The 115,375-nt window shown below is 42.2% G+C and overlaps 4 protein-coding genes across 5 annotated transcripts; 2 read left to right on the top strand and 2 right to left on the bottom strand.

Annotated features, from left to right (window-relative positions):
* Positions 1-270: 270 nt before the first annotated feature.
* On the top strand, positions 271-38,833 carry fgf12a (fibroblast growth factor 12a). 2 transcript variants are annotated; one of them, XM_083992263.1, is made up of 5 exons: positions 271-364; positions 19,788-19,898; positions 24,003-24,106; positions 34,643-34,841; positions 35,927-38,833. In XM_083992263.1, exons 1-5 carry the CDS (start codon positions 346-348, stop codon positions 36,040-36,042), a joined length of 549 nt encoding a protein of 182 aa, XP_083848389.1. In that variant the 5' UTR covers positions 271-345; the 3' UTR covers positions 36,043-38,833. The 2 variants fall into 2 exon arrangements, with proteins under 2 accessions (XP_083848389.1, XP_083848390.1); XM_083992264.1 differs by lacking the exon at positions 271-364 and adding an exon at positions 13,597-15,077.
* A 10,894-nt stretch (positions 38,834-49,727) lies between these two features.
* LOC311000568 (uncharacterized protein) lies at positions 49,728-71,150 on the bottom strand (the record flags this gene model as incomplete). The annotated part of the gene is made up of 40 exons (XM_083991306.1): positions 49,728-49,842; positions 50,181-50,353; positions 50,443-50,557; positions 50,736-50,913; positions 51,027-51,236; positions 51,552-51,647; positions 51,942-52,067; positions 52,233-52,307; positions 52,601-52,673; positions 52,994-53,124; positions 53,368-53,547; positions 54,350-54,448; positions 54,902-54,982; positions 55,091-55,217; positions 55,337-55,476; positions 55,640-55,735; positions 56,102-56,242; positions 56,330-56,416; positions 56,678-56,842; positions 56,971-57,081; positions 57,231-57,381; positions 57,496-57,590; positions 57,823-57,930; positions 58,352-58,441; positions 58,548-58,719; positions 58,828-59,016; positions 59,103-59,173; positions 59,276-59,359; positions 59,635-59,724; positions 60,760-60,936; positions 61,200-61,278; positions 61,479-61,520; positions 61,764-61,808; positions 62,395-62,460; positions 62,634-62,687; positions 63,325-63,399; positions 66,402-66,455; positions 66,561-66,623; positions 66,741-66,785; positions 71,079-71,150. 40 exons carry the CDS (start codon positions 71,148-71,150, stop codon positions 49,728-49,730), a joined length of 4,341 nt encoding a protein of 1,446 aa, XP_083847432.1.
* Positions 71,151-72,740: 1,590 nt separating this feature from the next.
* Positions 72,741-95,796, top strand: LOC311000567 (uncharacterized protein; the record flags this gene model as incomplete). The annotated part of the gene is made up of 43 exons (XM_083991305.1): positions 72,741-72,745; positions 72,866-72,908; positions 75,446-75,520; positions 75,735-75,869; positions 76,073-76,117; positions 76,731-76,847; positions 77,440-77,502; positions 77,823-77,885; positions 78,047-78,082; positions 78,164-78,205; positions 78,303-78,386; positions 78,555-78,599; positions 78,964-79,008; positions 79,091-79,144; positions 81,040-81,097; positions 83,054-83,158; positions 83,388-83,549; positions 83,878-83,967; positions 84,116-84,267; positions 84,363-84,435; positions 84,818-84,924; positions 85,030-85,213; positions 85,322-85,393; positions 85,647-85,751; positions 86,326-86,544; positions 87,016-87,183; positions 87,647-87,790; positions 87,928-88,038; positions 88,127-88,305; positions 88,498-88,561; positions 88,811-88,885; positions 89,022-89,129; positions 89,575-89,682; positions 89,992-90,063; positions 91,339-91,467; positions 92,209-92,367; positions 92,822-92,977; positions 93,090-93,161; positions 93,849-93,986; positions 94,092-94,208; positions 94,343-94,531; positions 95,160-95,443; positions 95,536-95,796. 43 exons carry the CDS (start codon positions 72,741-72,743, stop codon positions 95,794-95,796), a joined length of 4,713 nt encoding a protein of 1,570 aa, XP_083847431.1.
* Positions 95,797-98,360: 2,564 nt separating this feature from the next.
* nyap2b (neuronal tyrosine-phosphorylated phosphoinositide-3-kinase adaptor 2b) lies at positions 98,361-114,859 on the bottom strand (the record flags this gene model as incomplete). Its single annotated transcript, XM_083991304.1, has 8 exons — positions 114,631-114,859; positions 111,937-112,138; positions 107,750-108,069; positions 103,770-104,846; positions 100,540-100,644; positions 99,307-100,359; positions 99,114-99,217; positions 98,361-98,648 (listed from the first exon to the last, which is right to left on the bottom strand). The coding sequence occupies exons 2-8, from the start codon at positions 112,113-112,115 to the stop codon at positions 98,361-98,363; spliced, it is 3,126 nt and encodes a 1,041-aa protein (XP_083847430.1). The 5' UTR covers positions 112,116-112,138; positions 114,631-114,859.
* Between the last annotated feature and the right edge of the window lie 516 nt (positions 114,860-115,375).

Below are 115,375 nucleotides of genomic sequence, written 5' to 3'. Positions count from 1 at the left end.
ACACACACACACACACACACACACGACGTAGCCCCACCCCTCCTTAATTCTTTACCTGAATCCTCTCTCCACCTTACTCAGAAACTTGCAAACAGCAAACAGCAACGGGGTCCAAGCACGAGCTCACTGAAGAGCTCCCACGCGCTACAGCAAGATCCCAGAAGGAGCACTTCTTCTTTTTTTTCTTTTATAAATTTGACTTGAAACAAGCAACTTGCCTCTTTGCTGCTGTCGCTGCCCGGCTGTCCCAGCTGAAGAAGCAAGCGCGCACCGGCTCCAAGCGCAGTCCCCCAGTCCTACAGCCCTCCTCCGTCGTCAGTGTCAACTTCTGCACCGCAAGGGGACATGAGTGATAAAAACGCCGGTAAGAAACTTCCACGTGCACACATATGAATAAGTTATGAGCTCATTTTGTTTTAATTTTTAGTGTTTTTTTATTTTTATTTTTGGACGTGTAATACTATTGCTTATTTGTGTGGATTCTTTGAGCAGACACACACACACACACATACTGCGGAATAGGAAGCCCCTCTATAACTTTATTGTTGTAGCATGCAGCAGAGGGAGGGGGTGCGCTTTCATAGCATGCACTAGAACTTGAGGATGATGCTTATGATACTGTATATGTGCGACAACCAACCACAGATCAGCACATGCTTCAGTGCTGCAGCGCGATGCTGCTGATGCTGTGTCCCGGCTTCACAGCTCAGTCCACCGCCTCCAATAGTTTGCACCCTCCCTTAAGCCTCTCTAGCACAGGGATGTAATCAAGGTTTAACATGATCAATACTGAAAAGCATCTAAATCTGATATGAAACGCAACTTGTGTAGATATTTAGTCCTGCATTACACAGTGTTTTTCCCTCCCCGCCGGTGTTGCGTATGGTAAACGGTTTTAGTCTCCCTGCCGGGGCTGCTCTCTCCTGTCAGTGCTGTCAGCTGATTCAGACAAAAACTGCTGGCTCCCCACTTTTTTTTCTCTCGGTGAGATGAATGTGCTGCTTTTCCCCCCTCGTGCAGCGTCGGTGATGTGGCCTCAACGATCAGCAGCAAGCGTGTTGTTGACAAAGCTTTTCAACTCCGCAAAGTAATGGGCTGTAGAGGGGCTGTTATTTGGAGCCATACAACACAGAATCTGCTGCATAAAGAACGAGATTCTGCCTCATGGTTTGCACACAGTTTAAGATATGTAGCCTAACTCGCTCTGAAACACCATGTGTCTTGTTGCTGCTGGCAGTGTTTTGCAGGGCAGTTTAAGGAGGCATGCACGAAACAAGCAGTGCATTCCCTGCTTTAAATATATTTGGATAAAGGACAGAGTGCCCTTGTTAAAGTAGGGTAACTTAACCTTTCTCACTGTCACCCTGTGCTGTTTCACCCAGAGTTTACAAGATGGCAAAATAACAAAAGGGATGGGATTTACAATATATGTCAAGTTATCTGCGGAAGGGGGGGCTTCATTCTCAGGCCTGACCTGACTTTCACCTTTCTTTATCTGCAGTTTATGGCCACATTCATGGTGGCACTGACTGAAGTGAAGTGTGCATGACTACAAATATGAAGTGCTTTACACTTTTCATGCATTGTGTCTACTGTTTATAATACTTTTCCACCATAGCACGGTGTTTGCAGTAGGCTATTTCAGGAAAGGTGGAGTTTACAGGATCTTTATGATTCACGTCATCCACTGGACCTTGGGGGCTTTTTCTCTCATCTCTGTTCAGCCAGACTTTTTTAATATGCCTCATGTGCATGTGGACAATGCTGACAATTCAGATCAGTTAAACCTATCTTAACCCACTGGTTATACCTGTAATAAAAAAGCCGCATCAGCTGGATGTAGTATCGTAATTAGATCTTGTGAGATATCTTCCTTAACAGTTTGCACTGTGCCTGCTCTCTTGCTAACTCTTTATTTCGTGTAATGACAGCAAGGCTTGCTCATATATTAAATATGTATATCCTTTTTTAATAATATTTTCATTGCAACTCATTTTTATGGGTTATTTAATTGATTTGTTGATAGATTAGTTAGTTTGTCTGTTGTTGTAGGCTATCTGCTGTGACCTTTCAGACTTGGTCTCTTCAGTTGTCATGCGCGTGTGAAAAAACTACTTTCCTCTCTTGGTATTGATTAAGTTTTATATATATATATATATATATATTATACTTCAGCCAATTTCAATAGGTTGATTTAAACAATCGATGAATTTACTTAGTTGTCATTCTCAGAGATATGGAAACATGCATCATCATTTGACACAACGATGGCGTTATGAGTTAAAGGGGTTATGTAATATTCCAGGAATAGTGCACATAATGCACTGTAAGGGGGAGGGGGGGTTAGGAGTCATCAAGCATGCTAACCCAGCCATTACAGATGTAGTGAACATTTGTATATCATGTGTGGTTAAGAAATGAAGCCTGTTTGAGAACCTCCTGAGCTTTTAATACACCATTAGTGGGGATGATTTCAGCTTGTCTGCATTAGTGGGTGTGGCGTTTCTCATTGACCCGGGCATCACCTGGGTCAAAGAGAGAAAAGCTCTTGCTGCTCACACCCGTTTATCACTGCTGCTGATTCATTTTTCCCTCATCTGTTAAATCCCATCTTTCTCTGTCACGAACATGACAGTATTCTGAACCTTTCCTTTCTTATCCTCCACATATTTGCCGTTTTTATTAACACATATTGCTTTTTAAAAAATCCTCCCTGTTCCCCTCTCTCTCTTTGTTTTTCCTCACTTTCTCTTTCACAATATGCAGAGAACTGCAGTCTCAACGTTTTTGGAATTGATCTGCAGCTTTGAATTGGGTGGTAATTTGTTGTGTTTACTAAAACCTGTCACCACAAATCAAGAAAAACTGTAGATTATATTAGCAATTTAAACACGCGTGCCCTGTAGAGATACACACAATAATGTACATCTAGCATCATTTCCTGTGCCAGAACACTACAAAGCAGGCTCATTAAAAAAATACAAAATCCTCCTGATTCTACACTAAAAGTTGAGAATCTAGTTGCATCTTTGATATTGAGATGGTTGAATCTTATCTGTGACAAGTATCTTGTTGCTGTGTTGTCATACTCCCCAGCCTCAAGTTTGCACACTTAACGTTTTGCACAACATCGTTGGCAGCTTCACTCAATGCAACCATTAACAGTTTTGCAGCACAACACAAACCTGGCTTTTGCTTTGCAGAATATGAGAATGCTTTCTGGCATTTCAGCAAATGGTAGATACCATCAGCAGTGTCTCAGTGCTGTTGTAAACATGGCATGTTTTACTCTCCTCTACTGAATCAAGGGTTGTCTTCTCCTCTGCATAGGCTGTTAAAACCAGTGCTGCGGTAGAATTTAATGCTACAGATGCTAATTAATTTTCATGTGTGTAGGAGAAATGTAGATGTTGTCCAACCATCCATCCATCTGTCCTGTGTGGGCCACACTGGGCTGGGACCCAATCCTGATTGACAGTGAGTGAGAGGGGAGGTACACCCAGGACAGTTCACCAGCTTGTCATAATAATAAAGAGTGACAAAATGGAAAAGAAACGGGAAGAAAAGGAACATCAGGCACAGGCAAAACCTTTAGAGCCACAGAAACCCCCGGATGAAACAAGGTCAAAACCAGAATCTTTTAAGGGCAAAGCAACAGAGCTGATCACCGATGTCGTCGCTCCAACTATATTCACATCAACCATTTTACCATAGAGTTGTAAATCTACAAATTTTAGCGCACTTCTTGTGTAATTTATTGCAATACAGAATTAAAAAATGTAGACAGTACAGTAATAATGTTCTTTAATAGAAGCTGACATGATATTAAAGCAGAAGTAAGCGATCCGGTCGTTTTGGCTATCTTCTTGTCAGCCGATGGAGTTAGCAGCCCCCGCCCTCGTCATGGATCTATTGGTCCTCGTCCCTACGTCACCACATTCACGCGCATCCCTTGGCTGCACACACAGCCCTTCATGCCGTTCTCTCTCCTCATTGGATAAAGCTTGCAGGATACAAGGAAGTATACAAGAAGTTTTCTCCTCGGCTTACAGCAGAGCAGAGCGACTGACAGACCCGTGTTTCGGACCAAACACTCTATGTAAGTGATTGCTGTCGGAAGATATAACTATTTAAGACTTATATTAACACAAACATTCCGCTTACTTCTGCTTTAACTGTGATTCAAAACAACAAGTAGCCTACATATTTTTGAGTATACAGAAAGAATTTGAAATAACCAACGGCCACACACTACATAGAAAATAGGCCTACATTAAAAAACCAAATGAAATAATGTTAAGTCATAAATTTGGTGAACAAGCTAAATGTTGCAGTACGACACTACTATTAAAAACGTACTGGTGAACAACAAACATTGTAATATTTCTAAAACTGTGAAGACCCAAATATTTAATGTCACTGTGAACCAGTCTGCACAACACATCTGTGATAGAGCGGGTTTTAAATGAGTAAGAGGCTTTTTCATATGTTTTGTAGAGATCTGTTTGTCTCATCCTGTGTGCCCCACTGTGGGCAGCTCTGCTGTAAACACTTACTAATAACTGACTCATCCTAACAGTATTTACAGTTACTTTTGGATTAGTTTGTTAACAATATATTTTGTACTCTAATTTTACTATTAAATTTAATATTAGATCAAGGACAAATTCAATACTGTGCTGCCCATGGTGTACAACATATGGCTGTCTATGATGTAATTTTAGTGGATTCTTTCCATTGTACCCATGTGACCTTTGCTCAGTGCTGTAAAGGGGAAGCCTTGACAGAATATTTGAGGTTAAATAATCTTGAAATAAAGCAGTTCTTAGGCCTATTCTCACTGCAGGATCAAACAACTGAAAGATTTTACTGGGAAATAAATAAATAAAACTGAGCCATTAAACTAAAAGCACTCAACCTTTTTCAAATGAAGTGATGTGGAAGAAAACATAATCGCGTAGTAGTTACTTCTTTAAAATCCTTTTTTTAAATGATCATTACAATAGCTACATTTCTACCTGATACATTTCGATTTCAGTTGTATTCAAAGCTGGCATCATTTTACAAGGTGAACATTTTCACCTCACACTGTTGTTGACATACTGTATATAGAAAGGTGAAATGAAAGCTGGCCTGTATAGCATCTTTGCACAGTGTCATCACAGACACGTCTGAGTCTGCCCAAACACAGATAGGACGCACACAGCTTATTTAGGACGAGCGACAGTTACAACACATGTGGGGTTTGATGCGTCTGAAATCCATACTTCATTATGGTTCAAATGATTCATAGACCTGAGAGGATAGTGTACAATCTTGCGGTGCAGATCAGTGTGGTGATCATCTGACTTGACTCAGTGGAAATCAAACATAGCTGTATCTGTGTTGTGTTTACTTCAACTTCTGGCCTTTAATTGTGTTTTCTTGTCTTCCTGTGATTGAAACACTTTGTTCGAAGAAACAATCATTTTGAAATACCGTATAGTACATTTTGCAAATTGTGCTCCAGCTGTACTTTAGTTCTTTCCTGTACCCTCTGTTGTCGTTACTGTTCTTTTTGTCTCTTCTCCTTCCCCTCTTCTCTCTGTCTGGCTCTCCCTGCATACATTGGCACTGCAGTGGGACAGTACAGTATAGGAGCTGGATATACAGCACCATCACCATATCTGTGACTCTGGGTCTAATGCCAGCTCTCTCTCTCTCTCTCTCTCTCTCTCTCTCTCTCTCTCTCTCTCTCTCTCTCTCTCTCTCTCTCTCTCTCTCTCTCTCTCTCTCTCTCTCTCTCTCTCCCTCCCTCCCTCCCTCCCTCCCACCACCCATCATCTCTTCATTCTTCTCTGACCTTTCTTATTTGCATGGATGCTGTTGTTGAGGCATTTTGCTGACCTGAAACGTCCTTTTATGTACTGTGTATACATTAGGCTATACATAGTGAGGGCATGTTCTCAAGGCGGTTAATGCCTCATAAATTGTTGTTCTTATGGTGCAAGGTGAGTGCAAGGTAAAGAAGAATGTGTGACTAAGTGATTAATAACGTAAAAACTCCTTAAATTCATCAGTGTGTAAACTGATTTCTGTTATGCAGAATGTCTAAAGAACAATGATGTCTTTGCATACAACAAAACCGTACTTGTGTGTTTCGCCTTTGGATAATCTGAAAATACTTCAGAGATATATTAACCTGTTCTCTCTTCCTCTCTCTATTACTACATGGTCAAATCTCAGTCGCTCCAGTTTATTTTAAACTGTCTGTTATGTTATGGCACCCCCTAGAGTAAAAACATGCACATGATCTTGCAACTCAGGACAGCGCTAGTCATTGTGGACCAAAATACACAATGAGATCTTCAATTTTGGCTTTTAGATCTTTATTCATAACCAAAATATGATATTTAGAACACACAGAAAGAGAATTGAATGCAATTAGATGTGATTAGTACTTGTGCTATTTTCTTTCTCGTTTTTATAGACATTTTCAGTTGCCAAATTTACATTATCCCAAGTATCTTATTTGGTTTAGCACAACACATTTGACTGTTACAAACATGTTACAAAGTTGTAAATGACTTCCTAGGCCCAGCTGTGTCCTGAGACTGATAAGCACTACATTAGTAAATGAGTAGTCTCACTCGCCAGACCCTCCTCCAGAGAAGAAGGTAATATAGTAAATGAGAGCCTAGGAGCAAATATTAGCTGAATTGTGACTTTCACATGATTACCATAGCACAGGTCTTCAAATTGAATCACGTTGTGGTGAATCAATGCTGTTTTATTTCTCTTTTTATAGTTGTTTCATGTTGTTGTTCTTCATTTTACTGTCCTGCCTGTTTGACATTTTGTTTTCTTGTTTTTATTCTGAAGAACCTTTTTTGCTTTTATTTTGAAAAATGCTGTTTGAATGATTCTTCACTTACTTTCTTATTTACTTAGTACAACCAACATTGTAGTAATGTTAATGAGCACAGATCTCAGGACAGTGACAATCCCAGATTTAACTCTAGTGTTATTGAATAAAGAATTCAATTATATGAATTAGCCACACCACAAAAATAAAATGGGCAATAGTAGTGTAGTTAATTATACAATAGCCTACTACAGTATCAGTCTCATGTGGTTATTTTTGTATGGGCCTAACATTGACTTTCATACTTGCAAATACTTAATAATTCTGCTATTCACTTTCTATAAAGAAGTAAGATACATGGCGTTTCTATCACTGGCAGCCTACTGGGCCAACATATCCCTATCAACAAGTGATACATGGATAAACCCTGATCAACTTTATCCACTCAAATTCATCCTACAGAATCGCGTGACCCCTTGTCGACGTTCACGTGCAACTCGGAAGTTGCGTGTTGTGTCTTTTATTTTACATTCTCATAATTGTGTCGATGCACTTTGAGGTAACCCCAGTTGACACCAAGACTCGCTTTCATAACGCAGTGACTGAGCCACAGAAACTTTGTGGTGGTGGGGATCAGGCACTGATGAAACGCTGTTGTCCTTAAAGCGGTGGGGGCTGCAGCTGACGTAGGCTCTGCGTTGTCCGCTTGTTCCCAGCGGATCGGGGGGGGGGGGGGGGGGGGTAAGACGACCAAAAAAAACAAAAAAACAACAACTATTGTCTCTTGTGTCCCAACATCTGTGCAGCCGGTGTTGGATCATGCAGCCCCCCTCCCCTCTCCACCTCCACCTCGGCTCACCTGCACATTGTCACACTGTCAGCTCCGCATTACCTCACTCGTGGCCGGCCTGCCACTTACCCCTGCAGTTCAACTTTGGCGTGCACGCTCTCTTTCCTCTCTCTCTCTCTCTCTCTCTCTCTCTCTCTCTCTCTCTCTCTCTTTCTCTCTCTCTCCCTCTCTCTCCTGCTATTACGTCCGCTGCTGGTAAAGACGCGGAGACTGAAAGGGGGGGGGGGGGGGGGGGGGGGGAGGGGAGGGGGTGTACAATTAAGAGCACATTGTAACGTCCTTGCGTTGCCTGCCGTGGCGGAAGAGGAGTGTGTTGCCGTGAACGCGAATGACCGACGGTGGACAAGAAGAGCATAGACAGAGAGAGAGATAGGGTTAGAGAAGGAGAGGGAGAGAGAGAAGCGGGGGAATCACTCAAGATGCCGCGTTTTAGCGTAATTTGTCCTGCAGACTGTGCCCTTCCGGCGTTTTGAGGGCTGCTGTGAGCCTGTAAGAGAGAGAGAGACAGAGAGAGAGAGAGAGAGAGAGAGAGAGAGAAAGAGAGAGAGGCTGGTGGCTGGCTGGCTGGCGGGGGCTACGCTATGCTGCCTGACCCTGCTGTGTTGTGATAGCGTTGTCCGATTGTTTGGATTGAGGAAGGCTCCCACCAACCCAAATCAATGAGGATTCTGAGGCCATTCCTTCAGAAAGGAGCGCATATGCTGCAGTGTTTCTGTGGACAACGATCGAAGTCGACCACTATCACCAACGGTGAGAGACAAAACATAGCAACCATAGCCTTATAGCTACCTTTGCTTTGCATGCTTTCTCTCTTGAGTGATGGAAGAAGAAGAAAAAAAGGAAAGGTAGGAGGGGGGTATAGAGAGAGAGTGAAGGGGGGAGGGAGTGGGGGGTTGAGTGGCTCCATTGGCCACTCGAGTGTGTGAGTAACATCTTCCGAGTCTGCAGTGGAGAAGAGCCTCTCCTTGTGCTCCTGATCGGGTCTTGTCCCGAGTTGTGTGTGCAGTCGGTCCTCGGCTGCCGCGGATGTAGCTGCTGCCAGTCCCAGCGTCAAGCCGCACTACTCCGGAGAGCAGAGCAGAGCTGAGCAGAGCAGAGGGGCCCCAGATTACTTTACCAGACCGAGGCTATATTTGCAGTAGACGAGCAAGTGCAAGTGTTCCAGTGCTGCATCTGAAGCGGGCCAAAAAAAAAAGGACAATGCAGGGATCAAGTCATTAAACTTCAGGGGCCTGGAGACGAGGCAAGCCTTGTTTTAAGGGCCCCAAAAACAAGCAGCGCGGTTCAGCACCATGGATAGCGCCATAGCAGAAGTAGCCCAGAGCAAAGGCTCCAAAACTTTCCCTGTCATGATTTTTGCTAATTGATTTTTGTTTTTTTGTTTTTCTCTATGAAACCAGAATTTGAACCCGACAGGTCATCCATGGAAACCTGCCTGACAGCAGATCAAATCTCACTGTAAGACAATACCTAACTGTGATTGCAGCTAAATAGTCTCCCCTCATTACCTCTTGACGACCCCTGGAAGTCCCCAAACTCCACTTTGGCATGAGCTGCATTAATGCTTGCTGTGATCCAGGCTCAGCAGCATAAGGGGTCTAGTTTGAGGGAAGCTGCATTTCCCCCTCACATTACTTTTGTAAGTGACTTTCTTTGCGATTTGTCCTCTGTAAAACATGCTAACTCCTGCTGATGTTTAAGTCCCAGCGAGACACACTTGCATGTGTACCCAGACACTCAACAGTATTTGGCAATAAGCCCAAGAAGCCTGCCATGTCCTCTGGTCATGTCTCAGCAATCCACTGCATTGCTGATGTGCTGTACACTCATAATAACACAACTCCATCCCCTGACACATAAAAAAACAAAAACATGTCACAGTATTTCCACAGTGAGACAGAATGCTGTTTTATTAAAAGACAAATGCAACACCTTTTTCCTGACTCGTCTAGCTTGTGTTACGTAGGATCTCCAGTAGCTTCAGTTGGAGCAGCTTTCAAATTCAGGGCAGACAATTAGAAACTCCATTAAGCACAGTTGATTCCTCTGAGGTAGTTGGACCAAAAGCAGCATGCACACTGGGATCTGTAGGACTCGGATATAAAACACTATGAGTCCTTATCCTGCATCTCCTCTCACTCTTAGATGAACCTTATGACCTCAATCAAAACTTTATAAGTCAGCTCATTTCTGTTGACACAGAAGGATGCAAAACTCAAATGCTGAAGCTGTTTGACATAAAGCAGCGTCAGGTAAGGACTTTGCTTGTAGTTTGTTACGGGTTTACCAGCTCGCTACTGAAATTGCAAGTTTAATCTCTTTTTTTCTTTGACCCTTATGTTTTTGAAATGTCATACTTCTGCTTTGTTGCTCATCCAGGCCTTTAACATGTTGTTTCAAAATGGATAGAAAATATGATGACAGCATACTTTTGGGAGTTCCAGACACTTCCCTGCCCTGTTCATGGATGGTGAAACAGCCAATTTGATTTAATGTCTGAGCCTGTTGGTCTGTTATAACTATGTCAAACTTAGACAGGGCCAAAGCCTTGGCTCTCTGCTGGAAGTCTCACTGCATCATTCACTGCCCCAGTATATTGTACAGGACCATGTAAAGCAGCAGGAGTAGGAAGTATTGTGCTCTGCACACTCAGGCACAACGCCAGAATTACCTCAGAGGGGTTTTCACTGAAAGATGTTTCAGAGTAGGCTTAAATATTTGCACCTGCTTTCCATTGTAGTGTCAAGTTTGCACCTGGCTCGCAGTAGTCGGGCTGTTAGGATTGTAGGGCACTTGTCTGGTGGGTGGCATCATGGAGAAAGAAACGGTGGCAAAACCTTTGTCCTCATGAGTTGTTTCTACCCATTCCTTGTAATGGCACCGTATAAGCTTTACCATTGACAGCTTTGTGTGACTATTTGATTGATGTAAATCAAGCTTCATTTGAATAACTTCTGGGACCACTTTTTTATTTCTTATAAGGTGACTTTGTTTTGAAAAATAAGCTTTGACACATGCAGTCAAAGTCCTTGTAGACTCATCTGTGACACGTCCAAAGAAACATCCAAAGCTTCACTGCAAATTTTGACCTTGTGGTCAAACACAGTTTTTATGACTTAGCTGAATTGGTCATTATCATCTTGATCTGCAGTTGGCTATTGCTGTTGCAATTTCTTCTAAGATTAGTTGTTGCTGACATAATTTGCTGTAAACAACAGCAAATGTTGAAAACGATATATTTTTTTGCAGTGCGGATATCTTGTCTTTGCCTTACACTTGATGTGCTTAATGGAAATGTTTTATTCATTCATAAAACTTGAGCTTTGTGCATTACTACATACATGCTGCAGTGTTACAATAAGCTAGGTTTGTAACAAAAGTCTGAGTCTCAGCATCGCACTCATTCTCTCACATTCCTGCTCTCTGCCTCCTGTTAGCAGGTGTTACTCAGTGAAAACTATAGCTGCAGTTATTGTGAGTCAACAAATCTTTGAGGTATCTCAAGGACACGCTCTCAAGTGTTGAACTTCAGAGAATAGAAACATCCACTATAGTTTCTGTGTGAACACTTGCAGTTAATAGTTTCTCCACAAGGGGGCAGCAGGTATAAAGAAATGACTCCCCTGACAACAAGTTACTCTTGTGGTGGTGGTGGCGGCACTGCAGGAGGAGCTGCAGGGACACCGGGGCTTTTAGTTGATGTCTGTCAGTTTCCACAGATACATAGACTTAGTTGTGACTGCTTCTGCTTTATCAGATAAAAGCTTGTACACAGGAACTGTCTTATAAAATATTAACACACTCAACATGCTTGTTTCGTTATGATTAAGACATTAATTTATACCATAAAGGCTAAGGGAAAGAAAAACACATTTAAATCAAACTGTCTCTGTTTCAGAGTCAAAGACACTTCACCTAGTAATTTAGGTTATTGCAGTATACCTGGAGGTACATTTCATAGCAGCAGTGTTTTATCGCTTGAGGACGTATTCCTGCTGGAATGAAGTGAATTGTTTCTAGTGGAAAGAGGAAGCCTATAGCTAATCCTCATTAGGGAATACTTCATCTTTTCCTGACAGTGATATATGTCCCATGTCTGTGTTGCACTCTACACCACAAGCGCCCCCCCCCCCCCCCCCCCCCCCTCCATTTCTGAGAAAGCTCACTTCATATTGCAAACCACAGCTGCTATATACAGTATGCATACATTTCTACGAACTGTATATCATGCTCCTGCGTATCCACTGGAATGATGAATGCTATATTGAAGTTGTTATTGATATTTCTTCATGCTGCAGTGACATATTCATTTCTACCACTCCGAGGGAATACAAAGCTCGATTCAGGGTTTTGACTGTGACTGACTCTGGCCATCAGTTTCTGACTTCTCCTCTGTTATCTTTATTCTCTCAGTCTGTCTTACTCTGGGAAAAAGATTGTATCTGCCCTCCATCTTCCCTTCTCTCTCTCTTTCCCTCTTGCTGTCTTTCTCTCTTTACACACACACACACAAACACACACAGACATACACATATATAAGCACACAAAGGACCAGCCAGGGTAGCGACGCTTCATGCTCAACACTTTCATCCATTATATCCCAATCTTACGTAAAAGGGGTTTGGGGGATGGGGGTCGGGATGGGGGAGACAGACAGGGGCAGTCAAAAGAAAATTCATCCCAACCCCCCCCCCCCCCCGCCCCACTCTCCCGCTCTCTTTCTCCCTCCCTCTGTGGATCTCTCCCTGGATTCAGTTTGGAGAGAAAATGTCAAACCAAGTCCCAGAAAAAGCCTCTAAATGTTTCATGCTGTTTCATCACAGGAAGAGAGAGAGAGAGGTTTTGCTCTGCTGCTGAAAACTCACGTGTTATTCCTCCCACAATGTGTGTGTGTGGGTGTGAGTGAGTATGAGCGTGGTGCGCGTGTGTGTGTCTGTTTGTGTGTGTACTCCCCAGCCCATGCAATGATAGACATGAAACCAGAGGAATGGTCTCATGAGCTCAGACACATGTTGGTACACAGGCACGCACACACACACACACACATAAACACACACACACACACACAAACACACACACACACACACACACACACACACACACACACACACACACACACACACACACACACACACACACACACACACACACACACACACACACACACACACATAAGCTTGCAGGCATATTTTGGGGACTTATCATGGATTTGCCTTTATTTTGATAGTGGTTGTCACCCTATTATGCAATGAAAACAGTTTAAGATGTGGGCAGCTGCAGCAATTGGTTTCCATTTGTCCCCAGACATGTGTTGTTATTTGTAATGTCTCAGTGCACCATCCATGTGGCAGATCATTTTGTTTCCATGAGTCCTAAATCATGTTTACGCACGAGTTGGGTCTATGTGTTGCAGTGTTTGTTGATTTGTGTCCATGCTGTGTGTTGAAACCTGTTGCAGATAATCCTTTTAGCTGATTTAATATGTTCTTATGGCATGTGTGGCCGAAGGGGGGGGGGGGCTTTGAAAAATAAAATGTGCGCTTATGTCCCTTAAGTCCTTAAGTATAAGATATGATAATAACGGGCTGTGTGGTGGGGGCCTATCAGCCAAAGCTGATTAAGATTTCTCTTTTCATGCGCACGGCTTCTTTAACAATTTAATCTAGCCTACTTGCTGACCGAAGAGTCCCATTTGAAAACTGTGGTTTGCAGTTTAGGATTTAAAGTGTAATTCAAAGAGACATTCGTGAGATCACCCGCTCCTTCTTAGATGTGCACATTAGACTATCCCAAAGGACTAAGAAAAGAAAAAAACGTGTGCGCGCACCCACTTCCCCTTCTGCATAAACCCACCCAGAATTTACCCCGTCCCCCCTCTCTCCTATTTGTGTGTGTGTGTGTGTGTGTGTGTGTGTGTGTGTGTGTGTGTGTGTGTGTGTGTGTGTGTGTGTGTGTGCTTTCCACATTTTATATTCATATCTTTTCCTCGTCGAGATCATCCATCTTTCCCAGTGCAACCCATGAGAATTCCTAATACGAACCTCAATCACGTATGATTGCGTTAAAAGAGTTGGAGAGGGAGAGAGGGGGCTGAGAGAGAGAGAGAGAGAGAGAGAGAGAGAGAGAGAGAGAGAGAGAGAGAGAGAGAGAGAGAGAGAGAGAGAGAGAGAGAGGAGGCTATGGACCGCGACCGTTTACTCTCACTGTCGGCGATGTAACACACCGACAGCATCCATTCGGGACGCACTGGAAATGATGCTTAGGCTACTTTATTATTTGTGCGCTACAACAAAAAGCACTCCGCCGTGTGTTCGCCTCAACTAATTGTTGCTTTTCAAACGAGAATCTCTCCCCGTGGGCTTTAAATTACATCTCTGCAGCATCCTTTGCAGAGTAGCCTCTGCTGCCGATTTCCTTTTTTTTTTTTACCCCCCTCTTCCCGGCTGCATTTAGAGGTGCCATCGGCGGAATCCGGAGACCGTGGGCTCGCATATCTGAGCTCCTGCACAGCGCAGCGCAGCACAGCACCGTGGACCGTCTCGTTCGTCGGAGTGGAGTAAATAATTAGGAAGGAAGAAAGAAAGGGGGGAGGAAAAAAAGTTCGGATCCTTTCTCCAGCCACCTACGTCTTGTGCATGGATCTTGATGCGAATTGTTAAGAAGGCGTCTGAAGCCGGAGGACTGGGCTGCTGTGCAGATGAGGATTACCAAGTGGTGCTCGTCAAACGCGGCGCTGTTCACCTGGAATACCTGAAGCTTTCCGATGACGCGCAACTGCATCAACTTACCAACACTGTTGCATGTTTTCACGGCTGATATGTCGGCCCCCGTGGCCCTGCCCGTAGATTTATGTTGCATATAGGCTGAGATCGTTTGCTGTTGATTCGCAGACCCGAGTGCCATAAACTCACAGTGAGCTGAATTACACGCCACGGCCACCCCACCACCACCACCACCACCCCCCCTCCCCGCCACCTCAAGAGGATGCTACCTGAAGCGCAATGATGCACGGAACTCGGAGGATTTCGTGATCAGGATGACATTTGGTTAAAAAACACCCGTGGGGCGAAAAGTAGAACAAACTCTCTGATATTTATATAAATACATATATTTGCAGCAGAGAAGCTGCATCAAAGATCCGATCTCTGCCGAACTAGACTCTCGGTTTACAGTCTCAGTTCGGGGAGATGGCCGCGATCGCCAGCTCCCTGATCCGGCAGAAACGCCAGGCGAGGGAGTCGAACAGCGACCGGGTCTCTACTTCGAAACGTCGCCCCAGCCCCAGCAAAGACCCCCGCTCTCTCTGCGAGAGGCATTTCTTGGGGGTGTTCAGCAAAGTCCGCTTCTGCAGTGGCAAGAAAAGACCCGTTCGGCGGCGACCAGGTCAGTGCTGTAGATTCTTTTTTTTTCTTTTCTTTTTTCCCCCCCACTGATGTGTGTTATGTGTGCGTATGGAAGCGGTTTCTCCCCCCTCCTCACCCCTCAATCCTCCCCCCACCCCTCCTCTCCACCCCGCCCCTCTTTGGAGCAGCTGAGGCAGTATACTGCAGTCGAGGGCTCCAATCCGAACCGGAGGAGAAGGTAGATTTTTCTCCGCGGTGCGAAAAAAGAAGAAGAAGATGGAAAAAAAAATCCACCTGTTCCATTAGGTCTTCTTGTTGTCTGTCGATCCACCACGACACAACACCCCCTCCCCTCCTCTCCCCTTTCCTCCCCCCTCCTCCTCCTTCTCCTCCTCCTCCCTCCTCCTCCCCTTTCTCCCCCATAAACCGGAGAGGAGCAGCCTGGATGTATAGGAAATGATCTAGCCTATATGCTGTGACGTTACCCCCTTTATCTATTGTGATACGGCTCTGATCAGAATCATCAATCACCCCCCGAAACGAGACGGATGGCGACTGTGTCCCACTCAGAGCTATTTGTTCCAATAGCTTATAGTATCTATCTTTAAGCCTTCGATTTTTGTACACCTAATTTATCCCCCACCCCCCCTCTCTCTCCTTTCCAAACACCCATAAACATACACAACTTGAACACACACACAAAAAAAGCTGCTTCAAATTGCCCTAATTCAATATTAATGCAGGTTGGGGTACAGAGGGGAAATAAGTTGCACCGCAGTGCACCAAGGCTCTTTTGAGATTAAATGTTTTAATGGTAAATGTTTATTGCAGAGAGGGAGCTTTACTGCAGTGAAGGGAGGTATAGCTTTAGTGATTAAGAGCTACTCTGGCTGTATTGATAGACATAGGCTCCGTGCCTACTACAATCCATGGTATATAGCCCCCACCCCCCCAACCCCCTTTTTTTGTATTCTCCTGGTTCTCTCCATGGTGCACGGATAACAAGCCAGCGGTGCAAGTCACCCCTCCCCATGTCCAGATAGTTCTGTCGTGTGATGAACGACAGTCAGGTCCGTCCACTCAGAGTCCTGCAGACAGACTGATGAGGAGTGAAGCAGGCGGACAGACTGACATCAATTTTTTAAGGCAGAGAGGGGAGGACAACAAAGACAGACAAACAGACAGACATACTGAATTAAAACCCTGTGGACGTGCAGCCTCAACAGACAGACAAACAATTCCAATGCCTCCCCCCACCCCCACCCCCACCCCACCCCCAAAAAAAGCCACAAAAATGCGAGCCGACAGACACACAGACAGTGAGACGGACAGACAGACACAGACAACAAACCAGTCAGGCCTCCGACACTGTTGGGCAGGTAGGTAATTCCTTTCAGACAGCGAGGCAGACGAGCTGTAAAGCTCGCAGCAGAGACAGATGCTCCATGTCCTCTAATTAATCATTCTTATATTTCCACTGATGCCTTTTTGCCATATATTTGCATATAAACAGCCAGATACGCTGGAGAATTTATGAATTCTGCCTGTTTAAAAGACTGTTGTTTTTCCTTCTATTCCCCCCCTCCTCCTCCCCCCCTTCCCAACCCCCAACCCCCCCCCTCCCACCTTCACCCCTACTTCGTAAGATGCACCCTCGAAACCTCCACAGGTGTCCCATAAGGGCTGCAGGCTAGGTCAGTAGCTCAGCCTCCATCCGTGTGTGCTGTGTTTCTTCTCGTCTCCACCCCATCTCGCGCCCATGTCGACTCCCTCCTCGGCCAGGGAGGGGGGGTGGGGGTGGGTGGCCTTGGGGTGTTGCTGGGTAGTTGGGGGGGCGAGAGGGAGGGTGGGAGGGAGGGTTGGTATAGGGGCTGGGGGCTTCAAACACCTGTCTGACAGCCGACGACCCTCTCCCTTGCTGATTTTCTTCCTTTTCTCTTTCATCCCTCCTTCTGTGTGGCTTTCTTGGATTTTTTAAGCTTAATTTCGTACCTGTTTTTCTTCGTAATCTAAAGCTCTCCTTAAACCAGCCGTTTGTCGCTCCTCTGTCTCTTTCCTCTATTTGTCTTTGGCTCTGCCTCTTGTCATTTTGTTCCTGCCTCATTCTCTTTGTCAGTCAATGTCGGATCAGTCTTTATCCTCGCTCCTCGTTCTATGTCTGTAAATATGTGTCAAGTACTGCTGTGTAAGTGTAGTAGAGGCTCTTATTGTAGTGTACATTGGTGTATATGGGTATGATGTGTCTCTCCTCGTCAAACACTGTATCAGAGCAGGTGATCATTCACCATTTCATGGTCATGACGCCATTTGTCGATGTACCTAAATGTTTTTGTTGTCCTTCTGTATTGGTATGAAGTAAATTTATTGACATTTTATTGGCCCCGTACACACACGGGAGGATGATCTCTTATGTTGCCACTCAAAGACATTTGTCACGCACAAACTCATGTTTTAGGAGTTTATCAGCAAGTCTTTGTGTACCTGCACACACATGGAAACACACACACGCACACTCTCTGCTAAATGATTGGAACTGATGAGCCGTCAGCGATTGCTCGTGCCCACTTTGAAGCCTTAATTTATGGAAGTGTAGTTATCGCATGTGATTTACTGATGTGTACACTCCCATGTGCTTTCACCAACACACACTTAAACACACATGCAGGCACACACACATTCTCCTCACCCTCGCCTGTGATGGATGATGAGGGGCCTATCCCAGGAATTGATGGCCCCACCCCAGGGGTAGGTGAGTTGGGGATTGATGGTCAGAATGATGTACAGTTGAGTAGACGTGAACCCACTCTAGCTGGGGGTCACTACTTAGCTAAGTCTCTCTATGGGCCGTCCTCTTGGCACACTTGTCTCCTGTGTAATGTAAATAGAAGTTGCGCACCGGTGATCTCAGGCAAAGCCTTATCACTGCCGAAGAAACATCTGGATTTGGACATTTTCTCTCTCTCTCTTGATACCAAGTTGGAAAATGTTTCTTTCTGCCAGATATATTTTTGGTGTTTTATGTGTCTGGCTGGACCGCACTGAATCACATGACCTCCATGTCTTGTTTTGACCTTGGAGGACAGTCAGGCTCGCTCATATTCCTTCATTGCACTCACATGCGGAATATTATTTGTCAGAACATGGCGTGTGCCCGTGAAGCATTTGCAGTTACTTAAAGTTTATTTGGGCACATAAAATGAAACCAAGCAGCACCAATTAAATTGTGACAAAATGCGTAATTTGTTTCTTTTGTCAGGCAGAGAATAAACAAAAGATTAGCTATATGCAGCATCTGAACTGTTGTCTGGTTTTAGTGGAGCTTCCCTCAAAATCTCAGCCACTGCAAAAAGCAGCACATTGTGTTTCAGCTGTTTTTAAACTTTAATAAGAAAATGACTATTAGTGTAGAGTTCATACCCTTTCTTTTCTTTTAATTACTCCTCAGTATGATGCTGCTATCTGACTCTGACTACTGCTTTTACACAAGATCCCCCAGATATGAGACCACACATATTTTACCTCAGATGAACATTTTCTTTTCCACATATCTATGTTTTCCTGGCATTGCCTGAAGCCAATAGGCTCTCTTTGCCCTGAGCTAATCCTTGTTTCCACCTGCTGAAGTGTTCACTTCAGGCAGCACCCTGGCCAGACGCCAGATGTCACCGCCTCAGAGTTGGAGGTTGGTTCAGGGGTATTGTAATGAAAAGAAAAAAAAAACTTTTGAAACTTTAGGTCAGCCTCTATGTCAAAAATTCTCCTGTGTGAACCTGTTGAAAATTGAATCTACGACTGAATGAGAGAGTGATTCCATTGAATATCGATCAGAGTAATCCCCAAAATGCACAGTTGCTAGTTGCTTCATACCAAATAAATAAACCATTGGCATGTCAGTGTGCATTACAGTGTGATTTTTAAAAAGGCTGTCCAACTGATGCAAAATCATCGGATTCAGTAACAACGGCATTATGAGAAAGTAACAACATTCTCATTGATTTCCTGTCATGCTGTTCCCGTCATAAAGACCTTCTATACAAAAGGCCGTTTACCCTTTTTCTCTGGAACGATGTGTTGCAGCAGATGACTCATGACAAACTGTCCATCATAGTCATGTTGATATTCACCAGCTGGTTAAGGAGTTAAGGACTCAGGTGTTTCTGTAAGTTTAAGTTGTTTATTTTCAGCTCTGGAGGCCAGACTGTGCCACTAGAATACTAAGACTTTGTATGTCTTCTTGATAAAATTATTAATTTAATTTGTATATTTATAGATACAATTTATGAATTGATTCAATTTCTATTTTAGTTGCACGATTCAAAAACAGTTCTTATATAACACTTTAATAAATTGAATATATGACAGAAATACACACCATAAATGTTGTAATTTTAGGAGAATAGTTCTTGATTACATAAGAGTAATTATTATTTTGGTGGTACACTCCATCTTCCACAGCCAACTTGTCTCATTGTAATTAACTGAACACTGTTTGTGGAACATGTTGTCGTGATAATTACAGTCGTTAAAATAGCTTGATATAAACATGTTTGAGTGTGCAAACACTAAGCTGAAGACAGAGGTATTTACTCATTTGGATGTTTTTGTCATGATCACGAAACTGTTATTCTGACATATTCTTTGTGGGGATGGGGCTGTGGTTTTGCCGACGGTTTGTGTGTATGCATGTGTGTCGTGTGTGTATGTGTGTGCGTGTGTGTGTCGTGTGTGTTTGTATGTGTGTGTGTTCCAGAGCCACAGCTGAAAGGCATCGTGACACGACTGTTCAGCCAGCAGGGCTTCTACCTGCAGATGCAGCCGGATGGAACCATCGACGGCAGCAAGGACGAGAACAGCGACAACAGTGAGTGGAGCATTATAGAGGCTACGGTTTCCAGCATAAAACATTTAATAGCAATGAGTCAGTTGGTTATGCAATATATTACCACAATTTATATGGTGTTCTTTATAATTTCTAATCCTTATATAACTGATGCCATTCGGGCAGCCTTAAGCTCCCCAGAATTAGTTCAAGATTTGGATTATCTACACAAAAAATGTAAAAAAAAAAATATATTTAAAGGGAAGTATTCAACAAATTCCACAAGGCAGTATGGCCTCGTTTCTGCATCTGGTTATGCAATAGTATGCATAGATATAAATGTGTCAAAAGCTACTCAAACAGTTTATGTATTCTCAGTGTGTCTTCTCAACAGTGGATAAATGCAATATTCATGGAGCGTCTTGTATCGAAATTTCTATTCCTAAATTAAATGAATTCCGATATCCCTGCCCCGGCCTCACAACGTAAACCATTTTGACTGTATACACTGCATAGTTGTAAGTGTCACATTGTTTTGATTGATTCAGCTCTGAAGAGTGTGATTATCACAGCAGAATTTCCTTCCTGGAAAAAAAAACAATCACCTGACACAACTGTGGCCCCACAGCTTCACTCCTTGTCACAAAGAGCCCTCCCCAAGCTTCTTCCCTCACAATATCTCACCACCGATCGACTTTCCATAGTGGACTACCAGTGGATAAATAGTCTCCAGGGTATAGTCCCCTAAAGCGCTCACACCCTGTCCGGCCCCCCTCAGGAGCAGGAAAGAGGGAAGTCAGCGTCATTTATAGAGAGTCTTCTATATTAAAACCCGTTGGCTTTTGTAGCGGTTTCATGTAGGAAGTGAAGGATCTATATGTCAGGGGGAGAATGGTCGTTGAAGCGATAATGACGACACTCCAAGTCTGGAGTGAAGCCAGACAGGAAACCAATCATGACCTTTCTTTTCTAAAACATCCTGCCAATCTTGAAGGAAGCCAGAGCCAAAGCTCCTGGACCGAAGCAGTCATGCGGTGAAAAGAGCGGTCTCTCCCTGTCTGCCGTCGTTTTATATTTCATGAGGAGATAGATCATCTGTGAGGACTACACTTAAAGCATGAAGGAAGGCTCTCCAGAACTAAAAGGATGAATGCACTCTTTTCCTGTTCTGCCATGAACACATTGCAGTTTTTTTTTCCATTGTGTCCTAAGGTTTTTGGCTGGTGAGGGTTTTGTTAGATGTGAGGGTTTCCCCACCTCGAGGTAAACCTCCTCTTAAGCCGGCCCTGGGTTGGAGGAATGCAGTTAATAATTCAGCCACAGGAAACTAAAAATACCACCTTCTCCGTTTGTACCCAATGAATAATTCTCTGTATAAGATGCCTCAAGCTCAAAGACAGTCCGAAGGAAGACAGAGAGAGCAGAGGAGAGGAGGAGGTGCAGAGAGATGATCTGTGAAGAGTTTTTAGTAGGAAGTGAAAGGCCGAAAAAATAACAGAAAAAGAGAGAGTGATTACGACAGGAAGGGACAAAGAGAATCTGGTATTCAGGTCTCGCACTGAACTATTGATCGCCCTGGCTGGATTATTAGAATAATAGATACCCCCCACCCTTGAACCACACCACCCTCTGACCTGCAGTATCCTCCAGCAGCGGCAGATGGAATACAGTAATTTATCTTCAGGGGGAGGTTCAGTGGAACCGATGGGATTGAGGAGCATGATGCCGCCTGCATACAAGGTGCGATCTGAGCCCAGGGTGCGTTTCAATTTCATTTTTTTTTTTATTATTATTCGCTATATCTCTGCACGGAATGACAAGAGAGTACGCAGACAAGGACACTTTTTTTTGTTGTGGGAGAAATGTACAAGTATAAAAAATGAATGACATTCAAACTTGTTTGACTCAAAAATATCCAGTAAACTGTGAGAAGTGATGGAGTAGAAATGGCTGTTACTATAGCACATAAAACCGATTTAGTAGTAAGCATGACTGACTGGCAAAGCTGGAGAGAACACCATTCAATTAATTAAGAGCCATGTTCAAATTTCAGCAGTTATTAATTTGATTGTCATCAGTTGATCGCCTACAGTAATTACCTGAACACACTGAGCCTCTAGAAAGATATTGCATGGTTATGAGACACCTGCAGTATCAGGCGGTCACACTCCATCTGTCTCTGGTGCTCCGCGTTTGATGGATGGGATGAAGAAAGACTTTTTAAGACCCAGACACTAATTTCAAGTACTCAACTCTGGCACGGAGAGGGAGAAGTGTGGGAAAAATACTATTTAAGACTGTATATATATATGTAAGCACATATACTAATACCCCATTTCTGTAGAGTATATACCCCCTCTGCCATCTTTGGGTTCGTTTTTCTCTCTGGATTTGGAGACGTGCCCTTGGCATTTGAGGTTTGGCTCGGTGTTTCTCTAAACCTTTTCCTGCAGGGTTTATTTTCTTGCTGCGCCAGTACTCCTCCCATCAAATGCGCTTCCTTTAGCCTACCTGCAGGATTTTTCTTGTAGCCGATTACTGCTCCACTGGAAGACTTGCCGTTTCAAGGATTTCGCTTTATTGGGTTGCTTGAACCCATTTTGTGCGTCCCTTTGACGATAGAAGATCCCTGGAAATCTCCTAACTCTGTCCCTGCACCATCTCAGCCGCTCTCTCTCTCTTTTTCTCAGCGAGGGATAGGATTGAGGTTATTAAAAGGAAGAGGTATCACCTTCAGAATAGTCATCAGGTACTCTACCAGCAGTCAGTGCTGCTGTAATTATGGAATCCATCAACTACTTGAGCTGCAAATAGAAGAGCCGGACATTAAGAAGGTAGCTGAATGACAGCTCCTGTCAGCTGTTTAATTTTTTGGCAGGCAAATGAGAGCGGGGACGGCAGATCGTAATTATAGCAAAATAGTGTACTCGCTTACCATATTTTATGTCTCTTTTCCTCCCACTATTTCAAGCCAGGGCCTGGTGGTGAGTCTTTTTTGAGGGCCCTGTACTGAAAGTATGAAAGGTTTGAATATGTTTTGATGGAGGTGGAGGTGCTCTGGGGTGGAACGCTCCTGGGTTTTAGTGATATGTGACAGAACTGCGCGCGGTGGCTCTGAGAGACACCGCCAGTCATCGGAGCGACAAAGGCAGCAGCCATGAAAGGCAAATAGAAAGAGGAGTGGGGGAACAGACCATGGGGATGGAGAGAGTAATGACAGAAAAGAGAGAGAGAGAGAGAGGCCTGAGAAAAGAAATTTGAAGTTGCCAATGGACTAATATTCTGCCGAATATTCTACCTAACTGCAAGAGCGGTCAGCGTGTATCACCCTCTCCAGTGGCCCCCTGGGCAGATTGAAACCATTGGCAGGCCAAAGCGGCACGTCGATATGTATTGACCGAAACTGAATCTGCTCAGCGGACAAGACCCGTGTTGGCACGTCTCCTCTCATCCGTGCCAGCTTTATCTGATAGTCCCCATCGCCACTTTCACAACAATCATCACACTAATGCGGACAGCGTGGGGCACGGAAAGAGTGTCCTCACACCCTCACCGAACAGAGGCCACAAAAGTCACAGTCCAATCCTCAGGTTCAGAAGGAGCATCCACAGTAATTCTTATCTAGTATACAATCAGTTGAAGCTGGAACAAGTTATTCAACCTCACATCCCTTGATACAGTGTCCTGCTCCCTTTCTGACTGACAGCACAAACTACATCTGTTCAAACAAGAGCTGTCGCAAACAAAGTCACATAAATCTAAGCTAGTGTGACATTACTAAGAGGGCAATTTCATTCCGCGCATCCGGCTTTGCTGTACAAAGATGCTCCACATCCTTTTCCATCTTTTGTCGTAGTGCAAACATCATTTGTCACCAGGAAGTTTTATACTCCTGCTCTAATGTTAATGCGTCGCTGTTTAGACTCAGGTTCCCTCAGCGCTGCCATTGTCTGCGTCCTGTACTCTTTACGTTAGCGCTGACAGATAGCCAAAGAACAGAGATCAGAGGCTGTCATATCCACAGGAGCTAAGTGAAAACTCAATTATCCTACTCTGTCCTTTTTGTCTGATGTCTCTCTTTTGTCTCTGTCTCTTTGCATGTCTGCCCCCCCATTCCTCCTCTCCCTCACTCTGTCTGCTCCGCAGCCCTGTTTAATCTTATTCCTGTGGGTCTGAGAGTAGTGGCCATCCAGGGGGTGAAGAGTGGCTTCTACATCGCAATGAATGGCGAGGGCATGCTCTACAGCTCGGTAAGACGCAATCCTTTGCTCCGGTCACACGGTTAGGTTATTACCGGCATGTATATTAGTTCGTTTACACATGTGGTGTTTTGTTCTGTTTGTTGTCTCTTTTAATATCCCACTGCAGTAAAGACTCAGCCCTTCCAAACCCTTTCATCTCTGAGAGCTCTTCAGAAGTGCCTTTGTGTTGCTGTGCAGCACGTACTGCAACACCCCCCCCCCCCCCCCCCCCTCCCTTTCTTTTTCCAACCCCCCCTTTGTTGTTGAAGCAGCACCGTGCATGTTTTACATTTAATTTGACATCAAGTTCAGTGCTCAGCCATTTTTTTAAAATTGTTCTTCTTTTACTGGCTACTAAAGGAGGCTCATTATGTAGCAGCTATAAACAGAAAGTCCACAGAATTTCACTCTCGTTTGATGTGAGTGATGTTGCTTTGTTCAACTTTCATCCGGACTTCTATCCCAGGATTCCTGCTGTCATGAAAGGATACAACACAGCAGAAAAATGTCCTTTTTATATCAATGAAATATGAGCTGTGAACGACTTTTGAAGGTCTATGTTCAGGAATTAATTTGAACTTTTTTTTTTTTACGTAATATGAGCCAAATGTTCATCTAAGTCCAACACATGTGCACAAAACACATCTGACAACATCAGCTGTAATACTGTCGGTAAGAAAAAAAGTGGGGGAGTAAATGGTGTGAAGATGGATATTTTATTTGCAGTGTAAGATGTGAGAAGCATAAAGGCTGGTGTGGGTAGCAGAGGCAGGGGTGGGGGTGGACACGGTTATGGATGTCAGTTGGAGAAAACATTAAGACTTAGCTTTTGCATTGAGGATGAAGACATGTTTCCGGAGAATGTTTGTGGAAATGAGTTGCAGACTGAGGAAGAGAGAGAGAGAGAGAGAGAGAGAGAGAGAGAGAGAGAGAGAGAGAGAGTGTGTGTGTGTGTGTGTGTGTGTGTGTGTGTGTGTGTGTGTGTGTGTGTGTGTGTGTGTGTGTGTGTGTGTGTGTGTGTGTGTGTGTGTGTGTGTGTGTGTGTGAGAGAGAGAGAGAGAGAGAGAGAGAGAGAGAAAAAGAGGGAGACGGCAGGCTAGAGAAATAGGGTGGGGGCATATACGGAGATATAGAAACAGGAGGATATCCCTAGTTGGCGTGATTATATAACCTCCAGTCTCACGGATTCGTTGTTACTGAGGAAATAGGAGGATGGGAGGGGAGCATTACCCACAGACCTTTGCTTGCTGAGGGACTTGGCGATGGCGGTCTGATCGGCAGACAGCCATAATGAATGACTGGCAGGAAGCTTGAATTCACAAACCGCCCATTGAACTTTTTTTTTTTGGTTGTTGTTCTCAAAATACTCATAAAACGAAGGACACAGCGAAGCCAAGGTCTGCTTTATTGCAACTTACATTTATTGATAAGGGAGCCGCTTTACTGCGGTGGAGGTGGGAGAACATTTCTGAAATAGATCTGATAAACCATGCACATGATGTATTTATGTTTTTACAAATGTACACCTGAATAATTGCCGAGTCCTGTAAATTCAGTGCCATTATTTTAAAAGGAACAAGCGTTTTTGCTCAGTACAACCTGAGCACAACTCAGTGCCTGGACAGATCTGTGAGCACCCACAAGTTCAGAGAGAAGGACGTACGATAAATGCGCAGGCTGTTGTGACTCATCCAGGTAGACGTTCATTCATAACTAAAGGCTCATAAACAAGCCCACAATTCACTGCCCTGCTTTGGGCCTTATAATAAACCCCCACCCACTTATCTACATCTAATTACACTTTAATCATGCCCAGACAGCAATCCTTTAATTTATGAAATTGTATCAAAGTTGGGGGTACTGAATGACCCCCACCACCCACGCCCACACAAACACCCTTGATGAAATCATAATTTGCAGAGTACATGATCATTATTAATTACAAGTGATTCAGTACCTCGGTGTCAAACGGCAGCTCTCGGCTTTGCAAACATGACTCTCAACCTGTCATTTTAATCTTCATTTTTATGGGCGAATGAACAGATTTCTGACCTTTTTATCACAGGTGGACAAGGTGGATGGCAGGAGGAAGAGGAGACGGAGGTGTGAGGGCAAGGCACTTTTTGCAGTAACAGCTGAAAGGCCGTTTTAATTAAAAGTACCAAGTGGACGCTCTCTTCGGCCATAAGCAGGACGCGCCAGATTCTCGGATGTGGAGCTTGGGAAATTAGCATGCATCGCTAAGCAGAACGCGGATGGTATAGACAGCGTCACAGGGACATTTCTAAACCACGGAGAGACGCTCATAAAGAGGCTGAATTAACACATGGACCATTCGGTTTGCTCTCAATTTCCCCCATTATTTACCCGTTTAATGTAGAAATACTAATTCCATACATGATAGAAAGTGTGATAACTCCTTAAAGAGCTTCAGGAGGACAGTAAAGCAAACATTTCTGCTCTTTATTCACTCTTTTATGAGAGCTCTTGTGGTGCAATCACGGCTATAAAATAAGTCCTTCAGTTTCATTCCTCATATTTACTCACATTTACTTTTATTGCTATTCATCCAGGTCTTTATCTTTTTTTTCCCCAGCCTCCATCTCTCATTTGCTCCGCCCTTGTTTCCCTCTCAGTCTCAGTCAAGGTCTCAGTTAAACTTGCCTCTCCAATATAAAGCATTTCTTACTGGCTTGTTTGGTCACCTTGTTTCTTCTTCCTTGCATGTGAGAACAGAGATGCACCCCCTCACTCCCCACCCCCATCCCCCCGTGAGATAATTACTGAGGAATACCTCGCCTGTCTCTCCTACTCTCCCGTTTCTGCTCCTCTCTCTCCTCTTTCTGCTTCTTTGCACTGTCTTGTTAGCGAAGGAATGCGACAAGTTTTATCTTCTGCGCGTTTGAGACGAGACGCTGGCAACTGCTGCAACTTTGTGAAGCCTCTCTCCCTCTCTTTCATCTGCGTGTCGGGTACTCTAGATCATTTTTAGTGTTCACTTTAATGTTGCGGGCTGATCAATGAAGTGGTTGGGACACGTATGGGGTTGTATATGTGCTGTTTGCTGGTTGGCTTGTCTTGCCTGGAGCAGAGCTCACAGCCTGAGCCTGTTGCTGATTGGAAGCTGATGGTAGCCATGGGTGAGCGGGGTGATAATGCTTGTGTGGAGTGTTTAGCAATGAAGTGCGTGGGGGCTGAGCATCTACAATGAAGAGTTCCCTTCCATTATTTATAACACTTCTCAATATGACCTAGTTTAGTGCACAGCAGTAACCACTGTTCTATCTCTCCATTTTACCTCTCTCACTTTGCTATCTATCTATCTATCTATCTATCTATCTATCTATCTATCTATCTATCTATCTATCTATCTATCTATCTATCTATCTATCTATCTATCTATCTATCTATCTATCTATCTATCTATCTGTTAATTTTACAGCATCTTATTTATGTCACAGAAAAAAAATAACGTGTCACAGTACAAGTCTCACAAAACACCTTGGGGGGAGAGTGAGAGAGGGAGTGCTGGTGTGGAAGGTCATGGAGAGCTTCAGATTTTCTGAGTGACAAATGATGATGGGCGTTTGTGAGTAGTTTCTCTCTGCCCCCCCCCCCCCCCCCCCCCACCCCCTTACAGTCTCTTGATCTTTTTTCAGTCAGTCCTCATGACTTATTGTGCGGTTGAATCAGACACGGACACATTATGTGCATCGGGGCTGCGACTAATAGATAATTTATTCGGTTTGTCACTTCATTAAGTCTATAAAATGTCAAAAAATGATAAAAACGCCTATTTGCAAAGGCCAAGATGTCGCCTTAACAGCCGATGTTTGATGAATGACCTCAGAAATTTATAAATTATCAAAATTTTTGATGAATAATTCTCTGTCAGACGACATTTTAAATTTGATTAATTGCTTTGGCACTATAGTACAATGGTATGTATGTGCTGACAGTCTAATGAGGGAATAAAGAGAAATTAAGGAGAGACAGGAAATGATTCAAAAAAAGTAGAGTTTGTATGTGACTGGATTTGAGCCATTAGCCATCAATGTCCGCTCTCGCAATTTTAAAGAAGGACAGAGACAGAGAAAAAGGAAAGGAAAGGAAAGGACAGAGATTGAAAAAGTGAGAACAAGAATTTGCGGTTTAAGTAATGTCTAGACAATCCCCGACCTGAATCTCTCCCAGAATAATAATGAGCTCCCCGGGAGTTCCACGGCAGGGCTGGGATTCTCACTGAGGCCAAATCTCTCACATATAAACCAGTGGCTCAGGCCCATATTTAAATGGAGGTCCTCCCCATATCCTGTGCATCTTTGTCCAAAGTCGCCTGTCGGCAGCAGCGGGGCTCCTTAATGCAGAGCCAGAGAGCTGCTCCCTCCTCAGATGGAGCCAGTAGCTGATTTGGATTCAGGATGCGTTCAACCCAGTTCTGTTGGCAACCCAGTTTTATATCCATTACATCTTGCTCTCTTGCTTCATGTTTCATCTAACACTTCCTACACCTGCACCCCACCTCCGCCCTCCTCAAGCACACAAATGCACATCGCCTCATTCATATCTGTCTGACTATACAATGTGATCTTGTATTTATGTCGTTGTCGTTGTTGTTGTTTGTTGTGTTTGACACTGTGTGGCAACAGGCCCCAGGATTAAGATACCTTGTAATCCAGAGCAGCAGATGACACACACTATTACAAATAATGACTGACAGGGAATTCAAACCCATAATAACTCAATTTCTGTGAACCCATTGTGAACTATGAGTCGTGTTGGCCAACAGGTTCATAATATACAAAGTCCCCTGATTGAATGAATTCCATTATTTCCATTATCATTGATTGTTTGGTTTTTTTGTTTCCAAAATGTACAGTCTGTTGCCGAGGCTTAATGAATGTGTTTAACACATTTTCTTCCTCAGTAACTGTTTGTTAAGCCAATTCTTATAAAAAAAAAATATCCCTGCATCATTTACTTTAATTTTATATCTGCTGTCATAGTTGTTTATTATCAGTTGTAGCCAGTGCATTGTTATGCTTCTTTCGGGTTTAACACAATACTACACAACTATTCATAAGTGGAAAAGCCTCTCATACTGTATATCCTCCCTTTGATGGCCATTTATTGAAAGAGCTGCCAGTGGCTGATTTGATGTGCTATTTTAGCTAGAAGCTGATGTCTCTTGAATAGTTAGATGCTCCCCTCTGCAGCTTGTTTCACCTGTTCTCCTTGTCTCCTTCAGCTGCATTCACTACATATTTATATTCATGCAACAGACCTTTGTGTTGCATCACTTGAATGCGTGTCTGCGCAAGCTTGCGGACTTGGAAACGGGTCATCAAATCACAGCCTTTCAGTGCTTTATTTTGTCGTAGATCTACGCCTGTTCAATCACATCCACCTGGCAGTGGGAGTGCTTGTAAACTCAGCTTGCAGAATTGTATAAAAAATGTCTGTGAATTCTTTGGTGTTAAAACCAGTTAAAACATTTATATTCTCCCCCGCTCTGCCATGGTGTGTGTTCAGCGGGTCTCGTGTGGACCTTCGTGTTTACTCTTCTTCAGCTCCCCACTGAGACACTTATGGTGGCGTGTGAGCCGTCTCACGTGCCCGGTTTCGCTAACAAGTCCTTCACTTTTCTCCTTCAAGTCACCACAGAATATAAATAAGTGTCCTTGTGATCAGTTTACCATCAGCACAGCCTGCTAGTCTTGAAGCATGGCACATCTTCTTTTTTTTCTTTTTTAATCTTCCTTGTTTTCTGGCGAAAACAACTTAAGCTGATTGTGTATTCCTGTGGCAGAGGAAGTGACAGGGCAAACCTGTTGACGTGCATTTTTAATGTGGATGTGTGTTGCATTGACTTTGTGTACGTACTGTATGTGCAAATGTGAGTTTCTGTCCATTGTGTTCCCTGTGTGGTTCTGTGGTTCACGCGTGTCCATTAAGGAGTTCCCATTAATCACAAGAAGCGCCGACCCCGTCTCCCCACCTCATATTTCCACTCAGTCATCCACAAACAAGGTACTTCGTCAAAGACTTCAAAGTCACTTACATTCCACCCCTATCACTCCCAAGCTACAGCCGGGGTGATTTCCAAACTGCCCCGAGCCTCCTCATAGACAGTAACAGAGTGTCGTCCTTGAGGATGAATTTGGAGGGGATTCTACTGTCGGCAAAGCAAAAGTGGCTGATTGTGAAGGGTAGGAGTGTAGAGAGCACTTACGTGTTGTGGTGTGTGGGCGCGTACGCGTGTATACGTGTGTGTGCGTGTGTTTGACCTGATACAGATGAAGAGGGGACAAAGCCTGCTGGTGTGTAATGTATCACTGTCTTCCCCCCTTCCCACTCAAACACATATGTTCACACACACACACACACACACACACACACACACACACACACACACACACACACACACACACACACACACACACACACACACACACACACACACACACACACACACACACCCGGCCAGACAGGCTCAACGTGACCCTCGGCGCCCCCACAGAGGGAGAGATGTCTGCTGCTTGACAGTGTGTCAGCAGGCCCAGATAAACTCCAACACCGGCTCTCCACAAAGCTTGTCCTCTCTCCTGCTGACCAGCGAGACGTTTCCACACTGCCAGCCATGTGACCTCACCTTCTCTGAGTCCTTTACACTGCCTGCTATGCACTGCTGGGTCTCATAAATGAGCAGTCATACACACACACACACAATATGACTCATTTTTCTGAACTGTGGCACAGAGCGCAAGCAAAGACACAGATACACATTCTCTTAAAACAGCATTAGTGTCGACTGGGGTGAGTTTAAGCTGAAACTTTTGATGAATAACGGATGAAAAAAAAAGATATAAATGATGTGTACTGTGCAACAAACCTACAGCAGGTTTGAGTCCAGACCATGTCTATTTGGACAGTTACACATTTTTGTTCCTTAGGCTTTGAGCTTTAGTACATTCAGTTTGAGAGAAAATAATTGAAACTACATTTCCGTGCCAGTCAGTTTATTGAGGCGGTTGTCAGGTGCCGCTTTATTTAGGTGGATTTGTCTGTCTGTATGAGGAGAAAAGAGGAGGCCATGATATTGGAAAAGATGCTAATGAGGCTCCATAAAAGCAAAAACCTATCAGAGAGATATCACTGGTAGTTGGTTTGCAAAAATGATCAGTTGTAAAAAAGAAACATTGGTTCACAGTAAAACCAGAGCTGGTTGACCAGGGAGCAGAAAATCATTTGCATAGTGAAGAAAACAGCAATTAACAAGTCAAGCATGCTCCCAGGATGTAGGCGGATATGTTTCCCTGTCAACAATCAAGAGAAGACCTCATAACCCTAACCTCAAAGTACTCACCACAAGATGCAAACCACTGGTAAACCTCAAAAACAGAGAGGCCAGGCAGCAGTTCACAAACACACTAACACAAACTAGTGGAGTTCTGTGTTGAAGCTTTATGGACCGATGAAACAAAATTCAACTTCAATCAAAATGATGGAAGGAACAGCTCATGACCCAAAGCCACTGCCTCATCTGTCAAACTTGGTGGTGGTTTTATAATGGTCTGGGCATGTACAGTATGGAGCTGGCACACTGGCATTTATTGATGATTTCACTGCTGAGGAAGCAGCGGGATGAATGCAGGGGTAAGCCGGAGCAGAGTGTGTGCTCAGATTTAGCCAGATGTGTCGAAAGTCATAAGATGACATTTCGTCATTCAGCAGGACAGCAATCTGAAACATACGGCCGAAGCAAAAAGAAAGATGTGGAACATCCTGCCGTGACGGAGTCAGTGGTTTGATCTCATCCTCACAGAGCTATGAATCACAACAGAGACCCTACAACATCCACTTTAGTGGACTTAAAGGTCCAGTGTGTAATAATTGGCAAGCTTTATTGGCAAAATCTGAATATACTACCCATTAATATATTTGTATGAGTGTATAATCGCTGTAAAATGAAATTTGTTTGGTTACAGTAGCCTTACAATTATTCTTTTCTACATATAGCAAGGGTCTTGCTTTAGAGAGTATCACCGATCAGCAGCAACAAACTAATGAAGAAGAAGGCATAAGGAAATACGAAGGAGTAGGAAACAGCAGAAATTGTTTTTTTGTCCTCGGAGGCCACCGTCACTTTGCCGATGTGAGGGGTGAGTGCGAGCAAGTGAGCGCAATCTAGAATCTGAACGCTAGATATCACGGTTTTACCCCCATTTTACACACTGGACCTTTAATATTAAATATGATGATTTTATTTGACCTCATTTTTATTTGACCTGACCACAGTTACCCTCTGTTGCACTGGCCTGCAGGGACGAGAGTTTTATGACCCACAACTGTTCTGTTTTTGTTTTTGGTGTCAGTGCTCTCATCAACTTTGTGTCCAGCCACAGTGGGCTGCTGTTTTCGGTGTAAAAGCTCTGATAAATCCAGAGTGTGCAAGCCTACCTGCCAACAAGATGGTGAATATACTGAAATTTCTAGCAGCTATAAAGAGCCAGATATTTCTCTCAGTGGTGGTGGTGGTGTCTCCCCACCAAGTTAAGCACAAGACAATCTCAATTCTAGGCCTCAATTTGTCAGGTGTGTCTCCAAATTAATGTGTCTGGAGAGTGTGTATGTATGAGTGAATAACAGGTTTACCATTAGGTTGTACAAGGTGGTATAATGTTAATCTTGCGCTGCCAGCTTGCCTACCAGCATGTTTTACCGTTTCTTCATCTCCCTCAATCAGACATCTAGCAATGTAGATAAATTGGGCTTATTAAGCCAAATACAACCTGCTCACAGCTTTAAAGAAAATTTAAATGGACTGCATTTATTTAGTGCTTTTCAGGTCTTATTACAGTACTCAGTCACATTCAGTTGTGTAGCACTTAAAACATTTTCCTAACCTACACACACATTCACACACTGATGACATATCAGGGAAGTTTGCGGTTCAGTTTTTCCCCTAAAGCTGCCCCAGTTGTAATTTAAAAGATTGCAACAAAAACGTTTTTTTTTTTTTTTCAATGACACCCTTAGTTTGTAACATCCACAGACCCCACTGTGAACAGTTTTCATGAATAATATGTTTTTTCAGTAGAATGTAAAAAGTTGAAGATTGTCCACAGAAATAAATGTTTCCTTTTTATTTCCTGGGAAGACACTGTTACAAAAACTTTAAATGCAAATTTTTATTGCTTCAAGCATCACAAGCAAAATTCAATTCATTTCCATTTTAATGGAGTGATAGAAATCTCAAGACCTTGTTAAATCAAATCAAAACTATCTACAATGCTTGATAGCAAAACAAAGATTTTTTTTTTATTTCTGTGATGGGTGACCCAACCTTCTATAATCCCTCTATACTTCACTATTTTAAAGTCACTTCCAGTTTCTCTCTCTCTCTCTCTCTCTCTCTCTCTCTCTCTCTCTCTCTCTCTCTCTCTCTCTCTTTCACACACACACACACACACACACACACACACACACACACACGCACACGCACACACACACAACCAAACACGTAAACAGTCACCTCCAGCAGGAAGCAGAATTGGGCTGTCAGTCAATTGGACAACCTTAAAAGGGCACAGAACCTTGCTGGAGATATTAATGTATGAAATACAGCACAGACTCCCAAACACACACACAGTACAGATGCACGCTTGCACAACCTGCCTAAAATGAGACAACCCAGCATCCACCAAGCCAGCTGTTCTGCATCATCTGCACCCATTTTGGACACACACGACTTCCCTGTCCTTCAAACTGACTGGTGTTAGGTTTTAATTCTGCATCTTTGCAGACAGGAGGCATTCAGGGACAAGGGGTAAGGGTGATGAGGTTTGGCGCCCACCTTGTCATTGCGTGTTGATAATATCACCTGCTTCATTATCAAGTCTAGATTTTTTTCTGCAAAACTAAAAACGTACATTTCCCTGCCTTCTTGGAACTCAGTGACACTATTATCTCCATTAAAATTTAACACCCAAATTACTGCAGCTTAGATCTGTAATGCGTTAGAGAGCCAAGAACATTGTTTCCTCTCTTGCATTGTCATGGCAATAATCTGGCACTGCTCTCGGTCCCGACAGTGTATCCAGTATCTGGATCTTTCCATTTTTCCTGTCATTCCTCTCCACCTCCCGGGTGTCCCCTTGGCTTTCTCCTTGACTTACTGCTTTGATAATGAAGCCCAGAGATAAAAATCTTCCATTGTTCGCCATTATTCTAATAAGACTATCAGTCTCATTATTCAGATTCCAAGGGTGTGTGTGTGTATGAATACAGTATGTTTACTGACCTTGGCAATGTACACATGCTAGTGATGGAAGCCAATGTTGGCAGAGTGAAACCGACACAGCTTTTTTTTTTTCCTTAAAGAGATTTTATTAAAATCCTCCATCTGTTTTGTTGCTGGCTATTTCTGCAAGTGTCTTTGATATTTATGTAGATGCAAATTAATTTTCTGTGTGCATTGTTTGTTTTTATATCTACTGTATGCATTTTCTTAACATTTGTATCTGTCCCTTAACTTGTTTGCAGGAGATGTTCACACCGGAGTGTAAGTTCAAGGAGTCCGTATTCGAGAATTACTATGTGATCTACTCGTCCACTGTGTACCGTCAGCAGGAGTCGGGCCGAGCCTGGTTCCTTGGCCTCACCAAGGAGGGGCAAGTCATGAAGGGCAATCGGGTCAAGAAGACTAAGCCCTCATCACACTTTGTGCCCAGGCCCATTGAAGGTACAAGAGAACAGCTTGTAATTGTGTTTTCTGTGATAACTCATGTTTTTATTAAAGTCCTATTAATTTTATTATTGTCTATTATAATGGAAAGATTACATCTGTAATAATGATGTGAATGAACTGTTATAGATTATCTGTGATTGCCGTACCAGTAGGAAGAAATACAAAATGTTGCTGGTTGCCATACATCAAACAAACTTTACATAGTGTTAAAGGGACAACGAGGAGTTTTGGAAAAGCGAAACGCTACGCTAAACACTACATTTATGAGCCTCCGCGCGCACCGTGAAATTCTTTGACCGGCGCAAGAAGGACTCATGTTTTCATTCATCAACAATGAAAGTCAGAGGTTCGAAGACGATCAGATACTGTCGTAGTTCCGACCATAAACGGCGATTCGGCGGTGTTATTCTCATGACTCACCTCGAAACCGAAAGTAAGGAAACGCTGGTTGGCTCGCCCAGCATTTCCGCCACCACTAATAATAACAAAATAACGATAGAGACAAAACGATATATTTACCGAAAATGGGCCCATTAACAAGTGTGGGTAACGTAGATTCATCCACATTAATATAAGACTTTTTTATTGTCGCGGAATTTTTCGTTCTGACGATGGAGAAACTCCTCGTTGTCCCTTTAATTAGTACACTTCCAGACAAATCAGGCTAACTGTTTCTACTTGTTTCCAGTCTTTATACTAAGCTAAGATAGCACTCTCTTGACCGTGGCATTCATATTTAATACACACAAGAGTGAAAAAACACATTACCTAAGTATATTTCTCTAGCTGTTGTGTGCTTATTTTTGAATATCACCTCTAACATGTTTGACAACACATAGATATTATCATGAGAACTTGTCAAGCAATGTGATTAAAAAAAAGTGCTGACATTGCCCTAATTTCCTGTCTTATCCCTCCCAGCCTGGTATAATTGTCCCTCCAGCCTCACACTTGACCTTGTCTCTGTCTGCACATCCATCTCTTCAATCTGCTCTCCATTGTCCCCTTTCTGTGCCCCGCCCCTCCTCTCCTCTTCTCTCCTTCGTTCTCCTTTGCTCTCTTTTACATCTCCACTGCAGTTTGTATGTACAGGGAGCCGTCACTGCATGAGATAGAGGACAAGCACCGATCCAGAAAGAGCTCAGGGACTCCCACCATGAACGGAGGGAAAGCTGTCAATCAGGACTCCACATAGCAGCGAGGGGAGGGGCTTCCAGCTGGGGGAGTGGCCTCATCCTGACTCAGGGGGAGGGGCCACAGGAAAACACACCGTCCCCCAAAATACATACCACCATCCCCTCTGAAACGAAAGAGGGCGTGGTGATTACAACGGAGGAGCTACTACTGTACACCCAAGACGACAAACAACAAAAAACTGAACTCTTGCCTGTGAAAACCTTTTAGATGAATTAATATGAAACCAGAGGATATATATATATGAAAAAAAAATATTTTCAATCAGGACTTGACCAACATTTTATGCAAAAAAAGAGAAAAAGCTGTGATAAACAAACATAGGAATGGTGGTCTCTCTTCACACAAATACAAATATCTATCATTTCCAATTTATGCTGTGAAAAACAAGCTTTAATACATGTTCAATTTTCATACATTGAGTTTGTTTTTTTCTAAATGCTGTTGCACTCTCATGCGCTTTATTGTGTTATTGCTATCATTAATAACTGTATCACCATCACTACTAATCAGTTTCTCTTATCATCCCAGTTACTGTCACAGTTGTTCTAGCGTTTGTTTGTTTGGAGACGAAATAATCTTCTTTTTTTTTTCAATTTCTCCCATGTTTCTTCTCTCACAGTTTGATCTTGAATGCACTGTCACACTACCTGCTCTGGTGTGAGGGTAAGACTGAATGTATTTGATAGTTCTCTGTGTTGGACTCAAAGTGCTTTGGGTGATGGGATGTAATTTACTCAGGTGTGTATTGTAAGTTAGACTATTGAGACTATAATAGGACTGATAGGGCTCTTTGAAACACTCACATGAACCCCTATGTCGTCCTACTGTGACAGGACAGGGCTGATACAAGCAATATAATAGAGAGCAGTCTAGTATGTCTCTAAATAATACCAATAACGAACTGACAACACGTGTCTGTGGTCCGAGGTGTTTGTCAGAAGGTAAGACGGACACAGGAAGTTGAGTAAGCAGGTCAGAGTCTGAAACAAAGGGAAAGTGTTTTGATATAGCTTCAATATGCTCTTAATGTTCGCAAGGGTTATTAGGTTTTAGGTAAAGAGATGTCCAAACTTGTGTAAAATGGCAAAAAACCCAGTATTCTCTCCAAAAGCTGAGAGGTAAATAAAGACCAGCATTAGCACTATGAGCCATGGCCAAAAACGGTCACTTCACATTTGCCACCTCAAAAAACACAGACCCCCCCCCCCCCCCCACTTCTCTGCTGTTAGCTAAGCTATCACAACAGCTATACCAATTATAACTATATGTCAGTATTCATGCTTTTGAACTATATGGACAAAATCATGGATTAATCCTCGATCAAAAGACTTGTGCTGTTCTGTTCTAAGCGAGAGAAAGGATGGACGTTGTTCTAGCAGGCCTGGCGGTGAAGAGTTGTGTCAACTAGTTGTATGATTTCCGTTTTATTGTGAAAGCATTAGCAACACCAGTCTGACTGCCTGACTGTTTAACAATCCACTAACTCGGCCTGTTGACATTTTTAATGTAAGGTCACAATCATTAGGGCTTTCCCGTCACAATGGAAGCAGATCGCCTCATTGAGGAGCCAGTTCATCTGGATTTCACCAGGTTCAAGGAACGATGTCTTACCATCCCAGTGACAGCACATCACCATTTGTTTTCTCTGACATGGTAACCCATACAGTCTCTGTCCCTCCTGGTTTTGTGACCCATGAAATGAGCCATTTTCTGCATTGTGAAGGAAAGCTTCTCTTTCATAAATCAACATGCTGACAGGGCCGTATAAACAAGGTGAATTGACTGGTACACCGCGCACGCTGTGTACGCTGCATAACTCATTCCTAATCCCCAATTAGTTTGTCTAACTCAGGAAGTCCTACAATTGTTCCGTGAATGGGGCCAGACGTAAAGGCTGACCGCTCGTTGTCCAGCACCCGTTGCACAAAGCCTGGCCACCGGTGTGGTAGTTTGAGGAGGTCGATTGTGTTTTTATCATTAAGGACAGTGTACAGCTAAGTCTAGCCAGGTTAGGAAGGTTGGGGGAAAAAAGGGATTATAGGAGGTGAGACGAAGCATGAACGTCGCATGAGAGTAAAAGTTAATGTAGGCTGCGTTTGATTTTGACTGAAATGAAAAGATTGTCTCAAATCTGGGGAGAATAGGTCCAAAAACTTTTTTATGCAACATTTTGATCAGTATTTTAGTGAGAGTTTGTAGATCTCTCCTATATCTGGTTGGAAATTGTATGCTAGGTTGGTGGTATGTACAGTAAATAGCACACATTCAGTTGCACAGAGCAAATCGCAGTGATATATCATCATGGATCTGGGAAGGTCTTTCCACCTAAGGGGGCCCCGGATCCATAGCTGGTGCAAGTTACCTGCAAGAGCTAACGGTAGATTAGTTCAACTTCCACAGCACCTACAGCATAACAGTGATACATACAGTATATTAGATGTGACGCTGAAAGTCAACAGGCAAGACCAGCATATATAGGTATCTTTTTTATAGAGGTTTATATTGGTGCAAATGAGATACATGTGGACTTAAAGCAATGCATGAAATTGGATGTACTCAATGTCAACTGTTGACAGCAGAGGATTTGAGAAAGACATGAATCAAGCAAGGAGGTATGAAAAAAAAAGCCACGCAGTAACGGAGTGCACTTTTGGTGGGTTTATTGATGTATGAAAGGGTGAGCAAAGGCTTCGGTTGTATGTGGTATCAAGTATAATTTATTATTTTTATGTTTGCAGATGATTTCACTGCATTGGAACACGCTCATATATGCATTATGAATTGTGAGATGAAATAAAAAATATGCATTGATAATAAAAATCAGAATGAAGTTAGTGATTGTTTAAGAATAAAGACTATGTTATCAAAAACTTTCACCTATGCCAGTGATTGACTCAGTGTTGTTGATCATGACTGACAGCCGGTCTGTGTATGTTTATTATTAATGTCACCCAATGCATCAACAAGGGAAGCAGCAGGATAAGCAGACAAACTAAATCCAGCGACGTGGGTTCTTAATGCGGTTCAGATTCACAAAATCCAATCCGTCTCCTCTATCAATTCACCGGGGGTGATTTATCTTCTCAGTAGCCCCCTAAATCCGATGTGTCATTTTGGGATGGCGCTCCTTCGTCCTTAATTCTCCCGTTGTCATGGAAACAGACATTCCGTGCCGTCTGCAAGGAGAATGAGGAGGAGGAAGAGGAGGAGGAGGAGGATGAAGGCTCCCCTGACTTTCAGGATGTGGCTTGTCTTCTCTCCTGCATGATGGCTGCAGCACTGAGAACAGCAAAGGCGAGAGAGGGGGGGGCAGAGGGGCTACATTGTTCTTCTCTCTTTTTTTGTGTCTATTTTAGTGTTTCCTCCAGTCACAATAAACAGCTGAGCTGAGAGTAGCCCTGCAGCCTGGGGGGACCAAAGTCTATATCTACTCATGAGATGAACAAAGGAGGATGGGGGGTGGGTGGGGTGGGGTGGGGAGGAGGTGTCAGTGGTGGAGTTAAGTTAAAGGCAGAGAAACTATTGCAACTTTCTCCATCTCCTGTATCGACTGAGAATATTTCTGTTTTTCCTTCTCCTCGCACATCAGATGCATTTTCTCATAGGCTTATTGTCTCTCCAGTTTTGATTGTAATTTATCTTGCGCATTGTTGATTCATCTTCACGTCACAGATCTCTTCACCTCATAGGCTCCAACCTATATATACAGGAAATAAAAAACAAGAGTACAGAGTCTGCAGCTGTGCTGGCAGCTCTTCTTAGTGCTTTGATCTTATTGCTGATGTTTAGCTAGTAATGTTTACCACATTCGCCAGCCTAGTTTTACCATGTTTCCAATGTTTGCATGTTAATTAGCAATAAATGCAAAGTGGGAATCTGAAGTTTTGCAAGAATTTGATAAAATGTAATTTTTAAACAGAGGATGCTGGGAGATGAAAATTCAAAGGGATCTCCATGGTTCATGGTCTGGAAACAGTAACGTCTCACGTCCAGTGAGGAGATCACTCAACCCTGTCTGGTTCATCATCAGTATCCTCATGCTCCATAGCTTTGAGCAAATGTAATTTAAAAACCAAAAATATCAGCTTGGTCAGTCAGTAAGAACCATCCTCTGGGGACACTGAATGTCACAGCAAGCAAAGACATCCTTAATAATTCAGTCACATCACATATTTTATTACCATTTAAATGGGTGAAATTCGAAAAGAAAAAAACACTGAGCAAAAACAACTCACGATTTTCCACAATCAATATCCCATCCTGTTTACTGCAGCCATGTTTGTAATTAACTTTGAGTAACAGTCGAAACAAGTCAAGGTCAGCTATTTGGACTCTCATGTGAGTCGCTAATCTAAACAGGGGCATCCGTTTAGACACACATAGGGAGGGCAAGGACTGCAAACAGCTTGAAGGCCGTTCTCCTCTCCTCTCCTCTCCTCCCCTCTCCTCTCCTCTCCTCTCCTCTCCTCTCCTCTCCTCCCTTAGACTCAGTGGCTGGAGTCAAACCTCTCCTGGTGCGAACATGCACTGATGGTCATAGTAACTGTTAATGTCACTGCCTTCAAGTATCACTTCACTCACATGTATTAGTCAGATACATTACCCTGTTAATAGCACAAAAGTACCTCATTGAATCTGCATAATAAAATAGCAATTCAACTACAAGAATAACTTCACAAAAGTTTAACTTTTTCAACTTTATTTATGCTCTTCTGTTTCACTGTGTAATAAGTTAGTAAGTTGGCAGACAATGCATTCGATGACTTGCACTGAGAAACACATATTTGTCAAATCTTACAGATACAGTGAGAACACTGCAGCTTGAAAAGCAAAGGTGAGATATGATTTAGTATCACACTTACCAGTATCTCAATTTCAAAACAAGGCCCTTTAGCAACCTCCAAATACACTTTGTGAGGTTAAGTTTGACAATGCAATTTTTACAGAGGTGATGTTCCCAAATCAAAACAACCTTGGACAGATATGATGATGTAGCCAGGATTCAGTTTAGCCACCAAAACTGGCCACTGCCCAACGCTTCACAACAAACTGGACATACAGGATGCACATGCTGTGAGATATGAAATATGTCAATATCATGCCAAAGCTGGTTGGACTTGCAGGGAAACTGTGTAGCATGTTTAACATGTCATTTTAGCACAAATAGAAAAATTGCTGAAGCTGTCAGGAATAACATTAGCTTTGCAGGACTTTGCTCGTAAGAGTTCAACAAACTGAAATATAGACCTCATAGTGGCACTAGATGAGAAATCTGAGTTCATTCTTGTCAGGACCAGTCAGTTATGTTGTCTGTTGTCAGGTTTTTAGTTCAGTTTTCTGTCTTTGTTTTCTCACTTACTGTTTTATTTTTTAGTCCTCATCTTACCCCTTTCTTCCTGTCAAGTTTCCCGTCTATGCGATTACATGCCCCGACCTATTGTGTCTCGTTATCCCCTCTCCCTTGTGTAAGAGAGCCGTGGTCCCTTTCCCCTTGGTGCCAGTTCATCTTGTCATTCGTGTCTTCCTTGTCGTTCTGCCTTGTGTTGTGTGCTCCAGTGTGTTGCCTTCCCCATGAGTCCTCAGTGTTGTCATCATTTTCCTGTGGGGTTTTTGGTTTTCTGAGTTATGTTGTGCTTTTGGTTGCAGACTCTTTTTTGTGTTTTTTCATGACGTCCGGGACGGGACCCATAGACCTTTGGTACTTGGTTTTCTTTTTGTTCAGAGACTCTTTGCGTTTGTCCCCTTTTTGTTCACTCAATATATTTCTGGGAATCATTCACCTGTGTTTGTTTGTGTCTGCATTTGGGTCCAGCCGCTCTCAAACCCTCACAATACTGAGTTTTGTGCCAATCCAGCAAATAGATGTAGAAATATTTCACTGGATAAGTGGAAACCTTGAGCTGCTGCTGCAACTGCAAACAACTTACCAACAGGACCGATGCTGTTAGAAAAGAAAACAACCTTTACTGGGCACATTCTTCCTTCCTGTGAACTATTGCCACATCAAGTACATCATGAGCTCTCACATCTCATTGGCTATGAAACTTTGATCATTTCAACAGACTGCCAGTAAACACTGTGTACAAGCTGAGCACCTGATATAATTAATACTTTAATCCCTATAATAGTAATTTAACAGACAAAACAGATGGTTGTCTTAAAACTACACCAAATTTGTTTTGACAGATTAAATAGTATCTTGTCTTTTCCCCAAAAAAATTTCTCATCCCACGGTAGGCTACCATATCATTTCATTTTCTCCTCTCACCTCTCAAACCATCTGCGTTACTGTAACATGTGTTGAATTTGTAGCTGGAAACTGACTTTTCAATTGCATTTTTTAAGGTCACAGCTGACTCAGTTTCAAACTTTTCTGCAATACAAAAAAAAAACTTTTCCCAGGATTATTTTCAAATTACAATTTTGGATTGTCAGTTGCAAAATCTATATTTTCAGTGCAACCAGTATCTGCTGTGAAATTGAACTGTTCTTGTGCAGCAATAAGCATTGAATGAAAAGTCTGACCATTGGAATGTCATAGCTTTTGCAATTAGATGGGTCAACAACACAGACATCTATTTATGGCCTGTACAGTTATTTATACAGGCCTGTACATGACTTTGTTTGTCTTTTGCAGACTCATGAGCACACAGAGTAAAAGTATTTTCAATCTTTCATACAGGCATCTTTCTTCTCTCTCTGTCTACCTCTTTTTGGCCTGTTGTTTTGGTGTGAGCCTGTGCCACTGGGACTCCACTTGTTTCTCTTTTCTTGTCCTCCCAGGGAGAGAATGAGGGAACTCCTTCTCAGAAGTGGGGCGTTCAGTTCTACTCATTAAAAATAATTGGTCTCTGTTCAATTAAGGCTCAGTGATGCTCCTTTGATCCAGGCAGCTCAGTGTTTTTTCCTTCTTTTTTTTTGCTTGTTTTTTTTTTATCTGCGTTTTCTACATCCAAATCAACTGCTCAGAGTTGGCACAAGTATTGGATAATTGGTTCTAATGTGTTTACTTCCAGAAGTAGGAAGGAGGGAAAGAGGAGCTACTTGGGAATGATTAGAAATGCTTGAATGAAATGAGCTCTGATGGTTGAAGGGACTGAATACAGTCTCTGCTGCGGCACCTTGTGAGACCATCCACTGTCCCAAGATACTAAAAACAGATCATTTGACTTCTCTCTGCCTCTCTTTCTCTGTGATTTGCTGGGTTTTTTTTGTTTGTTTTTTGTTTTGGCTTCTCCCGTTTGCGGATGAATACTGTAAGGACTACTGCAAGCAAACACGCTGTTACTTAAGAGACATAGGACAAATAAAAGTTCATGCACAGTGCACGCATGCACCCACATGCACTGTAAACCCACTCACCCAGCCACCTGCCCACACATCCGCTAACACACTTTGTTTTTCTTACTCTCACACATCACTTTATTGAAGAAGCTCTGCAGTATGAGCATTTTAATGTGCTGGCACTGGTTTCCTGTTACAGAGGGAAGCTGTTCTGTTGAATCCCAATAGCCCAGGGACAGAGAGGATACTAAGCCAAGCTTTGACTGCAGTTATGCTCCAACACTGCTTCTTTAATAATTTTCTCTCTCATCGCATTGCTCATCCTTTTTGTACCTCTCTTTCCCTCCATTCCTCTACTTTCTCACTTTCCTAATCTCAATTCCCACTCCACCCCTCTATCCAGTTTGATAAATTCCTCCTCAATCTAGTCTTCTTTTTCCACACACAGCATCTGGTCCACCTCTCATCTCTATTCATGCTCGTCCAACTATCTTTTTTACCCGTTTGAGGTTAATGAGTTCATTGATTCTCAACAAATTCAACTCTCAGTTCCACACGCACAATGTTGTATGCACTGTGTTCTTTACATGTCTTAACTCTAGGATATGAATTGTTGAAACACACACTCAACACAATAATATATGAGGATGCAAGATTTATGTTATGTAAATTTGCATGCATAGGCGTGTATTCAGAAATATGCAAAAGCATTACATGAATTGTGCGCTCATCCAGACCTACACATTTTTTTGTCTCAGTAAAGATTGCACAGTAGGAAAGATGTACCTGAATCAGTGCTATAAGAATTGAAGGAACATCAAAGACATAGAAGATGAATGGATGTCTGTAAAGCTATTGGTTTATTGCTTTGCCGGTCTACCATGAAGATCTCTGGAAAACATCAAACACACTGCAGACATTTATTGCATTTAAAGTCTGTGTGGGTTTAACAAAGAGAAGAACAGCCTCCTCTGCTGGAGTGAAAATAATGTGGCAGAGTAAAGAACTACTGACAAAAGAAGCTCAAGAAAGGCAGAAATGAATACTTTGATTTTTTTCACAGATGAATGGATAAATTAATTCGAGTGATCTTGATTGATTTTTAGAAGAAAACAGGTGCAAACTCAAATGCAACACTCATTTCCATTGGACCGGTTGACTGTCAGGGGAGCCTGCTGAATAGCTTAGCTCTCTGCAGGGCTCATTTAACTACATCCCTTTGACAAGCAGGGCAAGTAGGGCTTTGCAGCAGCTTTTCCACTGTGACTGTTCATTTACCGACCATTAAATATTCAGCGCCCACTTCATTGTGTACACCTTCTCCTGTAGACTGTCAGAGTACTTTAAATAATGCAGGCATTTAGGATCGGGGGGGTCACCTATTGTTCAGCTAACTGCAAGAATGAAAAGTGGCTGAGGTGCTTTTAAATAGACATGAATATTGGTGCACTTCCAACTAGTTCCAGCATCTCAGAAACAGCCAATAACTGTGTACAGCTTACTTTGAATAGTGAAATAATAAATGACTGTCAAGACTTGAATTTAAAGTGAGACCATTTAACACCTGCCGTGACATTTATGGGATAAAGATAAATGTTAAAACATAGTGTAACAGTGGTGAGGTTGAGTCTGTCTCAGCATCGTCAGTGACACAGCAATATCACTCCACATCACACCTCTAACATTTAGCTATAGTCTCACCAGACCATGTAAGACCATAGCAACAACAGCCACAAGAGAACTGAGCTGAGCAATTTTGTGCTTTATTGCAGATGTGGTTTAAATGTTAGAGAAAGGATGCATTCAATCTTACATAGTCACGATCACTGTAATATGACAGAAGCACAGCAGGATGCTAATAATTAAGCCCACATTATGCATATACAAAGTGTCATGCTGATTGTTATGTTGAAGTCATGCCTCGTATGTCATGCCTATTCAGTCTAAAAGAAAATGAAAGTTTGTTATGCAATAATGACACATTGATATACAGTTTACAAGAGTTTTCATTCTATATTCTTAGAGAGTTGCTTTTTACTTCAAAGGAGAACCTAAATGTTCTCTGACTTTTTAGTTGTGTGAGCATTTCCTTTATCTCAACACATCATTTGCCTGATAATGGTTATATAATAACTTGGGGCCATAAATCAGCAATCAAGCAAAGCCTGAGTTTGAGTATGTCAAACATCTTGGCTGCAAAAAAAAAAAAAAAAAAAAAAGAGAGAGAGAGAGAGAGACTTGAGATATCAATTTCATGGTTTGACAGTCTGGTACTTGAGTGAGAACAAAGTTAGCAGGCAGTCCAGGTTTTCCAGAAGAAGATTCTGCAGCCAGCTCTGCGGGTTGTGAAGCCCGTAACCAGTCCACGTTGATTCCTCTCCTGTCGCTCTGCGTCTCTGGGTCCTTTGGGGATAACTCCATTTCCCAATTTGAAAAATGTATAAAGTAAGTCGACAAAGTTCTGTGTCTTCGTTGATTCCTTCAAAAGAAGACATAAACATTGTACATCTTCAAATTTCTTCACACTGACTCATCACAAATATGAGAATTTTATGTCCACATGCCATTCCTAGCAAACTGGACACCAGATTGTTGTATATCATAGATGATTATCATAGCCAGAGAAGGAAATGCAAAATTGTGCTATTACTATCTCTAATCTGCAATTTCATGGAGATGCAGCTCTGAAGATTATTAACTGACAGAAATTGAGCAGACAGTTCTGACAGCATCCAAAATCTGTCTGAGAATAAAATTACACATTTAACAGATCAAGATAAATAAAATGTGAGTGCTCAAAATCATCCTGATGTCTGCAGTATAGCTGGGACTTGGGGCCTGGTTTCAGCCAAGGGGAAGAAGGATGGGATTTTATCTTACACTAGGAACTGGCAAAAAAAATACACAGAGAAGCGCATACAGGAAAATTAAGGCATCTTACCTGTTTGTCTTGTAGTTTGTTGAGCCATGACGATGAGTGTTGCTGAAGTTGCAGGTCTTTAAATCCCTGCTCATTCTCTGTGTTTTCTGCAATACATTTTGCAAAACACAAAAGTGCCAAAATGCATAAAATACAGGCCATCATCGGTTGGAAAATCTCGCTTGTGTGCTTCTTGTTGAGAGAATTATTTGTGGTAAGACACCACAAAATCAACTGATGTGCACCTGCAATGGTACAAGTGGGAGAGGTCTGTTTTATACGCAAGGCCCACAAAAAAGGGAGGAGTGTGCAGGTTATTTGTGTAAAGACCATCCTCAATTTTGTGTTTGCCTCCATCAGTGCACTGAAGCATATACCCTCTAATTTACAGCGGTCATTAGGAGTGAGACAAAAGGTCTAAATAAGGACAATTTCGCCATCCTGACACTCTGTAATCTGGTTGTAAAGAGAAGGTCATCCTGATGCTGTCACTGGTGTAACTTGTAAACATGAAGGATCCCCTCTACCTCCTTGTAGAAAATTCCTATATGTGAAGTGCTCTGTGCACTCATGTAAAATAAAACATTAACGACACTGAAATGGGGGAAACAATGATTTCATTAACCCCGCTGTGCCATAAAGTTGAGTCAACAGAGAAGCATGGAAACACTGGGATATCCAGAGGCCATAAAGGTCAACTTATCATTTGTTACACCCTTGTGAGTTTGGTCTGTGCATCTCTTTAATGAAGTTTCTGCTCTGTTTCACTTTACAATCCTTCTGCATCTGAATTAAGGAGTATTTGACACAGGCTATAATGATCTTGTAATGGTACATGCTATATATATGCAAATGTGCATGGGCTGAAAATTTAGTACAGGTTCTGTTGTAATCATTCTCAGGTAAATGCAAGTGTAATCACATAATCTTTCATGGTTATATGTTTTTATTCAGGAATATATATGTGAGGACAATCGGGCTCAAAAGGTTTCTTAAAATTTAAATTTAATTTTGTTTCAATTGATCTTGGATTAACTTAATAGATGCAGAATTGTGACCCTTTATTATCAAGTATTATATGAGGTTTGACCACTAATTTTGACAATTGATGATTATTTTAAGTGACCTGAAGTGATTAGTGAATTCTACTGTGAATAGTATTTTTGATTGATTTCTGTAACAAAAAAGAAGAAGAAGTGGAGTTTGTATTTTATGCAATGTGTTTCATTCAAAAATAACTCTAACCCAACCCGTCAATGTGTGAGGCTAATCTGTAAATACATCAATACAAATGTCTTTGTAGGCCATGTAGGGCATCTGTGTGGGGAAGACCACAAGGACATGTCCTTTGAAAATGGGAGACAACCTTGCAGCACATCAAGCTCTCAACAAATCGCCATTCTAACCCAATTAGAGAGGTGTAGAATCCTAATATAGCTGCCTAAACAATTAGTAAGTGCACTGTCGGGAGCAGAATAATCCTGTTAAGAAGGCTACGGAGAGCACTTTACAGCACGAGTGTTTCTATCCATGCTGACAACTGTCTGCACTAGGCATGTAAGATTATTTAATTCAAGGTGGCATTCAAGGAGTGGCTGCTTGTTATATCGAGGCTTTTTGATGTGTTGGAACCACAGTTTTAATGAGCTGAGATTCTGCTCCAAAAATGTCAAAAATTAATTAGATATCAGTAAGATACTTCATCACCGGAGGTTTTAAATTCACACCAGAGGGTTCGGCTCTTCTTCAGCTGTTACTTGTGCTGCCTTTGTTACATAAGATGCAGTATATGAGGCTGCTTGATATCTCTGAGTCTGTGCAATCAATATCTCGGAATACCTGCGTGCCAAAAAGAAACTGTATTTTGAACAGTGTTGTTTGTGGAAATTATTGTGCCTTTTTGCATCTATACAGTAGTTTCATTGAAAGTGCATCTATCAGAGAGGCGATGGACGAGCAAGCTTGTGTGTATTCCTCCCAAAGATTATTTTGGTTTTTGAATAGGAATATAGGAATTATTTCTTGAAGAGACTATTTGCAGGTTTTTGCCATTGCCACATTGCCAGTGCTCACTTACCAGATAGATTCAGCCATCTTCAGGACAGACTGGACACTTCAGTGACTCGGTATCAGAAAATGAGGAGATGGGCTGACTGAGCTGGGGCTTGGTGGTTATCATGCTAACTTCTGTAGAAGCAAAACAAAAGGGTTGTTTTCCACCTCTGGACACAGCTTTTGGCTAGTAAAGGAATGTATATTACTGCTACTGTTACTGTATAGATAGATACAAAAGCAAAACTTACAATTAGTTCCTTTAAGCTGTTGATTATGACTTTCAAATCAGACTACATTTGAAATCATTTGCTCGATTAATATGAGAACATTATGCTGACTTTTTCTACTGTATATTTATATTTCATATCTTTTCTTCCAATTTACAACCTAAAAAAGAGAGAGCATGCATCCAGAAAACATTTCACAGTATCTTCTCTTAAGGTTTTAATGTGCTTTTTTGTGTGTCCCCAAAGGCACAGAGACAGCAGCCGTTTGATTGTGGTGTCGCCTTCTGACAGTTCATTTAGAAATGGATTGGGAAAAGTTGCAGGCAGTATGAGTCATAAAGTTTAATCTTTTCCATGCATCATTTAACATGCTGAAATTCTAAGAAATGCTTCTTGAGTGAGGACACAAATAACTCTATATTTGTGTGTGAAAAACATGTTATAATCCCAAAGCAAGAGCAAGTCACTTCCATTTACAAGCTTCCTCTCCAGATGTCATAGGAACATGTGCGTCATTTGTTGTGACCTAATACTTTTCACGTCATTCATTGACTGGACTGCACCGGTCCTCTCAAGTCATGTGGAACAAAGCAGCAAACATGTCAGTGTCATCACGGTATAGATTAATAGGTTAATTATTTCTCAGTAGTCTGACTATCATGTGCACAAATGAGGACATTTAGTGTTTGTTTCTTTTGTCTTTTAATCCAAAATAACTTTTGGTGTGACATTTTGTCAGTTATAATAATCATAGTCACGGTCTAAGTCCGTAAAGTTCACAAGTGGCTTGTCTTTAATATGTCACACATTCATTTATAATATTATAGCAAATACATCAGAGCAAATTGCAACAAAAAGGTTGTAAAGTATTGTAAAGTAAAACACCAAGAGAGTGAGTAAAAGTGAGTAAAAATTAAAGCATTCACAAATCAGAAAAGTCACAACCATTGAAAGCCATTATTGAGGCTCAAGAATAATTACACTCTGGTGACACACTATGGCCTCCATAAATATAATGGGTCACTTAATGTTTCATTCATTTTAATATTCACTGTTATAAGAACAGATAAAACTGCATCAAAGATGATTGGCAATGCAGTGGAAATGTGGTACAGTATGCGCAAGACTTACTCTCACATTTATCGTTGTTAATAATTAATATTTCAACAATAACACTGAAAAATTAAATGCTTTGTGTTAACTGTCCCCACGGTTGTTGTCTGTTCCAGACTGCCATGGTTTCCTACAGACCCGACAACGGCTGATTACATTTTGCAGAGAAGGTCCCTTCACTGTCTGAGGTACAGGTTTACTGTAGGTGAAAACAAAACACACACATATGCACACAGTGATACAGATGCAATTACAAATCCTAATATTACTGTGTGATTTGATAATGAAAATTCAAAATGATTTTTGTGGGGATATTGCACTGTAGAAAGAGCAGATATTGGCTATATTCCAGAGTGAAATTGAAACAGCACTGATATCAGAAATTCAGTGTCAGTTATTTTTGAGGGGTTATAATAGCAAATCATGTACGAAATGATGACATGCCCGGTCCTGAAAATTATTAAATCTAAGCTGTACATGAAGACGTACCCTACGGCTTGCCTCCACCACTGCTTAAATAGAGAAGTGACGGTTTACCTGAACATTTTGTTGGCATCGAGGGAGGCCAGCCAGTAGCTGTAGGAGTCGGGGTAGTAGTTACATGTTCCCCTGCCGTGACATTCAATGAAGGGCACTTGGCGGAAATGCTCCAGACATGAGCCTGGAGAAACCAGAGGCTGGGAGGAGCCGTCTGCACCAACACCCGTTTGCTAGAATTGAGGGAAGTCAAAAGGAGAGCGTTACTTGGAAAGAAAAATGGGAAAATGAGAGGATTCGAGGCATTCAGAGGAAAGATTACCATGACAAATGAGTATCCAGTCCATAGGGACTCCCAACCTTGGGGACACTGAGGTATCAGAGTTGTCTGGCTGTGGACGGCTATGACATTGGAGGTGGTTTCACATACTGCGCACCTAAATGATACATTCATAAAATATTTTATAGACACCCATATCAATTTTGTCCTAAGTCATGCTAAATTGTAACTAAATATTACCAGTTACTGAAAATTAAATTACCTAGGAAACACAATACGGTAAAGCACAGTTTATGATTCTATTTGTTTGTATTTGTAAATATACACTTCTCCACCTGCTAATGTAGGAGGCCAGCTCATTCCCGGTGATGGCAACCATGTTGGTCGGCATACGGGCGTCCGTTGACAACCAGTATGAGTAGTCGTTACGAGAAGCATAGCGACAGGTAGTTTCTGTGTCGCAGAAGAGGAAGGGCATGGTGGAGAAACGAGGGAGACAGCTTCCCATGGTGCCTAAGAGACAGTTTGAAGTGTTATAAATAATAGAAAGGCTCAAGCTCAGACAGGTTTGTTTATGGTTTTTTTGGTGAAGTTTTGGATTCAACTCAGTGTTTCTGAATTCTTACCCAGGTCCTGACCATGAGCTCTCTCATTTCCATTGATGAAGAGGAGGGAGTAACCAGAATAGATGAGGGTGGTGCCATGAGGACAGTCAGGGACACGGATGCTTTGGCTGTGTTTAGCTATCAGGAAACTGTCAACGAAATGTGGAGCACTTCCACCAGGCAACCCTCGACCACCCTTCCTGCCTAGTGGTCCAGCTGTACCTACTGGCCCTACACAGTAAACACATTATTAATGAAGAGCAAAGAGTATTATCAAGTTATATTGTGTGCAAACTTTTTAAACAGGATTTATGGGATGGAGGTTATACTTCAGTCTTTGTCATTGCAAACTGTCAAAGTTGGACTGTCAGTGTTTAAAATATGTTTCATATCTGGCAAGAAAAATCACCCCACTGGCTTTCCACCCTTCATCCATGTGACCCATGACATGGCCCCGTAGTATAGAAAGGAAGGAGCAAAGTCCCATTAAAGTGGCATCCTCATCTTCACATACTGTATATGCACAAATATACAACTTCCTTATACCTGGCTGTCCTGCACTTCCTTTGTCTCCTTTGTGGCCAGGGAATCCAGGCTGACCAACTCTGCTGCGACCACGCACTCCTTTGATACCTGGCGGACCTGGGAAAGAAAGATCCAGTGTCACACAGTTTAAAGAGGACCAGCTTTATGGAAGAGATAATGACAGACATTTTTAAAATAATGTTCATCACACAACTACAGTAAGCTTCTCAATGTCATGACAGGGACAGTAAGAGATGAACAATCCATTTAGCAAACAGACACAACAATCAAGAGCACCGTTGGAAAAAATCAGTACCCCTGACTTTGATGAACATGCATAACCAAAACTAAAAAGTAGAAGCACATCTTGAAATCAGAGTGCAAAGATTGAACTGAGGTAAGATTCTGAACCTGCAGGGCCTAGTCGTCCTGATGGTCCAGTGCTCCCTGGGGCTCCCCGATTGCCGGGGAGACCTGGGAAGCCAGGAGATCCTGGTTCAGGTATGACCGGGGCATATCTTGGTTCTCCTTTGATGCCTGTAGAGAGAGGGAAAGAATAATCAGGAAATTTCACCCATCAACATTAGACAGTTGCAGAATCATATCTGCAGAATCCCAAGTGACTGGTGAAATGGAGAGGTGGTTTGAATCTGGAGATCATTATTATTGTTATTGTGAATAAAAGTAAGAATTTGGCCGCACCAGGTGGTCCAGGGAAACCTTTGATTCCAGGTGGACCAGGTAGGCCTGGATTGTATCCTGGGTCTCCCTTGTTGCCTAAAATACACAGGACATACATAGATTGCAAGTAAATTATCTTGTCTTCACAGCTTATTTGATGAATTCCATTTTATTCCATATGACAGAAAAGATTTAAATTAATCCTCATTAATCTTATTTTTCTTGGTCCCCTTTATTCTCTGTCCCATTTGTATTTCATCACAATTGTAGACACATAAATCAATCGTGGACTATTACTTTTCTGTGGTGACAGATATGATGGTGTCTGGGGAGGAATTCAAAGAGAGCACATAATCTATCTATGCCCTGAAGCTCAAATGATAGATTACCATGGGGCCCTTGGAATCCAGAAGGACCAGGATCACCTCTTGGCCCTGGGCCTCCAGGTCTGCCTCTGTCACCCTGGGGAGGCAAATAAAACAATAAAGGTCAGAGATGAGATCTTTAGTATTGCAGTGAGATTTAGATATCACTATCAGATGTGGTGTAACTGCAGGTGATGCTTCAGAGTAAATTTTATTTGGGATAACCTGCTGAGAGAAAAGCCACATTTTATCATGTACATTTTGGGGGAGGAAAATCACACTTCTGTTGTTACAAACAACAAAAATAAATACATAAAACAAGACTTCGATCTTCGCTCTCCTTCAGAATGTTTTTTTGGTCAGACATTGTGTTATGTAATGAATGAATGTAAATTAATAACTGTTGGGGTCACTTACTTGCTGCCCTTGAGGGCCTGGATATCCTGGGTGTCCTTTTTGGCCTGGCCCTCCTGTAAAACCTGGGTCCCCTTTGTCTCCTTTAAATCCAGGCACACTGGGACCTGGAGGACCAATGGACCCCCGACATCCTACATACAAAGTAGGGAGGATCATGAGTAGTGATATCCGTCCACGAGTACACAAAGCAAATTAGAATCATAATAATAATCCATAAAATATTTTATCCTAGGGATTAAAGCACATTTAAAAGTACTGATATTTGCACATTATGCAGAAAAAAAACACTAGGACATGACGTTTTCAGTAAATATTAATTCATGTTTACAAAAAGGTATGTCAGAGTTTTAATTGCTCCATTAGGAAATCCTCACCTGGGTTACCAGGAATTCCAGGATCCCCGCGTTCTCCTTTTAATCCAGAACATACCCCTTCTCTTCCTGGTAGCCCCCTTGGACCATCAACCCCAGGCAGACCTGGCAACCCTGTGTCTCCTGTCGGTCCAGGACCTGCTGGGCCAGGCGGGCCTGGGAGGCCAGTGTCCCCGGGAGGGCCTACAACACAGAAACAACAGTATGTTCATGACAACAAAAAATATAAATCTGATTCTGTAGTAAAGAATAAAGTGGAATTTGGATGATGTCATCATCTCTGCTCAGATCTCAGATCATTTGATATTATTATTGAAGAAATCTCAGAGATTGATACAGATGTGAATCCCTACAGCGACCCTGTAAGTGAATTAATGGCCTCAAACTCTGCAACCTCATGTACTGTTTGATAAATGAATACATTACCAAATGCACTTGTTCTTTAAGAATTACATTTAATAATGTGTAAAGCGCTAACATTCACTGGAACAATCCCACTATCTGGCCTTTTGCTTTTGGAGTCTATTGAGTAATGAGGCATAGGTAAGGTCTGGTAGAGTGGGAATATAAATACCATTTTCAAAAGGTTTGCCAAGACTGATTATTTGGACTGCTCCCAAGTTTAAAAGATTTGACCAGCTACACAGAACTTTAGACAGCAAGGAAAACTAGGGTGCAGAAAAGTCAGAAAATTCTCCAGGCAGGCCAAGTGTGACAATAAAAAAGTGGGATTCTGATAAAGACATTGAAAAGCATAGTGTCAATTACCTGGGACTCACCTGGTTGACCCTTGTCACCACGTCTTCCTGGTGCCCCTCCAGTTATGACTACAGCGGAGACATGTAAGAGTAGGTGAGCATTGACCGTAGCTAAAGTCTGATTTGGAGGCAACAATTCATAAACAGAAAGAAAATGCTAACAATACCTATAGGTTTGTAATGAGCAGGGTGTACATGAGATAATAGAGCCTTGCAGGGTTTCTTACTTGTCTCTCCTCTCTGCCCTGGTGGTCCAGGGATCCCATCCCGGCCCTGGTTGCCTTTAGGACCAGGGTTACCAATGATGCCCGGTGGACCTGGGAAACCTGGTGCAAACAGACATGAAAAAATTAAGGCTGTGGGTGAAAATAAAATAAAGTACAAATCATATATTATTTTTATATATGTAACGGCGTGTTCACACCGGGCGCGAGGCAAATTTTTCGCGCGATAAGATTACATACAAAGTCAATGTACAGACGCGAATGGACGCAAATTTGTGCCGGTGGCGCGAATGACGCAAATGGCGCGACGCGAATGAAGCGAAAATGCGAAATTCGTGAATGCAGCGAGTAAAAACAAATATTCGAGCGGGAAATCTCGAGCGAGTAGAGCGAGGCGAATATTTTACCCGCGTCCAGCGTGAACGCACCGTAATACAAGTGTTTTCTACAGTAAAGGCTACACAGTGGATTGCACCTTGAAAATATGTACACTGATTTGATTAATTTTTCTTGTATCATTTTATCATAGAAAACAATAATTTCAAAGGGCTTTGCCTGGTGGTCCATTGGGTCCTGTGAATCCTTTGAATCCTGGAGGCCCATCTGAACCTTTTGGTCCTTGGTTGCCTGGTAAACCTGGAACAGTGGGGTACAGGATTGTGGTGGAGAGGTAAATGAAGTATGAGTGAAAAAAAAAAAAAACTGATCATAGACTGGCTAATTGTCATTTTCAAAGGTAATAACCATTTCTGCCATCAAGTCCTGGGTCTCCTCTAGCACCACAGATTCCTGAGGGACCTGGTGGTCCACCAAAACCAGGATCTCCTTTGTGACCCTTCATTATGTAAATATTGATTGATCCTGGTTCGCCCTGAGGACAAGTAGTAGGAAAGGAGAAGAAGAAGAAAAGGAAAGAGAAATCAACAATAATTACAATCAGCACATATATTGTCTGAATCCATACCATCCAGATTAGACAGTCATCTTTACCTTTTGTCCTGTTGGCCCAGGTGGTCCATATCCAGAGTAATTTGGTTCTCCCCTGACTCCTTTGTTCCCAGTTGAACCTGGTAATCCGTCGGGACCTGGCCCTCCAGGGACTCCTTGATCTCCTTTTATTCCTTTTAGGCCTGTGGGGATTAAACCAAACAGTGGTTTTACACAAGCTACATAGAAGAGAGACATTCATACTTACAACTGGGCAACTTTTGTTTATATATATTTCCAACAGTTAAATTATTGAATACTACAACTGCTTTAAACTTGTAAAGTTGGAGCTAGTTTAGGTCTAACCTTGAGGGCCTCTCCATCCTGTGTCTCCTAAGACTCCCTCCGGGCCTTGAGATCCTTTGAACTCTGGTCCATCAATACCTGGATCACCTGAAGGACCTGTAGGAGATACACACACAGCATAAGTTTAATCAGATGGATATGGTGAACCAAAATACAAATAACTCATGTTACAAACATAAAATAAACGTTCAAACCTTTTGGTCCAGGACTCCCTGGTGATCCAGTTAACCCTTGTGGCCCTTTTGGTCCAGTAGTTCCTTTATCTCCAGGGTCACCAGGCACACCAGGGTCGCCTTGTAAAGAATCACCATTTTATTAAAGACTTGCAGAAATTGGATGTACAGTATAACTTGATATGCTCTTGATATTACCCTAACAACCAGCCCAAAAAATTGAATTTGGAGAAACAACTTCAGTTTGTGGAACAATATTCTTATGTGAATAGGTTATTGTAAAGCTTACCCGGATCTCCAGGGTCTCCAGGGGGCGCAGGGTATGGAGGTGATGGAGGTGATTGAAGACCTGAAGGACCTTGTTGACCTGGATCTCCAGTGATGCCCGGTGGACCCCGCAAACCTTTAGCTCCTTGTGGGCCAGGCCAACCTGTGTGGGGAACATTCATGGGGGTGTTAAGTCCATCATAGCTGTGAACCACACAAAAAACGATTCCCCAACATTTGTGATGCTTACCTAATGGGCCTGGTGGTCCCTCAATTCCAGGCAATCCCCCTAGTCCATAACCTGGTAACCCCTGTGGTCCTGGGTCTCCTCTCGGTCCTGGAGAAATGTAAGTGTAACACTTTAAATACAATTCCAAAAATGTATTCCTCAGATTACAGAGTATATTCACACACTGGTATTTCACCATTTTTGCAAAAGTGTTTCAGACAAGCACTTTGTTTTCTCAAGACAGTACATGGTTGAGACAGTGAATACCAAACAATGAGCAAAATGTTGAGAAAGTTGAAAGCTGACGTCACATCTATCATGTACTGAAGAATCAAGTTATTGTGAGATGTCAGAGAACAATCACCATACCTCGTTGACCAAACTGGCCATTTTGTCCCCTGTTCCCTTTTTGTCCAGGAAACCCACTTAAACCAAGACCTGGTTGCCCAGGGGGACCAGGGTCACCACGGAGGCCAGGATGACCAGACCCTGGCAAACCCGGATTACCCTTTTCACCGGGCAAACCATTAGTTCCTGGGGAACAGAACATAGAGAAATAAGTAAAATGAGAAAATTACATAAGTGAAGTGAATAATGAGATACAATTATCAATAATATAACAAAACAGTTTAAACTCAATATATACTTCAATATATACTGACCTGGAAGTCCTGGATAACCATCTGGTCCTGGTGGTCCTAGTGGACCAGGTAAACCTTTACATGAATCCTTGTCACCAGGTTCACCAGGGGGCCCCATTAAACCCCTATTTCCTGTGTAGAATAATGCATTTAATAGATGAACTTATTTGAGTATCCATTTAAGAACAGACTTGTCTGGATGAACCTCACTATTTATCATCTAATAATGTCTTTCTGTCTGTGACATACAGTCTATATACATATATTTGGTGTATGAGTACCTTTTTCTCCTGGATAGCCAGGATTACCATCCAACCCTGGTTCCCCAGGTAGACCAGGGTGCCCAGGATCTCCTCCTGGGCCCTGATCTCCATCTTGTCCCGGTGGCCCTGCAAACCCTGGGAGCCCAGGGTTTCCAGGTCCACTATCTCCCTGATAATCAAAAATATGCAAAGCATTATTTTTACATTCATAATAATGCATTTCTGTGAGCATGCAGTATAACAATGTATATGATACGTAGCAAATCTTGGTTGTGTCCCTGACCTTCAGTCCTGGAGGACCAGGAGGGCCTTGTATACCCGGCAGACCAGGCAAGCCCCTACCTGAAAAACCTTTGGGACCTGGCTGCCCTTTGTCACCTGAACAGACACACACACACACACACACACACACACACACACACACACACACACACACACACACACACACACACACACACACACACACACACACACACACACACACACACACACACACACACACACATTAATGACACAATTAGCTGTTTTCCATTCTTTGAGGAGGTGATTTGAACTGATAAGTCACATGAGAATTTTTTTTCTTTTTTTTGCTCGACACCACTTGGATTACCTTTTGGTCCTTGGAACCCAGGCTTTCCAGGATATTCCACAATGCCTCGTTCTCCTTTCTGTCCTGGAACGCCTGGTGTTCCTGGAGAGCCTGATACTCCTGGATTACCTGGATAAAGTATGAAGGAGACAATATCTGTCATATGATCATACATAGCATCCATCCATCCATCCATCCATCCATCCATTATTATTATAACCTTTATTTAACCAGGTTTGTCCCATTGAGATCCAAGATCTCTTTTGCAAGAGAGACCTGGCCAAGAATGACAGCACATAGTTTCAACACATAGTCACATTAATTAAAAACATAAAACAAACAAACAAACAAAACAAAAAATTGAATTTTCAAAATTAGTTAAAATAATTTACAAGATTAGTCAAACATTTGCACTCAATTAAAACATCCATCCATCCATCCATCCATCCATCCATCCATCCATCCATCCATCCATCCATCCATCCATCCATCCATCCATCCATCCATCCATCCATCCATCCATCCATCCATCATGTTATCCAAAGCTTACCTGGGCTTCCAGGTATACCATGTTGGCCTTTAAGTCCTGGTGGTCCAGGAGGTCCATCAGGGTGGATGTGGCCAGGTTCCCCTTTCTGACCTAAGACAGAGGGGGGGGGGAATAAAGGACAAGACAGTGTCAGTGTCAGTCTTCTCCCCCATCTATTTGTCTGTTTATATATACTGTAAATAAGTGTGCTTTTTACCTGGAATTCCAGGAACCCCTGGCAAGCCCGGTACCCCAATATCTCCCTTACTTCCAGGAAATCCAGCAGGCCCATATCCCACTGGCCCAGGGAGGCCAACTGGTCCTGGTCTCCCTATAGGCCCTGGTAGGCCTGGAAAACCACGATCTCTCTCCACACCAGAGAATGTATACTAGAGAGGGGATGGAGAACTGTAAAGACCCTCGAAGCCTCACAATGTGCTGCAAATTGCAACGGTTTGGTTGTTATTGTAAACTAAGTTTAGACAAAACCATCTCACCGGATCCCCTGGCGGGCCTCGGAGGCCTTTACGACCTGGTAGCCCAGGAGCTCCAGGGAGGCCATGCTGGCCAGGCCAGCCAGGCTGTCCAGGGTCCCCTGCCAATCCCTTTATCCCTGGAGAGCTGTAGGCATATGAGTCTCCCTTTACTCCTGGGGGGCCTGGAACTCCGGGCTCACCAACAGGACCCTTCAGAGAAGATACAATATTTTAGAAGGGTTTGTAAAAAAAAAAAAAAAAAAAAAAACATTTGGATACTTTTTTACATTACTTACTGGCCCTCCAGTTAAACCTATTGGTCCTGTGAAGCCTGGGTCACCTTTGGCACCTGGCCCTTGGTTGTAGCCTTAGCAACAGAAAAATTTACATCTACTTATTTTACTTTCCATTATTGACAGTAAGATGTAAAAGTCAATACAAAGAGTGTGTGTCCAGTGAATGACTTTACCAGGGAGGCCAGGTGGACCACGGGGACCCGATGGCCCTGGGGGTCCTTGTCCAATGCACTCATAACAGGTTTCCCCCTTCTCTCCTGTAAAGAGCATAATAATGAAAATATGATTTCCATCTTTATTACACAGTATTATAGTATATCCCTCATTATATCCATTTACTTATGTACTCTTTTCAGTCCAGCCTATTGGGAGGAATAAGAATTTGCACTAAAAACTGATAAAATATTGAAGGATATAAACTGCCATGGTTCGTATTGATGACTGCAAATTAACCGGTAAAAAGTCATTACAAACCACTGCTAAACAAATGGTACAGTGAATTTTATTGTTTTTTGAATAGTTAGTTTCCCACCTTTTTTTCCATATGTCCCATCGTGTCCCTGACGACCAGGTAAACCCTTAATTCCCTTCTCTCCTGGGAGACCTTTGGTGATCCTTTTAGCTACAAGCATCACAAATAACAAAGTGCATTAGTGTAGGTTATCCTTCTACATTACTGCTACCTTTAAACCAATTTTTCCATAATTTCTATAATAAATTGATTGTAAATGATAAATCCAAATGATCAACAACCCACTGACCAAAAATGAGCATTCTACACCAAAACTATAACCAGCCTCAAATGTTGTGTATCACTACCACCTTTTACCATGTAGTCTCTGATAAATGTTGGCTCAATTGTTAAACACAGAAAAACCTGACATGAAATCAAATATCTGCTATTAAATAGTACATAATCACAGGCAGAAAAATCTTACAATTTACAGGTCACTGAATCCTTTGATAATGAAGGAGGAGAGATGTTGTGTAGCTTAATAGGCTTTTGCTGACTGACTGAACACAAGCATGCAAATGGGTAGCTAAGCCACTTAGTTATGTACACACAAGGCATAACCCATCATTGTCATGTCAAGAAACGTTTTCATCCATATCAAAAATGCACTCACTATAATTTACTATAACATTTCTCCATGGGACACTTTTTTTCATTTCCATAATGTTAGTGAGTACTGCTGTAAAGGAACTGTGGACATTTTATCTCTAGATAAGGAAGAAAAGAATAAAGTAAGTGAGCTCATCGAGGATATTAGATTATATAAATTCTCCCTGCAGACCAATGTTAGATGTAAGAAAAAAAAGATCCACAAAGGGACAATATGAAAGTGGAAATGGTAAAGTACTGATGCTCCTAACAGTGGTTAAAAGCCTCTTTAGCCTGTAGCTATTTATATCTGGTTAAATCCATGTAGACATTATTGTTATCTGGAAATTGCCCTTGTCTTATAGGAGAAGCTTCAAAGACATCAAAAAAGTTTACATGACTGAATTAATCAGCTCTATTAACCATATGCAAAGTTTGTTGAGTTAATCAAGATACTTAAAAGAACTGCCAGTGTCACTAGTAGCAGTGTTAGTTGCCAAAGCAGTCTTAGATGTAATGCTTAGTTGAAATACGAAAGAGAACATTCACACATACATCTGTCTTCTGGAGGTCCAGGAGGGCCTCGATCCCCAGCAGGCCCTGTATCACCAGGATCCCCATCAGGACCAGAAAGTCCAGTATAAATACCCCCAGGCTCGCCATGGTCCCCTTTAGGACCTGGAGAGCCAGTGGGACCTTGTGGGCCTGGCACATAATACCCAGATACCTGGCCTGTGTATCGCAAAGAAAGAGACTATGACCTATATATTTAGACATGCCAAAAGTCATATCTCTTTATTAACAACAAATAGATATAAACAGCCTCTTTTCTGCACACCTGGAGGTCCATCTGGTCCAGGAAATCCCCTAACACCTGACAGGAGAATAGTAACTTGTTAGTACCATATTTGCAAGTCTGATTACTTTAATGAATTATAGCCACCACTAATACAATAATAGAACCATGGTAGAGGGCTATAATGCTATTGATCTACCTTGATGTCCAGGAGGCCCAGGGGAACCAGGGGAACCAGGATCTCCAGGGTGTCCTTTGACTGTCGGGGACACAATTATCTGTAAACGAAACCACCACAGTCACATGGTGAAATCTTAGTGCAGGTATAGGGACAGATGAAGTCACTCATACTTCCCATTTCAGAATAAATTACAAAGACTAACAAAGTGGTTTATATTCATTTCTCCCCATTAGCTTGCACAACTTTGAAAATAGCATGGAAAATACTGAAAAGAAGAGGAGTACAAAGTCAACTCACATCTCCGGGTGGACCAGGTAGACCACTGTTTCCCTTTTCACCCTAAAGGGAGTTAAAAAAACAACACATAAAACAAAACATATCAACCCACTGTAAGATGCATAATGTTTTCAGCACTAACAGTTCACTAACCCTGACTCCTGGTGTCCCTGGGTATCCTGGTTCACCTCCGGGGCCAAAACCTCCCTAAAAAAAACTATATTGTATTCAAAAGCCACATGATGAAAACACACACACACACACAAAATAATGATGCTCTACACAACTTTCACAGTAGATCAGTACCCGCGTTCCATTTTGTCCAGGATCACCATCCTTCCCTGGCTTTCCCTGCAAGTACAACCAAGAGAAAAACAGTGAGGATTCAATTGCTATCTATACATAGAAAACTTTGCCAAGTCTCCCAGGCATACATTTTCAGGAACTCATTACTTTATTTCCCCAATTTTCAGTTTGCAATCAACTACAAGGGATGAGGGTAGGTCAAAAAATGCGGCTCTCAAAAAACAATGCCTCAGTTTAATGTTCATGCCACCTGGCCTTTAGATAATGATGAAGTTGTAGTGGCAAAACAATCCACTTTAACCACTGGTAGGTATTGTCTATCAACAGAATTGTCATGGAACGATGTTTATAAATCAATTATTTCCTTTCCTTTCCTTTCCTTTCGTTTAATGTTGCATCTCTGCCCTCTGCTGGTCATCCCTTGTCTTGAGTTATTCCCATAGTGTTAGCTTTGCAACAAAAAATGTAAAAAAAAAAAAAAAAAAAAAAAAAAAAAAAAGGGAAAGATATGGTGCAATGGTCAGAGAACACTGCATATTTTTTTTGTTTTGGGGCACCCTGACATTTCTGATGAATGCCCAGTCAGACAAGGAGGATCAAAGGTGAGGATAAATGGGCGGTGGTATCTTACTTCTGGCCCCTCAGGTCCTTTGATTCCCTTTGATCCTTTGGCGTACCGAAGAAAAGCAATGTCTCCCTGTGAAAAGATTGAAAAGTACAGGAGGCAGTAAAAGAAATACACAACACTATCAAGGCAGAATAACTGTCAGGAGTGGCAGCTTTTGAGAAAAAAGAGAATTAGCTATGAAATGTGTGTGATGTAATACCAGGTCGGAGTGTCACTGGTGTGAAGAGCGAAGAGAAACTTACTGGTTCACCCTTGCAACCTTTTTCTCCTTCATCTCCTTTATCTCCTTTTAGAACCTGAATAGAAGAAAAAAAAACTCATGTTATAATAACAGATTCGGTTAGTTGCAATTGAGAGACTTTTTGGGCAGTTTCCAGTTCTATACAATAAATATGAAATTATAATTAAATATGGTCATGATAGCTGGCCAAATTTCCTCTTTTTCTCCCTTTTACTGTACTGTTTCCATTTAGAAGCAAAAGAGAAAGTGCAGTTCTGTCCAGACTTGGTTTGAACTGTGACAATGTGTCAGAGCCTGCTGCTCAGTCACCCCCTGCAAAATCTGGAAACTGTTCCAACTAGCAAAGTGTGACACCGCAGGGCTTACATTTAATTTTCAGGTGAGAAACTATGAGCACGGTGTGAAATGTGTTGCCTCAGGTGATAGAACTATGCCTCAAATGCCAATGGCAGTGTGCAATTCGCCCCCAAAAGTAGGACAAGCTGATAATCCACAGTAAATATGACAGTTCATGTATTTTATAAAACTGAACCACACAGTTGGATGTATACAAAGATGGATGTGTAATGATGAAATGATATATAGCTGAAACTGTAACCTTGATTGCTTCAGTGCAGCAGTATTGATTATACTGGATTACGTATACAGGACACAGCACTCTGTAGAAGATATTATTGTTACAGTGATCTGACCTCAATAAGACTTTCAGTGGAAAACTCTCTGATCCGACCAGGTGGCCCCGGAGGTCCTGGTGGTCCTTGTCTCCCCTATACAAAATAAAATAATCCTCAATCACAAATAAGACAAAATGCACACAAATAATGTTATGACTGAACAGAAATGGTCTCGGACCAAAAAAGATACACATTCTATACAGTATTCATCAACATTGATAATATAGTTGTTGTTTGGTTTTATTATACTTGTCATTTATGATATTTCTCTCAGTGAGGTTCCTGAATAAAGAAAGGTTAAATAAATAGAGCACAAAAAAGAAATTACCTTTAGTCCACGAGGTCCTGTGATACGACCTGATCCTCCTTGACCCTGTAGCATGTGGAGGTGTGGCAAAACAGTATAACTTGTTTGTATAAATTAGAAGTTGTTCAAATCTTTCTCCAAAACTATTTTTTGTTTTGCTGCGTTTCCTGCTGTTCTCACAGTTTTGTCAAGGTCAGTTCTCACGTTTTACATCCTTCTTTAAGCCCAAGTTATGGGAACAGAGTGACCTGTCCTTAACATAATCTAAAAATGTTATCACCATTTACAACGGTCTGTCTGCTGGTTAAAGGACAGCTGGGAGACTGCAACCCTTATATGTTCATGCTACATTCGAAAAATATTGCTGGACTGATAAACAACTGCTGTGACTGTCTGTAAGAAGTCACAACATCCAGGAAATGTTTACACTTTCCCAGGGGGTGTGAAAAGTACCAGCAATGATATAAAAAAAAAGACAGCCAGACAAAAACAGAAAAAAAACCCAGCAACTGTTGTTTTTAAATGATTTTCCTCTGTGGCATTAGGACCCTCAGTAAATACTCATCATCAACAGGTCTAAGGTCTGAGAAGAAGACGAATTATTAATCAAAGGAATTTTCATTAGCACTACCTTAGATCCCGGAGGCCCTGGTTTGCCAGGAGATCCCTGTTTACAAAAAGACAGGCAGCAATATCAAGCATCAAACAATCATTTTCTATAACGCCAAATGTATTCTGTACAAAATATCAAAACTTCTTCACTCACACTTGGGCCCCTTGGTCCACTATTGCCTAATGGTCCAGTGTCACCAGGGTAACCAGGAATTCCCTGAGATAGCAAAGCGAGTCGTGTAAAGTATCATGTCATGCAAAATACTATACAAACAGGAACTTTATTGATCTATATTACAATCTTACCACATGTCCATCCGTGCCCGGTGGCCCTGGCGGCCCTGGCGGCCCTGGCACTGATGTTGATGACACGAAAGATTCACCCTGTGAAATGCAGGATGTAAGTTTATCTTGCATTTGAGTTGAATTAAATGTATTGTTGAAATCACTGGTAATGCATATGGAAGACAGATAATGCACAACAGTTATCTTTGGTTCTCAATTGGGCTCCATAAGCTTCCTCACTCATCTATATTAATCCCAATCTCTGCATTTGACATGCATCCATGTACTCAGAATTACAATGACCACGTTTGATGTGGTTGCCACAATGAATTGACCACATAAACCGTACTTCTCATTCACTATGTTTTCAGCAACCACTGCAAGTGCATAATCAATATTTAGAGACTTTTAGCTGTGTTCGTAGAACAAGGGTTACAAATGACAACCTATTTCACATAAGCTTTGCCTGCTAAAAGGTTTCAACAAGCTTAACGGGCAAAGCTTGTTAAAAGCACCCACCACCATGGCACAGACATGACAAAACTGCATTAAGTGGCCACAAGTGAACTCTCACACTACAATCTCTCACACACCCACGTCCTGTCCAAGTGTTATGAACAGGCCAGAGGAGAGACTCAAACACTCCACATTGCTTGTGGACATAGTGAATCCTATAAAAAAGTCTACATTGCAAATACTGACCTCATCATGGACAATGTGTGTACCTAGAGTCAGGGAGTTGTCTGTACCTGCAGTACAGTGATACCTGTGCACTATAGAAATATGTCATACAGGTTATCCACAGTGGAAAAGAGTCAGGACTAGGGAGGGATATAGTGGGTGCATGTTTGGGAAAAGTCTCATATCTATTGTTTTGTTTACTTTTCAAGGACCAGGGGTGGTAGGCAGGTCAAAGCAATCTGTCCATTTCCCCACTGGAACACAGCAGTGTCACCACTACTAGAAGAACTGCAGTATAGACCTTTTCAGAGAGTATAAACAAAGACAGGTGTGGCTCATTAGAAAACGCTCTGGTACACTAAATGGAATGGAGCCTTAATTAGTATCCTTGGTAACACCTGTATTTGTTTATACTCTCTGAAAAGGTCTATAATACTGTAGATGGCAACAGCTTTTGTGCCATGGTAAGCAAGTAGTCACGTACATCTGTATCGGTCACAGCTTCCAGTTTTCCCCCATGTGGGTAGATAATCTTAGTTGGGAATTATTTTTCAAAGAGTAAAAGCTGTCAAAGCTGCAGATGACATGAAATCATTATAATACGTACAGAATAGAAACATCTACGGTAAATGATCTGTTCACATACACAAAGATGACTCTACAGAGCCCATAGATGCACACATCTAAGATGAGAAAAAATATGTGTTTCTGATGCTGTCAGGAGGTCTATAATGTTTACTCTAGTAACACCTAAAGCTGTTGTTCTTGTACTGAGAATTAGCATAGAGAATGAACATGCATTAGTGTCAGGTGCAAGGCAGACTCGAGGAAAGGAAAAACATAAAGAAAATCTGATTGGTCTCACATGGACCAGGTACAAAATGAGCTTTGGGAGCCTGGGGAGTCAGAGAGGGCACCTTCTTCTGCAGTGTCATGTTATGTTTTCTTTCTACTAAACTTCTGAAATGGCATTTATTGCTGCAGCTCCACAATCTCACCTTTCCCAATACAAAAAGTGCTTAATAACCAGCCCTGGTGGCACATTATACATTTTATTACCTTAGGTCCAGGGAGACCTGTGGAACCCTGTAAAGTAAAGACAAAGCTGAGGCAAGTTTTGAACAGTAAACATATTCTTTGGTGGGTCAGACAAGCCAGACTATTGTATTTTAGTACAACATCATGATAGTTTGGATTCATTGTTTCTTACCGGATTTCCCCCAATACCACTGGGTCCAGGAATTCCAGGAAATCCATCTTCTCCCTAAAAAACACATTCAAGTGCCAAACATTTTAAGCATATACTTTTGTTTCAGTGGAAGCAGTGAGACTTCTCAATTATTATAGATAATACTTCAACATTTCCTACATTTTCTCCATCACATCCTGCGGCCCCCTTGGGGCCCGGAGGCCCTTGTAAACCCGGGACACCCTGTAAAAAATATCAGCAGAAAGTAACAGACAAACTAAACAGGAACTAAAACAACACATAAGTTGATCTGATGATGAATGGAGTACCACAGATGTATAAGAGAAAAAGACACCTTACCGGTAAACCATGAGACCCAGCAAATCCATCTTTGCCCCCAGGTCCCTGTAATGAGATTAACAAAACTAGAATATTAAACTAGCATAGCACATACAAGTGCCACAGAATGTGTCTGCTGCTCTATCACAAAGTTTATTTGTTGTCTAACCATACACAAACACCCAACACACATACAAGTAAACAGCAGTTTCTATAGCACAGTTATATTACCGGATCGCCTATTGGTCCCACAGGTCCATCAAGCCCAGTGTTGCCCTGTCAAAGAGAGCAACCTATAATTAATCTTGGTGATGTAGTGTGATGCAGTAAGCACAACTAGGCACAAAAGCAAGCGCACAGTCTGTATACACAACTTCAGTTGATGGGCCCCTCTAAGGACAATGTGGAAATGTGGAGATAAAACAAATGTAAGAGACTGAAGGAGCCACAAGAAGTTCTACCTTTGGTCCCATGGGCCCAGCATGACCTTTAGGGCCTTGACGACCTTCTAATCCTGGAAATCCTGGATCTCCTGGGAGACCTCTTTCTCCCTAAGTGTGGGAGAAATTGTGGGAGAAGTCAAAGAAGTCATTTCAATTCATTCAATCAATTAATTTGCAAATGTTTCCAATAATGCATAGCCTACACAGCTGCTTAAGGATTTAGAGTTTCATGATGCCTTAAAAAAAATGTTGCATCCAAATGCTACTGCAGAGATGTGCTTATGCTAATGCCAAAAAAAGGTTTGTGTTTATGTATCTAACTACATTTAAAGTCGTTGCTGAGTAAAACACAAGCCACACGATGCAGTTATGATTAACTGTGCGAGAATAGAGAAGAGTAAAAGCAGCAGTTTCAGCAGACAGAGGGCACCGCCCGCCCGGCCAGAAATCAAACATACCTGTCACGTTGCGTTACGTAGGCTACCTAACAGGTGTATGCCTGGGTGTGGCTAAATGCTATAAATGCTAAAGTAATGATGTTGACTTCTTCGGCGGTGACTGGGAACAAACTCAGAGAGGCTGGATATAACGAACTGTGAGCAGATAATGGAGGATTTACAGTAAGTAGCAGTGACGTTCAGACAGGTGTGTGTGTGTGTGTGTGTGTGTGTGTGTGTGTGTGTGTGTGTGCAACACATGGATGACATATACAACTGTGTCGCCTAGCAACATTTCCGCGTTTGTTAGCTTTCACGTTTTTGTTTACCCCTGCCCAGAGCTATCGCTCTGCCCCTGCCTAGCTGCAACTTCTGTCAGGTAGGCCTACTCACTGAATATCATACAGGACCCATACTTTGTACGTAAAAATCACATTTTCTCGTGTTTTTCAGATTATGTTAGCGCTTGGGAAATAGCTGCTGGTTTCCCTGTGTTTTCAAATATGTTTCGACTGTGAGCAAACTTGCAACAAATGGAAGGGACAGTTAGCCTAGCCTATACGTCAATTATTTAAGTGCATTAACTTTTGGTGGTTAATAGACTTTTCTGACAGTGTGACTGCAACTGAAACTAAAACAGCCTACTTCTCAATCACAGTTCAAGGTTATTGCTGCAACTGAGCTACCATACAAAACTGTGGCAAGGTTCAATATTGATTGAATGTAATTTTACATGCTTTTTGAATGGGTGGTTTCCACTCTTGAGTACAATAATTGACTGAATTTTTAGTTAACTTTGCAGTTCATAGAATGGATTGGCCTACTAGTAGTAGCTTTTTTTTTTTTTTTTTTTTTTTGCTTAAGGATGAATTGTATCCCTGTGAGATGGTTTCATGTGCTCTCTCTCTTCTTGGAGCTCATGTCAAACTCATTTGAAATGAAACAGCTGGTCTCATAAATGATTAGGAATAGCCTAAGGCTTGATGTGTGATGTAAACATTTTATTTCTGATGTGATTTTTGAAAGACTTTCAAAATCAATAAGAGATGTTTAAAGTGAAATAAGACTACTTGTGTGGCGGGAGTAAAAAGTTTTACAAAATACATTTTGACAAATAGCACAGTAGGAAAAACACAGGTGTAAACAGGAAATTAATGATGGTTGAAAATAGTCTCATCAAACTTGAGAATGAACAACTACAAATGACTAGTAAAATGTAAACATCTCTGTTTTTAAAAGGGGGAAAAGCTAAAATCATTCACATTGAAACTGCAGCACTTAGCCTATATCTGAATGTTTTCCAGAGATAGCCTAATTCACAATCCACTTACCCTGTTTCCTTTGGCTCCTTCAGTGCGGCACCTTGATTTTCCACACTAAAAGGAAATTGCAACATTCCTCAATATGTATTGTGCACAAAAAAAACACAGTCCAGTTATTATGGGAAAAAAAATTTGAAAGTATATTTTGGGGGCATTTTTGCCTCTAATTGATAGAGATACAGGAAATGGGGAGGCAGATAGGGGGGGAATGAGAGGGGGAATGACATGCAGCATGACATGCATCCCCAGTCGGGATTCGATACAGGGCTGTGCTGCAGCGAGGATTATAACCTCTGCATCTAGGCCGCCTGCTCTACCAACTGAGCTAAATGACACCCCTTGTCCAGTTGATTTGACATTTTGTTTCAGATTCCCACCGTGTCTAATGTTTTCTTTCATGCTCCACCTTTAAAATTAAAACATATTCTCCCATATTACTGAAAGCCAACTAATCATTTTTATCTAGTTGATATATTAAAAGCAAATTTTTAGTAGGAAAGTAGGCTACTTTTAGGTGTTGTTGAATCGTGTGTACCCCCTGCTCTTCTCTAATGGTTAGGTGTGAGGTGAGCCGAAGAAAGTCCACTAGTGTGAGTTCACAAGTGCAACTTTCACAGGCATTATGCTGATCAATAATCTGTTTCTCATAATGAGGAGAGTTTACTAAGGGAGGATTTGTGAAGGCAACTTTCCCAAACAACACCTATAAGTCTACCTCACACTAGTGTTCAACCCAGGGGTCTTTAATTCAATGGCTGTAATTTATTATTGCTTATCAGCAGACAAAGGGTTAATTGAACCTAACAGACTAAAAATGTAGCTATAGTGATAAAGAAAACAGAAGATGCACGAAGGTTGTCTGAAAGGAAATATCGGGTTAGCTATAAGCTCCTTTTGTAATGAACCATTATCAGTACAGCATTATTTCAGATGCATTGCATTTGTAATTCACTTTAGCTAAGTCTTGTAAAGACCTGTAAATGCCACCACACAGTGTTGGACAGTACTTGGTCTGATATTTCTCTTTTAAACCTGGCTTGTTAATTAGTTGCCTTTTTACTGTATACAATTTCCCAGCATGCAAGACAATAATTAGGCTAAGCATGAAATTCATGCATGGTTATCTTAATGTCAGAAAACATGAAATGTGTTTTATTACCATAACAAATAGTCATTGAATGAAGTGAATGTGGTCAAATAATATCACTGTCTGTGTTTATTATTCTTATGGGGGGGGGTTCTTGATCTTGGACCTCTCATATTATTTGTAAACATGTAAGCCACTGTCTTCCTCTCATCCTAAACTTCTTTAACGTTTTTTCAGCTCACATTGGCCATGGCAAGTCCTCTTAGTGGCATCTGTATACTCAGTTAAGACATTTTGCTTTACTGTTTTGCTTATTTTCAGCTATTCATTAACACTCCTCCAACATACTCTCCTTTTTCTCCGAACTCCTGTAAAAAAAAAGGGCCACCAACATGGTCCAGTGAGTACACTGAGCTTAATGCGCAAACAGACCCCAAACAAACTGGGTTTCCTCAAGATGTTTGCAGATAACTGTCAAAACTCCAGTTACAAACAGTCCACAGTGTTGTATCAAAGTTCAAGCAGTGAGGAATGAACGATGCTCACATTAAACACAACAGGAAGCACATGAGAAAAACACCGCTACAGGATGATGCTCTTCTCCCATAAATAGTGATTCAGAGGCTTTTTCAAAAGTGAGTTAAAGCAAGAGAAATGTAAACTGATTACTGGATACTTAAAAAAGGTAAAATGTTACTGACACAATTATTATAAGGTCAAATTGGAGACATTTACAGAGAACATCAGTGTTGAATCTGTCATGGTAAAAGCTCACTGGTGCAGGATTTATGAGATGTGGGGCAATGTAGTTTTCTGAATCAATCACTCTAGCTCAGCAACAGGCCCTGTATCTTGAAAGTCTGCCTTTAAAGAAACACCAAGCAGCAGGATCACAGACAGGACTACCCAGTGTGCGTACAGTTTGAAATAAAAGCATAACAGTACAGTCAGTGTTTGTAATGCAATACATGTCCACAAGGTAATCAGTGCTGTTGGCTAAATTGAAGCAGATTCATCTGTAATGGTCTGTTAATATATATATATAATAATAGAAAAAAGATACATCTTACATTTTTGGCCCCAGTGCCCATCAACATCACAGCAAACAGGATCAGAGGAACTACAGGCACTGGCCTTCCCATGACTTTCCTTGCTCCAGTTAAATCAGAAGCTCAGAGAAACCAACAGACACGCCGGAGGTGATGAATGTCTTCTTGAGCATCCTCCTCAGCGACCAGCCTTTACAGTACACTCATCCGCTGCTGCACTACGGGTAATGTAAGGTCATTGCTTCGGTTAGATCAAAATTCTCCATCTGGGATAGACTGGACAGCCCAGAGAAGTTGTTTAACCTGCTCCTGAAGGAGGGAGGCGGTCTGAGGTTAAGATGAGGCCAACCCCAATCATCATCCTGCTCCTCATCTCACTCCCGGCACTAACAAACGGTGGCAGTTACTCAGTTTGGCTTTTACTCATACCGAGACGGGAGATTAGTTTGAATCTTCTCAGAGATTATCCTGCTTGGAGCATGCCAAAGCTCTCATGAAGATTAATTTCAGCTTCTGACTTTGGGTGAGTTATGAATATTGTGCATTATGGTCTGTAGAATAACCTGTATAATACATGCGGTAAAAATTCAACGCACCAATACAGCTTCTTAAATAAGTAGCATTATTGCATTTGCTTTTTTGTAGGTATAATAATTTTATGTGCTACATTTTAGTGTAAAGGACGTTTTTCATTGTGTTATGTTAACTGGACCTTGGCTAGCAGGTGTCTTTGGTGTGTCATGCTTCCATTTATTCACCACAGGGGGCAGCACTGAGGCTAACGCTCACCTGTTACACAGAGGGGATGGGATCCTCAATTACTATTGTGACTAAGTGGCCCCTCAGGTGAGTCCCACTTTAATATTAATAAACATTAATAGCAGTATACCTTATCACCTGGTATCTGTAATAGCACCTATATTTGATGATGTTTGAATTATATGCTTATGTATTCCCATACTAGAAAATGTTTACCAATGCATCTTTTCAACATTTAACTGACAGTTTGATTGCATCTTAGCACACATTATTTGAAATTACAAGAGTGCAGGTGTACACAGCCAATACTAAAAGTGTGTGCTTTCCTTCTTTTTTTTAAAAGTATTTTTTTGGGCTTTCTATTGCCTTTAATCGATAGCACAGAGGAGAGAGAGACAGGAAATGGGGAGGCAGAGAGGGGTGATGACATGCAGGAAAGGGCTGCCCAATGTGGGATTTGAACTGCCTCCAGTGAGGACTGTAGCCTCAACATGGGGCGGCAGCTCTACCAAGTGAGCTAAACGCTGCCCCAAATTAATGTACTCTTTTATAAACATTTGTTAGGCGTTTCTCATAAAGGTCGAAGGAATCCACATTCCGTGCTTAGCAAACCACAAAACAAACACACTTCATGCTTGTTTACACACATATTCAACACATGTGCACACTGGCAATCCAGTATGTAGACTCAATAAAAACTGACCTCCACAGGCTCACGCAGGGTTCAGACACACTGTAGTGTCACCTGCACCGTGATGACAATTCAGTTAAAGAACATTCTTGCTGTTTTTCTGCTCTAAAGATGGTGCAGCATTGTTCTCTTGCACACAAGAGCAACAAACCATAAGCTCATGTACAGCAGGCTTTTGCTTTTATTGTCTCATATTCTAAGGCTTTATAACATGTTGACGGTAAAACAGAGTTATGAGGTAACTAACAAGGTTAGGTTGCACTGCACAAAAATAGCATCTATTTTTGTCGCATTGTATGACTGTCATGTGTGATTGAATGGAAGTCAGGTCAATCTGTTACTATTGTTATGTTTGCAGATGGATCCTTGTGCTGGTCATCTTTGTGCAGCTGCTCAATGCAGTAAGTCTGTCCATCTCAATCTTCTAGACACACACACTAAGTAAAATTCTTGCAGTTAATCATTTGAATATGATTTGGTTGATATCGATTACAGATTACCCCTTTAGAAATGTGATCCGAAATGCAACTGTTGTAATAACTTCATCAGACTAATGTAACTCAATACATTGTATAACATTTTAATCACTTTTCAGTGTCATTAATTTATTCTCAGCAATGTCATTGTGACCAGAAATGTCACAATGTTAAGCCCTCTCCAAGTTTTAAACTTAATGAAAACAGAAAACTGAATTAAGTTAGTGGAGTGTTATAAGATCTGACACCTGTCACCTATCCGACCCGTTTTGCCAAAAGATGCAAAGCAAACAAATATCCACCACAATTTTGACAAGTAACTGTAATATAATTTAAAAATTTGGCACTTAAATTACATTTATTTTCTAATATAATTAAGTAAACCCATCACAATTTGAGATTACTACACTATTTGGTAGTTTAAAAACTACTATAACACATGTGCATTCCTCTCAAACTCAGACATAAGATACAGTAGATTTTTTTTTTTTTTACTTTTTGTCATATGCAGAGAGGAGATTGTGACCAATTTATAATATACCCTGTGTCAATGGTTTATCACACAATGTACTCAGTTTCTGTTGACACTGTCCAAGCTATACAACCCCCTGATTTATGTAAATGAGTGATTGGGGTGGACCAAACATTAGAGAATAATGCAGTTCACTGAACACTATCACTAACTGCTCTCTTTATCACAGAATTAAGTCAATGCTTTTTTGACACAAGTTGAACTCAACTTTCAACTGCATATTAGTCATCAAGTCTTGTGTTTGATGCACCATGTAAAGTTCAATTTACAAGTTTAATAAGTGTTTTCTGGACATCATTGGACACAAGGGCATGTCCTCTCTGATTCCACAAGATTTAAATGAATGAATGAATGAATAATTGCAGCTTAATTTTTTGCAAACGCTGCTACTGCAGTAGCCAGGAATGTAGTTTAGGTCTGTTACAAACAGTAGTCCATCAATGTGAGGACAGGATACTGCTACACCTGCTGCGGTCCTCAGGGTCACTGAGTGCACATAGTTTTCTATATTATCAGTATTCTCCCGCCTGTTTATAGTACATCGTGTCCTTACATTTAGAGTTTAAACCCCAAGTTTGAACTCTAAATTACCTCCCAGAAAGTACTTGACTCACCTGGAAACTGTATATATTGTGTACTGCAAGTGTATTTGTCACCAGGCCACAGGGCTGCCTGAGGTTTTAATTGTAAATCATTGTAAATAAATACTGCATACTAGTAGTAGACAGGCACATTTGCTTGGCTGACTTACTGGCTGAGTTTGTTTATTGCATGTATTTGTGTCAGCTGATAGTAGCTCAAAATGCTGCATGTGTACATGAATCTCAAAAACAGTGCTACTTTTATTGGCAATTTCAGAGAAAACACATCTTTGTACTTTATTTATAAACAGAAGAACTACAGTGAAGGGATAAACAAACCACTAACTTTAATGTCATAGCAAATTGTTTAGTGCATTAATCGAAAATAGTTTTCAGTAGTTAAACATGCTTTTAACAAACACTGAGACGTCATACACACCAGTACTTGACTGTCAGAGCTGAAAATAGTCTTAAGTTCACGTATTTATTTCCTTTCTCCCATGTTAAACGTTTGCAGAATATAATTAGTTGTGTTTGCATGAAAATGATGACAATGTACTATAACATTCACAGCCGTCGTGCAAGGTTTTATTTATTAACATTTCACACTATTAGAAGCAACATTACATTTAATATAAGGAGTCAAAACTGATATAACGGTGATGTAGTGATGTTGAATGATGTTGCTACACTGTATGCAGAAACTATGTCTCACTCAGTACTTTGTGTTTTCAATTTGGCTAATGCACTGAATTTTAATGGCCAATCCGAAAGATGGCCAAGTGTTGTATGTTTTTTCTTTTTCCTTGACTGATAGAGATACCCCTGGTTGTTTGGGCCAAAAGAGAAAGTAGGATAGCTCTATCAACACATTTGGACTGAACTCGATTTCACTTGAATAAAATCCAAATATTTAGTAAGCTCTGAGAAAACATCCCCACAATGTAAAACTCACACACACTAATATGCATGGGAATACTTTGCATCTGGAGGTGTGAGCACAAAGACTGTTTTTCAGCAGGATGTCAGGACAGTATGATAATGATGAAGCTCCTTGAGCTTTCTTTCCCATCGAGGTCAGAGCCTTCATTATTTACTCAGGTTTGTGTGAGAACACTGATTTGTTTAAAACTTTATAATCAGGACTTCCAAGTCTCAATAAAGAAATGTGTTAATTCTCAAGGCTGATTCTCAAAGCTGTTATATATTCAGGAATGACACATACTGGTATTCCCAAAACTATACAATGTTATCCGATGGGCCTGCTGACATTCGCATCTGTCTGCCTGCTTCTCTTTCTCTAATGCGCTAATTGACTGACACTGATTTGTCTCTGGTTGCCATTCCAGGGGCAGGTTGATGAGGGCCCATGTGAGGGTAGAGACTGTACTGTATGTCAGTGTCATCCTGCCAAAGGTGCACGGGTATGACACTTCTTTTTCTCATGTTGTTAGCAATATACCCAATTACTAATTATTTCTTTTCATTTGAGTGTTAATCTGTCAAAAATATTTTTCTTCTTTTCTTTTGATGATCTCATATGTTTTTATTATAGCAGCTATTTGTAACAGCAAGCGTCATCCAATGTCGACAGTCTGATCCAAGGTTTTATATGCATGATGAGTTTTCTCTTTGTAGGGAGCTCCAGGAAAGCCAGGGCAACAAGGCCCCCAGGCAGCAATGGGACCAAGAGGACATGAGGGGCCACCAGGAGAAAAAGGCAGGATGGGAGCAGAGGGATCAAAAGGCCCTGAGGGGCCCAAAGGACTTCGTGTTAGTGCACTATTCATGTGAATGTTGTATTTGTTTTGTTGTATAATATAATATGCATGAACATTCATCAAAATAAGATGACTTCTATAAACCAATTAAAAACAATCAGTGCTAATTATTTAAAATAAGAAATAATTGTTTGAGTTGAGAGGGAATAATCCAAGTGTTTACTAAATGATGTCTGTTTCTTTTTATTGTTTCAGGGCGCGATAGGTGTTCCCGGTTTTCCTGGTAACAATGGCTCACCGGTGAGTAAACCTCTATACAGTAAATCCTCTCTACAAATCAAACAAAGACACACTCTGTTCACACTGACAATAATAATCCCTTTGAGGTGGACAACCCTCCCAGGGAGTTACACAGATTTCTACAACCCAGCACTGCTCACCATGGAGTGAAAGAACCAGTTGTTCCCTTTTCTTTTTCTCTCAGTCTCTGAGAATATACATGGGTTAACAATATCAGACACTATTTCAGTTGTAAATATCTCAAAGTGTTCCCAGTTACATAACTGCCCAGATCATACATTCAAGATACAATGAAGGAAGCTCCAATTAAGATGGTGCAGTGATTTGTTCTATGTATCTGGTCTGCCCTCTAGTGGACACTTAAAGATATAGTGTATTGGTTTCTTTACACAGCCTGATGCAGCTGCCTCTTGACTGCTCAAGTGTTTGTGTTTAGTAAAAGCTTGAGTAGTTAAACATAATCACTCTGTAATTATTATGTAGTAAACATGTAAAGCATTTAATATTGATAATAAAGATATTTTTTATTTTTTACTCTGAACTAGACTAATTGTGAATTGCTCACTCTTATACCTTGCAATCATACTTTACTTTTATAACTGATATTGATCAGGGTCACCCTGGAGCAGGAGGTGAGCCTGGTTTGCTTGGAGTTGATGGCTGTAATGGGACAATAGGTCAACCAGGAGTCACTGGTGTTCCTGGTTTGCATGGTCAACATGGGCTACCGGTGAGTAGACGTCTTATTCTGTCAGATGTGATGTGATGCACTCATTTCAACATGGAGCATGTCAGAGGAAAAATTTCTGATGTCTTGCAAAATCAATGCCACAAAGAATTTAGCCAGTTTCAGCAGCGAAGAGAGACCGTACTCAGTATTAGTATTGTAAAGTAAAGCAGTCAGCTTGATGATGGTTTTTCCCTAAAGTCCATAGCTATATTCAGATAACAAACAATGCTTTTTGGGGGGGCTTTTTTGCTTTTAATCCATAGTACAGTCGAGAGAGAGAAACGGGGAGTCAGAGAGGGGAAATGACATGCAGCAAAGGGCCACCACTGTCGGGATTTGATCCAGGGCTGGCTGCAACAAGGACTATAGCCTCTATGTACATATGGGGCGTCTGCTCTACCCACTGGGCTAAGCGGCACCCCATAACAAACAATTATTAACAATTAGATAATTTGATTTTAATAATTTGAATATAGAAATATATTGTAAAGGCATCACCGCTGGCTGTTGACAGACAGTTTTGACAACATTTTTTACATTGTCTAATACCAACTCTCTGATGTAAAGTTGATATCCTGTGTCTTCTTGTCAGGGATCACCTGGACCTAAAGGAATGAAAGGAGAACCACTGCATGACGCCGCTCCAGGACTTCCCGTAGGTTCTCTTCTATGAGAAAATCTCTGAATATTATGGGTTGGTTTGTCATCGGCTCAAAACCTCTGGCTGTTTGTGCACTTTCATGCCACATCTTTGGTTCATTTAATTTTACAGGGTGAGCGTGGAAGAGATGGAGTGTGTGGTTCACCTGTATGTATATGACAGCTTTACTTATTTAGATTTCTATTTATTATACTAATTAATAATGCATGGATTGAATGTTTTAAATCCTGTACTCCTTACTTCTCGTCAGGGTGAATCGTCTCAATCTTTACTTTTTCAACACAAGAATTGTGTGACTTTTTTTTTTATCCCAGGGAAGAAAAGGAGGCACTGGGCCTCAGGGAAACTCTGGCCCTAGTGGACCTCCTGGACCTGAGGTAAGATAAATTCCCTTTTTTTTTTTTTTAATGATGTAGGTTATCACTCAACTACAGGAATATATCTTATATTTTACCTAATAGTCATGATTTGCATCACAAGAAAACTTGCAGTGTGTTCTATATGAAACAATGTGTGTACATGTGTGATTTCATTTCAGGGCAGAGAAGGACCCAGAGGCGTCAGAGGACCACCTGTGAGTCATCTGCTTTATGAACTTTGGTTGTGTGAAAAGAAATTTCATTGCATTAACTTACTGCAACTGGTTGTTGTGTAGGGAAACCCCGGAGGATCACCCGCAGGTGATAACGGGGACGATGTAAGAAACCATTTTAGTCTTTCACAGCTATTTTGACAAAGATGGGGTTTTGCAATGTGTGTTCATGTGTCTTCATCTCTTTAATTTTATATCCCAGGGTGAGCAAGGTCCACCTGGCGCACCAGGACCAGAAGAGATCGTAGAATTTCCTCCAGACTTTCTTCCACCCAAAGGTTACAAGGTGAGGGCAAAGCTGGCTGCTAATTTCCAACTACAGTACTGCAAATATAACTGTATGGCATCCAGTTTCTTTTAATCAGTCCAAACTATCTAGTTGCATTATAATTTAAAAGTTAACTCGACCTTGTCCATACTGTATTTTTTTCACTATTTTCTCCTTTCTTCCCAGGGAGACAGGGGTATTCCTGGACCATGTGGACTAAAGGGCAGAAGGGTGAGTTTTATTTGACATCTTTTAAGAATCACTTTTGTGGTATGGCTATTGGTACTGTTGGTATGCGTCTCCACCATTTACATTTTTTGTAATGTCCTTTTTTTTTGCTTTGAAACATATTCACTAGTATTTCGCTGTGTAGTACTTTAGTTAGCAGGCAGGTATCTTTGAGGTGGAGAAAGACATTTCATTTTATTATGTGTTCCTATCAGGGTGAAGCAGTAGACTACAACATACTAGAAATGAAAGGGGAGCAAGGAATCCTTGGATTTCCTGGACCTCGGGTATGTGACTGATTTTAGAGATGTAACGTATGCATGCACAAACAAAAAACAGATTTTTAACACTGCTGTCTCTGCTCCAGGGTCATCCAGGGAGTTTAGGTAGAGACGGACCAGCAGGACCTCAGGTACACCTCTCATAGGCCCTCTCATGAGTAACTACACTATGCAAACAGTTCAGGTAAATATAGTGATATACTGTAATTTCAGGGTATCTATGGAGAAAGGGGACTTCCAGGCCTCATTGGAAGAATTGGTCCAAAGGTGAGCTTTGCACAGACACACATGACTAATAATTTATAGAAGACACATGCTGTGAAAAATAGTGCAAAAATGGGAAGATAGAATCACTCCCGTCAGTCTCACAGACAGTCCACGCATGAGGGTTTTTTTTTTTTTTTTTGACCCGGCTTGTATTTAGGGCCGGCCTTTTTTTGTTTGTGTAATGATTAAATACCGGCCATTATTTGAGGAAATGCGGTATGCTATTATAAAGTAACTTCAAATCACATAATCACTGATAAGTGTGCGTCTCTCCCCCGACCCTCCCAGTAAAAATCACCCCCTCTCAATAAACAGTTCCGACGTCCATGAGGCTACACTTCAGACTGGTGCGGTCAGCGGAGGGAGACTGACATAAACCGCGCTGAGGTTTTTTTTTGCCCCTACTGTAAAACATTCGGGGCTTTGGCAAAAACATCCGGGGCTTGAGCCCAAATAGCCATCCCCTAACCCCGCCCCTGTTTCAGAATACACCTAAAATGCACTATAACCTTTACAGGTGAACTTAATTCAACCTTCTCTAAACTTTTGAATGCACATGTCCAGTTGTTCAATGTTTCAGTCCTTATTGAATAACATGCTGTTCTCTAACAAGGTGATTAAAGGTGTACAGAAAATAAAATTTAATTTAAGCCCACTCTGGGTCATAAAATTAGTGTAATAACTCATCTATCAGACAATGTAGGCCAAACTTTGTGCAAAATTCTATTTTTGAGTAAATCCGGGATGAAAGTGTGTATTTTTTTTCCCGCATTGGATAATGCAGGCGCACAGATTATATGTCAGCCTGTACACGATTCACCAGCCGCTGATATTTGATCCGTCATTCAGATGTCTGAGACACGCACACACACACGGAGCTCGGGCTCGCCCCAAGCTTTGAATGTCCCGCCCGCTCGATAACGACCAATCAAATTCGTTTTCCTTACTCGGGTAAACTCGTGTTGCAGCTCGTGACAACTCGGCGCGACAAACAGGACAAACGGCCATTTCTGTACACCTTTAACTACAAAAATCACAAGCACCATCTGATTTAGTGGTTCAGTTGTCATTGAACCACTAAATGTTCTGGTTCAATGACAATTTGTATAGTCCTCTTCTCTCTCCCTCTCCTTTCCACCATGTTCAATGACATCATGAGACCAAGAAAACACAAAGTTATTTAGACATTGAGATTTTTGTTGTGCTACAGCCACCACTGTTGTTAGCTTTTGTTTGAGATAAAGAAATGACCATTGCATCCTTCTACTTAAAAGGCCTCATGATAGATTATCACTGTAGCAGAATTTTTTTATAGGGATATTCTTATCAAATATCCCTAACTTTTTGTGAGTTGTGTAAATGTAAGTCAGACAAATTGAGTTTAAATTCAGATTCTTTCCTTTTTTTAAAGCGTAATGCTGTAGGTAGGGAGGCTGATGTCAATCAGGATTACATGCACTGCCATATCATTTTTATTTGAGTAGTTTATGAGTATGTTTTATATTTTCTTTTTTTTATGATGTAACACCTGTTTGTGGATCCTTCAGGACAACACTTTTGTCTACCTAAAGTTGATATGTTGAAATTTCCAGTAGGCCTATCACAGTCCGCAACAAAGACAAAAAAACTCCCTCTGGGCTAAGCCTCGGATCTCCCATGAACCTAGATCCGCCCCTGTCTGTACTTAAAAGCAAGGTGGATGCTTGTTGGCAGCTTTCCTATGTCTTTACCTGCATACTACCCCCTTGTGGTTGTCAGTGGAACAGTGAAATGTATTCATCTGGAACAGAGCAGTGATTCCTGATCACTCTTCATCTTTAGAAATGTAATATTCATCTGTCACATCTTGCTGAAAAGGAATATATTTTTTCTCTCTTTATCCATACATAAAACAGGGCTACTCCGGAGATCCAGGACCCCCTGGTCCTGTGTCCTTTTATAGTGATGCCAGAGGTGAGGCCGCTGCAGAAACTACACTCTCATCAGTGTTTGAGCAAAGTTAGGCCACTGGTAGAACTATCTGACTGAACAAATAGATAAATAGAATAAAATGTGTACATATTACTAATTTTGATCAATTTATCTATTTGTTCCAGCTGATATGCTGAAAGTTTAGTTTAGATCTCTCCACTGGTTATTGTGCGACTGTCCAGTGGGGTGCTTCAAGCTTTTTTCTCCCAAATTCTATTTACTATCACAACCTCACTGGAGCACTGCAATGTGGCTCTGAATTTATTTCCAAACTGTGGTCAACTTGAAACCTACCAGTAACAACAGATTCAGAACTGCCTTAAAGTATGAAACTTCATAAATCCTTCCTGTCCCCTTTTCACTGTTAAGCTATTTTCATAAACCATTGCTAAATGCAGTGTTTCTTGTAGAACATTTTTAACTAGATAAAGTAGCATTTCCTGATGGAAATGCATGTGAATGCTGAAAGCAGCTGAACACTGTTGCAGAATTAGCAAATAGTGCAAGCAGTGATCACCATACAAATGTTTGAGTGAGGTAGGAATCGAACCCACAACCTCATGGTCAGTAGACTTTGACTTTGCCTCTAGGCCACAGTGTACACACAGTTGCAAAGACTGTTGTCTGTTGATGAGCTGCACTCTGTCTCACTCTGAAGTTAACGAGCCCAAAGCTGCACCTGTTGGAAACACACTGTGTGAACACCAAGAAAGCTTGAGAGTCAAGCTTGAATGACTTACAATGAAAATTTCTGTGAATTTCAGGCTGAGAGCAGCAGTTTCAACATGAAGCAATTTATCAGAAGTCAACAGAGGACGACTGGGAAAATAATTCACTATAATTGTTGTTAAGGCAAGATTTGAACCAGCAACCTTCAGGTCTTGAGCCCAGCAAGCTAACCACTGGGCTACAGACAGAGACAGTATGTGAGGGGCAAAGAAAACTTTTAATAAGAGGATCACTGGCTTCTGCTTAAAGAGAAAAAAGTAAGGAAAGTACAGAAATTAGCCACACCAAGTAAGAAGAGGACTTTTTTGTGACCTGTGACTATTTTTTGGTGAATTAAAACGAATTAAAAAGCACTTAACAGCAAGTTACAAAGTTGAGCTCCTTCTCCTACTGCTGTGAAAAAAATACATTGGGCTGAATGAGAGCAGAGAGCTCCCTGGCTGCATTTAAAAAATATTTTAAATTATTATCTAAGTTTCTTTGCATTTTTGACCAGAATTTTAGCCAGAAGACAAATGTGGCTACAAAACTGGAGAAAATAATGTGTCTAGAGTTTAATTTGTGGCCGTGCTGACAGTTTAGCCAGAAAAACTCTAGAATGTTTTTTTGCCTCTCTCCACTCTGGCTGACAATGTCACCACTCTAGCTCTGCTCGTTAGACGCAACACACACCCATAATAAAGCTGGATTTTGTCAAAAAACTTAATGATTTTAAAACTGCCACATATCAGAAACTGTTGAAGATATCAATAAGCTGAGTCATAGAGGAACACTTAAAAAGTTTGTCTACAGCTTATAATTTGAATGAAGTCTCTAGCAGAAAGTATGGTGAAGCTTTAGTGGCTGAAAGAAGTAAGAAGATTTGAAGAGTTTGAAGACTGTTCCAATGCATTCTCTATGGGGGAAAAAAAAAATCAGAAAAAGTTAAATATTTGAAAAAGTATGAAAAATTTGAATACATCCGATAAAGTCCAGAAAAAGTTGCACGTTTTGATATATGAATTGTTGAAATAGCACAAAGTATGAAGGACTAGAAGAAGACCGTAAAAAGGCGGAAGAAAATGGCCAAATGCTTTCAGCATTCACACTAATAAGACTTACTGCTACTGCATTTTGCTTGTTAGTTCTCTTACAAGTAAATGGCCACTATTACACTCTAATAACACAGTGTCTTTGACTTTTTCACTATTTGGTATCTGAATGTTTCAGGTGAGAAAGGTGATCATGGGTATCCTGGAGCATCTGGACTCCCAGGTGACCCCGGGGACATGGGCATGCATGGACCTCCTGGCCCAAAAGGGCAATCGATACCAGGTCAGAGTTCAGCCTTTGTCTCTGTCACTGACTATATCGAATTCAGTCTGGTCAGGTTTTGATTTATTTCTCTGTTTGTACTGGCAATCAAAGTTCTCATCAGATACTGTATTACTGCCACAAAGTCACCAACACAACTCAAAGTGACTTTGCTTGAGTTATATAAAATGCAGGATTCCGATCTAACTCATCTGAAGTCTTGTATCATCCCTTGCATCATCTCTTCCAGCGGTGCCCGGTCTGCCTGGTCCACAAGGGCCCCAAGGTCCAAAGGGCTACAAGGGAGAACCAGGAAGGTATATCGACTTTGAATTCAATCCACTGCCAGGACCAAAAGGAACTAAAGGGTTCCCTGGAATAAAAGGTGTCATAGGCCGCCCCGGCCCAACAGGTATATTGGTTATTACTGAGAACACAGCACAGCACAAGTTTCTTCTAAGACACAAATAAAATGTCATTGTTTGAACAGATGTTGAACACATTTGCTTTTAATGTTTTTGTGCATCTTCATTAGTATTCTGATTCACCTGACTGATATTTGTGTGTTTGTGTCTACATGTGTGTTTATGGAATACTTATTGGGATCTGACTAGGATGTGGAGGTGAGTTTTTGATCTTAAAGATATGTTCTAATACTGAACTCAAATATTCATCCAAATTGCTTCCAGTACAGAGTCTTTTTAGTTTATGTTGATATTTGTGGCTGGTTGGTCTTGCAGATTATTACTGTGAGCCTGGTTTCCCTGGTGACAATGGTGACCCAGGATCCCAAGGACCTACAGGAAACAAAGGCCTAAAAGGAATTAAAGGTGATCTGACTGTTTCGGTGCATCAGCCGTTGCCACAATCTAACATCTAAACTCATCCTCTCAACTGGAGGTGAACTGGAATAGATATATGATGATCTAGAGTTGCAGTATATGATGCATATTTTTTTGCCACCCCTGTCTTCTACAGGTTGTGAAGGGGCATGTGTATGCACTTCTGGTGGGGGAGGCATCGGCCCCCCTGGTCCAATTGGTTTTCCAGGACCTCCAGGGTTACATGGAACTAAAGGACTTAGAGGGGACACTGGACTTAAAGGCGATTGGGGACCAAGAGGGCCACAAGTAGGCCAAATGATAACAAGGCTTAAACTGTTTAATTATTTGCAGTTTCCTTAAACATGTAAAGTTGTGTTGTTTGACTATGTGTTGTTCCATAGGGCTACCCAGGCATTGCTGGTGCAAGTGGACTGAAGGGTCAGAAAGGGGAATCTTATACTGTAGGAGGTAAAGGTGAGACACCTGTCGGAGCACAAACTCTTACTGTACAAGGGAATTGTATCTGTAAACACTACCTACCTCTCTGTATCTCAAGATAATACCCCATTACATTATGTTACATTTGGGGATGTATTCTTCCAAAGCAACTTACTAGTGAGAGATATGAATGGAGCTTCAGTTTAGTAGAAAAGCTGGTGTAAGTACAAAGTTCTACACATATTCAGTATGTACTAGGAGATTAAGCTAAATGCTAATTAGGGATATTAGGTTGTTGAGAGGTGTTGGGGGAAGAGGTTATGTCAAAGTGATAAGTCCTTCAGAGATTCTTTTGCCAACTTGTAGTAAACAGAAAGAAAAGAAAACAACAATATTCTCTTCCTCTCGTTGCTGAAAGGTATCAAGGGTGAACAAGGACCAGGTGGATCTACGGGCCCTCCTGGAGCAACAGGTAGGCCAGGACTGGATGGTCCCCCTGGCCCTTTAGGAGACCCTGGACCACCAGTGAGTGTGCTTGTTTTAAATAGTGTAAATTGGATTAATTATTGGTTAATTTCAAATTGTATAATTGCATGTCAAATGTTCCACTTTGTTAAATAATGTATGCAGGGTCCTGGGTATCCAGGATTACCTGGTCCTAAAGGTTACCCTGGTCTTCCTGGACCTAAAGGTGTTTTAGGGAGTGTAGGCCCCAGAGGTTCTGGTCTTCCAGGACCCGTAGGGCCACCTGGACTGAAAGGAAGCGAGGGATATCCTGGCCCACCAGGAATTCCTGGACGCCCGGGACCCCCAGGTCAGAGACATGATTCATTTCTGACTGTGTTCTTATTTGGTTTTAACAATTCCTTACCCATATTAAACCAGGTGTCATGTGCTAAGCATGTTGTATTCATGTTATCAGGTGAAATTGAGCCATGCTGTCATGAAATCGAGCGTGGACCACCTGGACGTAAGGGTGAACCAGGTTCCCCAGGTAAGTCTACGTGTTATGCTATAATCTTTTGATTATCTTTGTGATTGTTATGTTGTTTTCAGTGCCACATCAACTGATAAGTTCACAGCGAAACTGCCTCTCAACACTGTTTTACCAAGAGTTGCATAGAATGGATGTGAATGAATTGTCAATTGCCAATTTTTTCTGAACTAAATTTTTATGAATAGTATGAAGCACCTTCACTCCATGTTGGAGTTCAACTTTATTTTTTTTTATTTTTTGCACCTTATAGGGTTTCCAGGTAACCCAGGAACAAATGGTGTTTCTGGAGATCCGGGACACCCAGGCCCGAAAGGCATGCGAGGAGAGGACGCTCATGATACAAGTGGTCCACCAGGTAATGTCACTCTAAAATGTTGTTGAAAAGGGATCAGCAAGCACACTCACCGGTTAAAGCAGTCGATAGGTGCACGGCTCAAAAAAGCATAAAAAGAGTAGAAAGGCCAGCACTCTCAAAATGTCCTTCTACTTCACTGTGCTTTATTATCTGAAATTTGTCACTATTTTTCTTTTTCTTATTTAGCATATGCACTTTATACGTCACTGGGCTTTATGGCCATTATTTTTCATACGCACTTTACAGTATTTGCTTCACTGTGCAATATGATTTATATTTTGTTCATTTGTATACATTTGTGTACATTTTATTTTGAAAAGCGGAAGTGATAATTAGCTGACGGTATTTAAACGTCAAGCATTTCCTGGTTCTTTGTACACTGAGGAAGACTATTGCGGTTGAAACGTTTGTACCTCGCCACCTGCTTCATTAAAACACCAAAAGGACATTTTGAGAGACCTGGCCTTTTTACTCTAAAATGTTGTAAAACGTCTTATTCACTATTATGCACTTGTGTCATCATGCAATTTGGAGTGTTGTTTATATGCTTATAGATCTTTCTTATTTGTAACAGGACCTCCAGGTTTTAATGGGGATCCAGGTGACCCCGGTCCTGCTGGTTATAGCCTGGATGGGCCTCCAGGTCCTCCTGGGTCACCAGGACTCCCAGGCAGGAAGGGTATCCCAGGAGATGTCCTCTCTGCCCGTCTTGGTCCTCCTGGCCCACCTGGCCGCCCAGGGGCAGTAGGGACAAAGGGACCACCTGGCTCTCCTGGAATCCCAGGATTTCCAGGTAAAACCTTGAGTAAATCAATGTAGAGCTCAGGCCTCAGTCAATGTGTCCTGAATCACAGAAAAACTGTGTCCACACAGAAGTACTGTGGTGTACTTCCCACTCTCTACTGTTCATTAGAGTCATAACCACCGGTTCTTTGGACTCATAGGCACACAAGGTCAACCTGGACAACAAGGTCATAAAGGTGAGCCAGGACTTGTTGGAGACCCTGGTGTCACTGGCCTCCCTGGATCGCCATGTACTGTGTGTGAGCTGCATGGATATCCAGGACCTCCTGGATTTCCTGGAAACCATGGCAGGGAGGGAGCAAGAGGTGAGCATACAGCTGCAGCAGGATACATTTTTGGATGTGATGCTGGCCCTCTGAGTGTAGAAACTGAGCACAGTCATATACAATATATTTAGCTTTGCATGCACTGAACCATCCATTAACATATTTCTCTCATTAACTTTTATGACGTTGAATAGGCAGCCATGGTCAGAAGGGTTTGAGGGGAGATACAGGTCCACCTGGTTATGGACCAAAAGGTCCTCCAGGTTTCTCTGGCCCTCCCGGTCTGCATGGCACACCTGGACCAAGAGGCCCCACTGGCCTTCCAGGAGATCCTGGGCTTGAAGGCGGGCCAGGACCAAAAGGTAAACACAAGTTCTGTTTCCTCTCTCTTTCTTGATGCACTTTTACTTGATCATTTAAAGTCATACAAACACCTTTATATATAAAATCAAAACTTACAGGTCATTTTGTTTACGACATACAGTCAATTAAGTCTAAAACGACATTTTTTTTCTACATTCAGCCACTCAGTCTGCTTGCCTTTAATAACCCTTTCAGCTGCACCTGTATCTCTTTACATGGAGCCTACCAGTCATTACGACATCGGACTACCATGTTTTCCATCACCCCCAGCTCCACACTCCAAGTTGGATGTGTTACTAACCCAGTGACCTGTTAATAAAGTTCATCCACAAATTCAAACATTAGCCGCTGACAATAGGTCTGCACTGAAATCCAGTCTACATTTTATCGACAATGCTTTGCATAGATCTGCAAACTAGACTGGCTCTGACTCAAATGAGAGTTTATTTTTGATTGATCTAGGTGAAACAGGCTATCCTGGCACAGCTGGACCAAGTGGTTCACCAGGTCGTCCTGGACCCCCGGGACCCAGAGGTAAACCAGGAGAGAGAGGCCGTGATGGTCAACCAGGTTACACAGGAGACCCAGGACTGCGTGGTAGCAAAGGTAGGAATCTATAGGGGGCAAAAAGATGTGCCATGCAACCTGGCTGCTTTTGAAATTAAGTTACTGAATTGCAATTTCAATGTATTTTATGGTGCAGCTTGACATGTCTTTAATCTCAAATAATGTGGTCTGTCCAGGTGTACCTGGTCTTCCAGGACCACCAGGCCCAGCAAGGATTGTGAATATGACAAAAGGCCCAGTGGGATGCATAGGAAGGAAGGGGACACCAGGCCCACATGGATTTAGAGGCAATGGAGCTGTCACTTCTTTTTAAAACAAGATTATTTGTTGGAGTCCAACTAGTAAAATGTCAGATATGTGATTTGTCCTTTACAGGCTTAAAGGGTGTAAAAGGATTACCAGGTGACCCAGGGCCTGAGGGATGGCCTGGTAGAGAAGGGTGTAAGGGCAGCACCGGTGCTCCAGGCAGGTCAGGAAAACCAGGCTCTCCTGGGCGCCCTGGAAGCAAAGGTTTCCCTGGTCCAAGGGGATATCAGGGACATGCTGGAGATCAAGTATGCAATTAACTTTAATTTAATGTATTAATATATCAGTTAGTAAATGTCTGTGTATAGTTCTTCTGTATTTGTGACCCAGATACATTAAAAATAGCTGCAACTTGCATTACGTTCATTAGAATTACATCAAAGTGGCTTTTATGTCAGAAATTATGTTCAATAGTTTAAATGTGTCCGTGTCTGTTATAGGGAGATACAGGACCTACGGGACATCCGGGCGAACAAGGGCTTCTAGGATTATCAGGTGCCAAGGGTGAGTAAAGGAAACAGCATAATGTGTTTCATAATAATCTGATAATAAAATACTGTGTAGCTCGAGGGAAATGCAATAGATGGGATTAACAATTGACTTTTTTTCTGGTGTATGAAAAACATTGTGATATATTTCTGAAATAAATTCAAATCAATCAGCAGGTACAACAATAAAGTCAAATATCTCTCTGGATTTTAAACATGTTTCATTCAGTGTGAACATGATGAAATCTGTCCAAATCTGTTCCAGGAGAGTCAGGACTGTCCTATGGACAACCAGGTCCACCTGGACTCAAAGGATTGCCCGGGGATGATGGACCCAATGGTAAATTAAGAAAATGTCACAATGAGCAGGCTAGAAAATCATTAAGCATGTTTTAAAGGAGTTTTCCTAGACTACATTTAACAGATACAGTATATCTCTGGGAATATATTTATATCCACAATATCATGTCCTCCAGCACCCAGAGGGAGTCCAGGGGATCCAGGTGACCCAGGGCCCAGAGGAAGGCCAGGACAGCCAGGATCAACAGGCACTCAGGGAGAACCAGGAAGACAAGGAGGACCAGGTGATTTCCAGTTAAATTTGAATCAAAGTACTAATATAATAATAATAATAATAATAATAATAATAATAATAATAATAATAATAATAATAATAATAATATGCTGCAGCAATGCAGAGGTTGGCCTTTGAAACTTTGAATGCTGATTCAGGATCATACTCAGGAGAAGAGGAAGAACTTGCAGTGTAACGGAAATATCAACACAGTTGTATACAATTGTATATGTATTGTCAGATTTATATCATCATAAAAAAAATGAAATTTTGCCAGTAACCTGCATAATTTGTTATCACATGGTAAAAAATCAGCTCCAGTTTAGAATTTTGATTCTTATAAATTGTTATTTGCTGTTTTAGCCATTAAAACAATGCCTCAATGCTTACCTTTCTATTTCACCATTATTTGAACTTTGTGCTTTGGTTACACATATTGTTTTGTGCCTCTACAGGTTTGCCTGGGCCTCAGGGCCCATCAGGGCTTCCAGGTTTTCCAGGTATTCCAGGTGATCATGGAGGTCTAGGACCACCAGGTCCACCTGGCCTGTCTGGGCCTCCAGGTACTAAAACAAGATCCTTGTCTCTTATTACTGATTACTCAGGGCAAACTGGCTTGTCTAAGGGGTTTTCAAATGTTACTACCCAAAAGAAACAACTGATTGATGTGGACAATAGATGGATAATGAAGGCTATACTTTCCAGGCTGTGTTTTCCAGTAACATATTTGAAAAGACACTGGGACACCAAAAACATACCCTGCAAATAAAAATGTATGGGTGTTGTACCCAGATATAAAGAGAAAACATTTTTTAAGGCACTGAAGACACCACTCAAGATTCTTCTCATGTTGTGTTGTGATCTTATGTCAGGGCTCCATGGACCACCAGGTCTGGATGGATTGGATGGTCTTAGAGGTCCAAAGGGAATTAAAGGATCATGTGGTAAGAGGGATAAAAAAAGTTCAACAACCCCTTCAGCAAGATCCTCTTCATCTTTGTCCATTGTTTTTAATTTTTTAATTTTTAAAAAAAAAATTTCAATGTGTCCAATTATATATTTTTATTATTTTTCAAAAATCACTCCAAAATCCCCACAACAAACAAGTACACAAACTAAACAATAAAGACAGCAACATCAAAACAAAACAAAAACAGGAACGAAAACACACAGCCGAAACAGGAAACAAACAAGCAAACAAACACAAGAAGAACAAAAAAAAAAAAAAAAAAAAAACAGAACACAACAACAACAAACAACACTACCCAGACATTTACAAAATTGTGCTAATATGTTTCGCAATGGGGCCCCAGACACAGTCAGTCTCCACGGGTGGTGTAACAGTACCCGGATTGCAGCGAAGCCTTTCTAGGTGTATCCCTGAGACCATTTCCCTTAGCCACCTGGAAAAGCTAAGAGGGTCAGTGGCCTTCCAGTCGTTAAGTATCAACCTTTTTGCCACCAACGTGCCAAATCTGATGGTCACCTGCATAGGGCGAGGGAGTAAAAAGAAAGCTTCGGAGCAACCAAACAATATGAAAACTACATCTGGATCCAGCTGCACATCATAAACATTACTATACCATGAGAAGATCTGTTGCCAAAAAGAAACAATCTTTGGACAGAGCCAAAACATGTGCCCCAGAGTCCCTAGACCTTGGTTGCATCTGTCACAAATATTGGAAACATCAGGATACATTTTACTGAGTTTTACCTTGGAATAATGTAATCTGTGCATGATTTTATATTGGATCAGCTGCAACCTGGCATTAGTTGAACCTAAATGAATCTTTTCCAACCCTTCCCTCCACACCTCATCGGACAGCTCTATACCAAGATCTGCCTCCCAGGCAGACCTGATCTGGTTTGTTGACAAAACTGACAAAACAATGAAACAAATTTTGAAACAAGGTGTTTAGATCCTGGCTTTTGTTTCATTATAGCAAAAAATGAGTGCTCCATACTAGGATTTATGTAGTTGTTTACATTTTCTTTAACAAAATGCCTTACTTGTACTGTAGATAGCGAAAAAAGTGGGATTGAGGAAGGGAAAAACTTTCCTTCAACTCATTGAATGAAGCTAAATGATTATGCGTGTACAAATCTGAGAAGGTAACCAGCCCCATTTGTCTCCAGAATACAAAGGCTTGATCAGACTGAGCTGGATCTTTGTGCATTGTTAACTTCATTATGCTTACTCTATAAATGTGAACTTCAAGGCAAAGATATCCCTGGCCCTCCAGGACCAGAAGGTTTTCCTGGAGACAAAGGACACAGGGGATTCCCAGGGCCTACAGGAGTCATTTCTCCTGGGCCCAAAGGCCAGAGGGGCCCACCAGGTTACAGAGGTATTATTTTTTTATTTTATTTATTATTATCAATACGTCTACTTCACTAGTCCATAATGGGGGATGGGGGACAGCATACATTTAAGTCAAACATTAAGTCAAGTCATATCATGGATTTTCCTTTGCCACAGAAAGTGCTTGAAATGATTTCTCTCACAGGTTGATTTTAGATTATTGTCTCTTAAATGATCATTCAAAAAACATTACAATAACTTCTTACCATGAAGTAGGCCTACTGTAATCAGCCATGGAGTGACAACAAAAACCCAGTACAATCTGAGAAAACATGACCTTCTGTTTCTGTTTGTAGCTCTCCATTTGAGTTTGGCTACTACTGCTCCATTGCTCTATATATTTGGGGACAGAGAGAACTGAACTTTCTGTATTTCTCCCATCAGGTACTCCAGGTTTTCCAGGGCCACCTGGTGACCCCGGAAAAAACTGTGTGTCTTCACCAGGACCTATAGGACATGCAGGACCTCCAGGACTCCCAGGTGTGTGTGTGCGTGTGCGTGTGCGTGTGCGTGTGTGTACAAATAGCTGAAACCATGTCTCACATCTTAAATGGTTGCCATGTTTACAGAGGGCTCTACATATGTAGGCATGACAGAATTGTAGATTTGATATCAGCAGATATCTCTTCTATCTTCAGGTCTTCCATCATGCTGTATAAACATTCTACTGTGAAGCCGAGTATGTTCAGCCTGTGTAATGATGTCTCAATGTTCTCTAATGTAACAGCTAATACTCCTGATGTTGTTGTTGTTAATGAAAATCATAGAGAGGTGCTAATTCTGGAGGTCGGCTGTACCTTTGATTACAGCCTAGAGGAGGCCTTTCTGACCAAAGTGCTGAAATACCAGCAGCTGAAGCAGACCATCTCTCAGCTGGGCTACAGATGTAAACTTCTAGTCTTTATATTTGGTAGCCTGGGGAATGTGCATAAGTTGGTTGTGAGGGGCCTTCAGATGGCCGGCCTCCCTAAAAGAAGAGCTAAACAGTTGGCCAGGTACTGCTCAGTCTCAGTTATTATTGGTAGCCGCTCAATCTGGAGGAGACGATGTTTTTTGTATCCTTGAATGTCTGTTTTCTATCTGACCTGTAGGTCAGTTTGTATGTAACTGTGTTCAGCCGCCCAGGCGCTTTGTGTCTGACCGTCTTCCATTGTCAACTGCACTGGCAGTGTTTATGTCCCTTGTGCAAGAACCCTTGTACTTCTTTATATGTGGGCATAAATAAATATTTCAAATGTGTGACTATTTATGATGATGTCATGTCAACATATTTGTGATTTTTTGTGCACACGTCCTTTTTAATCTCTGTTCACATCTGGGATGTTGCACTGGATTATTAGGTTCTCCTGGGGAGCCAGGCCCTCCTGGTGGCAGCATTTCGGAGAGGGGAGACCCAGGACCGCATGGTCACCTTGGCTTACCGGGCACTAAGGGAGATAGGGCCCCCCCAGGACCCCCTGGACCTCCGGGCTTTCCAGGCTTTCCTGGTCCAAAAGGTAGATTAGAGTGCAACAGCAGGCCATTACATGCCATTCACCTGAATGCACACTAAACGCTGCTGCACATTGACAGGTGTGAGTGGTCATAGGGGTCTTATGGGTGCTCCAGGACTCAAAGGTCAACAAGGTGCACATGGTCCCTGGGGCCGCAAGGGACAACCTGGCTTGCCTGGAGATGTAGGTGAGTGGTGCTGTAGCTAAGCGATATGCCAATAACTTTTTAAAGATTTACATTCCCTCTTTGTTTCTGGGATTTTCACGATAGAAGGTGACAGAAAACATACAAAGAAGAAGGCAAGTGAACTCATTACTGAAAGAGGAACTATGCAGGATTTTTAGCTTAACTATGTCACATTTTTACCTTAATTAAACAGCTTTGGAGTAATTGTGATGGTTAAATAAATTACTTGTAACTTGTTACAAGGGAAAATGGACACTATCTGTATTCCATGTAGCATCTCTTGGCCAAAAACCAACCTTACCTAACCCTAACCCTCGCAAGATCGGTGCCTCCACCTTGGTGTCCCAGCTCTCGTCTCGGTGGCACGACAACACTAATACTTATGACAGATAAGACTACACAAATATACACATCGTAATGCGTATACAATAATATTATTATTCTATTGACTGCTTTCTCGCCAGCTTCGTTGAGAACAAATGCACATGGTCGGGAGGAGGGTTAGCAAAACAGTGGAAAAGCGACCATACTTGCATAGTTCCCCTTTAAGTGAGACATTGGTTGAAATTCTATACATTAGATTTTTGTTTTGTTTTGCTGCCATTAGTTTATGATTTATTCTTGCTTATTCAACTCTTAAAATGTTGTGAAAAAAATATGGTAATCAGTATATTATGTTTTTACCAGGTATCAAAGGTGCTCGTGGTGAATCAGTCAGTGGTTGTTTTGAAGGGGGTCCCCTCGGACTTCCAGGCCCACCTGGTCTCTCAGGATCTCCGGGGTTCCCTGGCGATGTGGGTCCACCTGGGACTCCAGGACGTAAAGGTAAGATAGTGTAATATATTTTAAGACATATCTTCATGTACAGTATGTGTACACTTTCAAGTCTGTTTCTATATTGATTCCTGTTGTATGCACTGTGTGTTTCAGGAGAGAAGGGTCCTGTAGGGTCTTTAGGGCTCCCGGGTTCAGTAGGTCCCCCTGGTCCTCAAGGGCCTGTTGGAGACCCAGGAGAAAATGGTCAGCGAGGATTTGTCGGACCACAAGGTGAACAACCACATCACGTTACAACCTCATCCTTTTGTTCTATCAAATCCAGTGGCAGGATAAAATAAAAGACAACTACTATATACAAGAAACTCAGGGTCACAGACAGTATGGTTGACCCCTCCATTCCCCAGGTATCCCAGGTGCCCCTGGTGATCCAGGTGAGTCCGGCCGTAGGGGGGCACGAAGAGCAGGCTTCCTTTTGGTTATCCACAGCCAGTCAGTCCAGGTGCCACGATGCCCTGGAGGCAGCAGTGAGCTTTGGGTGGGCTACAGCCTGGTGTACCTGGAGGGACAAGAAAAGGCTCACACACAAGACCTGGGTAAGGGTTCAGATAAAGTGAATTTTTACTGTTTTGATGTCTTGGAATTTGTACCCTCTTGTTTCTTTTAAAGGGATAGTTCACCCAAAATTCAAATTTCACTCATTACGGAGTTACGGGGGGGGGGGGGGGGGTACCAACTTTCTTCGTCCAAAAGAACACACCAAAAAACATCCAAACACCTCCATACTGCTTGTCTGTAATGTCCCTCTTGTATTGAAGTATCACGCGAGATTTGCACTGACACAGGAAGAGCAGTGGACCGAGACACTGGGAGCTTCCGCTACAAACAAGCTTAAAATATAGACTTATTTAATTATTTTCGGAACAATTTCTCATGTCGGGGCTTCAATACAAGAGGGAGATTACAGACGAGCAGTATGGATGTATTTGGATGTTTTTTGGTGTGTCTTTTTGGACGAAGAAAGTTGGTACCCATTCACAACCATTATATGGACAAATACTGCTGCACGGACCCCCCCGTAACTCAGAGAAGGCACGGAGGACTCTGAAAATTCTCACAGCTCTTAGTCGACATGAGGGTGAGTAGATAATGAGTGAAATTTGAATTTTGGGTGAACTATCCCTTTAAACCTCCTCTCTCTTCTCTTACCTGCGCTCCCTGTAGGCCAGGCTGGCTCCTGCCTCCGTGTTTTCTCCACCATGCCTTTCTCCTACTGCAACAAAGCCGCCTGCCACTTCTCCAGTCGCAATGACAAGTCCTATTGGCTCTCCACCACTGCTCCCATACCCATGATGCCACTCTTCGGCCAGGAGATCAGCTCCCACATCAGCCGCTGCGTTGTTTGTGAGACGGTTGCACCCGCAGTGGCTTTTCACAGCCAGGATCACACAATTCCTCCGTGCCCACCTGGCTGGAGGAGCCTGTGGACGGGTTTCTCTTTCCTCCTGGTGAGTGAGATTAAAATACTAGATTGTATGGATGAAAATAAAATGCAATCAACTCCCCTGAGTGTCTTCTTGCTGCTTCTTCCTGTCCTCAGCACACCGGGGCGGGTGACGAAGGCGGCGGACAGTCTCTGACCTCCTCTGGTAGCTGCCTTAAGAATTTCAGGACTCATCCCTTCATAGAGTGCCAGGGTGCACGAGGCTCGTGTCACTACTTTGCCAACCTCTACAGTTTTTGGCTGACAACTGTGAGTGAGACAGACCAGTTTATCGCTGTGAAGCCCGGCACCATCAAAGCAGCCGACAAACAACGTAGCAAGTCCAGTCAGTGTCACGTCTGCCTCCGTGAAAAATAAAGGTCATCAACTTAAGTATCAAAACCTGATTCTGATGTCCTCTCAGGGCAATATTTCAATAATATTTTGTGACAAAAATTTGTGTAATTTATATCTTTATCTGATCAACAGTTTCTTTCTTTTATTTTTTTAACAATACTTCTGTCTGTATTTTTTCTGTCATTATTTCAATGAGGTGCTATTTCTAATGACAAAATATTTTATTAATTGATCATTATGCTGCTGTGCTTTAAGCTTTTTACATTTACCCACTTTTTCCGATTGGTGTTAACATCCTAACTAAATCATCCTTCAGGCGAAATGGTCTAAATATATTTTCTTCTTCTATGTAAGTTGTGCGCCTCAATTAAAATATTAAAAAAAAAAAGTTTTGACATTCAGAGTTATTCAGAGTTCAATAACTATGACAGTTGAAAACACTACAACCTACATCTGAAATTCCCAAGGTAGAACAACATGAATAAATTCAACAGGATCCAGTTTTTTTCCATAGCGGGTTTCAAGTTCATATTTATTTATTTCTCTCAACAGAACCCAAGTGACAATCAGTATACAGTACTTTTTTCCTCAAACATTTTTTCCTTTTCTTTTTTATTACGCAAAACAAGAGAACACTCAGTGCAATAGGACAGAGGACTCTGACAGTGCGGTGCTCTCTCTACCTTTTCACAGTGCACGTTTATACACACAAAAAGATTGTACATCATCATTATTACATTTCCAACCTCCACCCACCAACATCATGGAGAGGGCAAAGTGAATGTCTTAAAACAATCATTTTTAAAGATGCAACTTGCATACAGTGTAGCTTGGCACACACACAGACACACAAACGAACACACACACACAGCTCTCTCCCTCACACACACACATACATACACATACAACACAGAGGGACCTCTGTAGCATTGATTCTCACCAGAGAGGGGGTACTGCACTTGCACGCTGAGGGCTAGCTCTTTTGTCAAACCCATACTATTTTGGCAATGTTGACATTGCATTTAAATGTGCAAAGAGAACCAATTTAGATGATGTAAGCAGGAGGCTGAGGTAGAGGGAGAGAGCTGGGGGAGAAGGACATGTATGTAACCAGCCTGATTAAATGTGATGGAAGATGATCAGTAGTGCAGTTTTTTTCCTTTTTTCTCTTTAACAAAGCCTCTTATTTGTAGGCCCTTGTGCAACCCCTGTCCTTTTAACTGGGTAGAGCTGTTGCCATGTGATAGGTCCTTTAACGATTTGATCTCTGAACTGGTTGCCAGCCAATTGAATTGGAAATATTGTCAGAGACAACCAATCATAGATGACTGTATGTCACACACAGCCAGACTCCTGAGGCTTTACCTCCCAGCCAACAAATTAAAACGTACATGGCACAGCTCGCTACTCCTAACATTTTCAAAAATATATATATATAAGCATAATCTTGAAAGTTATTTCTTAAGCAAGTGCATATGGCTATTATAATCTGCAGTAAAATTAAGAAATGTTCTAAAAGCTCAGGTGTTGATTGTACGGGCTGGTCGTTGGCATCAAGTATTTACACTGTGTCATGGTGCTCGCAGTGTGCATGGCAAAGTAAGGACGCTGGTACTCGCCAGCTATTGCCACCAACCCCATTTTCAAATAACCAAACATCCCCAAGTGCAACCACACCCATATCTCGCTTTTACAGGCTTTGGCTGGTTTTGGATATTATACTGTTTTTATAATGCATGTTCTAATTTACTACCTTCCCATCCCACCCTCATAGCGTATCTTAGAATACAGCAGAAACATCTCACACCTTCTCTGTCATCTACAACATGCCAGCCAACAGGTTTACCTATAGAACGATTCAACCGATTCAAAAGGCTTTGACGTAGTGACCACACAGCTTCTTACTGTAATATACAAACTGAAGCACACAAGATTTCCTGTCTCTGTTCTAGGACCAACTGTTGTACATTCTACAACATAGTGGACCAGGCATGGAGGGCGCTGGAATCTAAAGCACGTTGACATTGACTCCTCAACTTACAATACAACAGTGAAAATGTAAAGTATATATAGACAGAATTGAATAGTCCATTCACTTTAGTGCTTTAAGCACAAAAAGAGTTGGGCATAAGAAAATTATGCTACTACAGTACAAGTATTGATAGATTATGCTTTCAAATGTAAAATAACTAAAACAAAAATAACTTAAAAACAAACATTAGATTGCATCTACATCTACTATACATAATTTAAGCTGCTTTTTAATCCCCATCTCATTTAAAAAATATCTATTCATCAAATATCTATTCTACTAATTATATTACAAGAATCCAGTTACAGGAAATAGAAAAATATCAAATATCACCAGTGATGATAAGAAAACATGACAACCTGAACAAGCAGAAATATTGCTATGGTAACCACCATTGTCCTTTGACATCAGCAAGTATCCTTCCCCCTGGTGCTCTGATCGGCCGTCCTGACGCTCCCTGATGTCGCAGGGAGGAAATCAACACGAGCCAGAGGAGAGAGGGAGTGGGTAATTCGGGGTTGTGTGGCAGGCAGGTGTAAGTGTGTTGTTACTGTCAGATGGCTGTGTCCCAGAATACGGTTGTCTGTGTGGGGTAAGGGGGAGGACGGATCTTTTTGGCCCCGCTGCTTTTCCCCCAGCTTGGGAGGACAGATGCACTTTCTTGCTTGCACTGACTCCTCTCCTGGTGCCTGTCCTCGTTCCTGTCCGGAGGAGGAGGCCTCTCCAGAGTTCTCTGCAGGTGCGGATGCTGCCTGGAGCGGATTTCCATGCACAGGGTGCGTTTCCTCTCGATCTGCTCGAGCATAGTGGTGTCGCCACATATCCAGGGCATCTGGGGCATCTGAGAGACAAAGTCAATGCTCTAAGTTACGTGAACACAACTTGACCTCAAAGCTAGCTGCACACTTGGCTTTAACTCTGCTACTGTATATTTCTCTATGACATGAAATATATTAAGACTAAACAGGCAACAATCAATAAGAAAAAAAAACAGACCTAACAAATGGTAACAAAACAACTCACTATTCATTATCAGATATTTTGAATCAAAATAAGCTTAATGGGAATTGGTGCACATAAGGACATGACATCACCTGACCCAGACCCTTTTTATTCTTATTAGAAGATTACAGGAATGTCAAATGAAATTGAGAACAAAATCTCTAAATTTTGTGTTAAAGCACAATTAATTGTGTATATTTGTGTATATTCTACATTTAAAAAGGGGGCTGATAAAGTAAGTCTTCATGACCTATTATTACAGGCTGAAATTGTACAGTACAGAAAAACAACCAAATGTGTTTACCTGACTTTGATGAGTCTCTGCCGCTCTCCTCTGTGGAGTGCCCATCGGTGAAGGGTTCGCAGGCATAGAAGGTGAGCGGCCATACTTCGGTGCGGCTTTCAGATCTACGAAGAAAAAATCACACGTCAATGTTAAAACATATGACAGTTTGATGATCAGCGTTAGATTCTGAATTTGAGGTGCTAACCCTCACCATTTCCTATTCCCACGGTCATCGGCGGACTGCCAGATAATCTCCCGTGGTGAGTAGGCGTGGTTGTGGATGAATGCTGTCCCGACACTGTGCTGCCGTTCCTCTCTTGTGCTTTCGATTGGTCCACGCTGTAATTCGCTCTGTTGTCTCGCCGAGGCGTGCCGTCCGATCGGTGTCCCCTCTCTTTGTTATCGCACCTGTACTCCATCGCAGTGGGGCTCTTGCCGTTCTTATGCTGCTCAGAGCCGTTCAGACTCCTGTCCTTGCTGTCCCTTCTCACCTCCAGGCCAGTTTTGCTCAGATCCTTGCTGTCCTGCCTGGGTAGAAGAGGAGGAGGAAGATCTCCGTTGTGGCTGCTCCTCTCTCTCCCCTCATGCTTGGACTCAGAGCTGTAGCCAACTTTGTCCTTACTGTTGCTGCCCCTGGAAGTTTCTTGTCGGGGCAGGATCTCAGGTGGCTGGTCAATTCTACCTTCATGCCTGTGTTCAATGTCACTCCTAACTCTATCTTTGCTATCCTGCCGGGGTAACAAATCAGGACGATGGTCCTTGCTGTCATGCCTATATTCTGCTGCAGTTCTAGCTCTGTCTTTGCTTTCCTGTCGGGGTAAAAGCTCAGGTGGCCTGTCTCTACTTTCATGCTTTGAGTCCACACCGTTCCTAGCTCTCTCTTTACTATCTTGTCGGGGTAAGAGCTCAGGTGGTTGATCCAGCAGTCTCTCTCTGCTTTCATGTCTAGAATCTACACCGTTTCTTGCCCTCTCCTTGCTGTCTTGTCTTGGTAACAGCTCGGGCGGCTGATCTAGGAGTCTCTCCCTGTCTTTGCTGTCCTGTCTCAGCAGAGACTCCACTCCGTGTCCCCCGCTCCTGTCTTTGCTGTCTCTCCTCGGCATCAAGTCGCCATTGCTGATCCCTCTGTCCTTTGAGTCTCTTCTTATCAAAGAGATGGGTTCTAAGGAGCTGCAGCCCCTGTCTTTGGAGTCCCGCCTCACAGGGATGGGCTCTACACTGCTGCCGCCCTGGTCCCTGCTGTCCCTACGAACAGGCGGTGCTTCTACACCACTACAGGTGCGGTCTTTACTGTTGCGTCTATGGGGAAGTTGCTCCACATTGCTGCTCCCTCTGTCTCTGTCTCTGTCTCTGTCTCTGTCTCGGTCTCGGTCTCTTTCTTTATCTTTATCTTTGTCTCTGTCTCTGTCTTTGTCTCTGTCTCTCCTGTGAGATGAGTCTTTGCTGTGGCGCTCCTTGGAGTCCCGCTTAGACTCCTTGCTGTGGCTGTGACTGTGGCGTTCCTTGCCTTCACGCTTTGACTCGCTGTGAGACTTGCTTTTGGACTCGGCTGTGAAAGAACAGGACAAAAAAATCAGAAGACAAACACAAATGAGTGACACAAGATGGACACAAATGATTCAACAACTTACCCTTCTCTATTGCATCAACAGTACTGCCCAATAACTAATAATTAGTAATTTAATTTAATCCCAATAATGTAGTGAAATGAATAAACTGTTATAGAACATAAAATGTCATCTTTTGGGTTTATCAGAAAAAAGTGTTTTGAGGTGTGTGTGTGTGTGTGTGTGTGTGTGTGTGTGTGTGTCTGTTTTTCTAATACAAGTTTCTGCATTAACATCAAATCTCCTCTAGGTGTCACTCAACACCCACTGGAGCAGCTACAGTAAACCACTGGCTAGATGAGTCAATGTGGGCTCACAGACATCAGAATTAATTTAACTGAAGTAATTGAAGTAATTTAATTGAACGACGTTGTTAGTGTGTAATAATTATCAATGATACACACTATCATTAGGTTTTTTGAATCCCATTAAATCAATTAAAACCTGTAGTTCATATTGTATATTTGTCACTTTACAGCCGGTGCATATTCTCATTTGCCCAGGTCATAGTATTTCAAAGGAGGTTAAATCGAAAGCAACTGGAAGTCCAGTTGCTTTCGATTTAACCTCCTTTGAAAAAAAAAGAAAGAAAAAAAAAATTGTCACTTTACAGTTTTACCATAAAATCTACATAATATACACAAATCATTTTTAAATGACCACTTCCCTTAATTGATTTCATGTTTACATTTTTTCAGCATTCTTTTTGCAGAAACCACATGGGGTTGTCCTCTTCAGCCCAGTATGCATTCTGCATACAGCACATTATGTTACAGCTTGTGTGTGTACCAAATGCTAGAAGGGATGTAGTATGTCACTGATTGAACAATAAAGACATTATAGATCATGACTGCACAAGTGAAAAATGTATCTGCATGATTGATTTCCACGTAGGCTGTGCCTGTGTATGGTTTCTATATGGGCTTGAACATATAGTACCATACACAAGCATTCCCTGTCATGCCCACATGTGTCATACATGGCTTTTTAAGTGTGTGTGTGTGTGTGTGTGTGTGTGTGTGTGTGTGTGTGTGTGTGTGTGTGTGTGTGTGTGTGTGTGTGTGTGTGTGTGTGTGTGGACGCATGCGTGTGTGTGCGTATGCGTATGGCGATTAACTGCCTGGTAAGTGGGTCAGGCTAGCTGTTGCTGTCTCTATCGCCTCAGAACAGGAAAGAAGAAAAAAAAACTGAACCTCCAATTCACTGTGTTGGGTTTGTGTGTTCTCATTACACCGTGTGGGCTTGTAGCCAGTCACAGAGCAACACGCACAACCTGTCAGTGCTGGAGCCCCGTGTGACACAGGTGTTAAAAATAAATAATTTAAAAAGGCCTGCCAGCACAGCCCACTCTTGATGGAAAAGATAAGTGCTGATAAACCATATGGGACTAAAAAACTAAATACTGTCAAAGGGCTCATTAGTGAGATATCCCTGGGAATTCCTGACATGTGACCATTCTAGTATAACACTTGACTATCTAACAATCACTTAATATAAATTACTAATTCAACAGATTTAATTAAGACAGTGCATTAAATATAGTCCAACTGATACGCATGCACAAACTGCGAGACATCAGTGAAGTCAAAATAGCAAGAAATCATAAATTGTCTCTGCTTCCACTACCCCCCGCTGCACAGCTGCCTGAGCCTCCTGATTGGCTTAATCATGAGTGGAGTATGTGCTGATTGGACAGAAACGAGAATCTGAAACCCTCTGATCAGGTGAAGATTTTAGTTCAGAGCCATAGCTATCCTCACATCAGGAGCTCATTGCTCTGTTGAAGACCGGCATGCCCTGAGCTGTGATTGGCTGGATTACCCATGGGGAGGGAATCTGCAAATAAGAAACAAGGATTTCTCCTCCTTTCACTGTTGCTATGTTGTAGTTGCTAAGAGTGTGGAGTAAGGACGGATGTGTGGACTCCTTAGTAGTTCTTTTATGATTCATGTATAAAATGCACTTAAATAAATCTTTCTCTCTTTAAAAAAAAAAATCCATTTAGATTACACAGCTCAGCTCTAAAGAGGGGCATATTATTGAGGTATACATGATGTCACTATGTCAACAGTAGAGTTAAACTTCATGTCAAACCTCACTCCACATCATTGGATGCAGAGTATACTGTATATATATTTATTAGTGATCCAAATGCATGCATGACATGTCTCTGCATTAACTGAAATATCCTTCATGCATTTATAAAATAAAAAATCTTGCTTATTTGGTTTGATTTAATGCCTACAGTCATAATTGTTTTATTCATTCATATTAAGGGCATTCGATTTCAAAATATTTAAGATTAACATGGACATTTTAACACAAAAATAATGACTGCATAATGCATGAGCATGAGAATGTTAATTTGCGACAGACTGATAATGCTGCTGGCACCTAAGCCACCGTGTGACAGAAAATACGATCATGAGTGATTAACCGTTTTTAGATCCTTTTTTGTAAACTTGAAGCAATGTGTGCACCTTGTATCGTCATGAGCAGATAATGCTTTCTTTCCCAGCTGCATTGATTTTGGCAGTCTCCTGAGTGTGGCATGGTTATCTGTATTTAAACATGATGTTTACATATTTAAAAGTAATGCTGCCTGATGGCCTAATGCCATGAGTAGGTTTGAGGGACCTGCTGTCCGTTTTAGTCGCTAATCCCCTCAGATTAAATCATACGATCTGTATCAGACTTGGCTCACGGGGGCCTAGATTAAATAGATGGTAGGTTGTAGAGAGCAGCAAAAACACGGTACTGTAAAAGTCATGTATTCTGTGCACAGGCTCCTAATTTTGCAGGGTTAAAGTTGTTAACCCATAATAAATCTAAATTACTCAATGACTTAAAAGGGAACTGAGGGGCTTCTTTTTGTTAACGCTCTTCACCATGTCTCTCTAATGAAATCAGGATGTAGGGAGTAAAATATTTACAAAGAGATGCAGTTGTAAGATGTTTACAATCTGGAATCCGAGGCATAAATAAGTGAATACGAGGACACACGTCTGTGTCTCTTTTGGTTTTACTACAAAGCAAAATAATACGACGGATGTGTGAAATGACTCACTCTCTCCGGGCTCTTTAGACTTTCTGCCACTGGCGTTTTTCTTCAGCATGTTCCTGCCTGTGGTGAACAGGTTGGTTAGCTCGTCCAGGGGGCTGGTGGGCGTCCGCGAGCGACCTGTCGACACGTTCTGCATGGAGCCGTGGAGCCGACCCACGCCGTCTTGAGGTGGCGAGCCCTTACCGTGAGGGGTGGCGGAGGCGCTCCGCGGCAGACCCCCGGGGAACGGCATGTTGGCGTCGAAGGGAGGCGTGCGCATGAGGCTCAGAGGGGTGAGACAGCGACCCATGCTGACGGGCGACGGGCAAGCGGAGTGGCTGCGCTGATAGGAGGATGAGGAGGAGGATTTGTAGAGGGTGCAAGGTAGAGGGGGTGCGGAGGAGCGCCCGGAGACAGTGAGGGTCGGGGTGGCGGTCAGCTCCCGGCGGAGGTGCGCGGAGGAGGGCGGCTCGGTGGAGGACGTCGGGGACTTGCTGTAGGACTGGTTCTCCAGCATGGGCAATTTGGTTACATCTAGAGGGGTGAGGGGGGACTCGTCTGAGTTTGGTGAACACTGGGCTGGCGCCGGTGGGAACACTAACAGCGGAGGCCGGTGCGTGAGTAAATTGGGAAAGGGTGCGGGAATGTCACAGAGGGGAATGTTGCGAGGCGTGGAGCAGCGACTGAGAGGCTCGGGGTCGTAGGGCGCCGGCGTGGGGCACGCGGAGCGGCATCCCACAGGGTCAGTACGGTACTCCATGTCATCCAGAGCAGGGTACTTCATCTCCTCGTACACAGACTCTCCCGGCTCCTCGTCCTCGCTCTTCAGGGGCTCTCGCGCTCCCACGTCGATCCCTCCCATCTCTATGTAGACGGGTTCGTCTTCGCAGTCGTCCGTGGGGCTCTCGTCGCTCTGCGGTGGTGACGGGTTGCGTTCAGAGGGGGAAGTGACGTGGTGGAGGGGTCTGGGCAGGCATACCCCGCTGCCCGCGTGACTCTTGATGTAGGACTCGTCAAAGGAGACGCTCAGCTGCGTGTTGGGGTTCCTCTTGGGTTTGGGTGGCGGCACCCTCCTACAGTCCTCACTGCATCCTTGAGCTGCTGAGGGACAGAAAAAAGTCTCAACACCAATCCACAGAAGAATTTCATTTTCATGAGAAAAACTATCTATTAAAGACAAGTATACTTTACATGATTAGTTTTGTGATTCATTCATCAGTTTATTACATTTAATAGTTTGTCGCTCTGACTTACAGTGGGCTCTGATGTGGAACGTTTCTGATGTCACAAAGCAAAACTGGATTGATTTAACAAAAGTGTATTTCCTGAATCATTTATAATTCATCATTAAGTGAATCACTAGCATTTATATAAAGCCTATTGCTGTTTCTGTGGGTCAAATGTAGGTCAACGTGAGTAGCTGAGAGCAATATCTTGAGTCAGATATGTGGGAATAGTTGAGGCATATGCATGTTTCTAGGTCACATATACAGCAGTGGAGCAGTATGTGAGTATAGTATCTGGGTCACACACACTGTGGAAGCTTCTTTCTGATAGTGGTGACGTAGCATTGCAGTGTGAATCGCTTTAGATGTGGTGCAGTGAGGCTCCAGTACAGTGCTCACGTAGACCAGATACTACCGTACAGTACGGCCCTAACGCTAGTTTTACACACACACACACACACACACACACACACACACACACACACACACACACACACACACACACACACACACACACAGTGGACATGCTCTATACTACTGGGTGGCTCACAGAGTATTTCTAGGTCAGGCATTGGGATGTTTGGATAGGAGTGTCCCTTTCTCCAATGGGCAGGGGGAGATAAGTGTAGTTAAGAGCCAGACTATGTCTGAAATCTTCAAACTGCAGATTTTACACCTTTAATAATTCAGATGCCAGATGGCCCAGACACACGCACTCTTCCCGTAACTTTATGACTCACCACCATCACTACATGCACGCAGGCCTGCATGCACACACACACACACACACACACAGCACATGCCTACACATTTGCCGAGGGAAATTGGGACAAGCATACACACATTTTATACACCACAGTCTCACAACCTATGAAGATGTTCCAGAAAGTCTAACTGAGTAGGTGTCTGACTTCCATATTTCCTGTCACGTATTGAGTGAGTGTGGCTTTGGGGACTACGTACTGTATATATGATCCTGAAATTTAGAGAGACGGCGGATGGACAGATAGATTGGGAGTCTTTATATAAGTGACGCACATGAACAATGAATTCAAAGTCAAGAACATCTCATGTTGCTTTGCGCTGGTATTTTGCATGCTATGCATTCACCCAGTGCTGATGCTGATGTCAGTGATGCTAATTTGAACCGACTATGAAACGGGCCTTTTGTTTCCACATTTTCTTTTCATTACCACCAACACCAGGGTGTTAATAGAAGATGCGGTTCAACATGTATGAGTATGTGCTTATTTGGAACAATATGATACTCATAGTCTTGTCTACTCTCTCTTCCTTTCTTTTCATGCATACAGTACTGTATATGCATGCATGTGTGTATGCATGTACAGTAATGTGCACACAACAATGTACCTGTGCCTCTTTTCGGTAACTCCCAGATAGATTACTACACTAACAGGTTTGCATGGTGGATCTTGAGAACAGTTTCAGCCCTGATGATGAATCCATCCCTCCAAACATCTCTTCCTCCCTGTCTCTTCTCCTCTCTCTATTCCTCCCTCTTCTCCCCCTCCCCCTGTAGCGGATGTGTTTACCCGCAACCCCCCTCTCCCTCCCTCTCCTCCTGGGGAAAAAGAATCTAGGTCAATCGCTCCTCCTGAATGAATTCTACTTTGACAAGCTCCTCCCCTTCCCGCTACAGCGCCAGCTACAGAGCACGCAACCCTCCCCTCAGCCAGGGACACCCCCACACTCTGGCTCTGATTGGCTCCGCAGCCTCAGACTCCAGCACCTCTGGAGCCCCATTGGCCCAAGCTGTTCACTGATGCTGTGATTGGCTAGGCTGCAGGGGGTCTTGTTTCTGTGGGATGGTTGCCGTGGTGCCCAGGAAGATCTGTGTGCACATAGAGAGATCCCCACCAATCTGAGCCAGGCTGGGCGACTCCCTCAACATCACGTTGGCAGCGAAGCATCCAAACTGAAATGGAGTCAAAGCTTCCTGCAACCTCTAAATCTCTCTGCTCCCACAGCCACCTGCCACCTAGACTTTTATTATAATATCTGTTTAATTTTGCACTGCTTATTATTTTATGTTCTGCACAACATGTGCTGGGATGGGTTTTTGTTTTTGTTTTGTTTTTCAGTGAAGGAAGGGCACATTTTGCATCTGCTCCAGAAGTTATTGTATCTGTGGCTTGTTAAGGGAAACATTCCATTAGCTCAGTCAATCTTTCTATTATCCATCAAAGCATTTCATACACTGAGTTGATTTACTTTTATTATGCCCGGTCTTTCATCCATGGCCAAGCATATTGTGTTGTTTTGCTTCATTGCTGCAGGCTGCATCTTCTGGATCTCGATCAATGCATCTCTAAATGTTGGCCATGCAACTTTTAACTGGGATAGAAATTGCTTGCCTTTTTTTTTTAGTGATTTGACTTTTAGAAATATAAAACTGAGTCAATTTTAAACAAGTTTATAGAACAGTCTAATTTCTTTATGTGCCACAAGAACAGCTTTGACAACTTATTTCTCCACATCCAGCACAGTCCTTTGATATATGAAGGTTCAGCTTAGAGTGTTACTCCCAGTAGTAGAAGCTGTTGCATTAGTGCACTTATAATGATATAACCGTGGTTTAACCCCATTGTACTTCAAGCTCATCATTATTTCTAAATCGATATGGTACTTAATTGAAGTATGCAGTGAATAGATAGATGTCATGTCATTGTAGGAGAAACAGTGTTGAGGAGGGCACTGCAGAGAGCATATAGCTATATTTAGAGGAGCAGTTTGGTGTGAAGTGCCACCACCACTCACCGTCACATCTCTCCCCACGGCAGGTGGACATGGGACTGTGGTCCACCGCCTCAGACGACATGCTGAGCTTGGTGGCCGGGTCCCTCCTGGGCTTGGGTGGGGGCTGCTTCCTTGAGGTTGGGCTTCCCACTTCCTCCTCTCCTCCTCCGCCGCCACTGTTCCCGCCGCCGACGGAGTGGAGGGACTGGGAGCGTATGGAGAAGCCCTGCCCACAGGCAAGGGCGTGCGGGTGGGGCATGGGCATGTGCTCCTGGGGGTCTGGCATGGTAATGGAGCCCATACGTAAGTGCTTGCCTTCAGTTGCTATGTCTTCACCCGTCCTACAACAGAAGAGAGAAGGTGCAGAGGAAGGATGTAAGGAGCAGGAATTTCAAGCTAAAAGAATTAGACATTTTACAGTTAAATGTGTGGATGAGGCAAAAATAGTGCATATACCCTGAAACACAGTCAGCAATGCTCTCGTAAAGCGTATGTAAAGCATTTGTGTGTGTTCATGTACAGGGTCCTCTTCAGGGCAAGGCATTGATTTGAGTTTAACCCTGGAAATGACCAATGCTGCTCACACAACCACACACTGACTGACACTATGGAAGTCCCCCAGCCTGTACACAATCAATCCCTATAAATGGATGATTGGCCTGAATGGAGCGTTAATGATGTCTGAGTGTAGTGTGGTAATGGGGGGAAAGGAGGTCTGTGTGTTTGCACGTGTGTGTATTTGCAGTGTAAATGAGCTCAAGATCTGACAGTGTTTGGGGAAATGGTTTGTACAAAAGACATTTGCAATGTATGCACAGTTGATCTCTGCAGTGTATTTATTTATTTATTCTCATATCAGAGACACAATTACGCTAACGTCAGTGATTTGAATGTTTAAACAAATAGATGAATTTGCATGTGTGGTTTCAAAGATCTCTATCTTGTGTGAGTATGTGCACATGTGTTTGTGTATGTGTGTGTGTGTGTGTGTGTGTGTGTGTGTGTGTGTGTGTGTGTGTGTGTGTGTGTGTGTGAGACCCCTCAGTGTGGGACTTTGCTGACTCTGACTCCCTCCCGGCCAGCTGCTGAACAGAAGGTGCTTTGCTTGGTGGGGTGGGTTCATTGGTCAGAGGCTTAACTTTGCCTAGCAACAGGGTACCCATAGAAACCAGACACAAAACCAGCTGCCGTCACACAACAATAATAAAGTGCACGTGCACATCATCACCACATCACAATTTGTTTACAGATGACAGAGGCTCGACAAGACAAAGGCACCTGCAGCTACCTGTGGAGCCGCATTGCTAATGTTATTTTAAATGAAGAAAGAATGTAAACACAAAGTTGCTGCAGTAGTAATGCAAAATTGGCAGAAATGCATATTTCCATGTAAAAATAGTGATCATGCATGTTTAGGGGGGAACGTGTTTGACCAAAGAAAGAATGATGAACACTGAGCCACAGGTGTCAGCAGCACATCTCTCACCCATCATATGTTTTGGGTGTGCATCTGCTGTGATTGTGTGCATACACACCCTTACACATGGTTTGTGAGTATGGGTGGGTGGGTGTGACTGGAGTAGTAGTGACTGGGTTATTTATAGGATATTTGCCCAGTGATTGGCTAGAGGACAGACCACAGGTGCACTTGGACCAGTTGGAGTTGACTTGTCGTCGGGCAGCTCTGGGTCTCTCACTGTGACACCATGTGACAAGAAAAAAAAAAGGGAGGAAAAAAAACATCACAGAAACAAGCAAAACACTGAGGTAAATCTTGGAGAGAAAAAGAGGTTGGGAAATGATGTGTGAGTGTGTGTGCACGACACGTCTGCACGAAGGGGGAAAGAAAGACCAAAGCAGCCGTTTGGAATTTGCATGCATATGTAAATATACGTAAATTTAAGTGTGTGTGTGTGTGTTATATGTGTGTTCATGAATACACTTGCATGTTTAGGTAAATGTTGAGCATCTGTGTGTGTCCATGCTGTGTGAATAACTTCTGATGAAATACAATAAAAGAAAAACCCAGAGTGTGATAGCAGCAGGCAGGAAGGCCCGCCTCACTCAAACCTAACGCACTGATCTGATTGGCCTATGGCTGTTCCAGCTGTCACCAGGCAGAACACATCTCCTGCAACTGAGCTCACACTTAATCTCTCTCTCTAACAGGTTTTTTTTTTTCTTATTTTCCCCCCCACTCTTAAATACAATTGCTCTAGCAAGCTCTTCCTCCCTCGTGCAGTCACATGGGCCATTTGTTCTTTCCTTCCCTAATGTATTCTATTTCCCTTCTGTTCATGTCCATGCACGCACATGTACACAAGTATGCATGTGCTTCTTTACGCACATGCAAATGCGATTGCAAGCATGCTCACAAGAATCCTCACACTCTGTCTCACTGTCAGTCAGTTACTGTAAAAATGGGTCGTCTCATTGACCTACTTATATGCCTCATGAAAATTCCAGTTATTTTTTAGACTCTTCCTCCAGTGACTGTGTATTAATATTTTAGCTTTGGCAACAGCTGAAAGCCGGTGGAAGGATAGCGGGACAGTAGATGTCACTTTCCTCAGGCATCTCCCTGTCCCATTCAGCAATTTACAGTACAGGACTGCATTGGGCTGATAATAACAAAAGAACATTAGGAAATTTTACTGTGGCAAGTTATAACAGAGTCCAGGGTAGATTTCTGAGTGGTTTTGTCAGCTTTGCAAGTGGTGCGCGACACACACAAAAATACAATCACGGCAGCAGCAAAAAAGCAGCTCCTTTTAAATCGCATGACCCTATGACAGAAACGTGACAGGGTTCAAAGTGTCCCTGAATAAATCAGCTAAGATGAAGCACATCTGGCCACATATAAACGCTCAGCCCCCAAAACCACATCAATGTAATCATCTGATGTACAACTAAAACTCCCGACAGCTGCTAAAATACATTGTACCATGTCAGACAGACAAATGAACACATGACAACACTGGACCACATTTGCCTAAGCCTTTGCACTGCGAGCTGATGTTTGCCCTGCTGAATCATTAGATTACATGTCTGACTAAAGTAGTTTTTTCTCTAAAAGCGTATTTGCTGTTTTTAGTTTTTAAATAATATGCATCCATATTCTCCTGATAATTCTACAAATGGGGATTAAAATTTCAAATGAAGACCACGTGCTACATGTCTCTTGGCAGATATACCATCGGTCACATCACAGAAGCAACCAGCAAAACAAATGTATAACTCATGTACTGTACACTGCTCTTGGAGCAAAATTCAAATCAGTCTTTAACTACTAAAATATGGCAAAAAAATAGATAAACAAATCCAAAAAATTGTCAAAAAGTGTCTCTGCTCTCCATTTTTGGGTATAATGAAGTCATACGGATGTCAATAGCACTTTACAACCCTTTTGCAATGTCCCGTTATCATCCCCAGTGACTGGGTGACTCAGAGCGCTCACTATTCTACCCCACAACACAAGCACGCCGTATCCACGTGCTAGTCACGTTGTGAGTGCATGGCCATTCGCTGAAGTTTCGGGACGCCACATAGTGGTGTTGCTGTGCGCTGTAGCTGCTTGCTCAACACAACATACAAAACAGGATCCAGCGGCACATGTGACTAGTATCCGATGAGGTCGATTAGAAAAAAATGCATTTTCTTAAACTCTCCTTGACGACGATACAACTTTCTACTCAGCTGTGGAGTTTTCTTCCAACAAATGGTGTATTTTTGTTGTTCTGTAATCACCACGGCATTGCACAATGTCTAATTCCCACCCTCACATCCTAACACACTTTCCGTCAAAGCCAATCTGCCTCCTTTTTTAATTCTACAAGCTCTTCATCTCAAAAATGGAGCAGCAATGACCTCCATGCAAGGACAAGTCCCAAATAAGTCTAAAAGTGAAAAATTAATTATCCTCTAAAGATCGTGGGGTGCACCAGTCCACACTGGCAAACTCTAAAATATGGCAACCTGCCAATGCCACAGGGACCCTCTGGCCACTTGTCCCAATTCTTTACAACCTCTCCCTAAAATGTACCCAGTGACATCCTTGCAGAGCAGAATCCCATTCATGTGCTGTAGTGAGACTTGTGGATGTACTTCATAAATCACCAGGAAGTCCAGCAGTATCCTGACTATAGATTTTAGAACAAGATATCTCTGTTCAAAACCTTTGTTAAGGAGTCTTGTTGTTTTTTCCTTACCTCCTTATGGCTTCCTCCTGTTTTCTCTTCTTCTCGTTTTTTTCCTGCAGGAATGCCCTATTTCTCTCATTCCTGGCGTGGTCAAAGTTCTGAGCTACCAGGCCGTTGTAGGCTCTCAGCCCATTCTCCTCAACATACTGGAAAAAGCGGAGAGTTTCCTCCTCTTTGGAGCTCATCATTCTTCAAGCCTTTCCACAGCATTCTGTTGAGGAAATATAGGAGACATAGTCAGCCATAATTACTTGTGCAAAAGAGTCACAATATAGTACTAGCGATGTGTACTAGGATTGTATATCGGTATGTTTTGAATGCAAAGCAAGAATAAATATGTGTCAGTTATTATTCTTTCAACCTTTATATTTCAAGGTCAGCCTTGGTGAGAGAAAAAAAAACTGGTGGAGCAAGACCGCGTCAGTGCTACAGCAATGTCACACGTTGATTTTATGTGATGTTTTCTGTAGTTTTTAAGGAACTGTTGCTGTGGAGTTTGTGGCCTATGGAAGGTGCATGTTGATGGTGAGAATTGCATCATGCCTGCAACTACAGGATAACCATTTTCTCTGGGGGGTTGCAACATCTTTTTCATCGTTCATTATGCACAAACACATACACAAAAGCTCACATGCACATATGCAATAGTGACGGCACTCGTTGTTAAGCTAACAGTAAGTCACAACCTTCAGTTTTCTTTTTTGTCCATGGAGCCGTAGTGGCTGGCTGCTCACTCTCTCAGTTGTGTTTGCACACTTTCTGGCCAAAAAATTACTAGCTTTAAATAAGAGTGTCTGAATAAAACTGGAGAGGGGCTTTCATCTTCTGCAGTTGTAATACGTGTTGGGCTCAGATGTGAAAATATAGCACTCCTGGGACAAACCGCACAGATGAAATGAAGCAATCTTACTAGGCTGCGATGCATGGTTTTGCATATGCAGACATCATCATCATTTTATGTTTTAGATCTAAAAATAATCTCCTCTTGAGTTTGAGTGTTTCTTGCTGCCTTTGATTCTGTAAAAATACTTTTGCAGACGACATCACATGTCATGAGAAAGAGCATGGACGCTGCTGTGAGGGAAAAACATCTTCAATGAAACATCCACATCGGTGCAATCATTCTGTGATTCATTCCCTCTTAATGGGAATCAGTTTAAAATAGCATTGTTTGCAGCCACTTGAGATGCACACCTTGCATGAAGCAGTTAATGATGTTATTCTCTGTGCATGCGTGTATAATATGCATTTGCCTGTAAACCTGAGTAACTGCATGGAGCATAGTATATCGAGCGTGCAACCGCCTGGTGTGACTTTGGATAGGCCAGTGATGGAAGAGAAGAAAATAGTGAATGCTTTTATGTAGGTCAATGTTTTCAGATCAGCCTAAGACTCATGCTTGTTTACGTGTGAGGGAAGCACTGAGTGTGAGTGTGCAGGGAGGGGGGAGGGGGATTGTGATAACTGTATGTATGTTTGTGTGCGTTATGTGTGTGTAGGCAGGCAAGGGCAGCGAGGGGAGGGCTTGGAGGGCAGCCAGATGGAGATTGCAGGGCAAGAGAGAGAGAGCGGCCATTGTCTGGCCATCCTCAGCATCCCTCTACCTCATGTCTGTCTATCAATAAGTCCAGCACGGGGCCGAGGTCAGTGGGTTTATCTGCCAGTTCCACTCCCTAAGACGCATCCTCAACACTCCTTAGCAGAGGCTTTTACAAGCATGAGGAGAGGACTGATAAGGACCAACAGACAGAATCACAATCTCAAAAAAAAAAAGCTCAAACTAGGGCACAGAATCCTGGTGTCAAGTGGTGTTGATATCTTTTTTTTTTTTACCTCCTGATTATCAGGTCTTATCACCGATGCACAGCCACAGTCAGAGATCTGAGGCTGTACAAAGAAAATAAATCTTGGTTTCTGGGGAGAAATGAGGTGTAGCAGTTAGATGTGTTAGGGGTGCAGCAAAGGGAAGGCATAGTTCAAACAGTGTTTGAGCTGAATTAAGCTTGCCTGCCTAATCCCTGTAAGCCTGCAGCAGCACTCTGCACTGGAATCAGCTTGTTTATCACACTGTTTCTACCAACCAAGCCTTTCTCATTTGATTTTCCTCCCGTAACTCATCAATGTAAACTGCTTTTGTTATTTACTCATCTTTGTAAAACATGCCTATTCAGCAAACAATTTTTCTCCCACAGAGCTTCCTTTTCATTGCTCCTTCTCTTTACCTAATGCATTTTTGTCTTTTTTTCCCCCTGTCCCATCTCCTCCTGCCTGCCTTTTCCCCAGTTGACATGGGCTGCAACAGTTGGAACACAGAGGTGCACTTTGCTTTAAAAGTAAATGATAGTGGCACACTGTTTCTGTTTCCAGGCAACTGTGTCCCATGAGAGGGGCAGCATGGTTATTCTAGAGACACAAATGTCAAAAAGATTGCAAGGCCAGTAGTCTGGTGACAACATGTGTGGGCACTCGTGCATGCAATCAGTGCAGTGCAGTGCAGTGCAGTGGACCAAGTAAAGATTAACCTGTAAACCCAGGCACACACAGGTGCCACACTTGGCAGATCTGATTTTGTGGTTTTTATGTAGACTTCACAATAGAAAAAAAAAAAAAAAACTTTTCCAAACATTACGGACGGCGTGTGTAGCTTTTGCTTGCATAGTTTTTCTGGGTTTGTGGGTCATTGTTATGTATGAGCATACTTACAATGGGGCTGTGTCCCTGCTGGTTTGTAGACCAACTTCTCTTCTGTCGTCCCCTGATGAGTCCAGTGCACGCTAGTGAACTCTGACCTATGCTGGAGCACCAGTGCACTATTCCACTTAAATCCACATAGACCTCCATCCATTGTATGGCCCCAAATGACTTGGCTTTCTACAAGGAGTCCCTGTGACCCAGGATGAGGCTGGTGCTAGAGGGGAGCTGGGCCATTGGGTGCCCAGCCCAAGGCTCCCTCCTCCCCCTGGGCAGAAAAGGGAGATGCGACCCCTCCAGTCCAGATGTTGTCAAACTCCAAGCCAGGTGCCAGCTTCACTGCTCCGCACATCTGCACATTCTACAGACGGAAGGAAGACGCAGTGTAGCAACAGACCGCACCCGCAACCGCAAGCATGACACAAATACACACTCTCACACTCTCACATCAGAACTCCCCTTTGCAGTTGCAGACCAAACACTTGCAGTCTTTCTAAAGCTTCGTTCCCCCAGAAAAGTCTTTCCTTCTGCTTTAAGACGGCCAACTGCACAGAATGTCTCAGAGTGTCACACAGGTTAAAAGGAATCCTTATTCACAGTGCCCTGGAGGTCGAGACCCAGGCAGAGCAGAGTGCGCTTCCCCCGGTGTGGCATTCGCTAGTCGGCTCCCTCTGTCCTGCTCAGCCACACAGGTCGGTATAGTCGGTCTGTGCTTAAGCAGATGACACCGGGCTTCCCAACTATAGATCACAACAAG

Source organism: Trachurus trachurus (genome assembly GCF_905171665.1).
Source record: "Trachurus trachurus genome assembly, chromosome: 17".
NCBI lineage: Eukaryota > Metazoa > Chordata > Actinopteri > Carangiformes > Carangidae > Trachurus > Trachurus trachurus.
Note: the sequence above shows the minus strand (reverse complement) of the source record. Positions and strands in the feature narration are given on the sequence as shown.

Excerpts from the sequence above, each read along its gene's own strand:
- fgf12a (XM_083992264.1), top strand. The coding sequence starts at position 14,882 with ATGGCCGCGATCGCCAGCTCCCTGATCCGGCAGAAACGCCAGGCGAGG. Across the intron at positions 19,899-24,002 it reads GGACGAGAACAGCGACAACA|CCCTGTTTAATCTTATTCCT; the intron begins GTGAGTGGAGCA and ends TCTGCTCCGCAG. Across the intron at positions 24,107-34,642 it reads AGGGCATGCTCTACAGCTCG|GAGATGTTCACACCGGAGTG; the intron begins GTAAGACGCAAT and ends ACTTGTTTGCAG.